General features: G+C 42.6%; 1 protein-coding gene and 1 long non-coding RNA gene across 2 annotated transcripts; both read left to right on the top strand.

Annotated features, from left to right (window-relative positions):
• Positions 1-1,719: 1,719 nt before the first annotated feature.
• Positions 1,720-4,086, top strand: LOC131667691 (uncharacterized). Its single transcript, XR_009302210.1, has 3 exons — positions 1,720-2,107; positions 2,191-2,307; positions 3,897-4,086. It is a non-coding gene; the product is annotated as an uncharacterized LOC131667691 (long non-coding RNA).
• A 36,704-nt stretch (positions 4,087-40,790) lies between these two features.
• Positions 40,791-106,401, top strand: LOC131667690 (uncharacterized). Its single transcript, XM_058941286.1, has 13 exons — positions 40,791-42,622; positions 43,546-43,686; positions 70,626-70,998; positions 92,133-92,326; positions 96,137-96,193; positions 102,529-102,688; positions 104,017-104,229; positions 104,301-104,423; positions 104,573-104,731; positions 104,890-105,090; positions 105,741-105,967; positions 106,047-106,194; positions 106,274-106,401. Exons 1-13 carry the CDS (start codon positions 41,519-41,521, stop codon positions 106,393-106,395), a joined length of 3,222 nt encoding a protein of 1,073 aa, XP_058797269.1. The 5' UTR covers positions 40,791-41,518; the 3' UTR covers positions 106,396-106,401.
• The last annotated feature ends 14,397 nt before the right edge of the window (positions 106,402-120,798 follow it).

Here is a 120,798-nt window from a genome sequence, read left to right on the forward strand (position 1 = left end):
AATATGATCTAATTATATTACCTTGTTTAATTAAATAAACTGTATTAAAAAATTCATTGTGATTACTATATATACACGCGAGTTCTTTATTCTTGACGAGTCATCTAGGCAACGGTTAGACCAACATTATTGAAGAAATGGAAACTTCAAGCCGAAAAAACCAATGATTTATTTCCGGCATTTGAATTGCGGTAGAAGAAGAAATGAAGAAGAAGCGCGCAGAGATATGCGCGTGGATTCGCCCGCGTCGATGAAAATAAATATTATACATCTGCCTTGTGTGTGTAGCTCTCCGTGAAACGCAATCTTCCGTGCTTGCGCGCGTGCATTTCTCTTCTCTTTCTCTCTCTCTCTCTCTCTCTCTCTGCGCGTCGCGTCCCACTACTCTCCGCCTCCGCACGGCGCGCAACTCTTTCTTCGTTGCTGTGCTTCTTTTTCTTACCATTTCTTCCCGCTTCTTTCTTCTCTTAGCGAGCTGCAGCATGAGCTCGTGCGCGCTCACTGATGTTTCGCGTGTATATATCTAGGCGCAACTAAAATAGATACGACGTGCGTCTTCTTTCTTTTTTCGAACTTGCAAGTTACGAGCTGAACTAAAGCTGCATGTACGAAAGAGAGGCTTTTACCGTGCAGATATTCAAATTAATTAATCTTTTGTTTGCTCTCTAACGGTGTCATTTATGACAAGTATAACTTCAAAAAAAGAATCACGGGGAGAATATTGTTTTTTAATGTGATAGATACTATACAGTTCGTCATAATTTTCTACGGATAAATACTAAAATATTGCACTGTTTTTTAAAAATTTATTTTATAAATGTGATCCCGTGAATTAAAAAGAAAAATAAATGAAAAACTGCAGCCAATATCATGTATAGAAATTCTTAGATTCTTTTTTTAAATTACCTTTTGAAAAGAATTGTAAAAACATTCGTAACCACGGTTAGATACAAAAAGCGAAGAGAAAAAAAATCAGTGATACAGCCCAATTTTTGAGCATCCCCGTAAGCGCGCAGGCAGAAAGGCACTCACGCCTCGGTGTTAATAGAAAACAAATGGAGTCTGAAAAATGAATCAAGTTCGCTTGCGGCGCATTCCTAATAGAAACATTCCCTCTGAGCTCTCTCGGTCCCATGCTGCAGTTGGCCTCCTGCATCCTCTCTATCTCTTTCTCTTCTTCTCTCGTTCCCTCTCTCTCTCTCTCTGTCCTCTCTCTCTCTCCTCTCTCTCTCTCTCTCCTCTCTCTCTCTCTCTCTCTCTCTCTCTCTTTCCTTCCTCGCTTTTCCCTCTTCTTTCACCCGCACAACTGAGAGTAGAGAGAAAGAGATAGTTCGTGCAAGAGAGTTGAGAATAAGCTCTCCACGCCAATGACGTGACGTAGGGAGGTATTACACGTTGGTTTCGCGGCGCATGCGCTTGTGCCTTTTGCTCTCTCTCTCTCTTTCTCTCTCTCTCGTCTCTTCGACTCTTGTGCACACACATGCTTTTGCTCTCCTAGATCTTCTTGGTGCGCGCGCGGCGCGCACGCTGATTTTTCTTACTAAGCTCGCACGATAAATCGCGTGCTGCTGCAGCCGCAGCACCGCCGAAAAACGCCGCCTGCCAATTATACTACCGCTAGTGGGCTTCGAGAGCGACTAGTTCAGCGCCAGACGCGAGCGCGCGCCACCCGATTACTCGCTATCAACCACCACTCTCCATCGATCGATTGATCGATCGACCTTTCCATCCCTTCCCGATTATTTTACGTAAGCAAACAAACATTTAGGAGGCTCGAAAAAGCTTGCTTTCACAGTGTTACAGTAGAAGAACATTACTGATTTCAATATTGTAATTTTTTGGGAGATCCCCGTGCATATTTATGCAGCTGTGCGACGGTTCTATTTTTTCGAAAGTGAAGTGAAAGATATTGTTGTATCTCAAAGTGTCTTCGTGAATAACAGTGACAAGTTTTAAAAAGGTGTAATTTTTACATCCCGCGGTCACTTGGACACGTCGTTTTAAACTGTCTCAATTTGACTTCGCTGCGTGATATTTTCAGGATATACAAGTGAATGAAAAAAGAAACACGTTATCGCATAAAAGTGCAATTAATCATATTAACATTGTAAGTAAGGAAGAGCCACGCGTAGAAATTCAAAGATCGCAATACAAATTAATATGATCGCAATGAAATTATGAAAAAAGCAGCATCTCGTTGAAAGGTCAATTAAGCCGTGGAAAGATCGCCCGAAGCCGGAAGCAGCATATCGATGAGGATCGACCGGGCGCTGGCTCTTTTCGGCCGGCGGCGCCACCTTTAACAAGGTAAGACGACTGCTGCTACTCTGACCGATAGCCAATTAACCGTTAACGGATTGCAAGCGCGGGTGTCTTGCGAGACTACTATGTACACGCGTATGCATCTGTGTGAGAATGTGCATGTACGGAAGAGAGAGAGAGAGAGAGAGAGAAAGACGGAGAGAGAAAGAGCTGAACTCATGGTTACATACTCTGACCGTGAGCTGAACAGATGCTGCACAAGAGAATACGCGTGTGTGTATATGTACATATAATCACGTATAACCATATCTTAAATTGTAATTTCTTTATTTTTCAGTTGCTATATCTTAAACTGTTTTGTAGCATGAAAATTCAAGGGAATAATATACACTAATAATACTAAAGCATGATCCAAAATTAGCCATTCTTGGATTGGCTTAGATCGGCAGGCAAAATAGCCATTATGTAGGGAATTCATTAATATGAATTTCTATGCACTTCAATGCAAACTTCATTCCTTATTCACTATGTAGAGTATGATAATCACATTAATACTCAATCAAATGTTATACTAACATGCAGTTTCTTATACCTCTAATGCTCTATGTTTGAGACGATATCCTATGCTATAGCTTCATGATTTCTTATTGAACCGGCGCGCACTGCTCGCAGATTCGATGAGAGCCGTTTCATAATAATTTAAAATAAGATTCATATACGGTCGTTTGATTAATAACATTTCAATTGCAGCAAAAATATACATTGAAATCAAAATATTTATCAAGGGGGAAGAAACGTTGCAATTAACGGATCAAGTATTTTCTCTCTCCTCTAATTAGACGTCAAGAGATACTTTTTTTCTGAATTTTCCTAGTGCATTTCACTTGCCTATATATATACACGTATGGGTTACGCGATAAACGCTGTATATACGCGATATTGCTTTCAGCGCTCCCGCGAGCTGCGCCTTCTTCCTCCCCCGACACACTTCCGCGTTAGAGAGAGACTCTCTCAGCAAACATATATACATGCACAACCATGCACAAATCGCAAACTCCTCTCTTTTTTGCAGGATTTCTCGCGGACATGAGTGGCTTATCGTTATTTATGGAAATCAACAATGCACGTGCGAGAGAGCACACTAACATAATTTGCCAGCGGATGTGTGAGAAACTGCTTTGCATGCCGCGATACTATATACTAATATTTATCCTTTCTTCGAGTGAAATTTACCCATTCATTGATTAATGTTTTCTATAATTAATAATTTTATGCAGTTTATTTCACGAGATTATCCTTTCGAGACAAATTGTTGCGTTTAATATTTGCAATTTCCCTGAAAAATAATGTAACCTTTACGAATGAAGAAAATGAACGTAGAAAAGTAAAATTTCTAGATTAGCGTGTACACTAAGTGAAAATTGACAAAAGTAAACAAAGGCGACCAAACGCCTGTTACACTTTCGAGCTATATAATGTTGGATACTCCGGGATATATAAAGCTATCAGAGAATTAGCCAATCGCCGGAGGCAATTTTCACTCGGAGAGTGAGAGAGTGCGTGAGAGAGAGAGAGAGAGAGAGAGAAATTTCTCGACGCTTTTAAACGCCACTAATATCTCGTTGCTTTTGCAGACAGCTTGCAGGCCCCACGAAAGCTGAGCAGAAAAAAACGTAGAGGTCAACGACAACTGCCTTCGACACACCTACGCTATTGCTTATTAATGCTGCTAAGAAGATTTTGCGCTTTTTCTCGGCAAATCGAAGGATGGACCGTTTGCTTTTGTGCTTTTATCCATATCTGAGCTCACCGATTTTATCGCTTCGTGTAGCAGTCGACTGATTATTAGATAAATTGCATTTAATGAGTCAAATAACTAAGGCTTTTGTGATGTACATAATTGCTATCATGTATATTGTGAATAAATTTTCTATTAAATTCTGACAATAAATGGTGTGAAAACAAGTTTGATTATTATAACTAATCATTTCATGGATGTAATGAACTTTTCTGTGTAGGATAGATAAAAATTAAAAATAATTCCTAAATTGGCACTGCTGTGAAATAAAATTTATGGAGTGATCTCAATCTTATCGTAATCACATGCATTATCCATATCACATACTCGTTAATGATCATCAATATTCTTCCTGATCGAGAAAGCGCCGTAAAGTAACAAATGATAAACTTGAAAAACTCGTAAGTCTAAGTGTGATACAGGGACAGTTACCAGACAGTGATATCAAATAACGAACCATTATAATGGTACTTCTGCCATAATAATCTTGTAGCATATATATTAGACGGATTACAGTGATGTGGAGAGAAATACCAAGCCTTCAAGAGATTACAACCGCCAATATAGTGACAAACACAGTCAGTCCTGCTGCAACAATCCCATTGGAGCAATCGGATTTTTAGCAAAGCGCGAGCGCAGTTACAACGACGCGCTACGTTGATATCAGCCTGGCGCACAATGCAAACGAGATGCAAAATTATTGTTCGTTGTATTTCACGATGCGAGAGAGTCACGTCTATGTATATGTATCGGTAGCAACGAGGCGAGGGTCCGATATTTACCGTTGCCGCGCGGCGCGTCGCACCATCACTTATCCGGGGTGCGCGACGACAACGACGACGAAAAGCCGGCCAGTTGCATCGATCGGCCGTACAATGTATCCCCTACTACAACTACGAACGCCCGAGCGAGAGAGAGAGAGAGAGAGAGAGAGAGAGACAGAGACTCTATCTCTTTTGCACTGCAGCCGCCGTTAATAAATCCATTCGCCGCTTGTGCGCCGCTCGACTTCCGGCGTGCGAAAACAACGCATGAATAATGAACGTCCCCAAAAACTCTTCTGCTCCGATTTCTTTAATTCTTTTTTGCCGTCGATACGACCATCTATTGGCCCTGAATGATCGACGACTAGATTGCTTTAACAGGTGATCATAAAATTGAGAATTGTGTCTGCGTTGCAGAGAAATTTCAGGCTGCACTGCGAGAGCCAACATTGCATATTTGGGCGAAATCGGTTGCGATATATGACGTCTTTTTAAGGATAAGTTATATGCCATGTCCAATAAAATTACCATCTCGAAATTACGAGCTGCAGCCGCACCGCAGCGCGCGTTATCGGCTTCTAATCCATACTTTTCGTCTGCTTACTAATAATGATACATATGCGTGCATGTACGTGCAGATAAATTGATATCAAAGCCAATATACGTACGTATACGAGAGTTTTTTTTATTTTTAAACGGTTTCTTCACCTCGTCGTTTATTTTACACGCCTGTTGCAGTTATCAATTATATAATTTAAATTAAATTCGTAGCAGCATTGCTGGCTATTCAATAACAAATGCTTGACCATGAAACACGTCAAAAAATTATTGAAATTCACGTGTATGCGAAAATATACATATATTATGTGAATAAAGGCGACGAATTGATTTATTGGCGAGTTCAACTGCTTAATCAGGATCCTGAATAAGGCTCACACGTGAGAGGGAGCTTTTTATTTGATAAACGCCATATTTATTCAAAATTTATATGGAATTCAGAATTAATGTTGCATATTTCCCATTAAAATTTCACGAAAAAAATATCGGATCAACTCGTTGCTATGAACACGTAATAATGAAAGGTTGTAATACATCAGTTCTTGTACGGTCAAGTTACACGATTATAAGACAGACGATACAATGAAAAAATGCGCGTGCGAGTTTTGGTAGACAATACACTTGGACAGACAAATCACGCATCCCTCTCGGCTTTGGCCATCTGCACGTATATATATCACCGGGCTCCATCGCAATGAATACATCCGACGACGTACTTTCGTCCATCCGTCCGCGATGTGAAAACAACCCCCTTTAGCACATCGACGCGCGCGACGTTCTCGTGAATTTCCAGTGAGGATGTACAGTCCCCATGGAAAAACATTTTAGATTATCAATCTTCTTTCGGTTACTTACTTGACGTGCTCTGTGCTTTTTTACGTTTACCATTTTCAGCCTTGTTTTGAAGTTCCAAGTTGAGAATAAAGGACTTTTCATATGAAACAGTTGTTTTTTTTCAATTAGATCTGTTCTCATCCATAACTGCACTGTATTCAGTTAGAAAAATGCTCTATAAGTCTAAATAAAATAAAATTTATGATGTTCGTTGAAATGTGTATTGGTAGGTCGTTGATGAGCACTTAATATTGCCATGAATTTGTTTATTATGCTGTTAGTACACGTCCTTTTATCGTTTATGCTATGGAGCTTGCAAAATAATTAGATCGGCAGAATCTGTTGGCGAAGTGATAATTTATAAATTGCAAATGATTACGATTCTTGCATACTCAAGGTGGAAAAGTAAATACTTCAAAAGTCAATAACCATTATCACGAAAAAATGCACGTAAAATTCTCAAAACATCGCATCATTGTGATCACTACGACATTGTCGTTGCACATCGTAACTTTTCAGCCTGATTGTACATCAACAAGAAACAATGCATTATTCCCCTCTCTATCTGAACGTATGTCTCACCTTGCGAAGAGTTTTGCGACCCCCCCCTGCCCCCAAGTAGTTACCTGGTCGCGCATTTGGCAGTCGCGTATGTACTGGCCAGGGGTCGCGACGTAAAAAATTGCATCCACTTTGGAAAAAAGATCGGCCCCTTCGTCAACTGGCCCCCTTTCTCTCTCTTTCTCTCTCTCTCTCACTTACTTGCTCTGCTCCCTTTTCCAGCGGCCAGCTGCACACGCGCGGGTCAGTTTTCGACGGGCACGCGGCGTATTAAGATGCTACGCGCTAAATTCGCACGCGATCCGTGCGCTACTTGTTGATTTATATTTTGTTGTTTTGTTATTTGTTACGATCTTTCGGCGTCGTTAGAAAATTTGTTTTTATTTTGTTTGTTTGTTGTGCTTCCATCTACGTTGGAGAGAGGGATGATTTGTGAAGAGCATGGCGGGAAAATCATCGATCAACGAGTAGACGCCGAGAGACGCGTGGATCGTGGGATGTAGATTCTCCATTTTGAATGCCTCGAGATTTATCATTCGTTATTATTTTTGTCTTCAAAATTTGGCATTTTTTGGCGTTTTTTTTTAGCATTATACGCAGCGGCCCGAGGTGATGGATTTTTCTTCCACCGGTAAACAATATTCTATCTATATGTGAATACATTGTAATAAGGCTACAAGTTAGCGCAAAATGTTCGCCATAATTCCAAAGGCAATTGTGTGTTTGTATCCATGTGAAGCGGAGATAAAGGAAAAGCACGTAAAATCGTCCAGAAACCATGGCGTAAATGAAAGTTGGACGCGCTGCGCGCGCGAGCGATAATAGTAGGCAAATCGAATGAGCCGGAGCTTATAACACCTCTCGACAAGTATAATTTTATTCCGTAACCGGTCAGTCATACCGATGGGGGCATTTGTAATGCCGGCGGACGTTTCGTTGCGCGCTTGCGTCTAGTCACTTAATTTTCAATTATCGAGGAGCTCTCGCTCGCGCGCTCGACCATTCACTAGCGACGCTCGCGTGGAATTTCGGTTTAGCATTTGACGGCTCGATCGATCGCAAAGTACGGCCAGTAGCAGGAGAGGCCTGCCTAAGCGAGATTCCACGAGGGAGAAATTATTTTGGACACGCTTTATACGTCAACAATATTTTTTTTTACCTCGCAAATGCTAAATTGACAGTTGCGTGTCACATGCCCAGGGTTATCAATTTTCCGACCAATTAACTGCTCCCGTGACATGGAGCTTCAGATGCGTCGGTTGGAAACATCGATTTTGTTTTACAATTTGAATAACAGTGCAAATACGTAAATAACAAGCGAGTACAATTTGGCAGTACAAGGTAGTCGTGTAAACGGTGTAAAATTACATAGACGAATCGTGGATTTACCTTAGTAATTATGCGTTAATTTAGTATACGGTAAAATTCATTACGTATATAATTTTGTTGCTTAGCCATATTTTTTTGGATTCTCTTCGGTTGAATATAATCGATCTAACGGTAATTACCCAATAAAAAATAGCACGATTATTCAGTTTCTACCAATACAATAATGAATCAACTGAATAAATAATCTAATTATAACGCAACAATGCAGCACGCAAAAACACACATTGATGCGTGATCCCGCAACTACGCATTCCGCGTTTCACCGCTAATCAATCGTGCGACTGGTGTACCTTTTTCCGCTCCTCCTCTTCCTCCTGAGCGCAGGCGGCAATTATATGTATCGAAGCCTAATGGGGCGCGCGGGTGGGTTCGATGGGCTTTGGTGTTTGGAAAGCCACTCGATCTTTGTCGGCGCAGGCTCATCCGAGAGGGGAGTCGCCCTTTTTCTCCGAAGATGGCTGAGTGTTTTCAAACGCTATCTTTTCTTTTCTTCTCTTTACATTTGATGAATCTTTTAGTTTTATCCATTTGGTAATTATACGTCATCACTGTCTTCTTTGCGCGTGTCGGCAAGTATCGAAACTCATAAATTACTTTCAATACTAAAAAAAGGTGCCATTGACGGTATGTATACGAAGTCATTTCTTGTGCCAATTCTCAACTAGAGGTCTCGCTGAACGAATTAATAAAGATATATTTCGAGAAGAGCTGCTCTTCTGCTCGTGAATTTGAGTTATCAAGGAAAACTAGAATCAAACTGTTTGTATGAGAAAGTTGTAGAGTGGTATATGTATATTTCATGAGTCAAGAATTTTTAGATCTTCAAAATAACGACGCCTGAATGCATAGTCTTGATGTTGATTGCTTTATCATTAGGTGAAATTTCTCGTTTAAACGATCCTTCAAATTAGCACGTTTTAAATGTAGCTTATCTCGCGGTGTGATTAATTAATTTTAATCAGGAAAAATTCAAGCCTAATCAATCCACTAACAACTCATCAAAATCGAATCTCATGCTCGCAGCGTGTAAAGAAAAAGGGTTGGCTCGTCTTCCTTCTCAGACGTTAAAAATCGCGCGCTCCGATAGAAGCACAGGGAAAAAAGGGGATGAACGCTCTTCGCCCTAAGAAAAATAATTGCTCGTGGGACAGAAGAGAGAGAGAGAGAGAGAGAGAGACAGCTAGAAAGAAAGAGAAAGCACTGGCCCCTTTCATATCTGATGAGGCGAGAAATTACGAGTCTGCCCGAGATCTTCGCTCCTTTTGTTTCCGATACTTAGTTTGATAAGTTGGCTCTCTTCTCTTTTCCTCCGTTTACTTTTTCACGCGTGCGACCTTCTTCTATTTCCCAATGAACCTTTCGTTTGTTCAGTACCAGTTTCTTTTCCTACGATATGTTTTTTGTGTATATTTCTAGCTATATGTTGAGGAAATTACATTCAAGGACGCGTTTATCAGAATAATTAACAGTCTGCAATTTCCGTTAGTTATTGGCTTCATTCTGTAAGCTTGAACTATCCATCAAGGTGATGTGAAACAAAGTATGAAAATATTATAAAATTAAAACGCAACTTATATTTTGCATTTAATTCTAATTTCACGACACGAAAAATGGACTTATTGCAAAAACAAAAATGGATTTTGAATCAAAGTTATTCTATCACCCGAAACATATAATTGTATCTGTAATAAAAACCACTTTTCAGTCATATTGACCAATCATTATTCAACGCTGAATATGTCAGTTTAATTCCGCAATTGGAGAAAAAACTGTAAAACAAGCAATGTCGATAGCAATTAACGCACACCGATAAAGCCAGAGGGAAAAAAGCTATAATTACCGCGACGCGCTGGACCGAAGCTGCGTACATACGGTCGATTAATATTTCAACGAGAGGCTGTGCAGCTAGAACAACGATAATAATTCAATTGTCGAGAGAGCGAGAGAGAGGGAGAGAGAGAGAGCATAATAAACACATTACGACCGATCCGTTATTTACAACTCTCTCGCTCTCTCGAAAACTCTTGGTGGTGGGTGCTAGATTCGATAAATTCAACCTACAGTCAGGAAGCTGTAGCCGGAAACTGGCCGCGCCAAACCTTTTTTAAAGTGCGCGAAAAACTCCGCGGATATCCTCCCGCGTTCCTCTTTTTTCCGGTCGTCCAATGCGATGGGGTTCGTTCCCTAGGATATTTTTTCCTCTCTCGTTTATGTACGCGTGATTCTCCGTGATGCACGGATGAACGACGTCGACGATTGGGTTTGGTTTGATATTAAGCTTCATTTTTTTCGAAAATTTATTTTATAAAGATTTTATTATCGATGCACCGCCAATTTAAAAAGTTGCAATTGTAGTTATAAAAACGTGGACACTTTCGACATACTGAATATTTTCGAAGTCATATTACGTATAAAAACTTTTAAAATATCGCTTATTTCAACAAAACCACAGGCTACTTCGCAAAAAATTTTAAACCACAACCCTTCGAGCCGCTTGTTCATAGGGGGCGGCGCTCACAGACGACAGATTTTTCTAAAAACGCTAGAGACTTTTACTTTGAGGGTGGAGGAAAAAAAACACGTGATTCCCCCTTATCCAATCGGTTGCATGTGTATTGATCAACAACACATGGGTGCAACAATACGTGTCTGCTTTCGCTTAAGGGGGAGCCGTGTCAAAAGGGGAGAAAAGATGGCGTAAAAAATGGACGACCTGCAGGGTTTCGTACTTCTTTTCTTCGTCTCTTCTTTGGGCGTATTCTGCGGTTTCATTATAACCCAAGTGTTATGATAATGGGGCAACTAATTTCATAATTTTTTTCGTCGTTCATTTTTTTTCTATTAATATCGCGCAGTATATTTGGATGACACTGCTAGGTCATGTGTGAAAAATTATCTTCTTACCATTCAAATTTCATGGATGTCACGATACAGTACGAATTTGTAAAAAATGTTATAGAAACCGAAAGATCAATTTTGTCTTATTTGTGTATGAATTTTTTTTAATTTGACTAAGTATTATTCAAATCAAAATCATTACGTATCTTATGAATATTTTTGAAGAAGCAACAATGCAACACGTCAAAAATTATATCTAATATCAATTAAAGTGACACTCGCTCATAAATAAAAATTACATTCGATGTTGCTTTGCTGAGATAGAAATAATTTAAAAATATTAATTATCAAATGAAAACCACTATAATAATTTGCAACACCAATTCGGAAAAATCCCATCGAGCATTTCGTTTACTTGGAGAGTCTTTTAAAAAAGATATATTTTTACGTTTCTATTATACTTCAAAAGTGTAGCATTCGAAAACAGAAAATTCTTGAAAAAAAAATCAAATGCCTGGGGAATTTCTATCTGTTTGCTATTTTGAATTCCACGCAATCAATTCATCAGCGCGACTGAGTAGAAACGCGGACGTTAATTAACAAAAACGGTATAATTGAACTCGAATGAAAAATGCGTATAAAAATTGCATTTCTACGTATGCAAGTATACTCGCCGAATGTAAATTGGAGTATGTAACACACAGGCGGGTCACACAGCAATCATCCGCGAGCGTTCGGCCATATTGCGTTAACCGTATTTCAGGTAGAGAAGTCACAAACTAAATTACGCGATACCTGCGGAAAACGATTGACTTCGTTAACGTGATTTTTTAATTATTCCACTCGTGCAGCCCACGCATCTTCTCGTCATTAATTCATGTTTGTTTTATCAACGACCACTGCGAATATTTTTGCGGCAAATGATTCTCTTTCTTTTTTTAATTCGATCGTGCACACAACCGACGGAGGTAAAAATATTTTAAACGATTTAATATCAGTTGTTCATACGATAAATTTATTTTATACTAAAAAAATAAATATTTTTTTTACGCACGCCACAGCGCATCACTCATCTCACAGCTGAATTTCTATCGGCTCTGCCTGTCTGTCTGTCTCTGTCTCTCTCTCTCGCATTGATTTTGCAGGAGCCGCGCGTTGTCCATTATTCACAATGACGAAAGCTCATAGGAGAGTGCAAATGCGCCACACGTCCAATTGAATATAAATCATCTAAACTAAAAAAAAATGTTTACGCGCAAATGAGATACCTATAAAAAAAAAGATAAGTAGACGATAATAATAACAGTGTAAAAATAAATGAATACAACCCCTATATTCCGCGTCATTTTTCCATTGACGGGGATTTTCGAATTGCCGCGGCGATTGCTTTTGACAGCTGCCATGAAATTTCCGACTAGCAGATACATTGTTTTACCTCTCTTGCGCGTATTTTTCTTTTGTCGCGCAACTGGAATTTCAAACTTTTATCCGCGAGCGCAGTAATTCTGTTATTAAGCGTATAATCGTCCGGTCGAGAGTTTGTTGCATTAAACTCGCACGGGAGGCATGATTTATATGCTAATTTGAGAAGCCGTATTGATCGCGCGCGCACACGCGTAAATTGTAATTTCGCATTTCAATCAACCTGGGTATTTTTGTTCGCCGCTATTTACCAACGAATTTGTCGAAATAAAAGTCGATAAACACAAATCGCGCTGTTTATTTGCCCCGGACACGTGTGTATCATCGTAACATTAAAATAAAAAAGAAAAACGAAAGAAGAACGACATGCTGTAAACATATCGCCGAATAAATCATCAAAGCTTCAAACAAGCTTGCGTAAACATTACGATTCCCGTTTTAACGGGCTTGAATAATAAATCAAAAATCAATTGCATTAGCCCGACTCTCTTTTGGTCCGCACAGGGTCCCATTAAAAAGCGAGAAAAGTTGGCCAAACAAAGGGCTCGAGGCGCATCTAAATACCAAATATTACAATACGATCAGTCGCACAACCCTTGTGCCTCCATTACTCCTTATTTGCCGCGGCTGCATTTCCCACATTTCCATTCTGTGTATATCTCTAGGGACGACGACGACGACTCAGCCAAGAAAACGTCGAAATTTTATATCGCGCACCCCCTACCTTCTAAACGCCCCAAGTTTTTAAAGCTTCCATTAGTGCTGATATCGCCACGGGGTTTCTTCTCTCGACTCATTTGCAAATGGAAGCGTCTTTTTTTGTATCACCGGTTGTTAATATTGTAATAAGATTCGAAAGAGAGAAAGAGAGAGAGCTAAGATTTCCATCCGGTCGTGGAAATTTGATTTAACGTCTATATAAAGTTTATAGGTATCGAGAGTAACAGCATATTCTCTCATGTAGAAAAGTTAATGAACGGAAGAAGAATAGTATTTTCTAAGATAATTGTGTGATTTCATTGTAAATCCTTTATATATCGAATGGAATTTTGAAGTACTTTCTGTTGATATAATAAGAGAGAGAGAGAGAGAGAGAGAGAGAGAGAGAGATGCGGCGTTACATGTCGTTATTTTTGAATGCGATTGAATTTATCATCGACGGATTCGAGCTCTACGGAGCGTGAATTCATTGTAGGTATATAGGGATGTGAAGGATTAATGAACAAGAAATGTAATAGTTAAAAATGTAAAATCGAATGTTAAAAGATATAGCTTCAAATGCAATTTTGCTAGAACAATTGCGAAATTCATGCGCGGCAAAGTTGGCTTTTTGCTAGATTATTTTAGAGATCGAAAATAGAAGCTTTTGGTTTCTTTTGCTGACAAAAAAATGGCGGGTCGCTCGCTTCAACCGGGGAGAGCTGTTCTGGCAATTTGCCCTGTACGCCAGCTCTCTTTTCGTCGCCGGTCACGCTTTTCTCTCTTTCATTTTCTTTGCCGCGGAGTCTAGCACCAAGGCGGCTTTCCACTTATCGAGTAAAAATGGACCAGAAAATAGCCGCGCATACTAAATACCGCACAGCCTGACTCTCTCTCTCTCTCTCTCGGACTTCTAAAATATTGCCCACGTTTCTCATTGCATCTCATCCCAAATTTAGTATGGAAAATTTCAAAGTTTTAAAGACTGCAACTGGAATACCAAATATTGTCAATTCTTACTTCGAGAAATGAGTTGTTTTTTTCAATTATAATCGAATTTCGAGCAAGTGTTTTCTTTTTATCGTTGCGCGAATAACAACTAAATCACTGGAATATTCAATTATATTTCTTCGTAATTTGACTTTTGAAATAAAATAACTGAATTTTCGTAGAAAACTGTTTTCACGTTATTTCGTTATATCGAAATAAATATTTCCAAGAATCTCTCTGATTTTAATAAATGAATCATTTAGAAAATCCAAGGACTTTTCAATAAATCGAATAACTCGTGAAATATAAAAACAATACGAGTGACAATCAATTATTGTATTTTTCACGAAACAAAAATCATTAAAACACCACGCCTCAAAAATCCATCAACAAACTCACACTGGCGGGTGCGACATATCGAGCGTCGTGTCATATCTGACACGTATCACCAGTCAACGCGGCTTGTTAATTAGATGCCGTGCACTTGCCGGAAATTTAGCACGTGCCCACATATATTGCACACTTTTCCTGTGATCGGAAAGTTCTAATTTTACGAGACTCTCGAACTTTTCAAGGCTGTCGACGGCACGTTCAAATAAACAGAGATTTTTTTTTACGCGGCGCCAAAAGTGCATCTCTGTAACGCCCTTGCATAAGACTCGGAAAATAGACAATTCTTTGCGAATCATCGCTTGAGAATGCGTGCAATTGCCTACGCTTAATGTTATTTTTGATTTAACATTCGAATTTTGTACCAAGCTTTTGTGTGAATAAGTAAGCATTGGTGAGTGTTAAATAAATCCAAAACTTACTTTACAGGTAGTACGCGTTTGCGAACGGAAACATTTTAAAAATTAATTTCTTTATTTTTACGTTATTGCGATGCACGAGATTTACCGAATTAATGTAATTCAATTTTTGAATAGCAACCAATTGTAATTACTTATTAAACAGAATATTTCCATGACAAGCAACGATATGAATTAGTTATATACATTCAAAGCAGCTTCAGGGTTTACTATGATAACATAAACATATTATTGTTAATATGCTAAGGACATCATAAGCTTATAAATGGTTTAGTAATAGAGTCCGATTAATCAATTTTCTACTGTAATTACCGTTAACCAGTGATTAGTAAGTACCGAATTAAAAATCATATTCCGTTTCAACCTTCTTCCCTCTAATTTTCAGCGACCATACTTCACACGAAATAAACGAAAAATTCAATGCACTCTCTGCGTTTATTTTCACGGTTCTCAGCAGGACAACAATGAGCGTGACAATTGTTAAACAATCGTTTGGACGCGGGTAGTAACAATAAAAGCGGCAACAATATATAGGCTTGCGCAGGGCAGCGTTTGGACGAAAATGAAAATCAAACACGAGGACTCGCGCGAGAGAGCGGGCGGTTGGTAAATACGTAACAATGATGGTGAATACACTGCGGCAGTTGCATCTGAAAAATCCACCGAATTTAATGCGATCGAATGCATTATGTATTTGCCCAGGGCAGACTCGGGAAAAGAGAGAGAAGCGGCAGGCGCGATAAATATTTTTACGCCAATTGCGCAAAATCTCGAGAATAGCCGGTATACGATTTTTGCTCCGAATTTAAAGCAAACTTTTGCCAACTGTGTGCACGATGATGATGATCATGATGCCTTATAGGCCGTAGAAATACGTTCAAGGCTATATGCGCTTAGTGTCGAGATTTATTTCGAGTGTGGCCATCGATTGTTGAGCGCCCTCTCTTTCAAAACTTGGACGCTTGAGTCATAGCCGTTAAAAATTTTCCTCTTTTTATTTGATTTACTGCAATAAACGAAGTTACAGTTTGAATTATTTTTAATCGAATAACTTTTTTTGAATTATTGTCAATTTCTATGCAAATATCGTGCGTTAACAACTAGTAAAGTGTTATTTACCAAATTTCTTGTCCGAACAAAAGATTTTGATTTATTTCGATCCTAGAGCTTGCATGAGCTTTTAAACGCTGCCAAATAAATGTCTCATTGTCGTTCGGCTTTTAAATTTAATTATAGCCCTACTTGTAGCACGCGGCCATAAAGATTTCAGTATAAATGCAAAAAATATATGCACTCGCGTAGTCGCGATGAAACGGCTTGGCACTGCCCAAGAACTTCACTAAAATTCTTTCTATCAAACGTGAAAATAGCATTTCTGGCTGAATCTCAATGTAAATCTCGGAAAGGATATCATTATTTTTTCTCATTTTAATTGATTTTTCGACGATAAAATTATTTAAAGATCACGTGGCATTGGGTCAAACACGGGTAGAGTCCGAGAGAGCCACAAGTCTTGGTTCTATATATATATATATATATATTGTCTTGGGGTAAGTTCGGCACATAAAGATATAGAAACAGTTCGAAGGCGCTCGTTCGCGCTGGGAATCTAATTTTTCATGGATCCTTCTCTCTCGCGAAGTCTTGCTCGCTCGCTTGCTCGTTCCCTTAATTAAAACATCAAATTGATTGCGGCGAGTGGCCTGGGCGCGCTAAAATAAATGAAAATGAAATCAATTATAAAACTGTTTGAGGAGCCTTCAAGGCACTCGATAGGTGAGCGAAGCTTCGCACCCGATCTTGAGTTTTCTTAATTAAAAATCCACGCGCTCGCTGCCTCTCGCTGGGCTTCGCTTTCAATTAAAAACCGACTAACCGTTCGCAAGCCCTTTTCTCTCTCTCTCTCTCTCTCTCTCTTCCCCCCGTCGCGATTTCATTATCTCGAATCGCCGTGAGAGAGAGCCTCCATTTTTCTTTCGCATCTTGCATGCTATATACCACCCTCCATGAACGAAAAATGGTGGATGGGGTATGCTCCTTCCTTTTTTCCCAACGTTCAACGAGGGGAGCTGCGTTGCTCGATACTTTATCAAAATTTTATTTCTTGTTTTTTTAATTGCACATTCTACGATCAATGATCCCACTAGCTATATTATTTAATTAATAAACTAGTTATGTCGTTACCAGCGCACTGCCATTTGCTCGATTGCGTGTCGCTCAGACAATTTTGGTGACAACTAAGCAATCGTAAAACACGTCACTAACATCAATTAAACCATAAGTACATTGATTCATATCTTTTTAAATTATTCAAGGTCACTGAAGAGATGTGCAATCCAAATTGACATGTATCGCTTCATTTGGTCTGTTATTCATATCGGATATTTTATATAGATATTATACACATAGATATACTACATTCTACTGTAACTGTGGCCAAATCCCCCCTCCCCCCTATATACACACAATCATGTGGAAGGTAACTACTCTACATTACTTATTACAAGCGATGTATAAAAAATAGTATTCTATAAGTATTTGGAAAAAAGTATTGTTTAAATAAAATTCTTATACATGAAAAATCCAGTAGAGATGAAAATGTCATTGTGTGCTCGCTGGAGCGCGATTCTCTAACTGGTTGCCAAGCTCCGATTTATTATGCCCTTAAATCTCAGGGCCTCTTCTTCTTCTTCTTTCGCCGCGGCGCACTTTTACAAAACTTTCCATCGCCGCGTCGCCTTTGCGCGGAAATTTCATTATGACCGCGACGTCGCCGGGCGATAAGAGAGAGCGAGCGACTTTCTCTCCACGTGAAATATTGCGAGCTCCAGCGCGGCGTGAGCTTTTTCCCTGCTAATTGGCCCCGGAGACAAGGATTAGCCCAAGGAAACCTCGCGTATCTTCTTCTTTTTTCTCCGCTGTCGTCGAACTTTTTGCAAGGCTTGATTCTTGAATGCAGATTCATTGTACTTTAATATATTTTTAGAGTTTCTTCGTTAACTAAAACGTTTCTCTTGAAATTGACATTTTCTATAATTTTGAGCAGAATCTTGGGACAATTTAATTTTGAAATGAGAATAGTTTAAACATAGGTCCTTTTTTACGTTTCGAACAAGCAACCTTACTGATATTTCATTTAAAATTTCAAAAGCTACTCTTTAAACTAAAACGTTTACCTTTAAATAAACTTTTAATTTTTTTTGTAATCTTAAATCGAAATTTCTAAAATTTCATTTTAGATTGAACGTCATATGAAAATTATTGCGTTTGTTACGTCTAAAGCAAATAAATTTATCAGTAGCTCATCTAGGATAATTTACATAAACACGTGTAAAAACCATCAGTGGTTTGTCGTTAACGTCAGTCTTACTTTGTCCTTACGGACGAATTCGACCATTGCCATCGACATCCCAAAATTACATTGGCGCACTGTTGTAACACGTTGGGAAACTTGTAGCCGCAATCCTTCGATCCGTGTAACGATTATTGGCAGTTTAAATGAACGCATTACAACTTTGCTGCATTGCAGTAAACTATCAATGTACCTTACTTTTGGCAGAACTTTGATTGCCGTGTTGGTGAAACGTGTGACCGATGTGGAGTTCGATACGCGAAAATAAAATATGAAGCTTCGGTTCACGAGTTTTTGAAATTTTTCTTTTCGTTATTGTCTCGAATACAAAGATTCCGATCCATACCCGAACCCCATATTTTTAAAACTTTGTAAACGATCAATACATTGAAGTTCTGCTCACGGTATTATATCCAAGTATTATTATATTCATTTGCCAAGAATAGGCCATGACGATCTCCGTCCCCAAGACGAAGTATTAAATTTGACCTCAAGAAGCATGACAAAGCATCCAATGCCCATTGACTTTCAATACAAAAAATCGTCTTTCAAGACAGTATCCAGTTAGTTGTGTCACACGACTCCGCGGTACGGAACGGAAACCTCGCCTTTGAATGCTCGCACATCGCAAGGTTGTTTCATTCAAAAGTCGTCCAATAAAAGAATCAATAACATCACAAAAGTTAATTGTACATATTCGATAGTTCTTCGTTTTTTTTCGTTGCATGTTGGTTGGCTGCGATGGTGGTTTTAAGAAGCAAATATATGTATATAATATATAGAAACCTATATGTGTGTATTACGCTTGTGTGCACGCGATGAACAGAAGAGTCCGGAACTGGCGATTAGCTCATTGTAAAAAGGAACATACCGCTGGTGTAGTGCTTTCGGCCTCTTTATTTTAAGACATCCTGCAAATACAACTTAGTATATCAGATTTTTAAATGAAATCAAATTTTTTTTTCTTCCTATTGTTTCCTCTTTATTGTGATACGCCACAATAAACGGCCAATGTATAATAACTCTTGCTGCAAGGTATGGGTTTTCATTGGTAATATATTAAAAATATCTTTTATTCGTATCATCGTAACATTGATTTTGTAAATACGAATTCAACAAGTACAGCACAGAGCGGGTTTGTTTCTCTAGATCACATCAATTGGATTTGAAAGCTCTTCATCAAATCGAAATTTGTTAGTCTAAGATAGTCTTATCCCGTGTCTGCTATGCGAATTGCTTGCAGTACAGATCAGACACTTGATAGCATCGCTCTTCTTGACAAATATTGTCAAGCTCCAGACGATGTACTACAACGTCTTCAGTTGATATTATTCATCTGGTTTTTGTGCAAGATTTTGCATGTGGGTTGTAGATCAAATAAATCTTTGGCGTTCTTTATTTAAACTTTGATCTTCCTCGTTTATCATAATTAATTTTTCATAAGCGTATAGCTTGAATGATGTTAGTTTCAAATAAAAACATGTATAAAAAGAAATGAAAGCCAAAAAGCCAGAAAAGGAGAGAGAGCTAGAGGTATAAATAGAGTGAGAACGTCGCAAAAATTATAGCCACGACGTTATCTAAAACAAACGATCGTCCGCGACAGTGTGGCGGCGGCGGCGGCGATCTCCCTCCGTCGTCGTAGGTCATGGCACCTAAATTCGCGCTCGCGCTGTGAGCGTGGGTGGCATGCGTGCGCTCGCACGAACACGCATGCATAATACCGTTGCACACGAGAGTTGAAGCGGGGGCAGTGCGCTTACTCTCTCTCTCTCTCTCTTCCAACCGAGAGTATCGATCGCAAACTATCGCGCGCGCAAAGCGAGCGCACCAAGGAAATACAATCTCGCGCAGCGCTTACGATACAGCATTTTTGGTGTTTTTTTTCTTGGTTAGCAATGAAAGGGTTAAGAGCTTTCTTTTGCTCATTTGAAGGTTTGTTGCGGGTAATAATAATTTTCGCGTGCACATACCAGGGGAATAACGAGAGAGAGAGAGAGAGAGAGAGAGAGAGAGAGAGAGAGAGAGAGGCCGAAGGGAGGAAATTGAGCGAGGCCGAAGGGAGAGAGACGAATGCAGTTTCGAGAGGGTACAGCCTGATTGGAAAGATGCAGGGGTAGTTTGTTGACCCCTCTCGGTCATCCTGCATGCAGGACTTTGTGCTTGCGCAATGTCTCTCTCTCTCTCTCTCTCTTTGAGCTTTAACTCAAACAAGATTTTCCTAATTTGTTTTGATTCTTTCAATTTTATTATAAATTTCATTTTTTTAGTTTTTTAATATCAATTATTTCACCATCATTAGTGCTGGCTTGTCGTGCGGACATGGCAAGCAATAAAATATGTACTCTAGAAAGCTTTCTCGTATAATCGTTGAATGAAGCATACACGATGCAATAAATATTAATCAAACCTTACACGTATATATATAAATACATGTAAGTGTATATGTATGTATATATATTTATAAGCGAAGTTTGCATGTGCGTAATGAATGATTGTGTGCATCAAGATACAGTGATCTCCATAATAACAAGCGTTCCTCTTCGATTTTATTTTCCTCCCTTTATATCTCATGGCAAACAAATTTCAAGATTGAAATCGCGTGGAACACACACATACACACACCATGTATCACTGGCAACTTATCTCGAACGCGAGCGCGACTAAGTCTCAAGGCATAACCAGACGATCTTTCTTCTAATACTGCACATCCATAAACCACACGGGCAAACAAAAACAGGCCATACTTTAAGTGTACTCTCACTTGCGCTAAAAAAGCCCCCCTGGAACGACTACTTTCCACTCCTACGCGCCTGCTGGCTCAAGATATAGATCTGCACCTACGTAAAACTAACGGCTCGTCGCGTCCTCCTTCTCAAAGGCTGGCTTGCTATATAGCAATGTCCGAGAGAAACCCAGAGATTATTTTCTCATTCGGATTTTATCATCCGAGTCTTTCTTTTGAAATTCCTTCATTCCGGCCTGGAAGAGCTTGCAAGCTCTGCCTCTGCTTTGTTAGCTACATAGAATATGGCTCCTTTGTTTTTACTAATTACCTCCTTGACTTGCCGGCCCTTTTCGCACCATCATTAGGCGGCTGGCCAAGAGGCTATATTGCCCTTTAATGACATTTTTTTATTTGTCCTTGCTCGTTATGGCTTCGCCATTTCTATTATATTAAATGAGAGACTCCACCAAATGTGCAATTACACGATATATATCCCAACAAAAAGGAGTCACTGCTTCTACATGCGAAGCCGCGGTCGCTACAATCTCGGAAAGAATAACGAGGCAAACAGAAAAAATGCATATGATTGGCAAGTGGTTGTCAGCAGTATGTTCGAAATGCCAACTGAGTGAGAGAGCTCAACTAAAATTTCGCGATGACCTCGGTACATTGTCCGTTATGCGCGACTAGTCTGTACCTGCGTGGTGCAATTTGCATGAATAGACAGAGAGGCAGAAGCAGCAGCTGTATGGCTAGGCAAAAAATCAGGGACGATTGGTCAACCGTGCCCGGCTCATTGTTGCTATTATAGAGCGAGTGCGCACACGCGGCTGCGAACTCTCTGTCCCCTTTCGACGCCTTCGAGGCAACTCCGAGGGCCGCCCGTTATACTGGGCGTGCGTGATGTTATATATCCGATGCTTTAAACTATTTGCCAGATTCAATTTTTATTCGCATCGACGCTATTTTTAAGCGACACCTCGATTGTGCCTAGATCGGCAACATTTCCGATAAGATTTTCTAATTTACGTTAACTCGGATTCTTCGTCAATCTAATGGATAATGTTATTTCATATGATTAATTTATATCCATTAATATTTAATATTTTAAAGATAATAATGCGCTTGAAAGATATCTTTTCATCATTAAAACTCTATAGTTCTATGCTCAACTATTTTTTCTCAAATAAGTGAAAAGAAGCGAGTCTATTGACTAACCTCCGAAAAAAAAACTAGTATAACAGGCACATCTCGACATTCTAAGACTAGTTTACTGGGGCAGAAACTTTTAACCATATGCAGATCATATTCTTTCGGGATCTAATGAGAGCTTTTCGCCTCGACAAAAGCCCCGCGGCGCGTCCCTTTCTTTCTCGCTCTTGTCTAGGAACACCAAACTCTATTCTCTTCCCGTCTTTTTGGTCCCCGCCAGCCTCCGCTTTTCTAGCCTTCAACTATTGTATTTCTTCGTTGTCTCTTTTCATACGCGAGGTGTCAGAGGGGGTGAGAAAAAAAGAGAGAGGGTTCTAAATTAAATGTCGGTTTTTAATGTATCCATCTGCTTGTTTCGTTGGTGACATTCAAGAATAAGATGGAAATATTCTTATTAGCTTGATTTTTTTTTTCGAAAGATAACATTGAATTTAAACCATATCAGTCGCCATTGGATTCCTGAATAAATTGTTGCAAAGTTTAGCAAAGTAAAATATTAATATGTGTTGAGCAATTCTATGCACAGAGATTGAAGTGTTCGTTAAACCATTTTCCAACACAAACTATGAACAGATTCTGGCTGAAGTTTGTCACAACGAATCCAAGTCACGCAGTCAGCAAGAGAGCACTGTCACTCTCAAAGCTCATCGTCACTGCTATGCGCACGATGTGTGTGTCAGCATAGATATAGCACAGGATGATCGCAGAGCAGAGCTAGGTCGCGCACTGCCACGAGGAAACCGTACACCGCTTACGCACGTATGCATATATGCATACACAGACGCACGCACACATACACCCGCGCGCACGCACACACATATATATATATATGTATGTATGTGTGTATACGTACGCTGTGGCAGTGGATAGTAGCACGCTAGCGTAAATTGTATCGATTGTCTTAAAGGGCGTCACTAGCCGACCGTTATAGCTCCGCGAACGTGAATGGCTTGATATACATACACACATCGTGAACCCTGCATGATGTACGCGGGGCCCTTTTGACCTGGATTTTCTTTCCGCTTTTTTGTCGTCAACCTCCGGAATACACAATGACAATTTGCATATATACCCCAGACGCGTCCGCAAAAATCAGAGTCTTCCTTGCCATCCTTCTCTCCTTTTCTTTTTTCTTTCATTTTTCATTTTTTTCTTTTTTTTGAAGCTCGGTTGAATGAAGGGTAACTAGGGGAGATTATTTCATCCCCGCTTTGGACACTGGGCGAGAGCTATACGCGTGATTCGGGCATTGTTCGCTAGCAGGATGGCGCGCACGATATCTTCAGAAATTTTGCGAAAGTTATCTCGCGCCCAACGAGAAATAGAGAGAGAGAGAGAGATTATTTCAGTTTTGCTATTTTTTTATTTGCTATTATTCGGGACCATTATTCAATTGCATTTGCAAAAAAGTTATTATATATTTAATGTAGGAGCAACAGCTCCGTATTAGCGTGCGATTGCGTTTACGGTGGATTGCGAGTTCACACGTTACAAGTTCATATGTTTATTTAAAAGTCAATAACAATGAATTTACAGATTCGCAAAGCCATTTCTATTACTGTCAATCCACTTGATAATTTGAGACTGATGCCGATCAAGCGTGCCTTGATATATTTAGACAAAAAAATTTACTTTTTTGATTTTTTCTTTTTACCTCCCTTTCCTCAAACAAACAAACTGATGAAATCTCATCTCCCTTTACACATGTTTCATTTCTCCAAGTGCAATCATTGGTCAGTCGCACGCGCACACACATATATACACGTTCTCTCCCTTTACGTGTGGACGGGTGAAAATTTCGCCTCGGGTGCATAACGGCAGTGCGCATAGACATGTTGCGCTCTCTCACGTATTATACGTTATACTTATGGGGCTTCACGCGCACAAGAGAGAAAGAGCGAGCCTAATGGATATGTTTTTGCTCGTTAATGGAGCGCGAGGCTGCCTGCATTAAGATTTAGTAGTCTGCCACGGGCGAGCATTTTTAAGGCGGTTCGCGTACTTTTTCCAAATGCTTTGGAAGCTTATGTCACTTATGAGTTTATTATGCTTAGCACACTTTGGATGCGATTCGAATTGCTTTTACTAAGCGAAACGCTATATTGATCCTTAATCGAATGATTTTTATTTAAGATGATTTGGTTTTAGACAAAGTTGATTTAAGTTTACGTAAAACAGTTCTTCGTGTAATAACTTGAAATTAAGAACGAAAGAGTCAAATTAAAAAATAACGAAAAGCCATAAATATTCTTGTAAAGGAAGCTGAGCTACAACACACTCCAACGAAAATAATGATTATAGCCGAGGTATCGTTCGCTTCGACAAACAGGTAATCAAGTAGTCTCTCGAACGCAAAAAAAATCACATCCTCTGAAAAACTCTTCACCAACCGTACACACTCGGCAGCTGTTCTGCCCGTCGCGTGACCCTCTCTCTCTCTCTCTCTCTCTCTCTCTCCCTCTCTCTTACATAACGCGCAATACATCCCTAACATTACAGCGTTGCAGGCCTCGCCCGCGCGCGAAGGAATGCCGCCGCCGGCGAGAATCCAAGCACTGCCTGCGGTTAGCCAACCCCTTCCCTCCTTCCTCGTACGTCGCTTGTGCGCGTTTTGGAAATCACTTTGTCTCTGATGGGGTGATATCCGTATTATGGGTTTGACGCTTCGCATACGTTATATCACGTGCTCATCCGTGTCTTTTTTCCTCGCTTGCGTTCGGTCGGTTTAATATGATTGACAAAACTGTCAAACTTCTACACTGAGTACCTAATTTTTTAGTTATATAATCCTGAGGAGGATTTACGATAGTGATATTTTTTCCAATTAAACATCATCTTCCTAGACAAGAATATAAAAATTCTGTACTTTATCAGCGAACAAAGGCATCATGAAAAGCACAAAATCATCATCATCGGAATTCCCGAATTTTTGATTGGAATTTCATTTTGATTGGAATTCTCTGCTGCTTCGTACATATATGCATGCTTGTCGATTTTCATTAATGAAAATTCATTTGAAAAATTGAAAAATCCCTTCGGAATTTTAATGATTATTGTAGTGCTCGTTTTCGGAATTCCCGATACTGTTTCAAGTATGCGCAACCATACCGTCCCGCATTTCGTGCAATGCCGAAGAGCAGAGCTGTAACGTTCCCGACCAAATTCTCTTTTTCCTAAAAATGTACAATTGCGCGTAAAAAATATGAATTGATGCTCTATTTATATCTTTTTTTGTATAATTCTTTCTACTTTTATGACTTCTAAAAAGCTATAAATATTTATCTTTAGGAAAGTCCGGAGAATAACTTATAATAATTCTGTAATGGGTAAATTGATCAAAGGACGTGGGTTGCACGTCAATGACCAAACTCATTACAGTAATAACAAAAACATCAATTACCGTAGCCAACACGACCTAACATTGTCACACCTACCTATGTATAATTATACAAGGCGTCAAGCCAAAATTTGCCTTTTGTCAAAGACGTGTCGATGCTCTCACACCCAAAGGCAATTTAGCCTCGTAGAAATCTTTCTGACTGGTTATGTTATCGAAAGCTGAGGCTTCAGCTCACGTTTAATTTCGATATTGATCTCTCTCTCTATCTGCCTCGCGCGCTGTCATCATCGTGGACTTTTTAATTCCAGGAGTCAGCGACGGCGGCGTCACCGAGAAAAGGTGTGCCTAGCAACCAGCTCGAAAAATGATTATTTTTTTGCGTGTGCTGTTGTTGTCCGAGGCTCAGGCAGGCGGGCAGGCAGGCAGGCAGGCAGGCAAGCAGGCAGGCAGGCAGACAGGCATGCAGCGGTAGCAGCATCAGTGGTGGTGGCGCGCTCGGCGAATCATTTTTCCGCGAAAAGCTCCCCGCCTTTCGGCGCGCAGGCGTCGATGACTGCACGCGCACACCGACGCAGCTCACACACGAGTTTCGGAACTCCCGAACTCCCTCTCTTGCACTCTCTTCGATGACGATGATGCAGACCGTGCATATGCAGGGCGGGGCGGACGTTGTACACGTATACGTGAGAGAGGGTTGCCGGCGCGGTGGTTGCGGAGGGAGCGAGCCACGTCGAGTGAGGTGAAGTGAGGTGGGGGTGCCCGGCACGGGGCCACGGCGCAGTTGCTACTCAGACACGGGGATGCTCGCAATGCCTCTATCAAAGGTTACGATAAATCCTCCATTTTTCGTAGTTTTTTGCAACTTAAAATTCAGTGTTTCGCCGCGAAACTTTGTCAAATCGTGTTATCTGAAGATGGTTACTAGGCCGATTTTACGCGGAGTGCGGGACACTTTATTCGATTGAAATAAATTAGCCGCGATAGAGAGATAGGTCGTGGAAAGCTCGGGCAGTTGGATGGTTTGAAGTGCAAGGCTGTAGGTGCGCGACACGACACAAGCCAAGTCAAGCAAAAGGAGAGAGAGAGCAGGCAAGCACGTGGAGAGAAAAGTCGCGGGAAAGCCGCGCGCACGCGGCAAAAGAAGAGGAGGAAGAGGAGGAGGAGAGCCACTGTTGTAGCGCGCGTCTTAGGCGAAGGAGGGGGCGCGTATAGGCAGGCTACGCCAGCGACACCAAGACGGCCGCCTTCCTTCCCCCCACCTACGTCACGTGATATCGCACCAAGCTACGCTTAAGTGCCTTTACTTTTTCCTATACTGACTAGCTCACACTCGAATGACTATCATGCTTCAAGAAGGACCACCGCCCATCGCGCCCGAAGCCCCCCGTTCGCGTCGATGCATGATGGCTGACTTCGATGATCTCGCGAACGCGCACACTATAGTCGCGCAGACGCGCAGCCTCCATTTTGTCGACGCTTCTTGAAGCTCCATTTGCAATTTTTTTATTCGACGATTTTCTTTTATTCGTTTCTCCTTTATTCTTGCCGGTCGTCATTTCTTTTTCAGTTTGTTTATTTGCACTTCAAGATTTTATTTTTTATAGACAATTTTCTATAGTATAATTTTTAAGAGGTATCTATCGACTTATATAACAAACTATGTAATGAATGGCAGATTCTCGAGAACAACTCTATTTACAGATATTTCAGTAAGCATTTTGAAATAAATTCGAGCTTTCTGGTTTTTATAAATGATACTTTTTTTTATTGATCGATTGATTTGTTTCTTTTTTTGTTTTCGTGCTCGACTTTCATTTATTATTATAACACTCTAATCTTTTTACAAATTAGCGAGATCATCGATACTCAAACTCAACCCAACCCCCACGTATCAGTAATGATATAATGTACAGCCTTATAGCATATGTAACACTTCAAACCTAAACATTGTTCCGAGCTTTCTACGATATCATTAAACTCGATAAATTCACATAATTTGAAAACAATTCAAGGATTATATTACTCAAAATCTGTATCTCGGTATTAGAATACTAAACACCGCTAATTTGTTCATTTTTAAACAATAATCAGAATAATTAACCGATATAAGCATTGCGATCAGTCATATCTTGCACAAGACAATGTAGTGTGCAAGTAACTGAAATCCCCTTTTTCTGTTTCTCTTTTACAGACGCGTCGCACTGTGTTGTTATGTGTTGTCATAGTTATTTCATTGAAAAATTAATTTTACCGTTTATAAAACACGCACCGATATTTCTGTAAAAACAAGTCTGAACAACTCAACTTATTATTGATTTTGCCGGAAGAATATCAACCACCACTACAATAATAACTGATTCTTACATACAAGCGACTCACTCAAACTTTTTGGAAACAATAAACGTGTCTCATTTCAAAATTTTCAAACGACGAGCTCAAGAACCAAGATAAACATCAAGAAGTAACTCAAGAACGTAACGAATAAAATAAGAAAAAAACACAAAAAGCAAGAAACGAAAATAAAAAAATTATAAAAAAGCACAAAAAAAGAGTAACAAAAATTAAGAAAATAAGCATTGCCTTACAAAAAAATATACCCTCGTTGTCAAGGAACAAAGAAAGAAACGAAAGGAGGAAACTTTAGATGTTTACCAAGTAAATTGTAAAGAAATGACTAAAGTATATTTTTAACAAGTTTTGAAAACTTTAGATTTTAAACGTAAATTTAAAAAGAAAAAAGCGAGAAAATGAAAAAAGCGCTAAAATTCTTAATAACTAAACATGTGATCTAAAAGTCGTTGCTACCAAGAAAGCCTTATGTCCTTGTTTCAGTTAACTCGGTTCCAAATGTAAGTACAATTACTAGCAAAAATGCATGATTAATGTTGTTTTATGTTCATTTATAGAGAAGACTTTAATTAACCCATATGGGTTTTTTGTGTTATTTCAAATTATCAGTAGTCAATCGCTCAAAATTCATTATAAACAGTTTTATTGCTTCAAATTTATTCCTGCGTTGAAAAATGTGAATTAGATGTTGATTTTAATTTACTTTACCCAATGATCGACCCTCAACTTCAATTATTTTACAATAGTTTATAACATTTATTACATACATGTTCAATTGATTTACCTACGTAATATACAAATCATCATACAATTGAAACGTAATGTCATATATGAAGAACATCATGGATGATTTAGCTTATGTTCTGGTTAGTACTTCTCTACATAATGTTCAATTCAATTTTTAATTATATAGCATTAAAAGCAATTTAGTTTTTTAAATTTATTACAAATAACTTGACTATGCTGTGATGATTTGTGTAAAGTAATTCCTATTAGTCAGATTTTTGCGTTAAAATATGTTTGTAAAGCTTATTACTATCATGTTAACATTTACTCGGTTGTAGTTGCGTATTACGTAGTTATATTGTACTATCGTCAGCTCCGCACTTACAGACATATACTTAAATTTTACATAGATTTACCGATTCTCAATCAAAATTAAAGAAGCATATTGGCAATTGCTGTGTGAATTAGAATCAAAACTCTTTCTACTGTCTATAATTTAGTGGTGTAGAAATTATCGGTATTATGTCACATTCACGAATTTCCACTTTTAATATGCACGCGTAGTCAGTAGCAAATAACTCACTCGAAAATTCAATTTGCAAAACACAAAAACTCTCTCAGTCGCGTTCACCCTTCGCTTCTGGGGTATCGTTCCGACCCCGGACATCCTCGGAAAGTGCATCGGGCGTCGACCATCATTCAACCAGCTCGCATATTAGAAAATGACGCCGCTCTCCCTCGCGCGTATGCAGAGCAGCATGGATTGTGCATTCGAAAATTCCAATTCTGCCGTTGTGAGCATCATCAATCCCGAGAACCCTCCTCGCGAACCCGCTTGAACTTCACGATTTTTCTCTCTTTTCCTTTTTTTCGACGGCGTGAGACGGGAGAGGCGAGGGACGAGGGAGCATTTTTTCGCTTGGCTTTGCGCTCGTATTGATCCCTGGGAATCATTGCAAAATGGCGGCGCCGCAGCCAATGACTGGGCGAATCGATGACTGCAGCGAGCCACCCCCTGACCAATGGGGAGCTCCGCCGGCGACTGCGCTTACCCCCTACACTCGGCGCCGGCGTCGATGACCTGGGTTACCCGAATACGGGAGAGGAGTGAGAGAGAGAGAGAGAGAGAGAGAGAGAGAGAGAGAGAGAGAGAACGAGCTGCTGCTGCATACACTCGATGATTTCGCCGAAAATTCCAGCGAAAAATATTCCCGGGCGAGAGGGAGCCCTCTCACCCACACGCGCACGCACACACTGCTGCATATATATTTCCCGGCTAACTCCACACCCGTGCATATGCAAATAGCTTATCGCTGCCACTGCATGACGCTGTACTGGACCAACAACGGCGGGGTGGGTCGAGCTGGATGCAATGATTTTCCGGTACGCACGGGGAACCGAGAGGTGTTTGTTTTATCGGCGCACTGCTGTTACTGCGACGAGGAAAAAAGAATTAATTATTTAGCCCGTCGAGCTCCGAATAAATTTGAGCGCGGCAAACAACGCCTTGTGCGTGCGTTCGATAATTATACGGCGCTAGAGGATATCAGGGGAAGAAGGTTGATTTTTTACGAGCTTTGAACTCTTTTTCCTTTCATGATTTTGTTTTTCTTTCCGCGGCACATGTGGTGATATGAATCACTTTCAATCATGAGAGAGACTATAGTTCGCTTCGGATATTTAACGAAGTTAGGGTGTGGTGGTGACTCTCTCCATAAAAAGGTTTTTAAAGTCACCGATGTACAAAGATAATAATGTTACTGAAAAAAATAAAGCAAAATAGATAGTTTCTCAAAATCAACGGTCACCGTGCTTGTCTCGTAACGTGGAGTACCGACCTAATTTAAAAACAAATAACAATTTTGCATAAAAAGAATCTTCGATCAGTCAATAATTATGAAAAATAAAGTTAAACACTTTACAACGCAGAAAAATATATTTTCATGAAACATTATTACAAGATACGAGACAAAAAGAACTATCGCAAGACAGTTATATATTTCAAGTGGTTCGCGATATTGCAAAAAGCGTAAACACTCTCATGCTCGCGCGGATGATAAGGCGTCCGTCGAAGGCCACAAGTTTAAGGCGGTGCGTTATCTCAGGCAATCACCTTGATCCGGGATACGTCGAAACGCATTCTTATCTTATCTAGCAAAAGAGAGAGAAAAAGAGCGAGGGAGAGAGAGAAAGAGAGAGAGAGAGAGAAGAGATCAGAAAATAAAAAAATATGGCGTATTCCTAAATGAATTTCCACTTGCTGTCAAGCCGATAAAAAAATTCTGTTTTTCTCGCAGTTCCTGGAAAAATATGTACAAATAAGTTATCATAAATTTTCCGACACTCATCTGCCATAGTCATTAAAAAAAAAAACCGTACTTGTAATATTTTAAGCTGGGTGGTGTAGATACTTTTTTAGTACAGAAGATTTTTCAATGATCACTGCTTTCGGTGCATATATCATAACAGTTACTGACCATGCTAAATATATAAAAATTTTGAGTACATTAATAAAAAATTAATAAAAAAAAATGTTTGTATATCGTAATATGAAACGCAAATATAGTATAGCTGATGATTTTAAACATTGGTTCTATTATTTGTTAAAATGATTTCTCTCAAGCTATCATGGTTCGCCAATGAACATGATTCATAAAATTCGTTCAATACTCAAATGTTTTATTTGATTTTTTCATATGTACAAGTTTATGGTTTTGACTAAGCCAACAGAAATTTTCATATCATTAAAACAATAAAAACTGTAAAGTCATTCTAATCATTAAAAAAAATATTATTAAAAATATTGAAGAAAAGCCTTGATACTTATAAAAATATCGAAATGAAAAAAGAACAAACGGTCGATTAAACAAAGAAAATAAAGCATTACGAAGAGTATTCGAATCTCGACAATCGTTCGGCAGGTACATAAACGAAAGGGATAGACAGATGCTTTCGATCTCTGTCTGTCTGCTCTTCTCGCTCTCTCTCTCTCTCTCTCTCTCTCTCTCTCTCTCTCTCTCTCTCTCGCTCTCCCTCTCTTGTAAAGAAAGAGAGAGAGAGAGAGAGAGAGAGAGAGAGAGAGAGAGGAGAGAGGATATCGAAACTGGCAGCAGCGTACTCACACGATTGCATCACGTCACTGTCTGCTCGCTCAACTGCATTACATCTGCACGCGCGTACACTTAGATTAGCTCGGTCAGGAAAAATCAAAGCGACGCGACGTAGCAGCAGTATGCAAACTCAAGGTCGGCATTCGGATGACGCGTATTCTTCTATTTACTAATCGTTTTGGTAAGCGCCGATCGATTGTCATCTCCGCCTAATTGCTTCTTGAGCTGGATTTCGGAGTGTCAAGGTTGCTAAATAAAGTTGCTACCGAAATAAGCCGCGAACGCCGCCATTACTCGTCACACCTTTTCCCTTATATAGTTTCGATCAACTCCAAGTATGAAATTTACATTGAACGGTAATGAACACCTTGGCGACTAAGGAGAAAAAAAGACTTGGATGAATCAACCCGTACCGCGCGAGTGCTAGTCCCGCCATGTATAACGCGCACACATGAACTTCAAAGTGACAATTACAAAGCCGCCGATGGAGCGGAGCTGGCTACAACTTAATAATTAAAGGACTTGTACTGACGATTAATGGCTCGTTCGAACGAGCGATGCGCGCAACTCTCACTTTCTTTTTCTCTCTTTGTCTCTAACACACTTTTGTTAGTAAGGATTTTGCTTGTTTCGAGACCTCTGCCACGCTACTATACCTTTACATTGAAATTACGCTGATGTGTAATGTTTTGTCGTACCCAACTCAATTAGTTAATTACAACTGATGACTCGTGGAACTAGTAGGAATAACTTTGCAATGACGGTGATTGGGCATGACACTATGTATTACTTGCGTTGAGTCATTCAAAAAAGACATACTACGAAAATTCAATTAACGAATTTGAACGATTGGTCTGAAAAGTAAAAATTAATTGCGTCCTGTATGCGTTTATTTATTGAGCATAGCTAGTCAATTTGAAAAGTAATTTGAGTGGGCATCCGAATGACCGGATGAAAAAAAAAAGTTGTAAAAGCTATGCTTTATAAAGTATTTTCGTTTCTGATTGAAAACAGATAACGGATTAGCAGTCCCGGACAAAGCGATTCCTTAGACTCTCGGCTCGGAAAATGTAGGCAGTTCAAAATACACAGAGAGCTACATTGTTTGAAAATACCAGCCGTAAATTTTCGTTGTAGCCGCGGGAGCGTATTTTTGCACAACGGCAGCGGCGGCGGTCTTAGTACATATTTTTGGCCTCGATATAGGCTCTTATCCTCTTTTCTTGTGCTCGCACGAAAGAGAAAGAGAGAGAGAGAGAGAGAGAGAGAGAGAGGGAGAGAGAGAGAGTGCACCGCCTAGTTGAAAATTTCAAGCGTAATTTATTGGCTTGAGATTGTCGTGTAATTCTAGGAAGCTCGTACATACAATTAAAATTAGCTTAACCGCTCTCAGAATTAAAAATGATGTTTCTGTTTCCGACAGCTTGTAGCCGCATTCGTTACGTGGCTGAAAATCATTTTTGAAATTTACGGACAATTAATAAAGCGAACAACGTTGGTTGTTGATGACGATAAATTCAGCAGCGAAATTGAAAAGGGGGTATCCTCGCCAAAAGCGATAAATCAGGCAAGGGAATAGCGATCGAGCCGGCGGATAATAATCTCGGGCGATCGCTCCAGAAAAGCAAAGCCTCGTTCGCCCGTCGCGTCTTGTTGGCACTACTCGGTCGGTTTTTCTAGCGCGAGAGAGCGTGTAAGGCAGTTTTTCTATTAAGCTTCATTTGTTTCTTTCATTGCGTAATGCGCACCGGACGCGCCGCTCATCTCCCGTTAAAATTCTTAATCCGGACGCGCGAACGTTACATGCACAATGCATGTGCTCGAAAGAGTGGGCAAGCGAGCGAGTACAGCGAGCCCAAGGCCTATGGCTACGCTCAATCAAGGTCGCAGCGATTTCTTTTTGCACTGGCACAAGAGAACGAAAGGGAACGACGACGACGCAGCTCTCTAGGCTTCTGGCTTAGCTCGGACAAACACCAGACCAAGTCGTTTGTTCATCTGCCGCTAGGCGTCACCTCGACTCGGGGTTGCTTCTTTCTCTCTCTCTCTCTCCTGTACGACCCCTCGGCTTTTACTACACCAGTGTGCCTCGTCTATCGATTGGCACCTATAGGGGAATTTCGAATGGACCTTCAATTGAACGTCAGAAAAGCGGCAGTACGCATATGCAAAGCTGCCGTGCTCATTAGAGCCTTGAACCTTTTCCCATATTAACAATCCAAATTTATTCGCATGCTTGAAAAACATCATCGGCGTGTAACGCAGCCAGCTCGTGCTCGGTATGATAACAAATTACAGGTTGCATTGCACACGGCTGTGCATAAATTAACTCGGAGTGGAAAAATGTAGGCACGCGGGTGCAAGGTGCCTCTCTCTCTCTCTCTCTCTCTCTCTCTCGTGCGTCCACCCGCACCGACCGCGCCGCGCCTCAAGACAAATGCCTTCCTACGCGTGTATCTGGCCGCCGAATCTCGCGCTCGTGCGCGCCCCCGAACTCCAGCTGCCGATCGCGCCCGAGTAAGGGAGACAGGAATTGCGATCGGGATGTGCGTTATTCACGTGGCTGGTTGCACACGCGTGCACGGGTACTTGATGCATTTTCGGTTGGGACTCGAGTCGAGAGTGAAGCCGGACTGAAGGGGGAGTAGGAGTAATTATATGTGCTTTTTACAGGCTCCACGTATTTATTACGTATATAAAAAGAGATTCTCGTATCAAGAAGGCAACCGAGTGCCCATAACCTTGTGTTTACATTGAAAAGTTGACGGATCAACTGCTCGTACACTCATTCCGATGACGAAAAGTTTCATTCCAACGATGTGAGTTGGTCGAAAGTCGTTCAATCCAGGCATAGCGCTTCCAGTGAACGGTCAGCCGTACTCGCGTAACGAGAGAACACATGCGCTTTTCACCTGTTCCTTAGGGTAGCGTTCATTTGTAATTTAAAGCAGAGAGATAGCGAGCGAGCGAGGGAAAAAGGCTTCAGCCGATTACGAGCCAATATACGCGCTGCGCTTAACCGCCCCCGCAGCGGAAGTGCAGCCCAAGCGCGTACTCGCGCTCATCTCCACGGCCCGCGCACATGCTCCGCTCGTTCGCGCGCATCTATATATATGCGCGCACGGCCGGCGCTTTGACTGACGGCTCAGCGGGCACTCGTCGACGGCTGATCGAGTGATAATGCCCGCGTAATTCGACAAAAACGCAAAGCGGACTCGAACTCTGCCAGGCGCGAAGTGCGACCCGTCTGTTCAGCGGGAGCTACGAGTTGCCCGAGCGCCAATTAACGAGGCCACGAGCAGCCCCTTAGATAGAAAGAGAGCGCGCGCGCAAGGAACACACGTCAACGGTATAAAGGAGCTGGCGCGACGCCCATTGGCCGAGTTTGTCTCACCCCCGCCCATCGAAGAAAAAAATAGGGTGGAGCGCGAGAATGGAAAAAAGTAGGCGCGCCCCCACACGTGGCGCGCACGTGGGAAAAAAAGGCGCAGGGGTGGTGGCGGACGATCGGCGACGTGGTGGGGAAAGACGTCGTCGTCGTAGAGCCAGAGCCGCCGCCGCGCTGTCGAGGGTGGAGAAAGAAGTGGGGAGGCCGAATGTTCTAAGGGCGAGAACCGCGTGGAGGGGGGGCAACGTTAGAAGAGCGGGGACTGACGGAAAGAGTGCGCGTCTGGCGAGAGAGCAAAAGAGACAGAGCGAGAGAGAGAGAGAGAGCGTGAGAGGGCGGGAGGGAGCGCGCGTAAGATGACCGCTCTCTCGAGGAACTGATCGGCGTTCCTTGGATTGTCCGAGAGCGAGCGAGATTCGACCGATGCCGGAATGGACGGAGAGGGCGATGGGGCATAGCTCCCTCGGGCTAATTGTCATTGTGCGCACCAATTGCTTTTGCGTCACCGACTCGCTTGTGGCATTTGTCCTGCACCTTCCTTCGTTTTTTGATCTCTCACAAAAACAAGTTGTCGGGCGAATATTTAAAATAACAGAAGTGATAAGTGATTATGGGTACAAGTAGCGAGACTACAATGAAATTCTGCGTTATAGACTGCGGCCGATCGTTCAGCCCCCAATACCACGAATTATTTTTCACAGAGCTGTATTAGTCGTTTGAATAATAAACGAAGAACTAGAAAACGAGCGTAAAGTTATAATGATAGTTCGGAGCGCAGCCGACACTTAAAAACAAAAGCGATGGCGTATACACTTCCCAACGACGAATCGAACGGTACGCACGCCTGTAATTTCTTTTTTCGAAAGGGGGAACTGAATTGCACGCGTGCATGGGGGCGACCGAAAAAAGAGAGCACTATTGAATTTTATTCTGACCGTCGTCGTCTCTTGCAATCGCGCTCCCTTCGAGTTAGTCACGCATGTGTTACTAGCCCGCGGAGGCCATTTTTAAAAGAAGGGCCCCCACCTTCTTTTTTAATAAAACTTTGGTGTACACCCCCTTGCACGCTATGCGCGTACGTAGCACCGACGCCGCGTCTTTTTTAAAAGCGTTAGTTGCACTTAGCGATTTGTGCCGAACGCACGCACTGCACTCGCGGCATAGCAAGTCCTCAAGGAGTTGCATTTCTATTCCTTGTTCCTTGTACTCTTTTCCTGCTGGACAGCGGCCACGCGGCAAAGCCTCCGTCGACAGGGTGTAAGTGTAACCTTATTGACGCAGGTCGGCAATCCGCGCCAAACAATGGGCTCGTCGAGAGAGTCTCGAGTACAATGGCAATTGACAAAAGAGAACCAAGTGAGCGTCATCAGTCATCGCAGGGCAAGTGTATCGTCAAACAGGTTACAAGGCGTGCCTTGGGCCTTTGCTAGTCATTGGTACAGCGCGAGGCTCACCGCCGAGCACACGCGTCCAAGGAGCTGGAAGTCGAGCAGGCAGGCAGGCAGGCAGGCAGGCAGACCGCACATACAGACGTCGGCCCTTGACCGTTCGCATCCCTCGGACCTCGGCTAAAAAGCGAGCGAGCGAGGCGCACGTCGCTAGAGGGGAAAAGCTTTCTCTCCGCTCGCGGGGTAAAAAGCTCCGTTCTTAGGTTGCGCGGCTCCTTCCGCGCCGACGCGCTCGCGCGCTCTCCCCTCCTCGGTTGCTCGCATCTTACCCCCGCGAGTGCGAGCTTTCCTAAGCTACGGCAGAAAGCGTGGAGCGCCAACCCCCCCACTCGTCGCGCCCGTCCTCGGCCGCGAGAGAGAGAAAAGCAGCGGCGGCAGCAGGTAGAGGAGGAAAGTAGGGGTGGCCCGTAGCTGGCGAGCGGCGAAAACTCAGTGCTCTGGGCACCTTCAGTTTTTAGCCGAGGAGCCGTGCGCTCGGCTGCCGTTGCCTCTCCCTCCCCCCTGCGCCGCCACGCGCGCGTGCGAGCGAGCGACGTTAGGGGAGAGGCGTCGTCGTCGTCTTCGGGGGAGAGAGTAAGACACCGACGGTGGTGGCGAGCGCGGCACCGAACATTTCGTCGTCGCGGCCGCGCATCACCTAAGACAACGCCCCTCTACCGCGCTCTCAGAGCGAGAACGAGAGAGAGAGAGAGAGAGAGAGAGAGAGGCAGGCAGGCAGCGAGCTTGCGAGCGAGGAAGAGAGAGAGAGAGAGACGGCGCGGGTTCTTTAAGGGGGTGGCTTTTAGTCAGACGCACGCGGTCTGAGACGCGCCGCCGCCACCACCACTCGCTCTCTCGCTCTCTCTCTTTCTCGCGCAACCCTTAGCACATACACGGAGCCAGAGCGCGGCAGCGGTGGTCTACAGAGAGCAGCGACTTAGAAGCGCGCGCCACCCGACCGACTCAGTTCGCTTCCTTCGCCCGCTAAGGATCCGCGCGGAGGGAAGAAAAGGAGGCGCTCGCGTTCTCTCTCTCTCTCTCTCTCTCTCCTCTCTTTTCACTCTCCTCCGCCGTCGTCGTCGACGACGTCGTCGGCCCGACGAGAGAGAGAGACTCTCTACCTAGTCGTCTTGGACCGCCAGACTAGAGGAACAGTCGTGTCTTGGCGTTCGTACCCTTGAACACGCAGCAGCCCTTAGCACTTCGAATGCCGATTATCACTTCCAAGGAGCTTACACTTGTACTCAGATTCGCAACTCAACGGACCTTCACGCTGTGTCGCGAAAACTGATTCTCTACAACTGACTCGTCGTGGATCTCGAGCACGGCATCTAGTAAGACGAACTTTCGCCTGCTGTCAGTGAACGATATTTTTTATCTTTTGGGCTTTTGTGCTTGGATGGAGATGGAGGCACTTTGAAAAATTTCACACCTGCAACTTCCAAGTTTACTTCTGTGATACGAGTCGTGTTAACGAAGACTTTTTTCAAATTCAACAAGTTTTCGTACTTTTCGTTCGAGTGATAAATCAGTGGGACTTGTGGTGCTCGAAGTGACATTTTTTTTCTAAAATAGTGCCATCAAGTGACTTTGTGAAATTTTTCAAAAATTCACCTCCATTCGGCTATCCGATTCGGAAACGAAACATTTTAGTGAATTTCTCGCGTTTCAGCCCGAAAGTGGAATAAAGCGAGTCACAGCATTCAGGATACACCTGCAGCAACAGCCAACCAAGTGAACAAGTGTCATCAATTTATTATTTCTTTGTTGCGTTCGCGACTTGCTCCAACATAGTGCCGCGAGTTCACTGGTGCCGTTGCTTCCGGTTTATCTGGTGATCACGTCTTCCCCTCACTTTTGGTTAAGCACCCCGACTCTTGCCCCCTCCACACAACACTGCAGTCTGACACATGCCCGCGAGCTCGGCCCCGTCAAAGTTAGTGGCAGTGTATAGCAGCAAAGTCGAGCGATAGCAAGATCTCGTTTTGGCGGGCGTCACTTGGAGATGGAAAAAAATCCGTGGCTTTCGTTACGTTGTGAAAGTCGCAGATCATGCTTTTCGCGAGCTTCCGAAATAAATAAAAAAAGTATTCAAAAGCTATGTCGACTTTTAACCATACTTTTTTCAATTCATCAAGCCACGTTCAATGTCAGACGCAAGACAGAATATCCGATACAATATTTTTTCCAGGTCGCTCTTTTCTAATTCAGTGTGAAATGTGACAGCCGTTGATTCTTGACCCCCTCCCCCCGGTTACCGCCGTCGCCGTCACCGCATCTCATTTCCTATGTGCAAAGCTGATTTTTCTTCTCTCGCGAGCAGACCTCATTCAGCGTTTTTCTTCGACAGCCGCGGAATGACGTGTGCGACGGCGGCGGCTGGCTGTGTCGGAAATTACCGCGAAATAAAGGACGTCGGCGACAAAGCGTGCTCTCGACTCATCCTCGGGCGCGAGAAAAAATAATGAATCGGAACTTTGGTGTGCATCGAGTGCGGAGAAAAGCCGTGTGTTTGACGTTTCGCTCAGGGTTCAATGTCGAAGTTCAGTGAGCCCATTTTCATCCCAATTCGAAAACACTATACATACACTCACGCAATAAAAATAGTTTAGTGAAATATAAATTGCACCATATGTTAATTATAATTTGTCGTTTTACCGTATCGTTAAAAGTAAAAAGAAATGTTTTTATTTTGTTGTGATTGCAGCTTCGAGCGGGAGACGCGTTACAGCGAGTTATTCCCGCGCAGGAGAGGAAGACTGGACGAAGCGGAAAAAGCAGAATAAGACAAGAAGAGAGCAGCAGTCGAGCACAAGAGTGGAAGAAAATCGGAAGAATTACGGTTAGAAGAGGAAGTAACGGGGTAGCAAATCGAGCATCAGTAGCACTACCAGTGAGAGCGAAGAAGCGATCGAGGTTGATCAAGATCATCATTTGAAGAACAAGAGAGAGGACCTCGAGCAGAATCAGCAGGAAAAGGAAGAGGAAGAGTGATAATAAGGAATCGAGTGAAGAATAAATCGAGACCCCGCGCCGCATACATATATATTTCAGTGTGTTCAACAAACGAGTGTACCTAAGTGCAATATTAATTAAACGATAGTAAAAAAGCTACCATCGACGATCGGTACGACGCGGTTAATCGATTTAATAAGAAAAAAGTAAACCTCTTCAAGATTAATAAACTAGAGTCGCATTTTTCTCGAGAGGGAGTTGTCGACGGGCTTTGACGACGTACAACCAATCGAGGAGTGTGAAACGCACAGACCAAGACGAAGAATCGCCGAAAGAGCACCGCCAATCAATCTGTGGTGACGCTTTCGTTCCGCTGAATAATAAATAACTCAACGTATAATAAAGACTTTGAATCGACTGATAAGGTGAAAGTCGCATCGTCACAGCACACAACATTACACACACCAAACCAATACACACATAAAAAGGGGCTTAAAATAAATAAAATACTCAGGGCAACACGGAACGACTAGTGCCGTCATACACACATCAACATTGCGATTCTTCGCTCCGAGCGCGAGAGACAAATCACCAAGAAGATATTACAGCAGAGCCACTCTCCTCAGAGCGAACGACCAAATACATAAGTACGTCAAAGTGTCCGTGAACTCTCCATCTCGTTCACACCGTCCGGGCTGGGCAATCCTGAATTTAACCTGAACTTAAGTGTACGTATAGGGTTTAAGTAAATAGAAGAAAAAAACGCGGCTGTCCTCCATCGAGTGAGAGGACATCCACGGAATTAAGAGATAAACGCGCGCGCATGATAATACTCATCAACACACACACACCATAGACAATCTTCCCCACACACATTCACACAGCTTTTATATACTAAGGACCTGACAACTATCAATCAGCATCAGAATCTGCAGAGGGAACAATCATCAGCATCGTCATCATCATCGCGAACGCTAAGTATCCAAGAGCTTTGATGAATAGAAGATAGTCAAGGTCACCAATATAGCCAAGACGAGCAGGTGAGATCGCCGACGTCGACTGAGGCCCATCGGTCGACGCTCAGACGATATCTACGCCGGCAACTACGACGACGACAACGACGACGACGACGACGACGACGACGACGACAACGACGACGACGACGACGACGAAGATCTTAGAAGTGGACACGACGAGGAGTAGTAGTTGTTTGGCTAGAGAGCCAACGCTGCTACTGCTGGTCAGTGAGGAGTGACGGCGGCGACCACCGAGCGGAGGCGCGCCCGTCGTCGAGCTGCTTCGCGAAAGGAGTGCCAAAAAGCGAGCAAGCTGCGCCGGAAGGGGGTAGCCCGGGCTTCTCGCGAAGGCCTCAAGATTTCGGACGCGACGGCGGCCCTGGACCTGCGCGCCCAGTCGCAAGCCCAATCGGAATTTGGCCTGGAGCAGCAGCCCCAGCAACCCCAGCAGCAACACCACCACCATCATCAGCCCCAGCAGCCGCAACAGCAGCACAGTCCCAACGAGCAGCAGCCGCAACCGCCGCAGCAGCAGCTTCACCACCATCATCAGCAGCAACCGCCGCCCCACCAGCAGCAGCAACAGCAGCAGCTGCACCTCCAGCAGCAGCAGCAGCAGCAGCAGCAGCAGCAGCAACAACAGCAGCAGCCACAAAATCCGGCGGAGGTGGTTCGGCCTCATCAGCCCTACCATCATCAGCCGCTCCAGCAGCAGCACCTGCAGTACCATCCCCAGCACCATCCCGGTAACCACCATCACAGTGGCGATTCGGGGGGTGGGATAGACGGAGGTGGAGGAGGTGGCGGCGGAGGAGGTGGTGGCGGCCCAGAGCACAATAGTGGTGCTGCTGCGGTTGCAGCCGACGGAGCGGGCATCAGGCCCGCCAAGCTCCACAACGAGGACGACGAGGACATCACCGAAAGGGACGAGGACGAGGACGACGAGGAGCCAAGCTCACCGGAACCCGATCTCGCACCCGAGCCAGAGCCCATGGAGGTTCAGGCATCGGCGGTATCCGCTGCGGCGGCCAATTTACACGCGCTCAGACAGCATGTTTTCAAAATGTCAGATTACTGGCAGCAACCTCAGCGAGGTCCACCTCAGCACTCGCCAGGCATGCAGCACAGTCCGTTGCAAAACTCGCAGCAACAGCAGAACCAACACAGCCAACAGAATTCCCTACACAGTCCTCTTGGTCAGCAGCAGCAGCAGCAGCAGCAGCAGCAGCAGCAACAGCAGCAGCAACAGCAACAGCAGCAGCAGCAGCAACAGCAGCAGCAGCAGACCAATACCCAACAGGTGCAGCAGCATACGGCCAACGGTGGACTCGCGCAGACTGCTTCGCAGCTGCAGCAGCAGCAGCAACAACAGCAGCAACAGCAGCATGCGATATCCATGGCACAGGGTTCTCAGGGAACACAGCATCAGTCTTCCCCAGCGCCTACCACGCCATCGCCGCAGGCTGACCATCAGAACGCTATTGCCTCGAGCATGGCCCAGAGTCTACACAGCCTCGCCCAGGCACAGGCTCAGCAGTCGATGTCACAGGCACCGAGCCCATCGCTGGCCGTGCAAGCGGTTCAAGCAGCTCAAGCGTTAAACACAAATCTCGGCCAGGCCTTAAGCCAGGCGTTGCAGCAGAATATGCAGCAGAACCTCGGCCAAACCCTTCAACACAACTTGGCCCAGAGCCTTACGCCAAGTCTGTCACCACAGCAGCAACAGCAGCTGCTGAATCAACCACAGAACTTGAGCCAGGCGAGCCAAAATTTGCAGCAAAATATGCAGAACCAAGCGCAGAACCTCAGTCAGTCGCTGCAGCAGCAGGCGCAAAACCTCAGCCAAAGTCTCAACCAACAGACGATGCAGCAGCAGGCACAAAACTTGGCACAGCAGGCCCAGAATCTCACGCAGAATCTTCAGCAGCAGGCGCTCAATATGGCCAATTCCATAAGCCAGAACGGTCTTGCTGGCATGAACGTAACGAGTAATCAACAGCCGCAAAACAACCAGAACTCGATGATGAGTCCTGGACCTGGCAGTCAAGATTCGCACGAAGCCGCGCTCACGGAGAAGCTCGTCAACGAGCTACAGGTACGTTTACAAACTTATGCATTTCTTAAGATTTGCTCCCTATTCTTTGACAGCAAAATAAATATCGCTCGTATTATACTTTAGTTTTCGCGATGTACAACTAGGGTATCCTGTCAGTCAAATTATAGAAACCCTTGACTTTAGAGCAGTATGTAAAAATTCGCAAAGAACATTGTACATTTGAAAAAAATTAAACAACGGCCAAAAAAAAGTAAATTCAGACTCAAAGCTTTCGTGGAACGATTTTAATTTCGCAAAGCTTATCAGTCATGTAGAATGCGTAAAAGAAAACTCGCTCGCGCGTTCGCGGCTGGGCATTGAAAAACCGGCCTGCAGCAGAGAGAGCGGCAGCATCGTCGCGTTGTACGTATCTGGCTCGTTCGCTCGTTCGCTCGCTCGCTCGCCCGCGCAGCGGGTCGCGAACACACCACCACCTTAGTCGCGTACGTGTGCATGCGCGAGACGCTCAAATGCAGATACGTCTCTTGCCGGGGTTCTTGACCCGCGCAACGCAGATAATACACGCGCAGCGAGAGAGAGAGAGAAAGAGAGCCATTGAGCGCGAACATACGTCATCGCGAAGAGCCGGCCGGCAAGACGTTTTTACCGAGAAAATATATGTGATGCACAATCCATCGGAGCTACGAGTAAGAACGTTAGTTTTTGTTCGATCGATAAATAGAAGTGTGCCGTTGAAATTTCGGAGATGCATTTTCGTGGTGATTAGGTTACGTCGAAGCTCGCGCGCGTGATCAGGGCAATATAGCCTCTCAATCCGGAATCCTCCGGGCAAATACAATTGACGGTCAAGATCAAAGACGAAGATCCCGACTAATGCGACTGTCCTATGTCTTTCCCTCTCCCCACTCTCTTGCTGCTGCGCTCTCTCTCTCTCTCTCTCGCTCTCTCACTGTGCATCGCAGTCTCGAGCAGCCAACCTCGTGGGGAGCGCCGCCGGCGGTGGCAACGCGGCCGCAGCTGCAGGAGGAGGAGGAGCAGGCGCCGGCGGCATGGGCAACATCAGCGATCGCACCCTCGAGGAATGCTGGTCCACTCTGCAGCGAGTGAGTTGAACACTCAGCCCGGCATCTCACCCCCCCCCCTTTTTTTGCTCATCAGCTTGTTTTCATTCTTTATTTGTTAATTTGTTCTCTTTTATCAGGACGTTTATTGCCGTTTTTTCCTTGTTTTTTGATTTTGGCTTTTGATACCATTGCCGTTTTTTTCTTTTTTGCACTCTTCAACGTTTGCAGTTTCGTATTGTGGATGTAACTGTTGTTATCACACTGTTATTATCGTTTCATAAACTTCCCCGATCATTGGCTTACAATTGCATGTCGCTCCATTGTGTTCTGTGTTGTCGATGTCATGTGGTAATGTTATTACATATGTTGTGTATATAATCAGTTATAATCGGAATTCGAAGAAAATCGTCATATTCCAATGGCAATGTTCGGCAAAAGTGGGACTTGCTCTATATACATCGAGGTCGTCGTCTCGATGTATATAGAAACGCAATCGTCGATCATAATTATACGAAGAGCGCATGCGGCAACGTTTCCTGTGATGCAACCAATGTTCGCAGCATTAGCTCTGACATTGAATCGTTTCGACCATTGCCGTTCTCAATCGTACTCAAGTCAGTCGGGCTCGTTATCCTTGCTGCGTATATACACGCAGGCAAAAATATACGCGCGTTTAACCAAGTGCAGCCTCCCGAGGAAAAAGTCTTAAACAGCAGCAGCACGAGCGCAAGGCGAGCCTGCGACTTGAACGCGAGAATAAGCGGGCGCAATTGCCGGCCCATTAAAAAAGAAGTTTATCAATTTGGCCGGGAAAAAGTTTTTCTCGCTCTTTCGCGAGCGAGCGGCAGGCGCGCGCGCGCGCGCGCGCGAAGAAAGCTGAGCTAACGAACATTGAATTTCGTTTTATGAGTCTCCGTTTTCTCTTGCCGAGGAAATAAAAGTACACGAGAAACTTTTAAATTCTTCTACTCTCACTCTCTCTCTCTCTCTCTCCCACAGTGGCGAAGCAACAATTTGTTTCGCTAAGTAGCCGCGCGGCGCGCTCCTTTGTTTTCGCGGTTCCTTTTATTTTATTTTTTTTCTCCCCTTCCTTTTCGCCGAGCTTAATACCGGAGCCACGAGCGGCGGCGAGCGAAGCTCGCCATATCGCGCCTTTCTCCGGCTTTCTTTTTCTTCTTTTTCTTCTTTTTCGTACTTTTGCGCGCGCAGCCGCGCTACTTTGCCCCGGCTACCCGGCTAACTTTTTCATTTTATCAGCAGTCGCATTTTCTCCTGAAAGCTTGATCTATCAAAACAATTAGCGTCTTACCAGAAACAGCAGAGGACGAGCAAGTTAAATAAGCAGCTCTTATATAACTTTATAAACATCAATCAACTATTCAAACTGTAGGTATTGAATTTTCGCGATGAAAATTATTAGATAGAACTTTTTTATCAATTTTATCGGCAAATCAATGAGTTGTTTCAGAAACCTGTTCTGTCGGACGAAGGGTGACGCGATGTATCCTATATTTCTGCCTTTTTACCGCCTAAATTAGTCCCTCGAGGGGTTGCGTTACAACACAATAGTGTACGAAATCGATGGAAGGCAAAAGAGAGCATAATATGAGAAACACACGAGAGGACGATAAAAATGTTTTGGGTGATGTGGCAAAAGAAAGAAGCTTTTAATTAAGCGGAGAATTTTATTAAAAGTGATCAACAATGGTTAATTATTTAACGATGATTACTCATTATATATAACTACGTAAAGAGAGTCAATTTATAAATAAAATAAATAAATTAGTAATTATAAGTTGGTTAATGTAGCTCGTTATTAATGTAATGTGGAAATGACATGAAGTTGCATACAGAGAAAAAAATTGAAACTCCGATTTAATTAAGTCAGAAAAGGGGAAAAACCAGAAGAGTACGCGCTTCGCATTGAATACAAGTAACGTTATAACTGGAACTTATCCGAGCGAAATTACACGCAACTTTCCGTAAGCAAACTTTGACACGTTAAAAAGGTGTGTGTAAGCCTGAAAAACGTTTCATTTTCTCTCAGTCTGAAAAACATAAAAGATAAAAATTTCTCCAAGCTCTCGAACTTTCCGTATCACTCTCATACATTTATTCAAAACTTTTGCTTTTTAATTTCGCGAAACAACGTCGATATACGCGCTTTAGTTTAATTAATCTCCGTCACGCTTTAAAGAAACGAACATGGAGAGTTGAAAAATCGAAATAGTAATTAATTGTAACAATGTGAGCGGAAGTGTCGCTTTCAGCATGGTTGATCCAGATTTTTTGCATCATTCATTTGTCACGAGAGAGAAAAAACAACAAGACAACGGGCTAGGCAGCTCAAGAGGACCGGAACGTGAGAATCGCGAAAAAAGGTGTTACCCAAACACTAATTTCCAAAACTAACTGAGGGGGAGTTTTTTGCGCATCAAATTGAAATCCAATTATTTCGGCGCCTCGCGACATTATATAGCTTGCGGGCCTTTTTCCTCGGCTACAACCCCCTTTCGTTCGCGGATTCAAATGAATTTTTTCGAGACCAGCGAGCTGATCGCCTCCCCTTTTTCCGTTCTCGCGCACGCTGCTCATCCTCGGATCTGTTGGAATTTCTCTCTTCCTCTTTCAATAGCGATGACTCGCTACAGCAGATTGACTGCGTGCGAGTTATTATTTTTTGTTGCTCTATTGCATGGGAATTTCATTCGCTAAATTGACTTTGTATCTAACAAACGGCAAAACGTTTCGGAATTGAAAAATGCCAATGCAGCCGCAGTAAAAACATCATTCGTTTCAAAAGATTCGTGAATATCCGATAACTTTTCATATGGTTTTCATCGTAAAAAATGTCATTAGGATTTTACAAGATCAGCTAAGTTTCCTTTCTACCATGTAGCGCTAGGAGCTGTAATGCCAATTAAAAGAGTTCAACATTATTATTAAAACACGAGCGAACCGTTTGTTCTCGCTCACCGAACCTCGCAGCTTGAAGAAACAATAGGCGCGAGCACTCGAGATCGCAACTAAATAAATTCTAACGCCTCTCCAACGGGCATCGCCCAATGAGCGCTCTATTTTCGATCCAAACAAAACGCGACTCGCGCTGCACCTACGAGGCAAAAAAACGTCCATTTTCATCAGACGAGTCACGCAGCAGCCACCAGCTGCTCTCTCACCAGAACCGGCTTTGACGCCGCGCCGCGCGGAAAAAAAAAGTTTTCGTGAAAAAGGCCCCGGAACTACACGCGCACGAATTACGTATGCGCCAGTCAGCATTGTCTCTCATGCGTATGTAACTCCTTGACGAAAATTTCGATCCCTCTTTCTCTTACAGCAAGCTGCTTTTACCCCCTTCTCGTTGTACGCGCAACTTTTTTTTTCCTTCATTTTTGTATTTATCGAGATGCGAGATGTCTAACGGTTTTCCAACCCTTGATTTGCGAGTGCATCATTGTCGGATTGATAGTGTTGGTTTCTATGCCACTACGAGCCAGATAGGTGTAGTATTTAGATTGAGATAATGAAATTTATTACGTTGCGTTCGCGAGCGCGGCCAAAGAAGATTGTAGAAATTGAATAGCCAACTATCGTTTTGATTATTGAGGCGGATCGAGAAAGAAATAGCTCCGAGTCACGAAACACCTTTCCATTAGCTTTTGCCGCGTGTATAGCAGGGTCCGATGTCTGCTCTAGAAAATATTCATTCGTATAAAACTCTCTCAATCTCATGCGCGTCCCCTCTTATATAGAAACTCTTTCTCTCTCTCTCTCTCTCTCTCTCTCTCTCTCTCTCTTTCTTTTTTTGCGCTTCATACATCTCACGTTCGCCTTTTGTCCTATTCCCTTGAGCTCTACACATGAGATCTCGTGCCGAACGACCGTTACATCGCTGAAATCGCATAACGTCTTGCTCGCTATTACGAAAAAAAGATTGTAAGAGACACACGCCTACGCAGACGAGAGATTGTCCGCGGTCGATAAAAAGACGCGACGAGCGGCTCGTCGCGAGCGTTTTATATAAAGCGATCATTCGTTATACGCGCATGTTGCTTGCTTGCTTGCAGTCGCCGGCTGCACTCGACTTTTCCCTTCTTTTTTATTCTCCTCTCGTTGCTCGCGCTCTTCTTCTCCTCCTCCTCATCCTCCTTCTTCTCTTCTTCTTTTCTTGCGCGCTCTTCTCGCAGATCTTTTTTTTTTCTTCTCTCCGTACAGCGCGGCTCTTCATCTTTGTTTAAGGCTTGTACTCACTCGCAATTTTTCACTATTAGACGTCTGTACTCTAGAAGAAAATAACAAAGCTATTCGATGGGCATCGCCTATTCTTAAGATTCATTAAAGTTTGAGCATTAAATTGCAAGCAATCGAATTGAAAACGTAAAAAAAGCAAATAAAACTGAACTGGAGCGTTTTTTTAAAAGTGAATCCAAAAAAAATTCAAGTGTGCTCTACCCTTGATAACGCCTCTTTCTTTCATTCCTCTATACCCCATCTCTACGTCCTTCACCTCCTCCTCCCGCTCCTTAGCCGTCCCCACCAAAGCAGCTCCTTCCACACGAGCGAGAGTAGTACATACTTCACGATACAAGCGCTTAGGTTGGTTTAGCTCTCCGTGACCTACCCCAAGCGCCGCACGGAGAGACGTGTTGCGCCCACACGGCAGAAGAATGACGATGCAGCAGCATAGCTCGGCCGCCTGTGTGTGTGTGTAAGAGAGAGAGAGAGAGGCTTATTCACTGTATGTAGAGAGACACGCGGTGTAAGCGAGCGCGCGACGTTTTTTTTATCGTACATTGACTCCGAGCCGCGCGCGGCCGACGGCCGCCACCGCCTCGCAAACTCATCCCGTAACTTCGATAAGATTGCGCCGAGTGCTGCTGCTGGCTGCTGTTGTTGCCGATGCAGTTTGTTGCAATTTCGCCGGCGGAAGAATTCAATACCGTAGTCGGCTTTCGTCGAAGAAGGCCTGAGGCAAATTTTTTCGTGAGCTTACCCGCAGAGACTAATTTTGTCTTATACAATGTTAAGTCGTACTTGGAATGCGCAATAATTGTTCTTTCAGAATATTTTTTAAATGTGTGACTGAAAAGTATCATCGAGGTAATTGCCGAAAAGTCCGTTTATTTAACAGCCTCGTTAATGAGACATTGTATCGCGCTTAACACGTCGGAAATTGATGGTAAAAAATCAATAAAATGAATCACGAGTCTGCAATGAGCGCTGCGCCAACAAAAAAAGAAATTATCTCAGCGGCGACGTCAAGGAACAACTGTGTCATTGGGGCCGGTCATCAAACTCGCCTTCCCCAAAATAGCCGCCCACTGCACTCTTTTTCTCCCACCCGTGCGAGCGCGAGCGCATAAAAAAGTGAGTCGGTTCAAGGTCCCGCGAAAAAAGTCGCGTCGCGGCATCCGGCGTCAGCGGCAGCGGCAGCGCTCCGTTGCCGCCAACTCTATACAAGCCGCTCTCGCCGGCAACAGATCGTTGCCCTTCTAAATATAAGCTCGCAAAATCGAAAAGCGCGAGCGAAAACGCGAATGAGCATGGACGAGAAAAAGCCAGTGCAAGAGTATAAACATATAAGCTGCATGCGGATTGAGAAAAATGGCTGGGATCGTGCGGTTGTAAAGCGTTCCCCGATAGGCTTTTCGCGGGATTTCATCAAAACACGTGTTCTCCTTTCATTTTAGACCGATTACGTAAAATTTCATTTTCTTCAGTGAAATAAACAATGGAAACGCATCAATGCTAGATTTTAAAAAACCACTTGAAAAAACAGTCAACACTTCGGTGTAGTCATAGGTCAGTTCTGCATGTCGTCGGCAGTACAAAAGGAAGGAGACGGCTGCAGATAAAAAAAGCATCGAGTTTACACTGTGATAGGAGAAAGAAAAAAGAAATGCGATATTAGGAATGTGGGTCAGGAGACGACGGAGTGCAACGGCCAATGTCGCGGCAGAGGTCAAAAAATAATCTAATTTATTTTTTTATATCTACGGCACGGCCAAGGAGGATGACCTCAATCGAAAAAAAATAACATTCAGTATATTTTTTCTCTTTCGTTTTATAATTAATGACTTAACTAACGCAATGATATCGTCCAAGGGTAGCCTTGGAAATCTCATCGAAATTTCAAATAATGCTGCATTATGTATTGAAATTGGTCAGTTACGGTAGGTATTGTATTTAAAAATGCCTTGTTGCAAAGTCAATAAAGAAAAAACGATATAGCAGCAACAACTAGCGTACCTCGGAAGAAAAAGCCACGGTTAATCTACGCGAAAGGAAACATTAAAACGCGATTAGAAGGCATCCTCGTAAAACACGTGAGCGCGCATTTCTTATTCCTGCCACTGCGAGAGTAAAAAAAAGGGACATAGAGCGCGCACGAAAGGAACATCTGCAACATTTCCCCCTTCGGTCTGTCTTAGTAGTGTACGCGAGATAAAACGCAGTTAAAGGATGATCGCTCGCGTAAGAAAATTCAAATGCTTCTAATTACCTCGCGTGTCGGGCGTAAAAAGCTCGAGGGCAATAACCAGTGACCGCTAATACGTACAGACTCTTTCTCTCCCTCTCTCTCTCTCTCTCTCTCTTCTCTGCATCATCATCATTTTCTCTCTTGCTCGCTCTCGACCGTGCGCGCGTGGGTGAATATCCTCGAGGAGGAACTCGAGCGCAGAGAAGAAAGATGGCCTCCTCTCTGGTTTCGCTCTTTCTCATTTTCTCCTTATCTCATCTTCCGCTCCTCTCCCTCTCTTTCTCTCTCTTTCTCTCTCTTTCTCTCAGCTGGCTCTTGGCTTGAGAGAAGGGGAGGGAAAAAGTGCGCGCTTAATCTCGCAAAATCTCGCCGCGGAAAAAACGACACGCGCTCAGCTGTAATTACTTTTATAATCTCGCTAATTCGGAACCGGTTTTTCTCGCGCGCTCGCGAGCGAAGCACTCACTCTCCACAGTACCCGCGGGGAGGTAAAAATATGTGTACCTTGTGTGTGTGTGTGTGTGTGTGTGTGTATGCGCGCGCGCGTGTGTGTGCTGGCTGCAGCTGTGAAGGATCCGCGATCTTAAATCAATGGGATTTAATTACGCTTTATGACCTTCGAAATGCGGGAGGTAAATTATCGCTGACTTTCACGCCGAAAGCCGCCGCCGCGACGTTTTGACGTGGAAATTGAAAACAAAGTTGAATGCTCCTTCGCCTTCTCGGCTCACGGCAGACTCAACGCTATAAAAGTATAATTGCATGTGTAAGTAACTAAAGTCTATGATCAAATCAAATTTTAATACAGAATGGCACGTTAAACCTTAATTTTCCATCCGACGACTCTGGGCAAGAGCAAGCGGATGATATCCAAACAATTATTTTATAATATATTTGAAAGTTTTATTGATCCGCCAATAACCACTATACCGCGAAACCTGATCGTTTTCCATTCGCACAATGTAACTACAATTGAAGACGATTGTTTTGCAGACAGCTGCGGTTAGTTATTATTCGTGTCGTGGATTAGGAAATTGTCTAAAAAAGCAAAAGACTATAAATTCGTAAGTTTGAGAAAATGTGTTACGTAAATCTAGAAAAGACTGGCACGCACAAGAGATCCGTGCCAATCTTAAACTCGCTTCTCTTTCGGGCGTGCGCGCGAAGAAGAGTGCACGGAGGAAAGAAAGAAGGAAGGAACCGGCACGGTTGCACGGCAGACAGTGGGTCATGGGGCCAAGTTTTTTCGGCACGTCGAGCCTCCTCCTACGTCACGGGCGGCTGCGTGACGCAACGGCAGTACGCGCCGAAATTCGAGTTCGTTCATCTCTCGCTCCTCCTTCTCTTATATTCGGGGCCCACAGCTGCTCGCTCTCCCACTTTCGCTCTTCACGGGCATTGGCCCGGGTTGTACTCTGCATCACGCATGCGAGAGTCCCACTGGCCGAAATCTCAGTCAGCACACCGAGTTCAGTCACATCGACGCAGCTTCCGCGTTCATCGCCGTGCTTTTTTTTACGCGCGCCGCTGCTACTAACTACACGTCGGCATAAACGCACCGCAGTCCGCGTGAGTAACGCACGTGCGCGATAAAAAGGATAAGATATGCGTAATATAAAGTACATACATTGAGACATTTGCGAGGGCGATGCGATACCAGCGAACGCATAATTCCCGCGTGGTGCGCGTAAATTACGACGGTCTTTTCTTTTTTTTCATTCCGAACTGCGATCGTAAAGTTTGATAACAGTTAAAGAAAAAAAAAAATAGATGCTTCTCGATAAGAAGTTTGATAGTGTGCACACGAAAACTAGAAACTGTGCGCTGGAATGTCACGCAGTACGAGACGTGCAGAACGAAAGAGAATGTCAGTGAATCACGACGGCGACGCGGTGCTTTTGGCGCATATATTCTTTCGGCTGTATGTTTGACGGTCGTCGCGTGACCTTGACGACTTTTATCACGATAATTGCCTGGACAAAACATTTTTCGTGAATGTACTTTATTTTATATCCTTAATTACATTTTATTTTTGGAATTTGATCAATTTAATAAATTGTTCGAATTTGCATAGCGATCGTTACGTTGAAAGTGCTTCCAACTTGTACGTTAAAATGGAATAATTAACTCGATTGAATATCTGCGTTCCACATTTCTTTTTCATTGTGCTTGTGAATATAATCAAATTTAATTGACGATCGCTGAACAATGCCGCGTAACAGAAATAAATTTAATAAAATTCGTAATCCATAAAAACTCGACCTTCTACGAATTGATAAAAGTACGGATGGATAAAAATACTAATGTCATTAGTTAAATTGTTCTTTTGAAAAAAGTGCACGATCGATCAGAAAATCCGAAAATAGAGCGGGGGATCGCTGGCAAAAGCTGAATGAGAGTAGGGAATATATGCGCGGTGGCGCGGAATCGAGTATAGGGTTATAAGAGTAGGGAATGGCGCGTCGTGGTGGTAGTGGGAAAAAGTATATACGCTGAGCAGAGTAGGTGTGTGCGAGAGAGCGCGACAGAGAGTAGCAAAGCCTAAAGAAAAGAGCCGGAAAAAAGGAGAGTCGCTGGTTGGATGTTGGGTGGGGGAGGAGGAGAGCACGTAGCCGTACAACAGCAGCAAAAGTAGGAGGAGGTGGAGGAGGAGGAGGGGGAGGCGGAGAGCAAGCCCTCCTCCCACCCGCGCAACTCGCGAGAGAGGAGAGCAAGTACGCGCGAGTAAAGGCTCTTCTTTGCTTGTGCCCTCGCGCGTCAAGCGGCAACGATATATTCGAAGAAGGGACGACGCGAAAAGAGCTGCTCTCTCTCTCTCGCGAAGCCCAAGTGAGCGAGAGAGAGAGAGAGAGAGAGAGAGAGGGGGGGGAAAATCGTGTGCGTGCGAGAGAAAGAGAGGCCGGGCTTTTACCCATACTGTACACACTGTGTGCCCACGAGAGAGAGCAGAGAGTTTTTTCTTCCGACGCCGACACCACGTCTCTCTCGCTCACTCGCTCCCTTTTTTCCATCGCGCGGCGACACACCGAGCCTTATTCTTTTGTGAGTGCGCGGAGCTTTCGGACGACGGTGCGGTGCTGCACACGTGTGCGTGCAGCATTGTCGGCGCACGGACAAGGTGGAGGCAAACGATCATGCACCAAAAGACCAACAGTGTGCCATATTCTGTGATGTTAGCCGAGAGTTTTCACTGCGACCGCGACATTCTGTGATTCCGACCCACTCACCGGTGCCACCTTAACCTTCAATTCTCACGTACACCTAGATGATCGTAGCGCACGTCAGGACTACGCAGACGAAGCCCGCACTGACACCGGTTCTGTGAGGTAAGCTCCAAAACACTTTTGTGCGCGCGTGCTGTGTCGAGAAGCTTGTGTGATCTTGGTGAGCATCTTCGGTTGAAACGCCGCTAATTATGTCAGCTGACCACCGCTGTAATCAGGCGGATTTATTCGAGCAACCGCGCGCTCCCTCCAGTGCAATTACTTTACGGTTGTGTGTATATACCCACGAAACATTTGCTACGACGACGTTCAATTTTCAATATCACCGTCATGTATTTGGGCTCATGTGTCGAAGACCGCGGATATTGTCTGTGATGTCGAGTTGACCGGGCGACCGGCCGGCACTCCAAACTCGTCTCTGTCTCTTGCGGTTCGATTGCCCCCTTGGCCATGGGGAGAGATACGCGCGAATTCCGGAACGAGGACGACGCGCTTCTCCGAGCACGAATGTAAGCCGGGGAGCGCCCATAATGTAATACTGACGACGACGACGACGACGACGACGACGACGGCGATACGCGAGACGTATACAATCGACTCGCGTGTGCTGCATATGCGCGCCGTCATGTCGCTTGGGGACACACACCGCATTGCTATGTTACAAAGCCGCAGAATTTCCGAGATTTCACGGGAGTCTTCGATTTCGACGAGCGTTTCATTGATATCAGGTGACCGCCCTCGTCAGTCGATTCCACATCGGGACATTTTTCGCCGCAACATTCGTGCGCCGCGCTCGCGCACACTCGGCGAAGCATCGCAATGCCATCTAAACTTACAAACTTCCTTCGAGGAGTCGTCGCGTCTCTCTCGCTCTCATCAACCCTGGACCTAGCAGCAAGAGTGCGAACCGGCTTCCTCAAAAACGCCTTATTAGATTCCACCTGTTGCGCGTCTCGTCGAGATTCGGAATCTCCACCCCGCTCGAGCTTTTTTTCCCAGCCGCGCGCGAGGGTGGGATGAAACGTTTGCTCCGTCTTTTTATCTCCTTTTTTCCGCAAGCGTGGATGGGAAGTCAACTCGGCGGGAAATTGAGTTTTAACGGCCAGTTACGTGCGGCGTGGCATGTGTTTATATCGGTATCGTAACGCTTTGATAAATCTTTTAAAATTGATATATAAATTCTCGGTAAGCGCATGCCTACTTATCAACGACAACAAGAGAGAACCGCCTGGCTATTATTCAATTAACCTATGCGCACTCGCTGTCGTAAGCAAACAATGAATCACACGCTTCGAGAGCGTAATAGTTGCGCAAAATTTTCCTTCTCTCTCTTTCACTCGTCAAAAATATACTTGAAGCGCAACAAAGAAAGTCTCTCTCTCTCTCTCTCTCTCTCTCTCTTTGCACCCGTGCGGAGAAAGAGCAGACGCGCCAAGATAAGAGGAGAGCGAGAGCGCCTGCCTGCAACCGCAACCTACTCCAACCGCGCCGCACTGGATTATGATGCACGCAGCGCAGTGTCGGCGTCGTCTCTCGCTTTTTTGGTACTGCGGTCAGCGTGTCATGGGCATTGCCCTTATGCCTGCTGTCAGTGAAAGTGCTTCGGTGCGTACGTGATGATTAATTACTTGACAAAAGGGGATTTCAGGAAGTTTACGTCTGACCAATAATGCCCTTTACTACTGGTTTTTTATTCGGAATAATTGTTTACACCTTCAAAAAATGTGGATTAATGATGATTTCTAATTACTTAAAAATATATCATGCACGATCATATTCAACAATGTACTCGTCAAATATTCAAGGATCAATGGACCGCGTGAGTCACACACATACACACGGCTTTCTTTCTGCTGTTATTTTTCCTTTTTTTCTCACTCTCTGTCTCTCATTCGTAGCAGCGTCCCTCATTCCAATTCGGTCCGCACGCAGCTGCAATCGCATGTATATGCGCGAGCTTCTCTCTCTCTCTCTCCTCTTTTTTCGCGTATGTACGTACATGCATGTGTACCTCTACATAAGTTCCCTTTTTCCGAGTTCAACGACACCTTATATTCGTGCGAGCTCGGCAGGGGTTTTGCTGAAGTGTCAAGAGTCGAGAGAGAGAGAGAGAGAGAGAGAGAGAGACTTTGCGCGGGAGGAGGATGAGCGAGAGGGAGAGAGAGAGGCGAGACGTTTATTTATGTTTGCGGGGAGACGGGCAAGCCAACAAGTCAGAACTAAGTTTTCTTTGTACAGGGTTGAAATCGATGAGCTTTTGTGAAAGTGTTTAAAATTGGAACGAATTCACCTGGCTATTGTTATTTTGTACTCTATTTATCAATTGAACATTATTATATATTTGTAAAAGTTGTTTATCAAAAAGATTGATTAAGAATTATTGTCTCGGTCATACAATACGAAGTAAGAAAACTTGATAAATAAATGAATGCCGTGTCAACTCTTATCTGCGATATTAAACGTCATCATTATTGAACTCGTACTGCCGCTGCCGAGACAGAAAGAGAAGCGAAAGAAGCGCGGAGCGCGAAATGAAGAAAAAGAGAGCTTACTGTAAGAAAGAGAAAGAAGAAAAAGCGCAGAAAGAAAGAACGAGGGAGTAGTACCAGACGTGGCAACTCCGCGTCGCCAGCTCGTATATACTTATGCCGTGCAGCATCCGATGTAGAGCGACCGTGACACTGCTGCGCCGACGACGTCGAGGAAAAATGAATCGACTTTGGGTGCGGTAATTAATGTTCCCCGTCTCGTCGCATGCGCTTCGTCTTCTTCTTTTTTTTCCTACGTTATCAGTCGCTTGCAATACCTCAAGGTCGTTCGCGAATGAGCCTTCGAATCGAACGAGGGGGTAAATAAAAAGAATGTATTTTGAGAAAAGAAGCGGCTTCGGTTCAAGGAGGTGCACGCAAAACTCAAACAAACCTTGGTATATGCTCGCATGCTGCGTGCAGAGTTTGCTGCGGCAAAACAGCATTCAAAGATTTCGCATGTGCAGGCTGCTGAACCTGACCTCCGACAACACGGCGGCAGCGGCGGCATTCTTCGTATGTGGGTGGGATGTCGTCGTCATCGTCGTCGTTGTCGCGGTTAATTCGTTTTAGACTACTCGCGAGATCCGATTAATCGTCGAGGAATAGCATTTAATCATGTGTATTGCATTTTACCAGACGTAAGCCAATTTAAATAAATTAAACATTAACAACGTGCGCACAGCCTTCATTTACTTCTTTTTCATCGACCTCGAACCCGACAGCAACGTTCTTGCGTCACTGCGTGTGTGTGGGCCTTTTCGCTTGTTCCTGGTTCGCGTGTAGATTTCTTTCTTTGCGAACGTTTTTTCATTCGGTAGAGGCCGCGTGGTTCCGGGTAAAAAAAATACACGCGACTCTCCACTCGACATCTCGCTACAAGGTCGCGTGACATTTGTTTCTGCTGAAAATTATTCGAAACTCTTTGCAAGAGCTTTGCGCACAGGATCGTGATTTATTATTGGGTTTGATCGGATCGCGAGATTTCTATCTGACTAGTGGTTCATTTAAAAATTTGAAATATTCTTAATAAATTGAATGTAAACTAAAGAAATGATCTGCACGGCCTTGAGAAATATTTAGTTTGAAGAAAGAGGGAAAGAATACATTGCGGAACTATCGAAAAGAAAAAGAAATAAATAAATAAATGCAAGGTTACTGCAGCGAGCATGAGCCTGCGGTCATTTCTTTTAATCAACCTGTTTGCAGTCGATAATGATGGCTTTCTCCGATCGATCCACGAGGCTCGCAGCATTTCTCTGATATATGCAATCTAAAGCGGAATAGCCAGTTTAAGGTCAAATTGTCGATGAACTAAGCCGTCGTCTGTCGCGCATTCATTTTTTATTCACATCGCGGACAATTCCCAGTCTCGATTCATTACGTCCCTTCAAGTCCGAAAATACACGGAACGTTCGAAGGAGAAGGAAAAGGAAAAGGTATTATAACGCGTGCATGCCTCTCTCTTGCTCGGATGAATGAAACATTAGCGGTGCAAGCGTAAGAGTCATTGTCGCCACACGATGTAATAATAGATTTTCATTCTGCAGCCGCGGCTATTCTCGTCTTGGAGCTTAAAACGTATAGGTGTATTAATAACGGGCAATCAGTCAAGCTGCATCGCTCGGGTAAAAACAATCGTCGTCGCCGCGCAAATTGAATAATTCAGTAGGTACTTGCACTGCGCTGCACTGACCCACATATCGGCGCACCCCCAAAAAACGCTCGACAACTGACATAACAGGACAGGAGAAACCAGTTCGCTCTCCGCGCCGGCAAGAAACTCGTCACTCGCTCGTTTGCCGTTTCCGCGGAAGTCGCGCGCACCGCCGCCGACGCGAGAGAAAGAGAGCGAGCGCCGCGCGGCTTGTAAATTTAGATTAGACGCCCGTGGAAAAAGCGCGACAAGGTGCTCTCCTCGCGTAAGCTTCTAATTGATCGCCGGAATGTTTATGGGCTGTGCGCAAGCTAACGACGCCGTCGAGCGCTTTATGGACTCTGCGCGCCAGCGAGCGAAGCACACTGATTTTTATGGGCTTACCAGCGGCGGATTCGTGATTTATTGGGCTTTGATTTTATTGTTTGACGCGTTGTTTCTTTCGACGTCAATTTTCGTACACCATCCTTTTCTTTTCTTTTCGGTGCTTCACGCCGACCCTTCTGTATCTTTTTCGCTAGACTTTACGTAATACTATTACAAATTGTGCTGATGCGTAATCTCGCTCGCATCAATTCATTGAATGCCTGTCTTCAGTCATGTCCTCCGTCATAAATCTATAAATAAAAATTACTTTTCATGTCTCTCAATTCTTGTTTTAAATCAAATAATTTCACTTTATGACATACTTTCAGGAAAGTGCATTTCAATTACTTTTTTATCGATAAAAGAATGTCCGCGGGGTATTCGCAATGATAAACTGATAAGCGAGGCAGCGATCAAAATAGATTTTTGATTAGCATTGATTATAGTAATATTCATGACCTAGCAGCTCATTAAATCAATGATAGTCTACACTTTTTCCGAAATTCAAGAATCATTATCAATCAAAATAAAATAAAATAGATTAATTTCGACTAATCGCTTAAAAAATCGTATCTTACTACTATCGACCGAGACTTTGAACTTTAAAAGTGCATCGACGTTTGGCATTAACCTCGCTTAAAAAAATGCGCAGCTCAACATACACAAAAATATGCGCATACATACTCGACCGTCGTCGTCGGCGCTTCTATTTATAATTCCCTCGGTGCAGTGTAAAGATGCGCTTTCTCGATTTATATTTTTGCGCAAGGGAAAGCTCTGCGCGGTGCATTGGTTTCGCTGCGGGATCAAATAAAAATGAAAAAAGATGCGCGCGCGGACAAGAAAACGAGAGCGAAGACGTCTCTTTACAGCAGTACTCGCGATGCATTATCGCGTGCGCGCATGCATCTCTGGACCAGAGAGAGAGAGAGAGAGAGAGAGAGAGACTGTCGGTGTGTATATAAATAACATTCGCGTAGACGTTACTCTTCTCTCTCGCACTTGCTCTCCGCCCTTTCGTTCTTTCTTCTTCATGCTCACTTGTCTTTCGCTTTCCAGATACATTTTTTTTCGCTTTTAATTATGATTTCCCAATGATTGTTTATTCTTGAAGAAATAAATAATATGTTTGCATTAGGTTTGATCGAAAGATTGTTCCATTATGCAAGTAGAAAAAACAACCACAGCGTTCAATCTATCGATATCTTTGTCCTCGTCCCTCTCAGTCTCACAAGCTTTTCAAGTGCCGCACGTACATATACACTGAACACACTTTGTTATCATCGTGAATTTTTTTTCTTTTCGCTTGCGCTCTCTTATCAAAAGCCGCACATTGGAAAATTTTTCACACTATCTAATTCGTACAACGTGGCGTTCGTGTTGATTCCCATCGCGACGTTCTAGTGAAAAATCTCGAGTATTATATATTCAAGAAAATGTCAGCACATCATTAACAATTGATTCGTTAATAATAACTCTACTCCTCATAGTTACCGATCTCTGAAATTATACAAGCAACACTTTACGAACTCTCACAAAGTGTAAAATGTCTAATAGAGTAGAGTCATAAAATGCAGGTAAATTCTGAGCGCCGAGAAAACGGTCCATAGAGATAGGGGAAGCGCTCGCTGCTCTTGGGATGCGAAGGCGAAAGAGAGAGAGAGAGAGAGAGAGAGAGAGAGAGAGAGAGAGAGAGAGAGAGAGAGAGAGAGAGAGAGAGAGAGAGAGAGAGAGTCGCGCGCGAGCGGCGCAAGAAGAAAGACATTCATTATACCTGCACGCGCGTGCGAGCGTAATGTAAGGCGCGTGTACGCAAATGCATTTGTGCACAATACTGCACACGTAAGATGACTCAGAAACGAGTTCGGCAAAGAGTCGAGGCACAAGAAAGAAGAAACCTTTACCGAGCACGCGGTTGCTTTCAATGGCGCATATAGATATGCTCGTCCTTTCCGTTTTTTTGTTTTGTTTCGAGCAATTTACACTTTCGTTAGCTTCGGATGAGTGAATCTTCTATTTGAGATTACATCAAGGACGAGGGAACCCCTTGAACGACATGCTTACATTAGTACACTTTTCAACTAAGTGAAAATCTTTATCGTGCGTGACCGACGAATCCTAATGCACCTATTGCGATTACGGCGTATACGTCAGCCATTTAAACTGACTATCTCAGCAGCACAACGCCTCTCATCTCGATTTCACCTCTGGGAAAACCGAAAACCTCAAAGTACCTCCTCTCATCATGTACTGTTTTTTTCTTCTCGCTACACGTATGTGTATGTAACACGATAAACAAATGAGACTTGGCAACGCGGCGGCGGGCAGCGGCCAAGGCCTACCGGCCCAAGAGAACTGCACTTTTTATTTTTTTATCTTTTTCGCAAAGAAAAAGCACGCTCTTGCTCTCGTTGCAACCTTCTCTTCTTCTTTTTTCCTATCTTTGAGGAATTCGACTTGGGGGTGGACGTGACAGCGGCGACGATGTAGTGTACACCGAGGCCGCTGGTGTATATAGTTGGAATTCCGGATGCGATATTACGTTACGAGAAACTCGTTTGCTCCGGCTACGACGATGTCTTTCTTGCTAGAAAGAACTTCTTTTTTATGGACACCTTCTCTTATGACTTCTTTTGTAAGAAAGCATTAAGCATATTCGCTCGCTAAAAGTAATTGAAAAAAAATCGTCCAAGAATGTCGCGTAGTAAAAAAATTTTTTTTTCTTATTTATTAATCATAAAAAAGACGCGATAAAGTTGGTAGGCAGGCAAATCTCATTAAAAAAAAAACATAAAACAAAAAAAAAAGACGATAAAGTGTCATAAAGCTTGCGCGCAAAATCAAGGAATAGAAAAAGAAGGCCGCGAGCTTGGGGGTTTTATTATCGGCACTTTGCACTTTGCACGTAGACCGTATATAAAACGTTCTGCTGCTGCACCGAGAATATCGGCGCAACAGCAGTGCTGAAAAGAGAGAATACGGACGAAAGAAAAAACGAAAAGAAGTAGTAAGAGACGAGAGCATAAGAATAAGAAACTCGTGAGGTTCTCGCTTGAACAAGTCTCCTCTCTCTCTTTCTCTCTCTCCGCCTCCGCAGCGAGTATAAGAAAGAAGAAAGAGCTGAGCGCTAACTCGGCGTTTATTTTTATTACTCGTCGAGAGGAGAGGAAAAAAGGAAGGAGGGAAAAAGAAGAGAGGCCTCGCTCGTTCATTGCCCATGGTCAGTAATTTCGAGTAGGGGGTATGCTCCGCGGCCTTCGCGCGCTCCTCCTTTTTTCTCCGCGGTCCTTAGCCCCAGTGCCTTCTTTTATTTGCGACTTTATTTATATCAAGGGCCCCGCGCGCGATCTCGCTCTCTACCCGCCTCCTTACACTGTGTACATACTTTTCTGCCTGAGATTTATTCTTGGAAAAGCCTGCTGCTGCTGCCTGACTTTCACTATGGCCTAAGCCCTTACCTCTTCCCTCGCTCTATCTCTTTCTCTTTCTCTTGAGCGTAGAGTAATGGAAGGCGCGATTCCTTCTTTTTGAGATGAGGTGAAGGAGAGGAAAAAGAGTAGCCAGAGAAAGAGAGAGGCTCACTTTTATTGTGGGGCTTTTGACCTCCTCACGGTCAAGTTCTCTTCTCTCTTACTATGTTCCGCTTTTAAATTGCGTGAAATCTTTCTTTTTTATTCTTACCTGTTATTTCTGATGAGTTGTATCTCTCTAGAAAATAATTTTTTGTCTCTCTAAAATTGTTATAATTGCGACGAAATGGATATTTACTATGGCTATTGAATTTTTTTTTCTTGCAAGCAATTGTGAGTCATTATTTAAGATAAGTTGCATTCATGGCCAATGATACATGGCAATCAGTTGAAATGTTTTTTTTTACATTTTGATTTTATTTTCTTGTAATAACGTTGTATACACCATTTTGTTTTTTAAATTATAGAATCTTAATGAGTAATCTTCGTCGTCGTTTGTGAAGGAATAAAACGCAAAATATCTGAATGCCACACATTGAAAACTCGCGATTATCGAAAAGCGCACAGTATTCTACAAATGAATGGCACGCAGACGTAGTTTTAAGTTTTCAGAGACATCGGGCGCGTCGGTCGCTTGGGTAAAAGATGCTTGCGCTAGCGCGGTGCCTGCTTATCGTGACGTCAGTGATAAAAAGCAGCCATGATGGATAGGGAAGTAAAGAGTTTCTTCTCTCTCTTTCTCTCTCTTTCTCTCTCTCTCTCTCTCTCTCTTTCTCTACCCACTTGAGACTCCGCCCCATTTTTCGAACGAGCAGCAGCGTCGTGTAAGATAGTTATAGCTCGATTCAATCGCGCCATTTTTCCTCTGTTTATATATATATATATATTTCACTTGCGAGCCGCAGCAACGCCTCAAGCGAGTGAATTATTATTAGAACTTCTTCGCGCGTCACGTTGGGCTTTCGGCAAAAATTTTGTTTCAATTATAGTTTTAGCTATATATATATATATATATATATATATATATATACAGCGTACAATTTTTCCAGTTGTTTATCTGTATAAAAAAGCTTTATCTTGCTGCTGATCTGACTAGAATGCATCAAAGATAAGGAATATGTAGTACCTGAAAACAATGAGCAAATTTTGATTTGATAAATGTTACTGTAAAGGAAAGATATGTCGTGAGTGAAAAAGACCAAAAAATACAAGACCATCGGACACAAACCTGTATACTGACATCGCATTCACTTCCTGAATCGTACGAGACGAGTTGAGACCTACATTACTCATTAATCTATTTAACTGTAAGATCAAGATATATGTACGAGTATCCTGATTAAATGTTTCAACTTGTCACAAAATTTCTTATAGTATGTACATATGTGAATCATAGTGGTTGCAATGTGCAGACTTTATCCTTCGAATTTATATATTGGGCATTCTTGGTATATCTATTTTCAGATGGATCGACTAATTCGAAGATATTATTCTAAATTTAATTCGAAATTCCATGAAGGTTTTCTCTTGTAATTCAATCGATCAAGTATATGATATCAGAGGAACGTCTAGACTATTTTCGCGTAGTGATCATATCGTAAGCAAAAGAAAAATGTGTTCCAAGCTGATCCAACTTGCCGTCGAATCATCAACGCGGCTATCTATTAGCTATATACTTACGCAGACATACGCAGTCCACTCTCCGACTGCGAAAGAGACGGGGTGGGAGCTAGAAACTAGCGAAGATAAGACGACTAGGCTGTCGCTTCCGGATTTCCCTGCGCGCTAACTGGCCGCGCGTCAAATGTTGTTCCAATCGATGCGCTCGCTCGCTCGCTCACACGCACACGCACACACACGCGCACCACACGCACACACGCGCGCGTCGTCGCTTCTAAAACGTGTATGCCAAGATATTCTTTTTTTTTCTTGTTGGGGCTTATCAGCGTGTGCTTTTTTGCCAAGAGACGAACGCTCCAAGCTGCTAGTTTGCTCGCTGGCGCTATACGCGCTGCGCCCGAGCACCCTTTTTTTTAAGATACTTTGGTGCGCAAAGTTAGTTTTTTGCCTAGATAGCTGTTATTTTTTTCTCGCTGTTCACTTGCGCGTTCGAACTGTGGAAAAACTTTCTGATTGCCTTTCATATCAAAAATATTGGAGTCTTTAACAACCATAAGTGTTCTTATATGTTCATTTGAAAATTTTCCTTATCGATAATTTCCGCGATGCTGAAATTTTGTGCAGTCAAGTGATCGAGTGACTATTTCTATCTCAATCTACTCACTGCGAAATATCAATGTGGAACGTCGACATACACGCAGGGAATGAGAAAAATTTTGGAAAATAAATAGACAGACGTATTTGCCATAACGTTTTGAAGAAATAAAGAAGGCCAAGCGGTACAAACATAGCCGTGCATTGCTTCAAAGCCAAAGAATATTTATAAGAAACATACGAATCCAGCAGCAGCGAGGCTCGTCGTCGTCAGCTGGAACATCCGGCACAATTCGATAGGAATCTTCGATGCGACCGCGCGAGTATCGAACTTATGCAACTTTACCGCGCAACGTTTCCCAACCCGAGTTATTCTTTCATTTCGCTAACTGTTACGTCAGCCGACCTAATTTTGCCGACAATGTGCCAAATGCAAAAACAGTAGCAAACGAATGAACGAGGAAAATAAGGTTTTAAAAAGAGTACAAACAAGATGTACGCGACAACTGAAAATCACGGTAATTGGACACCACCACCACCTTCGGTCTCTGCACCGCCACAGCCAGTTCAACCACCACCATCTAACTTGAGCATTCAACACCAACTACCTGGTGGGGCTCAACAACTTCAAGATCAGGGACATCCACGCAATCATCATGCGCCCTATGTACCGCCGACTTATCATCAACCACACCCGCACCATCATTTACCAAGTCATCAGGTAATCAACCGCTTGATGACAATTATCATAAAGAAGTGAATGAAGATGGGCAATGAAAGATATGTACTTTGATAAAAATAATTAACATTTTTATACTTTCGCCCATGTAGATGGAATCTTTTACTTCAAAATATTCATCCTCTCTGACGAAGCAACAACAATAACAAAAATATATAATCTCGTTAGAATATTAATCGTGAATCGGTGTAGGCAAAAAGGGCATCGATAACTTAGAATATAAGTAGTTATGAACAACAATAAGGTTAGAGACGCGCATATGCGGAGGAGCGAAATGCGCTGTATAACGACGCATTTTTCCAGCGCACCAAATTGAATTGCGCGCTCTCGCTCTTTCTCTCGATAGCATCGACGAAGAAGAACCTGCCTATTCATGCGGCTCATGCTAGCATAAAAGGGAACTCCGATAAAGCCCACGAGAGAGAGAGAGAGAGAGAGAGAGAGAGAGAGATAGGTCGAGAAGGAGGAGGGATGGGGGTAAAAAGGGGCAAAAATAACTAATCCATTGTGCAGAGAAACTTCATTCTTCCTCTCGGGAAAAATAAAAAATAAATGCGCGAAGCCAGATGGCCGCATCGCCATCGCCGCTATAATTAACGATAGATGCGAGCGACCAAAAAGGAAATAAAAATAGTGTTGTAGCGCACGCAAGACGCTCGTAGGACGAGTATGCGGCAATTAGCTGTCTTTTGAATAATGGAGAAAAGACACGTCAGGAAAAATGAGTAGCTTCAATTGTTAATACATCGATTCTCTCTTTCTTTATTTCTCTTCGATCAGTCGACTTATAACATCACGTATGGATTATTCAGGGTCGTCGTCTTATACTTGATGGCAATAAACTTCACTGACTACTTTGAGACATTATGCATAATACGAGAAAAAATACAGTCGGATAAATCATTTCCTAATAAACTATTATACGTAAGATAATCAATTAAACTTTTTCAATGTTTATCGGATTGTGACCATGAATTTTTTGTACTCTTGATCCAAGATATCAGAAACTCGTTGGCATAACTGAGTCTGTGTCGACAACTGTCTAAATGCTTACTTAGCTACATTACAATTTAATCAAATACAATATTAATAATGTAAAATTCGTTTGCATGGAACTTGCTCGATATGAAAATTCTTGAGACAAATGGGAAATTTGTTTGAGAAATATTGTACTAATTATTGAAATAAGAAATATAATATCAAATGAATTGCTCAACCAACTAAACTTATTCTTAGCTCTGAAAATGTCTTTCCCAACATAACAGTCACAAACCGTCTCACTTTTCGTCTTACTCATCAAAATAAAAAAAAAATCTAAACCGCCACCCAATCCTCACGCATGATCGAGCCAGCCTCGCAAAAAAACAAAAGTTCAACTTTGCGCGACATCCCCGAGAAATGGAGTGCGTTCTCGCATTCCGTTGCGCGAAGGCCGACCAGCTATAGCTAGCTCCGCGGTTTTACATAATCCGCGCGGAAAAATGACACCGGCCCAGAAAGCGATCCGCGCACAAGGTGCCTGTCAACGTTGCTGGACGTTTTTCCAGTAGTAGTAGCGCACTTGCTTGCCTGCGCGCTCGACTTTGCTCGCTTTTGCGATTGGATTTCGCGCGGTCCGTTACACGCATACACGCAGGACAGCATATACGTCTGCAACGAAACGGCGAACGGTATCGGCCCCGCGAAATGTCAAGGAGGTGAGGTTCGTTTCTTTTCCTCTTGGCGTGTGATCCGTGACTTTTCGTCCTGTGCGTGTAGTTTTGTGCGGTCTCAGTGTATGCGCCAAGAGTTGCAAAACTTGTCGCCACTTGAAACTCGAGAGCTACATGCACATGCAGATATCTATTCAGGCCGTTCGTCAATTTGTATACTTAATCACAACTACTCTTATACATCGCGTACTCAAGAATTTACGAGCGGTTCGTCCGGAAATACAGGCGCCTCGATCGTCCAAAGAATACGTCACACCAGGCAAATGTTTGTCTGTGAAAAAATAACCACAGCCAAAAATTCCAAGCGTTAATTAAAAGTCAATTACTCGCTTTGTTAGCGAATTCGATTTGCCCTGGCCTGTCAAAGGGAAAGACAGAACAAGCACAGAAGAAATTAGCGAACGCGCATAACGAGACGTATTAGTTATTGACGTGGCCTGGGCAAGCCAGCGGAGGGCATTTCTATAGAGCCACCTATTTACCGATTGAGTGTCCTCTGTACGTTATAACTCAAATACATCCGCCTAGGCTATAAACGCTCCTAAGTCTCCGAAAATGGCCGCTCTGAAATCCCAGCAGGAGCACCAGCAGCAACAGCCACCGCAGGAGCAACGTCGGCTGCAGCGCAGTAGTATCTCCTCGGCCATTTGTCTCACGCACGAGAGGTTTTCCCTTAATTCCAAGAGGGAGCCTCGGGCACACGCTCACGCGCGCAGCTCGCCCGGTGCATTAGCCTCTCGCTTGCTCTTGAGTAGCGTGCACACAGCCGGTGCAACCAACATGTGCGTGGGTGGCGAAGGGCTGCGCCTATGCTTCTGCTGCTGCCGCTACTCGAGGGGAGAGGCGGCATACGCGCGCGTGCGCGCGCACACGCACACACTGCAATATACGTGCGAGGCGCATGTACGCGCTGCGCTACAAGGGACTGGTGCATAACGTTTTTGGCAGTTATAAACAAGCGCCTGCGATCGTTGTTATCCTTCGATACCCGCGCCCTGATACGTATCAACTTGGCTCGCACGGGGCATGACGCTAATTGTGAGGAGAGTCGTTAAATGCACGTTCGTTAGCGAGATGAAATTAATTCAGTAATTAGGCGTTTAGCGCTGCGTTAGTACCTTGTAAAATTGATACTCGATTGCACGAATCTTTTTACACGCGTACATTACATCTCTATTACTTTTTACGTCTTAGCTATAAATCTAATTGTAATTGCGATTCATGTATTAACCGTGAACGATCATACGACTTTGATTTATTATGGCAGTTTAATGCGTTCGATGTTTAAAAATCACTTTGTCGAGTTGACGCGTTCTAATGAGCAAAATGTAATCCAGTTAGGTTGCCATTAATTAGATGTTAATGTTAACAAGGATGCCAATTGATTCAGTGCGCAACGAATTATATTGCAGTTGAATGGATTGATCGCCAGCCGTTGTTGTGAAAAACAAGTAATTGAAAAAAAGGGTTCGAATTCAAAAGTCAAAGAATGAAGGAAGAAAAGAAAGGAAAAAAGAAGAAGAAGAAGATAAACGCATGGGAGTATGGGAATGCGAAAAAAACTGGCGTACAGGCGCGCTGCGGAAAAGAAAGGCTGGCAGTATCAAAAGCAGATCGAAAAGGGCTATACAAAAAAAAGAGAAGGAAGGCTCGATTACTCTGACTTACGATCGGAGCGCGTGTAGGAGGGCATATGGTGGGCGCCGACATCGTATATACAGCGCAGGTGAGCGACAGAGAAAAAGATCTCTGGTTCGTCGTATAAAAAGGGCTCCGAAACGCTAACGATCCCTTTGATCGTGCTGTTCAGTTGCCGTATGCAGATGTGCCAAACGAAGCAGTTTTTCCGCGCGTCTCGCCGAAAGAAACGAGCTTTTCATTCTCATTGTTATTAGGGACATCAGCCTCGAGGCTATGTTATGACTTCCTGGCTCAATTTTTCTTTTTTTTTCTTCGTTTCAAGTACCGTCGCATAAATCAGACACAAAAAAAGAAGAAGCGTTCCGAAAACTCTTCTCTCTCTCGGGCGCTGATAAAAATTTTGATTAATGCGCCGAGACGCTATGCGGGCAGGCCTTCGTGAGTTAAGACGTCTCCAGCTCGATACTTTATACGCTTTTTTGTTTTTTCTCTTGATGATGGGGAGAACATCGCTGTTGAAGCACTTGGTTACATGTGTAATCCGTTATTAATTGTTATCGCATTCGACTTTTGCTCGCCTTGGTTAATTTATTTAAGTACGTTACGGCGATGACTTCTAATATTACTAGGACTTGTGTGACAGAACATTAGAAACATTTATTATTCTTGTATAAAAATAGTTGAATTTAATTTTATATAGAACGAAATATTTTCGGAATGACAATTTTGCTCCAAGATCGCACTTCGTTCAAATGAACTGTAATCAATTATTCAAGGATAAAATATTCACAAAGCACGTACCTGGAATATCTCGTAATTAAAATCAAATATGAGAAAGACCGACCATGAAAAACGTTTTGTCACGATTACGTGAAAGGGCGCGTGACAGAGACGAAATCATTTCAATGACGAAAGTTCACCAAAAAAATCGCTCGCAGAATTTCCGGTTAAGTCTCGAGGTCGTTCAGACTTGAGCCTTTGAAAGTATATACGGGAAACCATCGAAAATACCGAAGCGCGTTTGCCGAGGAGAGCCACTCGAGTCGGACGACGAGAGTCGTTAAAAATTCCTCCTTCTTCTTCAGGTTAATCGCTGGAAGGCCGGCGTCCACTCGCTTGCGTTCCCTCGTAGTCTTAATGATCAATCGACTGCTTGGGCTATCGCTCGTGGAACTTTGCACCCTGAACATTTTCTGGAATTATCTTTTCTCGATGAATTGTCACCAAGATTTCAGCTTCATTATTATAATTGTGTTTGCTATGAAAAATAGTAATAAATTATAAATGTTGTAATTCGAATTGATTCAAATTCAGATGAATACCAAAACACGTGGTATTTCAACCGAAGGATCATGAATGAATCGTTAATATAAAAATAAGCGAACGAGAGCGCAAATAAGAAAACACTCCATGAACAAATGTTGAATCAAAGCAAATTATTCAAAATCCGTTAGTAGCAAAAACAGCAGAGTATACCTTGACACACTGCGCGAAAAAAAGTGACCGAAGAATCTGTTTGCAGATCTAACAGCTCGTAACTGCAAAAGAGACTGAGAGCAAAAAAAAAATGGATCGGAGAAAATCGCACAGGAACAGGCTTTCTCTCTCACGGGAATTAAGAGAGTCAAGGGATACCCAGAGAGCATACGCAACCCTTTTCTGCATGCCCCCTTCCGCACTCACACAGAAAGAGAATCGTTTTCTCCCGTGGGATCGGCTGCTCGAGAGAGCAAGAAGAAAAAAAAAACGACGAAGAAGATGAAAGGGGTGACATTCGACTTTTCTTCGGCGAAACTCGAGAACCCTTTCCATGACAATTTCAATTCTTTTTTGTTCCGCTCTCGAGAGCGCGCGCGAGCTAAGATTCTTAAAACTTCGCCGAAGCTCAGATTTTTCGATTTTAATTACAGTTTTAACATATTTTAATAAAATCCGCGAGCTGCGGATCTGCTTGCTCTCTTTTCTTTTACCGACTTTAAGCGTCGAAATTTCACGGATGGATTTCGAGAGATTTTCTCGGACGATGATAATTCACTTTTGAATGTTTTCTTTACTTGAGAGACCTTCGCGACGAGGATTTCTCGTTAATATCCAAAGTAGTGCAGCGTTATAATTTTCATTTTTTACCTATCTTGGTCTGACATTCTGCAATTAATTAACTTAAATTAAAATATCCAATCCTGTCCTTAAACATCTTTGAGGGTTTTCACTATCTGTGGGTCAGCGCCACCACTAAAAAGAAAAGAGAAAAAGAGAAGAAAAAAACACAGTATTTACCTTCTCTCCAGACTCGGTTCGGGTAAACTTCCACTACGGAGTATACACACAGCAGTAGCTCCAGGCTAACCCTTTCCATACGCCCCCACACTCCATGGATTAATCCCGGGCGCGCGCCACAAACACCTGTTCGCGAAACGGCTCCTCTAGTCGTCTCCTTTTTCCTCTTTCATTTTATTTTTGCCCGCGCCTCCTTTTGCTTCCTTTCATCGCTTCTACCCGAGTAAAGCGTAAGGATCAGTCTCGCGGGATCTACGAGAGGCGCCGGTGGTAGTTCCCCACGCGATGTATCTTTTCTCTCGTGAATATTAGGCATGGGCGCATTTAATGTTATGGAGCAGTGCTTCATTTGGTACGACCAATAAAGAACAAGATTTGTATATATATATATTAATAGCGTATAATGAGTATTGTATGGAAAGCTTTTTTATAAGTGTGCTCGCATGACAGTGCCGAATCATAATTGTCCGCGAGGTGGAAGTAACATTGCTGCGTACAAAGTAATCTCAGCACTGTTAGCTCGACCTCCAAGAAATCATTCTGCGATGGCTGTTGAGTGTAAGCCCCATAAGCATTGCATTTCACTCCCTAAATGTGTGTAGTTAATAATAAAATCGCCATCGCAGTCGTGCTCGTGAAAGAGCACAGCATACCAACTAACCCCGGCAGTTCTTCTCGCAGATATTCATGCACAAGAACGCGATGCAGATGCACGCGCGGGAGCTGAGCGTGGCGCAGAACGCGCTGAACGCGGCGGCGGCGGCCGGTCGTGGACCGGGAACCGGAGGCGTCGGTGGCGTCGGGGGTGGTCTTGGCAGCTTAGGTGGTGGCCTCGGCGTTGGAGTTGGCCCTGGTGGCATGATCACCGGCAACGAGGTTAAGCCACATCAATGTCAGCAGTGCCTCAAGTCATTCTCGAGCAATCATCAGCTCGTGCAACACATCAGGGTCCACACGGGTGAAAAACCCTACAAGTGCAGCTACTGCGATCGCAGGTTCAAGCAGCTCAGCCACGTGCAGCAACACACGAGGTTACATACCGGTGAGTACATCTATAAACAGAACTCTCACGCTTATTTTTCATTGTTTAACGACGCGGAAAGTAATGACGTTTGCATTGCATCGAGTTCCCGTCGTCATTGTACAATTTAGCACCTATACCTTGATATCGTTAACTACGAGCACAGCCCCGACTGGCATCTTACAATTAAGCCATGTTGAAAAAACTTTACCCTCCGTCATAATGAAAAAATTAGCATAAAGGGAAATTTGTAACGACGTCAAAAACTTAACCACACTGCCTTTCGGGCCATAAACCACACACACATAAGAAAAGCGTCGTCGTCGACGCGATAAAGGGCGACACCCGCTTGCGTGCGCTGATAAGTTGATAACGCGTTTGTGTTGTTGTATATATACAGCGATGTATCTCGTTATTTAGCTTAAGCCGCCGGCGGGCGTCTACCCCGAGATAAAGCCTTTTTTTCCTTCCTCTTCGCTCTTTTTCGGAAGCGGATTTAAAGCAGAGAAAGAATTTCATTAAGGGATGAGCGCGAGCGTAGTCACTTGGAAGGTATTAGGGACTTCCTGTAATTCACAATTTCTTTTTCTTGGATGGAGGTGTGCGAGATAACGTGCGGAATTTCGAATACAAATTTTGACTTGTTGACGGCTACGTTTTAAGTTTACAGATGCTTAGTCATTGCGTGATCATATCAAGCACAACATTATCGCGCGGTTTTCTAAAATTATCGATCAAGTGAATCAGGGACCGCACATCTCAATGTAAATATATAAATATGCTCAGTGTCAATCAAATAATCAGCGCACAGCTCGACACCATAAAGCTCAAAATCTTCAAAAGGAAATATATGCGAGGATGTATACGTATACCCGGAAGGCAGTAAACGCACGCGCTCTCGAACCTTTATATAGAAAATCTCATTCTAACTGGCGCGAGCGCGAAAGAAATTCACTTTGGCCGAGAATAAATAAAAAGGGTAGCAGCAGCTCGCGGCGCGGGAATTTCGAGTATTTAATCTGGCGAGTTACCAAGATCTTTTCGGATCAAGCGAGCGCGGCCTTTTTTCCTTTTCCCACTCCCTCTCCCCCCAAGAGCGGACCGTAAAAACAACTTTACTTAGCGACGACCCTCTTTAATAGTTGGCTCGCGCGCTGTGTACTTCTTTAATCATTTGCATTAAACTTATATATTTGCTTCTTTGGTGACTTTTTGGCTCTATGCCTTGATTTTTTGGAAGAGAATTTGGAATTATTTCTTATCTGTTTTTTGCCCTACTTTCTTCCTCGATATTTTCACATACTCATAGTTTTTTACAATTGTCGATCTTATAACGAAGCCAAACTAACAACTCTTTCTCACGGCGTTCTCGGATACTCATTAACGCAAATCATTTCTTTTTAACCCTTCTATTTTCCTAATCCACACAGGCATTACCCCATGCTCCTCCACCCACCCTCGAACCAGAGACGAGAGAACTCAGCCAAGTATCATCAAACGCATCGAAGCAATTTTAATGCTTTTTTAATAATCCCTCTTTTTAAGTTTCACTTCGCATGTGCGCGCTGGCAACGTACAGCACAGGCGGCCAAACGAATGCAAAGAAAAGGGTTAACCCTCGCGCGCGCATTGATCTCAGCCGAATGACTACCCTTTGCATTAATAACCCGCCCCCGGACGAGAATTCCCCAATTTTTTTTGTTCTTGTCCTCGCTCTTGGTGATTAGGACTGAATTATTATAGGTTGTAAACGTGCGTGTACTGTTTGTATTTGTCGGATTGAAAAAAAAGTGATTCTCATACGGAGTGTATATTTTTTGTACGTAATGGTTAATCCTATATGGTGCTATATGCTGTCGGATGAATAGAATGTAGAATTAGTATTAAATATTGTGGAACATTGTCAAGCGACAATGGTGAATATTAATTGCATGTTGAAAGGCATTTCTTTCGATAAATCTTTCACAAAAAATCTTGTGTGCACCTTCGCGTAAACCTTCGTGCAAACGAAATTTTGAAATCAATTATAAAGTTTTGCATGAAAGTAATAAAAAAATTAACCACCGATCGTCGAAGCGCTGGTTAGTGTAGAATAAGGCAGGTCTAAATAGAATCGAGCGATCATCTTCAGGCCTATGCGGTCGAGGCCCACATAGGCCTTCGAAGCACACTAATAGAGGCTTGCATCCCAACCAAGAGACACACACATACACAGACGTAGTGGCTGCCACGCGGGAACCGCGAAATCAATTTCGCAGGGCATAGGCAGGCGATTCCGAGCGATTAGGACCGACAATTATAGAGCCGCCAGCCGCTTTACTTCGCGTACTAGCTAGCTCCCGTGTAGCAGCGAAGGCTGTGTCACCTCGATGAATATTATGTCGCACGCACCGCTGCTTCGCGCGTCCGCTCGATAGAAACGATGTTTCATTATGCCGTATTTATTGTATTCGCGAGATTGGCTTTGCAATTTTTGGGCACGTGTGCTGATTATCGTTTTACTCGAGTGCGTCAGGTTGTCGAAAAATGAATTATCACCGATACCTTGTGTGTCTTTACTCGTAGAATAGATGAAGCTGTGCATATACTTCTTTTCGCTTCTAACGACAATAGTAACAGTAGCCCGTCGATTCTTTCCTCGCAGCTAATGATCCCCGTAAAAAGGAACAATATTTGAATAGTTTTCACACGAACAAAATTGAAATTACACGTCATTTGCGTCAGCGGGCTCGCGGTGAAAAAGCAGCAGCCGTATTCGAAAATGCGCATCGCTCTTAACATTATTATTACGTAAATGCGTTGGGTATTAATAATTGTGCAGGGCTGCGCAGCGAGTGCAGACGTGCCTATGTATTCGTATTTATGCACTCGCGACGCGAGCGACAGATATTTAAATGATATATAGCCTCGCATCGCCTTATAATTTAATCAAAAGCTAATGGCACCGATTAATAATGCTTTATGGTGTGTTACTTCCCACCGAATATTTTTAATCTTTTGATCGCGACGGTCTTTCAAGCTGAATGGGAATCGAATGGTCGCAAGTGTAGCAACCGCGAAACAAGCAAGGCAAAAGAAAAAGGGTAACAGTCGGTAAACCGCAAAACGACTAATAATCATGATCGAGTCGTCGTTGTCGTAGCCGCAATGAAATCGCGATTTGGCGCCCTGGAATCGCGCAAAATTGCACTCGCGCGATTTACTGGCGTATCCCGCGTGAGCAAGTGCGTATTATATGCGCGCTGGATGCGCGCGACGTGCGGCATGTAGCTCGTTTATTACGAGATGAGAGAGGCGACGCCACGGCCGCCATGCGTGCTATATGGTAATTAAATGCGAAATACGATGATTTTTCTGCTTTACGGAGATTCTCAAGTTTTGCCTTATATATGGGATGTGCCGTGTGCATACATGGCAATGACAGGCGCGAGTATGTCATCGCCAACAAAACTACAGATTGATCCGACAATAGTAAGTAGCTTAATGTCGTTGCGCACAACTATAAGCTAACGTTAACGTGCTCTATTGCCTATTACCAAGTCTAAACGTCTAAATGCCGTGAACACGTCTATAGACGCTTGTACAGATTTTAAGTATCGTTCAAGCCTCTCCCTTCTTGCCGCCAATCGAATAACACTGCACTTCTGTCGTTAAATTACCTCTCAAATAATCTCTCGCATGCACTAAATAAAGAATACACGCGTAAACAAAGAAATATGATTTTCAACCATTAATAATTCTCGCGAACTGGACGCTCGCAAATTCGCGATCAAAGCCTTTTGAATATTAATGGTGGAAAGCAATTAAGAGCAAACAAATATATAATGCATGTGCGAATAATGCATAATTCCACGTAGGCCGGTATAACGTTTGGCGAATAATCCGGGAGCACCAATAAAGACAGAGCACACTCGGGAGACCGCACACGAACATTCTCACACACACACACACACACACACACACACACACATATAGCGAAAAGCTGTAGCAGTACCAATGCATTCCCCAGCATTGGCGGCAGTAGCCAGTTTCCGTCCATTATAATGTTTATACCCAGGCGCATATATATAATTCATTAACCGAAATTCGCTCGTCCGGGTTATCGGATGTTCTCTCGCTCACACCCAACTTATACGCAAGCACGCACACGGACGTGCGAGTGTGCGACATCGATAGCCGCTCGATATACACGGCTAGACAAATACAGCAGAGGCAACCCTTCCTCTCTTATTCCCAGCCAATCCCGGTGTCGCCCGTTCGCCCCACTATCTCGTGAAAACCGAGAGGGGAGTGAGAAAGAGAAAAAGCGCGGGAGTCTTTTGAAAGCACGGTGGTGGCGCTGTTGACGCTGCATAGCTGCCATTCATTCAATAACAAAACTCACGCCTAAACGTACACACACTTGGACGCGTTCTCACGTTATATGCAAGAGAGAAAATGAGACTGAGGAGAGAGAGAGAGAGAGAGAGAGAGAGAGAGAGAGATATTATCCCCGGGATATGGCCGACGAAATTGAATTTTCAGGGCGCAGCAAATATGTCCATATGAAATCGAATCAAAAATTCAAAATTCAAATTTCCCGCCAATATTGCGAGGGAGGAGGTGTCTCGGGCGCATATAGAGGGTGCGACGTATGTCGTTGATTGAGATACGTGTGTTTGTGACTGCAGTATTGCAGCACAGGGGGGAGAGAGAGTGTTGATTGTGTTCGGAGAAGGTGACGTGAAGAGGTTGTGGGTGAGGTTAGGCTTGTTGATGATGATGATGATGACGGACGCGAGGCAATCATCGCTTCGGCCAATGACGTTTAACGCGCTCGGATGCGCTCTGTAATTGCGTGTGTGACAGCCGCTCGAGAGCGAGAAGGAGAGGGGTTGGGGGAGAGGGAAATGGTGCAAAAATTTCATTAAGAGCCTTAATTGCTTTCGGAAATCATCATGATGATGACGATAATGACGATGGCCAAACGTGATTTTGCTTGCAGGTTCGCGGCGAATATTTATATCCAACGTCTTTTTCGTGTAACTTCGTTAAAATGCAGTTTCACGAAATTCAATCGGAAAAATTTTGCCGAGATTTTAACTCGCTATTTCTATGTTTTGAACACCCGGTGTAAGAAAGTAATTCAGTATCGCTCAAATTAATCTCGTGAGAAGACCAAAAAAAACTCGTAATGGCAGATAAGGTCAAGCAACCTATGGGAAGATCTAAAAAGAAACATCACTTCGTCATCGAAATAACACGATCGCGTCATAAAGAGATATTGATTCGTCGATTGCAATAAGAGAAGAAATGGAAGTTTGATTAGAACGAAAAATCGTTGACCCGCCAAATGTCGTATTTTTCTCCCCTTACTACGTTCACTATACCCCTTTTTCCCTGGGGTCGCCGGTTTGAAAAAAGCGTCACGTTCTCGCCGCAAAATTGACCGAACAATTTTAAAGCCTACTTAATGCCTGAGAAAAATTGCCGTTTTGCTGTCGCATGAATAAAAATTACAGGGCTGCGCGAGGAAACGTGGAATAGTTAACGTCGCCCGGAAAAAATGCATCACTTCGAGGCTGAACATTTATATTGTCCGATACGACAGGTCTTAAGTAAGATGCAACATCTCGATTAATTAAGCATGCAGCATCGCAATTTTAAAGTAAAATTCAAACATCAAAAGCATTGTGCAGCTTGAAATCTAGAAAAATGAAAAGAACGCGCAAATTGGTCGGTCGCGAGCCTCGTCCCGATTATAATTCGCTAATTTCCCGGTCTTAAGAATTCATGCCGCTCAGAAGGAGAGAGAGAGAGAGAGAGCGAGAGAGAGAGAGAGAGAGCGAAAGAGAGAGAGAGCGAGCGTGAGCGAGCGAGAAAGAGAGAAAAATCAAAGCAAAACGAGCTCGGCAGCAGTCGTCGTCGTAGCTGGCTTTTTATCGCTTGCTAATGGCGCGGAATTAAAGATTAAACAAAGTGGCAGCAGCAGCAGCAGAGCGCATTCGTGACATTTTCATCCACAGCTGCCGCCTGCTTGTTGGCGCGGAAAAAGAGCCACTGCTATTGCTTATCCCTTTCCAATGAATCAGAAAGAATATTACGCTATGGAATTTCTTTCCCTCCCTGGATTCTCCAGATAAATATTGCAATTATTGATTAGAGCTCGTTTACGCAAGCACGCATACGACATATTTCCCCACCATGGCGTAATTGAACTGTTATAACGTTTGTTTATTTGACGCTTGCACGCTTGCTATATTGCTATTTGATAACAAAATGTGCACATTTAAAAGAACGCCGTATATTAAAGGTAAACATCCACAATTTGAAGCGTAAAATACTCATTTTTAAACCCCTCATCATCATCACCACATCGTCGAAATTAATCAATCGCGCGCGCGCATCCTGTCACTCAAACAGAACGCATGAGCGACTAGCAAAAGGAATAAAAATAACAGAAGGATATGCCCGAGTAGCCGTGCGCATGACATGCTCTTCATTATGCGTCTCTGCGATCATATAGCCGAGAGAGCTAATAGAGACTTTCTCGCACAAGGCATTACGCAACGATCGTTTTGTGTGTTTAAGCTAGTCACGCCGTATGCGAGCCACGTCTTTTTTGGGCTATTCTTTCTACGGGGGTTCGTTTCAATCAAAGCACATACGTACGCCTACATATCTACGTATCTTTTTTTTTCGACGCAACTGGGGTCAAATCCTTTGTGCGGGCTTAATAGTTAAAGATGGTTTTTTCTTCGTTTCGATCGGAAGTACAGACGCGCACGAGGAAAAGTTTTGTCGTCGGTTAATTTATTCAGGTTCGTTGTTAAAAGCTCATGCTATCGCACGCCGACAACTTATTAATCCGTAATTACCCACGAGGAAAATTATTTTTAATTCTTAATGGTCGCAATTTAACGAGTCATTTTTCCCTTGCATAATGTATCTTCGCTATTAATTATTCCCATATCGAAAAATCCATACTTTTGAAGTAAAACTGCCATAGCTGTTTTTACTTTAATAAATTGAAAATCTTCGCATCGATCGCTCGACTATCGGACTGCTCGCCATCCAAACTGTAGAGATACCGTTGCTACGGAGGACGACCGTCTCGTTACAACTTCATTTTTTTTTATTTACTTCGCACGTCCGTCTCTCTTATCTTATCGCGACTTGTACCGATAGTCTGCGTGTAAATTTCTATATGAACTGTAAAGAAGATCATCGGGAATCTCGTGCAAAAGAGGAACGAGAAAAAAGTTAGTTTCTTTTTCCTTAACGCCATTCAGGTTTGTGGAATTCACAGACTGCAGCTCCTTTTTTACAAGGCGCGTTTTCTCAGCGATCCACTTTCCTGCGGCTAATTTGTTCTCTCGCGGTGCGCGATGGCTTATCTCGTCCTGGAAGTAAACTCGCCGTAGGTGCGCCTGCCTATACGTTAAATAAAGTACACGCCCGCGCTGCCGCAGAGAGAGAAGGAAGAATGATTCGCTGATTTCCCATATATGTATGCCGTATCAGGCGGAAAGAGCAGCTACACGGGAGATTTTCCTTTTATCCGTTTGGTCCCTATGATTGATGAATCATTGTTTTACGATTGGAGCATTCATTGATACGGATTTCTCGCTATTACGAGTTATTTATGTTGCCGCGCGAAAATTCGAAGAAAAATTGAAATCGAAAATGTTTTTCGATAAATATTGAAAAGCAGAAAAACAGCAATATTCTTCGCGCTCGTATAATTTATGACGTAATCGAAAACCGATAGACACAACCCTTAAAACAGTAAATCGTCAAGACAGTAAAACTCGCGCGCAAACGCCGAAGACAAGGAAAACAAAACAACAACTGTTCTCGCACGGTAAAGTGCTTGAGGTGTCAATCATCGATTAACGATCAATAAAATCTTTGGTGAGTGCAAAGAGCTCGCGGCGGCCGTTAAAGTGTGCCTCGCCGTGGACGAAAAGAAAAGGATATATACTGCCGTATACATCGACGTACATTGATAAGTCTTCTCTCTCTAGTTCGCGTATTTATGGCACTTGTTATTCGCGCGCGTGCATCTCAACCGTGTATAATGCATGCTCAGCGCGCGCGGGATTAAAATGTGGAGTGCCGCATCTCGAGCGACTTTCTAATCGACTTCTAGCCGTGTCTTTTATCGGCTTGCAGACGCTCGTAGCCGGTCAGTAGGTTAAACATCTCTTGCACGTGCCCGCGTGCATGTCTGAGATATGTTTGTGTACTTTCGAAACGTTGTAAATAATCGGCTACAGCAACTCTAGATGTCCACATTTATATTTTTATTATTTTACTATTGATGCATCGCATAGTCTCCGCGCTTTGTGTTTATTATAGACGAAAGCTCGCAAGCTCGCAAGCTTTCGCTAGTCGAGGAAAGAAAAACACTTATCGGACTCTCTCTCTCTCTCTCTCTAGTGTGTGTGTGAGTAGCGGGAGGCCGCGCGTCGAGATTTATAAGCGCGGTGCTTTTATCACCGGTTTCCCGCGTGGAATATTGAGCTCGCTGACTTGGAGGCACACTGTTCAGCCAAGGCAGTAAAATAAGATATAGATTTCCATCTCTTAGGTGGACTTTCTAGCCAATGTACGCGAATGTGTGTGGGAGTAGTCACCGACGAGAGAGTCTTTCTCCTCTCGCAGGCAGCCTTTTCTATCACGTGTGTATATTTATACGCAATGTTTCAGAGCCAGAGAATCCGGTCTTCCTTTATAAGCCTTTTTCTTTTATGTGAACGAGGCGATTAGTTTAGCGGAGGTGGGCTTCGATGCTGACGATTAACTATTTGCACGTTTTATTGACCCGAGAGGGAAATGTTTTTCAGTGACTTTTACGCGATGGCGATTTTCTGATTGTGATTGAACATGACTTTCTTCCTTTTTAAAACATAAAATACCCAGAGATTCAATTACGGTCCCGTGTGTTTTCGACAAGAAGAAAATGTTACAAGTTACGAGTTACGATTATCTATCGAATTAAAACGGATAATATTGTACAGACGTTATTTATATAATAAGAAACGAAAAAGTAAATTATAATAAGAAGCAGGTATAACAGATTTATAGCATACATGCTCATTATTCGCGACATAGCAGCATATTTGCAACAGTCAACGCACACACACAATATATCACCTGCAAGTGTCGGCAGAGCTTTAACAAACGATAAAGTTAAATAACAGGCGGCGCTAGTTCGCGCCGAAGAAAGTTATTATTAATTAAACGCGAGTGCGAATGAGAAAACTCGAAGGCGGCCATCGGCTGCGCGCGTCTGCGTCACGCTCTAGCTACCCTCCTCGTTCTTCAGAGCAAAAAGGCTCGAAGAAATGTGGGTTGCCAAGATAAATTTTAGTAAGAATTTATTATGCGAGCTTTTTCTTTTCCTCGCTCCCCCCTGATGGTCCAGTTTTCTTCGACGCGTTTGATGTAATTCATTTAATTTAATCTTGATCCAAAACTCTGGACACGCAACGCGCGGAATAATTTTAATTAGAGCTCCGTGAGAATATGACTCAGGGCGAGCGAGCGCCGAGCACGCGTGCACACAAAGTCTCATGCAAATTCGCAGCGAGATGTGGAATTTTATCGGCGTGACTTTTAGCCTCGAATATGTGCATAGAAGTCGCGACTATAATGCCAGTCTCGTGTTATCTGCGAGCCGAGAGAAAATGAGTGGGAAATCGTAGTGTCTCTTTTCGTAACTGTAATTTATCGCAGTCTCGCAAAAATTGATAACCTTTTTAAACTTCACACTTTGGAAGTATAGACTACTTGCTTATTTCCACGCGAAAACTTTGCAACAGAGTTATGCCGCAACAGCCTTATGCAAATGCTAATTGAACCAAGTCAAGACTGCGCCTTATCGATCAGAAGCCACTAAGGTACTCACACAGGAAAAAACGAACGCCAAAAGGATCAAATAAGACACAAAAAACAGTTGGGGTTACGGGCTGGTATAGAAGAACCGTGTGACGGGCGCAAGGTCGCAGTATTTTCCGTTCTATAGCTCACAAGAGGAAAGAAAGGGATGATCAATCTTGAAGAAACACGTATATACAAAGCGTCACCCCGGCGGGTGATGGATCCTCTCGAGCTGTTATTACCTGTGTGTGCGTGTGTGTGGCAAGCTCTCTCTTTCTCAATTAACCCCGTCGCTTGAGCCAAATTTATTTCGAGTCAACGTTTATAGAGCTCGAGATACTTTTCTGCCGAGAGGATAATTAAGCGATCTTAGCGTAGCGAATGTTTTTCTGATAAGACGGCTGATAAGCGCGCGAGGCCTGAACGCCAAAAAATTACGTAAATTGATAACTATAGCGCACTTTGATCGCAAAAGAAATCTTCCGGAGGTCGATTTACTGGTAAAAGAACGAGCATCGTGGAAAATCAACCGATAAATAACGTGTAATTTGATTATAGTTCATCTGCAGATGCATTGAATGTACACTTAATAACAGTGCTAATATGATTTTTCTGTCTTGCGGGACGGACACGGATATTAATCAGCAATAGCGTTCCGCGGACAAACGGCTCGCGATGAAAAATCGTAAAAGGACGTATTCATTTCTGAGACATTAATTTTTAAGCGCGAGGCGCTCTTTTTTCGGCCGTTACTCATCCGCGGCACTGCTGCCCGCTACTACCGCCTAATGACCCGAGTCGCGAATACGACTTTCCTCCTGCTCCTTTCTCTCTAGCGGGGCACTTCCTCATCCCTTTGAGCGATGTCTGTTTTCGGCGGGCGACGTCGTTACGAAGCCCCGATATTTGAAATTCACGAAGGGGAAAAAAAGGGTTGACGATGAAGGGAAAAATAAAATCTGTGACTATACTTTGCAAGCTAATCGATTGAGTACTACCTTATTCGGTGGCCCAGTTAATGGACGTGTATTTTAAAAATTCATGTAGAGTGCGACCTTTTTTGTGATATCTTCTTTTTGAAATTCAACGTAAATATTCAAACTGAGTTCTGCTTAAAATAGCGTGACATTATAGAATTTCAGTTTCTTATGTCATATGTAAAATCAGTAAGTTTGTAATTTAATAAAATATGATCCATTGTGTTAGAAAACTTCTTCTTGAAATTTTAAAATATGACATAGAAATCATTTTTTATTTTATGCTACAGAATATTAAGTTTATCACGAACACAGCTTGGTGAATGGACTAAAATTATCAATGAGTTTTATAAGAAACTCACATAAATAATAATGTAGTGTCATTAAAACATCATAAGCGTAGACAAAGTTCTTGATAGTTGGGTAGAGATTGAAATTAACAATTCATTCCTTGTCTAAATGTCTTTACTAGCCACCCGGAAAAAGAAACAACTCTCTCTCGCACTCTACAAAGATGCCATTCGTGTTAAGTGTCGGAGAATCAACGACTCGACTTGTAACGACTTAGAAGTGCTGAGGGTGCGAGAGAGATGAGACCTCGTTATTACGTAAGCCGTGTCTGATACTCTCCGAAGACCGTAAAATGATATCGTTCGACTTGAATACATATTTATAATTTTTTTCTTTTCCCTTTTCAAAAAATAAAATTAGAAAAAAAAAACTCGTTACATATTCCTTCCCATGGTTTTGAGAGCAACCCTTTTCAACACCTCATCGTCATTGTAAGACGTTACGCGGCGCTCCACCCTCTCGGCTCTCTCTCTCTCTCTCTCTCATTCTGGCGACAGTACACCTAAGGAGACAAAGCCGCGCCACCTCACAATGGGACTCATCAGGCATTGGGAATAAATTACTCCCTGAGAGAAAAATGATCGAGTTCGTACCATCTGCTCTCTTCTTTTTATTTTATTTTATTTTATTTTTTTGCACTCTGCCGATAGAAAAACTAGATGGTAATATTCTTTCAAAGCGACATCGACGAATTTTCGAATTAAAAGGGTTCATCAACCTCACGTTCGCACCGTTGCAATACTCCCACACACTTGGCTGAGAGAAGAGGGAAGGGTTACCATAGCCCCGGGGTCAGCGACCGGCAGCGCAAGCGCATGTGTGTGCACTACGAGAGAAATTCTTCTTTCCATTTCGATATAAACTTCTTTTTTCTTTAAAGCGAATTTGATTTTGGGGCGGAGTAGGTTAGATTAGCCTCGCGGCGATTTTAGGGGCGATGCGATCGTTCAGTGGGTTATTAGATTTTGGAGAGAGTTCTAGCTGGTTGACCTGCGATTCTTAATTAAATTTAGGTTGACTTTGTATATTTTGATTAGATAATATTTAATGTAATAAATGCATGTTTCATTCGATAAAATTTTATTGCTTTAATAAACATTTCATATAGACGTTTAAAAATATTCGTTAAATAAAGTTGCAACTATTTTATATTCGTATATTTTTTTCATTTTCTTTTTTATAATTCGACGACATTTCTTCAAAGACTTTGATATAGAAGTCTTTACCGTTAAAATAAAAGTCAAGGCCAGCAGTTTCTGTTATTCGAAATCAATATTATCAACTTCCATGCGATTACCCGCCGAACGAGTTGGCAATAGAACAAAGAGAACAAAAGCGGAAAAAAAGAAGAAGATAAAGTCTGAGTCGAAAAGAAAGGAAGGAGGATGAGTGAGAAAAAAAGGGTTACATATATCGCAAGGCGTATGTGCGCAGGTGGAGTTGCCACAGAACCATATGCTTAAGCGCGCGCGAGTTGTGAAGTCAAACGATAGCCACCCGCTACCTGCGCGCGATCTCGAAGGGCCGGAAGTCCGGGTGCACACGATAATCTTCCTTCCCTCAATTTGTAGCCCGTGCCTCTTTTCTCTCTCTCTCTCTCTCTCTCTCTTTCCATCTGATATCGCCGTCGTCACTTTTGCTCCCTAATTTATACTGCCAAGGTGCCGACTGATTCTTCTTTTTTTTCTTTTTTTTTTATTCAAATTCAATCGATATAAATTTTTTGTAAAAAATGTCTAGAGATTTCATGACACTGCGATGAGGGGGTGTGTATTGTAGGGGCGTGTCGGACAGTTTGGCTTGACAGGCGGCTTTTTTAAAGTCTGTGCGCGACGTGCCGAAAGTGGCGCATAACAAGCTCACCACTGAAGCGCATGGAATGAGAATTTCAAAATACGCCACTTGTCACTTCGGAAACTTAAGTGATGTTCATAGCATACAAACAATTCGATTGAAAGAGTTTTATGGCGCATTATGCACCTGTGATATGTCAATTTGGTAAACTTCATCGGCATTATACACATACGCCCGCACACGCAAACTCGTTTCACTGTAATTTACACGCACGTCCACTCAAGCAATTATTTCGGGCGTTTTCGTCTGTGAAATCTCCGCGCTGTGCGTTGCCCATTTACTTCGATACGATGCTTCTCTCACTCTCTCTCTCTCTCTCTCTCTCTCACACACACACACACACACAGGCGCGTTCAGTTATTGCATACTGTAAAGTAACCTCATCTAAATGAAATATTGCGGTTCATTTATTTGTGCTCGATGTGCTTTAACTTTTATACAGATCGACAAAGTTTACTTAAAAACTCGAAGATAATGAAAGGTAAAATTTTGTTGTAATATTTCCAATGTATTAATAAAAGTATAGGAAGAAATAGTTAGCCAATATACCGCGAGACAAAGTATTATTTTGGATTGTTAGTCTCGTTTATAAAATGCCATTCGCAAGTAAAGCCCCCGAAACACGAAATCACGCTGGCGTGCAGCTTGGGACGTCATTACAATAAATTGCCGGAGCGAGCTGCGCGCGCGAAAAAGGCTATTCCACCAACACAGACAATCTAGGGGTATAAAAATCGTGGAAAAGGCGTCATCATCAATCGTATGCTGCAGCACGCATTTGAAAATGGTCTCTGGCTGTGGAGCTCGGCACCCTCCCACTAATTTCGGTCGAAAATTCGGCCCATAAATTCAGCAGCTAAAATTCCCTGGACGCTGCTGCTGCTGCTGCTGCTGCTGATGACTGTACCTCTTTGGAGTAGGTATGTGTGCGTGCGTAGCAGGGGGTAGAAATCATTAAAGGGGCGTGGCGTGGGGGGGCCGTTGCCCGGATGACGGTCACGTGGGCCAACATGGCCGGCCAGTTTCCTAGCAGGGCTCGCATACACACTACCTTCCCCTTCCTTCTCTTTCTCTCGACCGCTGCAACAGTCATTCGTTATCGGCCATTTTATTTTAATGATTTCCATTCCCCTACCGCCGCCGCCACTCCGCCGCGCAGCCGTGAGTGTCATCTACGCGCCAAATTACGTTAGCGCATTCTGCGCGTTAGCGCGCGCACATTGCTGCCTTTTTCGGGGAGCGAACGAGGGATGGGAGAGAATGTTGGTTGAATATGTAGGCGCCATGATTTTGCTCTCTGTCTACCTACGCGCCTTGTTGATTTTGGACGCGGCGGTGGCCGCTTGCCGCCACGAGATAACGATGTTTTCCGAGAGAGCGAGTGGAGGCTTTTTTCGCTGCAGCGTCATCGACGATGACGGGAAAAAGGGAGGGACAAAGGCCTTGTTGGTCATCGATGAATCGCACGGGACTTTTATTCCCGGCTGTAAATCTATCTCGCTTTATGGAGGGGACCCAGCGCCAGAGCTACGTGAGCGCAGGATGGCATTTTTCGCGTACACCTATGTCCGGGATTTCGCGGACGTTGCTCGGGCTTTGTTGTCCACATTTGCCAGAGTTAATATAGCGAATTCCGATAATCTTATAGCACCTCGTGAAACTTCAAAGTACACATACATACTTCGATGTAGTGAAAAAGTCAACTTGATGTACAATTATTCTTGAATATTACCTTCGTTTGGGAAAAGACACGCTTTTCAGAGAACAATGTCCGTAAGGAATTCGAATTACAATATAAATTCGCCTGCGCGAAGGAAACTATGGCAAGCATGCGTCCAAAGTATAGCGACAAACTATGAAATATTTATGCTAATACCGCCCCATTTGAAATCCACCATTATGAAGTTCGCGTCCTAATATCCATTTTAAATGTTATAAAGAACTTACAGTACAGCTTTTAGTCTACATGCAGCGTAGAACGACAGAGCATCTCGCAGACTTCTAAAACAAGCCGCGGCACTGCATCCCGTTATAAAATTGTAATTACATTTTTTTGCACGTCCGCTCAGTCGGCTCGGTTGAATTATGGCCTCGGCGTTTCTCTAATGAACGGCCTCGTTATTTTAATGCCAATATACGAAAAATTTGCGCCGATATAGACCGGCAGCTCCAGCAAAATCCACCCACACGCGTACACATAAACAACGATAACAGAGAGAGCGAACCTTTCGGCCTCGCTTCTAATTAAAACGAACTCGCTTGAAGTAAGCTTCCTCGATGTGTAGAAGTAATCCGTACCAGTGATCTTTTCCTTCTTGTTGCTGACTGCTGCAACATTGGAACTGGTCTCGGAAAAGAAGCGCGCATAGGCCGACGACTTCCTTAAAACCCGTCTCCCGCGCTCACAGCATTTCTGAGTTCACGGGTCGTCTGTGTATACATATATATACGCAGGACTGCTGTGTGTGAGATGTCTCAGTGATAAGCAGCATCTAGCGCGCGAAGATGAAGATGATGATGACGAGGAGGTTTTCATGATTGCGTTTCCACATCGTGCCGCCGCCTAAGTGCTGCAAACTTTGTTGAGCTGACTTCATCGGGATTGTTTTACGATTCTGTGCTCCGGCTGTGCTATGCGACTTGTTTCTCTCTCTCTCTCTCTCTCTCTCTCTCTCGGGAAAACATTGTTCTCTGGCTCTTCGCATCTTCGTCATTGATCTGGCATTTTTTCGAATTACTTTTTAACGAGAACTCGGGGTTATCCGATTGTATTTGACACTGCACTGTTTTGCGTTTTTCACCCAACGAATTTTACTCTCAAGATCGTACAAGCGCCAAACGGTTTTCATTAAAAACACTGAACGAAAACGAATGACGCTCGTGAATAATACCGGAATCAAGATACGAGCCGTAATCAGCGAGCATCGTCATCATCTGGTGAACAACACACAAAAGATGTGCTTTCCAGCCGATAAATTTTAATTATCGGCGTCAAACGCACGGCGTCGGGCTGGTAGTGCGTACAAAAGAGCCTCGTCGCGCCGCGCACGCGGCCAAATCAACGCCAAGCGAAGCGGATCGACGCAATTTTTAGCGCTGATAATGATTGCGCGTCGTGCATGCATGAAGCAGCGACGTTGGCTAGTGGGTGGCAGCGCGTCGCCCATTCTCTCGCTCGACTATTTGAACAAGATTCATTGCGAATTCATGGGCGGCGCTTTATGCCTCTTCAAACATTAACGGGGTCCGAGCGAGCGAGCGAGCGAGCAAAGAGCACACCTGATTAACGTTGCCCGCCCTGAGAATACAAAGTCGCGGAATCAATCGCCAGTACGTACTCGCGCCAATCAAAAATACACGCTTGCCAAATACACTATCCCACCGCCGATCTCCATGCATGCTTCCGCGCGGCTGCACACTCGACGAATCGTCATCATCGTCGAGTCGGAATCGAATGAAACAGAGAAATAAGGCACGCTATCACCTTTTCGCAATTGCACGTAATTTCGATATACATGGCGAGGCGACGCGGCACCATAATGCGCCTCCAGTTCAAAGAGTCGTTATCCAAAAGTAAAAACCAGAAAAACAGAGCTTTATTGGTAGAACGAGTGAGCACACCCTTTGTCGAAAAAGGCAATATTTCTGGCCATGTGTTTCCAGCAAAACAAGGAACACGGAGAGGTGGACGCTGCCCTGCTTGTGCATGTGTGCATGTATGCGTGCTAGCGAGAGAGATGAAAAGGGCTGGTCGTGTGCTGTGTGTTCGGGTCGATAGCGCAGCCGCAAGCACAAGGGAGAGAACGTGTGCGCGTGCAGTTTAATGATTTTCAGGCTCGGAATTTCGATGACGCCGCCGCCTCTCGCCGAGGTTAAGCTTGCTGCTGCCGCTGCCCGATGACGACGCCCCTCCATTTAAATGCAGTCGAGTTTCGCGTAAATTTTACAGTCCAGAGTGAGAGAGAGGCCGAAATGCAAATGCATTATACATGGATTGCAGGGGACATTAATTTTCTGCCGTGGACGTGGGAGTGAGAGAGAGAGAGAGAGAGAGAGAGAGAGAGAGAGCGCGAGAGAGCGAGATAGAGAGAGAAGCAAACATACGCGCGTACGTGCGAATTCTTTATATATTTTTATCCTACTATTTTAGACTAGCTTTTCAATTTGATATGAGTAAATGAAAGCGAGAAAGAAGCGAGTTCTTGAGGATGACGACAACGATGATGATGATGATGATGATGATGATGATGATGATGATGACGATGAGGTAGAGTAGGGAAACGATTATCGATCGGTTCAAGCCGAGCACGCTAGATTGCCGTCGAGAGTGGAAAATTGCGAGAGAGAGACAGCGAGAGAGCTTCGATGCCGCCTATAACGGACAATTGATTAATTAGGTGAAACGCTCTGCGTCGCTGATTAATAGAAGTTCGCTCGAGGTCGTTTTTCCTTGCATTAGTAATGGGGAAAACATAATGAATGCAGTTTAATAATTCAGTAAAATAAGCAAAAAAAATGGTACAATGTTTTAGGTGCATACCGACAAAATATTCAAAACAGCGCAAGACAGCGTCGAGAGCGCTAAAGTTATGGCCACGTAAAAGCATAATTCTCAAGTTCAAATGAATCAGTGTAAGAGTCAAATTTATTTCTCATGCAATCACAATTCATGTCCGCAACGCGAGTAAGACAACCACCCCAGTAAAAAAGAAGAAAAAAAGAAGAGTTGGCGTAATAACCGTGACGCCAGTAGCGATCGAAAAGAATTCCGGCAACGAAGGGTTGGGAAAAAGAAGAAGGATTATACGGGGGTGGCACGAGTGCAGCGATTCATTAGAAAACTTCTATCTCGGAGACGGCAAAAGAAAAAAAGAAGAAGTGACGGGGGAGAGGGGAAAGAGTCGTTCTCGTTTTAATATCTTTTCTCATCCACGATTTTTAATTTAATATAATTCTTCTCGTGCCCGCCGGCCAATTATTGCTGTTATGTTCTCTCGCAAGCGAATTCATTTGATTCCTCGGGATGCGAAGAATTCTTCAAACTTGGATGCAGCAAGCGAACGATGAACAACGACAAGTAGCACAAATATTTTCGCTTATGACTCGGTTGCAAAATCAAGCTCGCTTTTTATATTTCGGCACGAACTAGGTCGCTCGGGAGCTTCATCGATTGCGTTTGCAATCTTTATTTTTTCTTTCTGTCACGACCTATTTCTATAAAAAAAAATCGCTTGAATTAATGAACAACTAAGATAGACATCCAAAGAACTTTCGCAAAACGACTCGAAAAATTTCGATAGCAAGAGGAAGATTTGTGGGCAAGTTCAGCGCGTCTGAAACTATACAAAATAGTTCAGCAAACAATAGGTATTATCTAGCGAAATAAGCACGAAGCGAAGAATCGCGCACACTCGAAACGTAAAAGCCGCACACGCCACAAAACACTCGCGTGCCAGTAATGCCTTTGCAATCATCGCCTTGACTCACTAGCTAGCGCGTTAAAGAACTCGCTCCTGGTCGTGTCTTTCGCACACACACGCGTGCGCACACGCACGCACCCACACACACACACACACACACACAAACACACACACGAAAGGATAGGGGAGAGCGTTGCATTAGCCGAACTTTAAGTGGAGTCGATCAGAAAAGGGGAATGACGGCCCAGAAGCGCGCGCGTGTGTTTCTTTCCCAAAGCACATAGTTTGCTTGCTTTTACGTCTATAAAATTGCTGATGCTAAGTGTTAACGGTTTTACCGTTGGGTTGCCGATTTGACCGCGAAAACTTTCCTATATTGAATGTACTACTATTACGGGGATAATAAACGTTTCAACTTTGACACCTTGCAACTATGCTCAGATCGATTTCACGAGATTCGTTCTTTAGATGCCCACGGCAATGTCTTCTAACTTTCAGCCTGTCTATTCCTTTCGTAAAACTAATATTATTCACACACGTAGGGTAGATAATGTACAGATGTAGTAGGTCTTCGTGTTTTTCCCATTGGCTTTTGTAGACCACAAGCCCGCGAGAGCGCAATTACTATTCGTAATACCGCATAGCTCGCCGCAATAATAAGAAAAGAAGAGAGAGAAAGACAGAGAGCCGCCCACAACTGTATACTTTTCCATTTGCGTTTTCCATATTAATAATGCGCTTTTAATTGGTATCGGCGAGCCACCGCCGGCCCTCCTCCCTCGCTATATAGGCTCATTGTTGCGAGCACACGTACGGGGTCTTCGACACGCATTGACCTTTTCTCTCTCACTCGCGGGTGGCTTCTTCTTATTCTTCTTATATTCCCTTGCCTTTTTCGCCTGTACGCCCGTTTCCGCGGGACGCGCGAAAGGGTTATTATTGGAATCAATACGCTGTGTTTCTCTTCGATGCGTTTTATATTGTCGAGGTAGACGTTTTCTTTTCTCTCGTGAGAGCCTATTGTTTAAATACCTTATGCATTATTTAGGCAGATGCCATGCTATTGATATCTTTTTTTTTTTGAAAAATTGGTATTAGTGGATGCAAAATAAAAATCAATTGCAAATGACCTCTTTCATCTGACAAACATATAATTTTTTTATGCTAAAATTGTATGATACCTTAACATGTATTATTCTTCGAAAATACACTTTCAAACATGTATAATGTGACGTCATATCTATCTGTCATACTTTTTATTTCAAATTAACTAGCATTCAACGAGCTTCATCGGCGGGAAGTTCGTCGCACAATAAAAGAAAACTAACAAATTTTGAGATTCAATTTTCTCTCAAAAGAACAGAGTCAATAGTAAAAAATATACATCGGTGTTCTCTCTCTTTCTCTTTGTCTCTTTTCATGTACTCGGAAATAAATGAAATTAGGTCGCTGCCCAGTGAGCTGCGAGATATTTTTATTAAAGCACGCGCGCGGATATCTCATCTGATGAATCGTCCGCGGGGCGATTGAATAAAAGATGAAATCTCGCGCGCGCTTCTTCATCTTCTCTCTTACTCTTTTTTCCCGTGTTCTTTTCCTCTAGCACTTGCTCTCTCCACGGCTAAAAAAGCACCGAAGAATGTCGATATTAATAAAAGTTAAATTGAGCCAATCGCCCGTGGAAATTGCAATGGACTCGCTTGCGTTCGAAGGAATGAACGAGAGAGGCAGCGGAGGGAAAAAAGACGAAGAACTGCTCTGTGTGTTTAAAGTTCGAAGCTTGCCACGTTAAACTTGCGACTCGTGATAGACGGCTACAGTACTTTTCTTTGACTTTCGACAGATTTTTGCTGCAAAGTCGATTCTTACCGAGGCTTCTTTTTATTCGACGTTGTGTTGCACGACAGTTATTGACACTACTTAGAACCGCAAATGACCTATCAATAAGTGATATCGCGCGCCTCTCCATTACCAGATCACTAATTGCAGAAATAACCGTTGGCCGTGCGCCGATATTGCGGTGAACATAAAAAATTTATCTCTAATCAATCGACGGCCGCGTGAGCGCCAACGACTCGTGCAACAGTTCAATTATCGCGTTATATCAGCATCCGCGCGCGCAGTTAATCTCGTGCTCCGTTCCATTGCTACTAGCGTCGATGAATATTAGAAGCATATAGTGAAAACTAATTCGAAAGTACATCCTGTCGTAATTTATAGCGTAGTCGTTCGCGATTAATACATACATGACTCATCGTAAACAAATCATTTTGGCTAAGGCAGAAATTAAAATTGAATTTTACGCAAGGAACCATATCACGATTAGATTCTCTCGATGTCAACGAAAGTAAAGGACATCATAAGTCTCATGAAGGATCATTTGCGCTTACAAGGCACCCAACGGAGATGAACTCATCGATTTTCGGCCCAAGCCTCAACTCTCTCTTACTCTCTCTCTCGTCTACGATAACTTATTCGACACGTTCGGAATTTGATGACAAACTGCAGATTGTCTGAAAGCAAAACCATATTCATTGACCTGTTTGTCCTTTGATGATACAATACTGATGACTTGTTCGTTGAATAATGTACAATGATCACAACAATAGCAAAATCATTACTTTCTTCCATTGATTCCGAAATATGGCTTTCAATTAAAACCAAAGATAATCACGCTTTTATTTCACAGGCGAGCGGCCGTACAAGTGCCACCTACCCGACTGCGGCCGTGCCTTTATCCAGCTATCAAATCTGCAGCAGCACCTGAGGAATCACGATGCGCAGGTGGAACGCGCGAAGAACCGGCCGTTCCATTGTAACATTTGCGGCAAAGGCTTTGCTACGGAATCCAGTCTCAGGACCCATACGTCGAAGGTCAGTCATGTATGTACCAAATCCGACGTCCATTTTACTTTTTTTTTAAATTTATATTATTTTATTAACGCATTTAATTTGTTGTTTTTTATTACCTTTTGAGACGGCTTTGGAACAAAAAAATTATCAATTATGTTTATTATTACGTTTTGATGATTCCTTTTTTATCTTGTTTTATCTTTCCATAAATCTTTCTGTGAATATTCAAAGCCGTCTGTACAATAACGTTAACTATTTTGCCGGCCACATTACATTATCAACATGAAAAAATATAACATTCCTCTGGCTATTAAAAAAAATTTTCTTTCTAACGATATATAATCACGAGGTAAACGGTAACACCCACATTACTTATATACACACCTAATACACATATCTTCGTCTTCGACTTCTCTTTTTTTCTCAATTTTACCTCCGAATAACAAAAATGGATTGGTTATTAATTAATTCGGTATGGTGATGGTTTTATCGCTTTAATCATAAACACACGAGAGTTGTACGGGTATATATCAGCAACAAATTGCTTTCTTGTCCGTCCTTTCTGTATGTTCACATAGTTTGTTTATTCTGTACATTCCACGCAAAAAGCTTCAATCGCTGTTTCATTCTCAAATAGATAGATAAAAACTACATTAAATTCTAGCACCTACGAGAAGATCATTCACATATTGAAGAATCGCGCGATGCCCTACTTGAGCGGATTAGCACCGAGCTAAAATACCGGTACACGTATGAAACTATTATTAGCATCGAACGCGCTCGAGGAAAAGATGACTAAAAACAGTGTAGAAAATAAGGACCTTTTAATCAAATTCACCCCCTTTGGATAACAAAAGCGCTTAGCTCGCATGTCGCCAGAGCATTTCTTTTTTTTTTTACATCGACTAGCCAACAACAGAAAGTCGCGCATGCGTTTTCAACCCTTGCTTCTCTCTCTTTCGTATGTATATACGCGATCCCTTGGCCAGCACATGTCTCGAAGAGGAAGCTAAAAGGGGGCCAGATGCCTTGCGAGAGAGAAAGAGAGAGAGAGAGAGAGAGAGAGAGAGAGAGAGATTCTTGTCCCTTGTATACACTTTGAAACGTACGATTCGTGTGCGTTCATCTTCGCTGCTGCTAACCCGTAATCAACGCTGTTACATGAAGACACGTACGTACGGCGGGAATTACTTTCGCACGCACTTGCAGGAAATAACTTATTTTTGAAAGATTCGTGTTGCAGACTTTTTTTTTTTATTTTTTTTTTATATTTGGAAGCAACGATATTGGGCGAATAGAACTAGCATTAAACAGTAATCATTCGGCGATAAATATCAGACGCGCGACAGCCACGCGGCTTCCTAATTGAAAGCTAATCCCCGGGCCAACGTTCAGTTTTCGCTTGGGCATCGATAAATCTAGCAAGAGCGCTAATCTGACTTCCTAACGAGCCGGTTCTCATAGATCAATCTCCGGTAATTTTTTTTTTCCTTTCGTAAGCTTGGCCTGTCGTATATTTTGGCGAGAACGCGCTAACCCGACGTGAAAAAAAAAAGAGATTTGCTTTGGCGCATCCCTTATTTAGCCTCTCCTCCCTTCATAATGCTCGAGAAAGAGAGACTCGTTAGCTGGTCCATTTTCGCGAGGATACAGCTTTTAAAATTAGTTTCTTTAACCATTTCTCTCTCTCTCTCTCTCTCTCTCTCTCTCTCTCTCTCTCTCATTCTCACTTTCTCTTCTCTCTCTTTCTCTCTTTTACCCTTAAGGGAGCCATAGCGTCGTCACCGGATTACCGCAGGAATAAAGTATCGCGTTGCAGTTGCTCTCTCTTCGCGGAATTAAAACAACGCGCTAGGCAGCTCGTTCTAAATGGGAAAAGGGAAAAACAGATGGAAAATAAGAGAATAGCATCCCATCTCTGTTGGCTCTAATCGAATTGCCACCGTCCTGGCAGCAGATTTCTGGAAATTGTTTTCCTCGTTTCGCCTAATAGATCGTGAACTGCTAGTCTTTTTTCCTCTCCGATGGTCAGGTATTGCCTTGGCGGAACACGGAAAATTAGAGAGAAATTCATGTTACTCTGGCTAGGGAGTTTTAAGTAGCGCTACATTACGTGTTTGGTAATGCTGATTTTCAATTTACACGAGATTTAGAATATATATCGTAGTTGAAAGAAACAACGAAATAAATATATTTGTCTGATTAAACGTCAATTCGTACCACTTATGACAATTAAAAAGGATATCGATTTGGCTGTCCTACTGCTCCCACAGGTACAATATTCGTAGTTTTTTTCTGTTCCAATGGCTCGCGTCTATACAAAAAAAAGAGCAATTCGTGCGGCAGAGTTGGCGTGTCGACGAGGCATTACGCGCTGCGGCGAAATCGAATATTATAATAGAATGGCGTTGGCGGCGTGTTGTGCGCGCTGTGTGTATCGCCGCCTCTCTTATTTCTTTGCTTTTCCTTCTACTCTCTCCCTCGATTTTCCGCTCGACTTTGTACACTATATATGCGGCGGCGGTGGGCCGAATTGCATCCTTCCGGCTTCTTCTCTCTCACTCTCTTTCTCTCTCTTTCTCTCTCTCTCTCTCTCTCTCTCTCTCTCTCTATCTCTCTCTCCTTCTAGATCGAACGATAAAAGGGAATAACCTAATTTAGGCTGCGAGCAGACGAGCGTGCAAACTCTTCTTATTCCGTGCGCGGAAAAATATGTTTACGCTGTAATCAAGAACTCCGCGGATAGCAATCTAGCTCTAGGGTATTTTCTTTCAATGTTGTTATTTGTTACTTTCTTCAGTTTTGTTTAATTACGCTTGATTCGCGATAGTGTCTTACCAACTCGCGATAATAATACGTGTCTGCGAGTGCTGTATTAAAAAGAAGAAGAGTATGTTACAGCAGCTAAGATAAATTTACGTGAGTACAAACAACTAATCACGATCAAAATAAAAAAAGAGAGCCCTCATTGTTTTCGCAAAGTTGTCACAACTTCTATCGCACAATAAAGGCTTTTCCAACAAGAAGTCTTCTTTGCTGACAATGAAGGAACGCGCGCGTTCTAAGTTTACGTAAGAATCTACGAGAAAACTTCAACAATGACAATTTCAAAAAGTTGGAAAAAAAACTAAACCACAAAGATCTGTCTGCTCACCTACATTCTCGGCGCGGCAAAACTTTTCTCTCTCGCTTGTCCGGGGAGCGCGTTAATAGTCTAGAGGCGCGCCGTGCAACGCGATACGACCAACCGACCTCCTCCTTCCCGTTGTCAACCTTTTCCTCTCCACTTTCCCTTAATTGCCCTCTCGCGTAAAAACTCGTTAGCCGCTCGCGCTGGCTGGGATTTATTTTTCCCGGAGTGTGGCGACAAAAATGACGAGCTTAATCGTCTTGATTGCCCATCGAGTACGATGACCTATCTCGTTTGAATTTATTATTATTCATGTGCAACGTAAAAGTTTATCAAATTATCAAATGCGGGCGTGGATTAAACTTATTGCTGTTCCCAGTTCACTTCTCCCCCGCCCTCTCTCTCTCTCTCTCTCTCCCTCTCTCTCTCTCACAATCTCTCTTTCTTTGAAAAATTACACATCGGTGCTGCTCGATATACGGTGAATTTCAATAAAACACGAAACTGCAATTAAACAAACAGACACAACTGTTTTTGCTTTGATTTTCGATTGAAATAAAAACGAAGTTTGAAAATGAAAAGGAAATTTAAAAAATTGGACGATATCGGATAATACATACATTTTTTTTCAAAAATTAATTGCCACACGCATTTGTGTGTGGCGATGAACTAACGAAACTTTAGATTCGTATGTTTTTCATTTTGTTTAGAATCATTGCCAAATGCTACTAGCCTCACAATTACTGCCGAATCAAGTTGACATTAGGGTGAGTTGAATCTTTATCATAACTTCCACTTTCGCATAACTTTGTTTTTTTCTCTTTTGTTTTGTTTTTTTTTTCAAACTTTGCATCAATCTTTGACCAACTCACCTGTCTTTTCTTCTTTATCTAAATCTTTCACTATCATTCATCGTGAGTCTGTCAAAGTCATACTCCTTTACATTCACACATGTTTGTATACATATCAACATCAACTCAAGCAGTTAATTAACAAATCTTTTCCTAAACTAAACAATCTCAGCGGTTGGCTTGATCCTGTTGTTTTTTTTCATGAAACTTACATCAGAGTGTCTTTTTTACCATCCAACAATCACAAATCTAAAGTTGCACGCGAATGATGCCGACCAAAAAATCTCGTCGTAATTTTGCAGTGTCGCACGCAAGAGCATAAAACCGACGGCAAAAAAATAATGCTTTTCCGTGTTCATTACACTATACACATACAATTTCTCTCTCCCGCGCGCACCAGGAAGATAGTTCCTCTCTTTGCGCGGGCGCATCACGCTACGCGCGCGCTAATGGCATTCGCCCGCGGCGGTATTTATAATGAGAACTACGCCGTATATATACACGCGCTCTCTACGTCTCTCTGACTTATTTATTTTTTTTTTCTCTTTCTCTTGCTCCTCCTCCTACTACTACTACTACTACTACTATCTCCTAGGAAAGCGTACATATAACTTCATTAAAGATTCATACCTTCTTTCGTGGGCTTTATTTTTCTCGTGACGAGCTGCTCGTAAATTATTCGCCACAAGATGGAAATTCTAATGGGAATTGGATGAAGCTTCGCTTGAAAAATAGAACTGCATATGTGCATCTGCGAGATATATATATTTTTGTATACTGAGATCCGTCGTGCAGGATTGATGAATGGATTCGAGCAAGTTGCCATCTGCGAGGAGTCGCCAGAGAGAATGGAAATCTTGTTTTTGAAGATTGTCGTACACTTTTTATAGCCAACATCTGAATAACGATAAATAACAGTTAGCGCGCCAGACATATATGCTTAAAAAGAAATGAGCTTTCTAAAATTTATTTCCACGACATGAAAAGACGTTCGGAAAAATCTTTATACGATGGCGCATCGTCATTCGCCGTGTGATCGCGCTAAACTATGCGCATAAAATATCATAACTAACTACACATCGTAGAGTGACAAAGCTCTTTTTCGATTCAATATCATATTTTTTGCTCGCGCCGTCATTCCAAAAGCAATTACGAGTACACAAAGCTACCCCCATGTAAGAATCATTCCAACCCCTTCTCATCGGAAGAAAAAGGAAAAAAGTGCAACACTTTAGAGCACAATGTCGAACGCGCACGGAGTTCAATGGAATCGTAATCCTCGAAAATTGCAAAACAAAGAGGGCAGATCGCCGCGGCGCAGCCGCCCGTAGCTCGCTGCGTTTTTTTCTCTCTTCTCTATGCGCGCGACGGTGCTCCGCCCCAGCACCCCACTACAGTTTTTTTCCCTCGTGCGCTCGCCTCGCGTGTCCCCATCCCCACCCAGTTTTTTTCACTCGCTCTTTTTCCCGAGCGGTGTCATGGTACACGCGCTCAGCGGTAGGAAGACAGGCGTGACGTGTTATTGTGTTACGCGCGTTAAACTCACTCCTTTTTTTTGCCGAACGCGTGTGTATAGGCGCGAGTTCATTAATTGGGATTAGTCGAGTCACAGGTCGCTCTCACGTTAATAATACGATGAAAGGCTTGCGAAGAAAGACAGAGAGAAAGAGAGACCGAGTGAGTATATTCGTCTACTTTTTGTTGGGAATTACACACTTGGGCAAGTATGACCGTTAACGATGTAACTAGCTAATTCGTTCGATTGGTGACTAGCGTAAAAAACAAACCAATCGAGAGAGCCAGGCATGCTTAGAAAAAAGCTCGAGGCGTCTGGCGATAAGGACAAGCGCGAAATAGAAACGAGCGCGCGGCAAAAGGATCGTAAAACATGAGGCGTCGGTAACGCCCCGCGCGAAGGCTGTCCGGCTGTCGGTGCAGCAGCCTCGAGATGAAAAAAGGCCTCCGCTGAAAAGAAAGCCAGTCTCTTCTTTCTTATATTTTTCATTCGCTGTACTCTGCTCTCAGACGAGTTTTCAGGCAAATTGACTTTTAAGGACGCGAGAGAGGCTGAAAGAAGGCAGGCCGCTTTTATCGCTCGAAAGGGACTCTTACTTTGTTCATTTTGCGGCGATACTCGGAGAATTGCTTAATTTACCGCGAGACGAATTATCCACGCGCGGCGCGTAGCCTTGTCAAATGATTAGAGTGAAAAGCACAATCCGACAATGCATGCTGCTCTCCAATTCAAATTGGTGGTATAGGAAGCTCAGAGCTGAAAAAGGTCCTTGCTAATTGCAACTAGTACGCCGTGGCCGTTGGAAAACCGCTATAACGTTTCACGCACACACAACATCGCGCAGACAAAAAAAATCCAGAGAGAAAAGGCCAGACACGGCCAGTTAATTATAATCGGGAAAAAATCGCTTATCGAACCATTAACTTCTCTCTCTCTCTCTCTCTCTCTCTCTCCGCGTGTCTCCTCCTCCTCCTCCTCCTCCTCCTCCTCCTCTGCCTCCTCCTTTCATCTCGCTTCGGCTTCGTTCCCGCGCAACGAAAGGCTTCTCGACGAGCAGCCAGCTTAGAGGACCCGTTATACCCTCCGCGCGCGAACGATAGATGCATGCATACACACACGTGCTGCTGCTGCTGCCGCTGCCGCTGCCGCTGCTATGTACGAATCCTCGAAACGGGATCGCCGGCCCCTTACATATACCGGCTCTTGTCAATGCGTATGCTGCACACGGTTTTATGTATATATGCTGCACTTCCGCGTCTTTTTCGCATTACCTTTCCGTGAGCGCTTATAATGAGGCTGGTTTTTTCGCGATGTTATGCGAGATTCATCGATTGGCAATATTCAGCCGAATTTATTTTCGCGGACGATCGCGCGAACGAGCGTGCAATCGAATGCTCTGCAAGCGGGAATGTGGTCATTCGTGCGACCGCGCTGCAGCCCGAGCCCTTGTCTTTGACACCCACGCGCCCAAGCCTGCGAACTCGTACGTATCAATGATGCGCGTCGCTTTTCCCAACTCTAGGTTAGCAAAGCAAAATGGCCACACATCGCGGACGGAATATGTGCGCGCGGCGTCACGCACCGCTACACGGCTGCTCACACCCACTTCCTTTTTACGCCACTCCCTAAGCAGCGGCGAGCAGAAGCAGCTTTTGTGCGTGCGCAAGCACGGGGTTTTTCTCGCGACGGAGAAAGAGAGAGGCCCTCGTTTTTTGCTTGTTACATACTGCCGGTCACGCGATCGTCCGCGATCGCAAGGCGATTAACTTTTCGGGCCATCTGCGACTTGTGTCTCCGGTATTATTTATCGCGAACGTGGGTTCGGCAATTGATCTTCGTGATTGTTAGGTGATTCGCCGAAGCGGGAAGCTGCGTATATTTGGAAGCACGTTCGTTCTCGGTCTCTCGCCCAAAGATCACAATTCGACTTCAACCGGGAGCTATTATTATTTCATCAAATCGAAATCAAATTAATGCCCCTAAGCTTCGATCGCTGCTCGCGCAGAATATTTTGCCCTCACGGCGATTCTAAATCAGTCGTCGCGGCAAGATGTAGAAAGTAAGAAAGGCGTAAATATAGGCTAGTGTATTCAGGGATGTTTAGTCTCTCTCTCTCTCTCTCTCTCTCTCTCTCTCTCGAGCATACATGCAACAAACAACGAAGACGCTCGTTATTCGCGCGATAACGAGTTGGAGAATCCTGCCCCTTGAGCGCGCCAGTCGCAATTGGGCATATAAGGAATCGCGCGTCCGCGATGAATTCGCCCATGCGTCTCATGCCCAGAGAACTCTCTCTCTCTCTCTCTCTAGCGAGAGCATCCTTAAAGGAGCAAGGAGAGGAGAAAGAGCGGTTGGCAAAAAAGGATATAAGAAAAGAGCGCGCCCGCGCGCTCGCCTGCTCGCGCAAGGAAGAAACCGGTTTTTTCCACTTGGGCCAGGTCGGGGCGTCGAACCTTTCCGCCGGACACACCAAGCTTCTCCGAGAATAACTTACATGCGCCGCCAGCAGCGGAGAATGAGAGCACATGCAGTCGCGGCAGCTTTACCCTAGGTCCGGCATCGAAAGAAAGCAAAGCGGAGAAAGGAAAAAAGAAGCGACGAAACTTTCGGGTCATTGCCGCGGAGAGGGATTCTTATTTTTAGACAGCGGCGACGCCCTTTTGCGCGCACAGTGGAAGCCCGAGTGTCGTGCACTTCTTAATCCGCTTTTCTCGCGCGCGACACCTTTCGCAGTGCGCCTTCGCCTACACGACTTCTGCTACTCCTGTAACTTCAATTTTTGCGATTGGAGAAACAAGTTCCTCTTTGAAGGATTAATCGAGACTTCGGGATTTCTTCCGCTTTGAGAAAATACTCTTCGACTTTTCCAATGGAAAAAAAAAATCCGACGCGAGTGACTGACATGTGGGATTGTCAAGGAAGGTTGCGAAATTGCGAAATTGCGAAATTGCGAAAAAACTAAAACTCGACTCGCAAGCAAAAGAATGAAGAGGAAAGAAGCGAGCCCATTAAAATTAATTCCCAACGAAAACTCACGGACGAGTGCTACACCCCGCGAACGCGCGCATTATAAAAAGCAACCAGACGGAACTTCGCCTCAAAGAATTCCTTTCTACTTTTAAACCCGAGCGTATCGCTCGGGTCTTGCGAGGTGGAGGAGAAGAGAGAAAAAAAAAGTAAACCGTACTTTCGGCCAGTACTGCGCAGCGCGCGCTCTCGGCAAGGTCGTTTTTCCGCGCTCGCGCGGCCTTGAATGCATCGACAATGTGAAGAAGGAAAAAAAGAAAAAGAGCCAGAGGAGGCTGAGAGAGGAGCGCACACGCGAATGTTAAAAAGTTACACGGACACGTACGCGAGGGCCCCTACATCTTTTCTCAATGCCAACCTGTGCGCCACTCGGCGAATTCGTCTCGTGTTTCTTCTTTATGCACTCACAGATATGCACTCTTTTTGCGATTTCTTTCTTTACCTTTTAGGTTATCTCTTCTCCTTCTTCTTTTTTTTTTCTTTCTTTTGGTTTGACTTTCAACACGAACATGCCGAATACACGATACACACAAAAAATGAAAACGGCAAAATATACGTTCCTCTTTGTTTTTTTGTTGAATTATTTATTGACAATTCTTTTCTGTTTAAATTTATAATGGACGTCTGATGTAGGCTACGATACTTTCAATTGTGAATTTATTGATAATGAAATATAGGTAAAAAGCCAATCATTGATACTATGCTTTGCGCATATTTGCTCAACTATCCCACGTCCCATTCTTGTATACTTTGTATAGTACATAACTACAGGGTTTTATGCGAGGTCGATCAAAAATGTATATTCGCGTCGCAACTATGCACGCAGTCATTATCGAAAATGTCTCTCAGATATTGCGTGAGAGGCGCTTTGTGAATGGAGCGCTCAGTGTACACGCTCTTACACATTGCCGGTATTTGAAGAGAAAGTTGCAGTCGATCGACATCCTGACCCTGAGCTTTCATTCGTCTTAATTTTTGGCTTTTCTGCTTCTACCTGTTATTCATATCCTGGAGTATCCTGTCACGTCTTTGCTGATAAAAAGTCATTAAATCAATGAAGGATATTTTTCGGCGAAAAATCTTTTGTAAAAGAACTTTTTTATACTGCGCAATCACACCAAAGAAAAGTCTTGATCTTGCCGATTATGAAAACTGTTTCAATCACAATCTAATCTGATAAAAAAGAAAAAAATTATATATCATTGATTAAATAGTGCACGTACAGCCAAACAATTTCTGCTAATTGATAGATATTTTAACAATCCTTTTCAACTATTATAAATAATTCGCGAACGATATTTTTTGTCAGAAAATCATCTTACAATCCCCACACACCTAGTCCCAGCATCCCCCCGTATGTGCAAGGCGTAGGATGCCAACAATGGTGGCGGCAGCTTAATATTGGTCTAACTTTGGTATCGTGTTCTTGTTCTGTTGTTTGAAAATCTTCGCGCCTGCCTGGGGTATAAAAAAACAAACAAAAAAATCGCTTGCGTCGACACACATCAATCCATCATCGCGCACATGCAAAAAAAATCTTCTGCTACTACACTACTACTGCTACTGGTGTCTGCTACTACTACTACTACTACTACTACTACTACTACTACTACCTCTATCTCTTCGGGGGTGTGTTGGTGTGTTTGGTGGATGCGATGATTATCACAAACACACCTTTCGTGGTTGAACACGCGACCCAACCAAAAAGGAGCTGCAACAGCGTGTCGTGTTCCAGCAACACAACTCACTAATCGGTGGCCCCAGCGCCACAAGCTGTCCTGTCTGCCATAAGCTATGTCTCGGTGGTGAAGCCCTCATGGAACACATGAAGATCACCCATAAGGATCCTAATGCCTCCGGTGTTGCCAGTAAGTATAGCCAAACAGAGTGCAACGGTCGTCCAAGTTTTCCCAAAATTAAAAGAGAATCGTTGCGCTCTAGTTTTCGATATAGACCATACTTCACTTTGAGAGTCATACTTTGTGATTGGACGCCTAATTGACACGTTTACAGTAATATACATTATGATGACTTTCAAATTTAGTAATATAACTTGAATGAAAATGCTATTTTCTTCGTAGTAAAATTTTTTAAATTTTTATCGTACACGATGATAGCAATAAATTAACAATGGTGATGGTAGCGTTTATAAAAAGAGATGAAAATGACGTATCTGGTGATGGGATAAAATTTCAAGTTTAATTTATGTATTAAGTCCCCAAAATTGCTTTGGGAAGCAGGCAAATTTTGGTACATATTTCTTAAATTCTATCCACATAATGCATTAAAATATTTTCTGACTTTAAAAATATTAAAATTGTAAAAGGGAATCTGTACTAACCCTATCATGACACAAGCTTGAAATTCAACGAAAAAAGATATCATGTAGATTTCAGATAAGAGATGTGCCCATCATATATCGATCGTAATCAATAATGCATGCTACCATCGCATTATCCGAGAGTGAATGACGTCTAATTGCTTTATCAACTCAACGCGCACGCGGGATGGAATCAAATCATTAGTATAATCTTTTGCATTTTCTCACCGTAAAATAATAATGGATCCTTGAACAATTAAGCAACTCGGGTAGTTGGCACTTTCAATCGGCACGTTTTCATAAAATCGAGTCAAGCAGAGAGAACTTCTCGCGGGTAAGAATGATTCGTTGATATTTCATTCCGGCGTGCCGAATATAGAAAACGCTTGAATTATGATGCAAATCTAATTATCGACAGCTTATGCCGCGAGCTAGCTGCCGTCATCACTGATTGAAATTAATAATTTGATAAACACGCTAGAGTCGGGATGGTCCTTTGTATTTCTCGAAATACGCATTGGTTCGCTAAAAAGGAAGCTTCTGTCATTCGCAAACTGCAAAACAGATATCTGCGGGTCGATTGCCGAAGTCGGAACGAAAATAATAGTCTCCGTGCTAATTCATACTTAGACCGCTGCGGGCTAGCGCTCGTTCAATATTAGCATAAGATCTCATTTGGGTGAAGGGTGTTACGAACGTCACATTTCAAACAAAGCTTGGGAGCGCACGCGAACGACACGGGTCCGTCGCCTATCAATCGGCAAAGAGGATCGCGCTCGCTCTGCAAGCTTTGACGGTGTAGCACTGGTGGAGTTGTCGTTTGGGATGCGCTTTTCCTGCTTTGGCATTGACCTTGACAATTGTGTCGCCCCACTGTTCCCACCGCTGACTGCACGACCTCCGTTGCCGGGGTTTACTTAGCCAAAAGACGCACCGCCAACCATCCGTGTCCGGTATGCGGCAAGCACTACGTGAACGAGGGCAGCCTCAGGAAGCATCTTGCCTGCCATCCGGAGACCAGTCAACTCAGCACCAGCCTAAGGATGTGGCCATGTTCCGTATGCCAATCTGTTTTCACGAACGAGACTGGTGAGTGTTCTTCAGCGATCGGCGTCGTACGATGAACGCTCCGAATTCCGATTAACGCGAGATCGCTCCAGGTTTGCTAACGCACATGGAGCACATGAGGATGGATCCGAAGCATCAGTTCGCAGCGCAATACGTGCTGAGTCGAGCGGCAGCGGAGAAGCGGGAACGCGAGCTCCTCGCTGGCTCGAGTCTGGGTAAGTTATCATGAGACTACACAAAAAAGAGCGAAAAGTACAGAAAAAAAAAAGAAAGAAAAGCAAAGGAGTCGAGTTTAGAGTTGTATGGGCATGGTACTTGAGCGAGAAAATTTATTTGGAATTGTGTTGTGGTGGTCGATGGGAAGAACGTTATCTCTCGTGTTCAGGAGCCGGCTTGGGTGTCTTCGGCAGTCAAATGGGTGGACCCCAGAATCTTCAGCAACCACCGATGTGTCCTTCGCCATCAGCTCACTCGGATAGTAGCAGCGGCAATGGCAGACTGTCGTCGGCCGGCAGCGAAACTGGTACGCACCACTTTCAGAATTACATATTGTAGTCTGCTTTCTTCCACTTGAAACTCATTCGAAGTTTCTTTTCCGAGATTATAGTTTGATAGCTTGTAAGATGAACATTTGGTCATGTACTATTTGAAACTGATACTTGCTTGTACTGACGAGAACAGATTTTTACGCAGGCGCCGGTCTATTGAATAACAACAATAACAATAACAACAACAACAATATGGCGTCGCCGGGTCCGAGTGGCAATAAGCTCAGTGAAATGCTGAGAGCTGGTAATCAACAGACGACGGCACAACAGTACCACGACGAGATGCAGTCGCAGCAGCAACGGATGGCCGTTATGGCAGCCGCCGTATCAGCAGGTACAAAAAACATGATAAATAGTCTTGACTATTCGCGAAAAATCAAAGCACGACGAAAATAGCGTTGCACAGCGATGATTGAATGAAAAATATGTCAATTGTTATCTTTCTCTTCGGCGCGCGCGCAAGCCAGAGAAAATAATAATAATAATAATGAAAGTATAGCAGTAGTCATTCGTGCCATTACTAGAGAGTGATAAGTATTTATAAGAGGCCGCGCGTAACGGCTTTTATCGAGACAGCAACAAAGAGAAAGAAAGCTGCAGAGTGCCGGGGTAAGAAAGATCGCGCGCCGTTCCAATTACCAGCGCGATGATACCGAAATGTCGATCGTTCGATGATTTATTATTGAATTTCTCTCTCTCTCGCTTACTTATCAATACTTATCGTGATCGCTCAATTACGCTTCGTTTTCTCTTCAACAAGCCAAAGCATCTTTCTGCATCGAAGTTTAATATTTTCAATTCTCTCTCTCTCTCTCTCTCTCTCTCTCTCTCTCTCTCTCTCGATAGGCTGTTTATAAACTATTTTTATTTATATTCACGTCATTCATATTTATTTATTATTGTTTATTTAGGATTTGATTTGGCGAGGTGAATGTTTAATATTGTAGTTATCGAACAAAAATAGTAAAGCAAAATGATTGGCAGGTCTGCAAAACTCGGTATCGCCAAATCTGTCGCCCGTTGAAGTGGCGTCGCTCGCGGCGGCCATGCGAATGGGTAACAATGGTGACATGAGTGGGGCAGGTCAAGGATCGACAGGCGGACCAGGACAGCAGCAGGGCGTTCAGTCATCGGGCACTGAACAGGCAATTAGGCTACAGCAGGCCGAGGCGCTGCTACGCTCGCAGGCCGAGCACGCACTTAGGCTCGCTGTATGTTACCATATACTACCAAGTCTTTGTTGCTAGTTGTGAGAAAAGTGACTATTGGCAAAATAAATGATTTGTTCAGGTGTCGCAAGCGGCTGCAGCAGCGGCGAGTTCTGCGAATGACATGAGACATCATTTGGGACAGCATAATGGCGGGGGTAGTACTGGCATCCCAGGACACCACACTAACCAACAGCTTTCTCAACAAGACACGCTATCTCCAGACTTGGGTAAGAATTTGATCGAAGCGATCAGAATCCGGCATTAGTTTCTTGTAGATGGATTGAAAGATGTCTGGATGTTTATCAGGAGAGGCATTGAGACTTCAAGAGCAGCGGTTAGAACATGCGCTAAGGTTGCACACGGACCCGCGGGCCCTGAGCTTTACCCTCCAGCACGTGGTTAACCAACAGAACAATCAGCAACCATGAAAATTCAGTTACTACTGAGACGAGTGGACCCCTTGGACGCAGGACAATACAGCGTCCGGGTCACTCAACTCGATGGACAGTCTTCACGCACAGCAGCAGCAGCAGCAGCAGCAGCAGCAGCAACAACAGTTACAGCAGCAACAGCAACAAATGTCGTTGAGTAACGACCAATCGCAGCAGCAGCAGCAGCAGCAGCAGCAAACACAACAGCTGCCACAAGGTGGCGTGAAGTTAAACATACCTCAGATCCACGACGAGCAACGTGGTATCAAGAGGAAGTCCGATGAGATGAGCGGCAACGTCGTCGAGAACGGTTAAATTCGTTGCTCGAAAATGCGCGGCGTCCAAGTGAGCGGTCAATCACACAATCACTCATTGTTCTCAGCTAGTAACGGAAACTAATACACAAAACAAACAGACAAATGAATGAAACACACAAAGCGACATAAGCGTGCAGAACTTCGAGTTCAACGCGACAAAAAGGACAATATATCGGCCGGATCTTGAAGAGTCAGTCGGCGAAACGGTCACAAGGCACGCGCACTTTTTTCGTCGGATGCGTGAACAATGTATACGTATATTAAATGTACAATGACGCTAAAAGTAAGTCTGAATATGTGATGTATAGATCGCGCGCGTCCATAATAAGCAGCGTGTGTTTTGCGCATTATAAGTCGCGAGTATTTCAGCGATCGAATGATGAGGATATGAAGAATCGTATACGAGTCGAACGCTGGAATCGCTCGCGATTCTAATGTTTAGAGCTGTAAGTTTCGACTGACCTTTCCGGTGAGAGGAAAATTAGACATTTAAGAATCGTTTGTTGGGGTGCCGTTTTGCGAATCAACGCGATGCCAGCAGTTCCCAGCTGCTCTCAGTGTTGTCGCGTTGATTCTTGGGCTGCCCTTAAACGTGCCATAATTAACTAAAAGTAATGAAAACGAGAATGTGAAGCCATTGTAGCACTGTTATAGAGGTCGACCAACAAAGCTCCCTTGCGTTAAAAACTCGATGATTTTCACCTCAATGGTTGTCGAGAGCAACGGGGCTGTCGCTATTGGTTCGAACGCAGTGTTACAACAAAGGAAAAAATAAACGCGGAGCAATGGGTCTCGGGCCACCCAGTGTGCTCCGCGGGAGAGGCTTCAACATAGAAACTCGAAAGCTACAAGACATTGTATAGGACTTTACCAGACTTTAAGGTTCCCTCCCTTAAACGCACATACACACAAACACACATCTTTCCCTAATCGTAATTTTTAGAAGTAGAGTTGTTGAATAAGTCTGTGCGATACAAATTGTAGATGATGCAGGACTTCTCACGACTGGAGGCACGACGTCGCGTCTTTTTATCGGCTGATAAATAAAATAAATACCACGAAAATACTTATATATAAAGCGCCGCTGAAATTCAATAAATGAAATGGTAAAGCGCGCGAGCGGCGTGCAATTAAATAAGTATACATAGTAATGAAGTAAAGCCGAGCGGGACAGACAATTTGATGTCGTGCAAACGAGCGGATGTTTTTTCGTTATTTTCGAATTGACACAAAGACGTTTGACTGACTGACGATCTTTCAATGAAACACCATCCCCCCTCGCACACTCTCTCATACGGTGTGCGTGTAACGTGCACGATCTTTTTCGTATAGAGCGCACGTGCACGCGTACACATGTACATAAATACGATCAGGATGGAAAGCAAAAAAGCTACGACACATTTTTAAAAACATTTATGAACGCGTCGTTACACTTGCGTGCAGAATTGATGACACGCGACTGATGATAACGGCACGAATCGTTAGTTATACATACGTATTACACACGCACACACACGTACACATCACAAAAATAATTCAAAAAAAAACATGAATACATGCGCGCAAGTGTGCTCGTTAAAGCACAAAAACTATTAGACTGTAAGCGAACAAACAAAATATAATTATTACAAACAAGTTATATTATATATATTATATATACATTGCAGAATATGACGAGAGTGAAGGCGAATAAAAACAAAGCTGTAAGAATGCGTAAAAATAATATCATCGCGATCCGATAAGACGATGAGAGAGAGAGAGATAAAAAAATCTAAATGCTAAATATTATATATATTATATATATAAATATTATAAATAATTGAATATAGGGTCTATGAGACTAGTGTAGTTAGGCGAAAAAAGATAAAAAAGTGAGTGAGAATTATTAATGAGTGTGAGCATGTAAATGTGAATAAGTAGAAAAAAACGCGTGCGTGAATGGATTTAAACAGAAAAATAAAATAATAAAACAATGTGAATACGTGAATTTTAAGAGAGAAATGGTGCGCATGAAGATAAAACAAATTTTTCTGCTAAATACGGGCGTGATTGAGAAATAATCTGAGGTCCTGTGATCGTTACTAAGCGAAATATTTTTTTATTTCCGAATATGTAAACGCGTAATGAAATTTTGCGTCGTTTCGAACTTTTTACTTGCAATATATACCGTTACGTTCTCGCAATACTATTAGGGGAAAAAAGCGAAGAGATTTAAAAAATACGTGGGTGGGTCTTTCGAAAAAAGGGTATTATAAAAAAAGACGAAGTTCTAAAAAATCGAAGATATGGATTGTTGAAGAAAAAAAAAGCACTAAACGGCTGATAGGCGTCTTAACGATGGCAAAAAAGGCACAAAGGCAAGTCCATTATAGGTTCTAACGAAGATTAAACCGAAAGAGCCACGGGCGATCTATCGAACGAGAGCGAACTTTTGATCGATGGCTCGAACGCGCTCTTTCGACGTCGTAGTCGTTCGCGCTTTCGATGGGGATACCTTTCGACGAGTCCAGACGATAGACGAAACAAAACCGTAACATCGATTTTGAAAAGTGAAACTAGCTAACAAAAAATGAACAGCAGCCGATACGCGGGAAAGGGGAGTTGTAACTGTTGAGCGGAAAACGATTTAAAAAATCCATTTCAGGCAACTAATGTTCGACAATGATCACACGAAAGTACAAGAGAATTTTTTCTACTCTGAATCTGAAATCCGAGACAAAGAAAAGTAACTTTCGAACAATTTACACGTGAAATCGTTTCTTAGCCAGCACGGTTGAGCTTCTCTTTTCAATGTCGAGCGCGGAAAACGCGTAGCTCAAAAACCAAAGCCGCGTCGCCCAAGGCCTTTCTACTATCGGGAAAGAGATGTTTAAAAAGAAGAACGAAATTTTAATCAAACGATCGCTAATGGATTCATCGTCAAAGCTACATTTTATCGATCGCCGAGTGCTGTTCATCACGGGACTCGCTTGATTTTCAAAGTCCAAATCATTCTTACAGATGAGGGATAAATGTCGCGAAAAATTGGTTTTCTAGAACAAACAATTGACGCTTCAAGCGAATCCCGAGATGAATGCACGAGCGCGATCATTGGTCGGTTTTTATTGAAAAATATTTTTTTATTTAACAGGAGCATCAATAAATGTGTGGCATCAATAATTTTTGTGCTCGTTAACCCCGGATAAACGAAAAAATGGTATTTAAGTTACAGAGAGTTTTTCCCTCGGATTAAGTAGTATGTAAATACACCTCTTGATATTCACGCAAAGCATATGAGAAGTTTGACAGATAAACAAGTACATAATGCAATAGGGTTAGTTTTTCTATGTAAATACCTAAAGCGCGGCGGTGAGTGCGTACCCTCGCCCGCGTAACCAAACGATAATATACTTTTATCGACCAGAGCTTCTGTTTTGTGCGTCGACTCGCGCGGGCAAGTTTATCAAAATAATACAGACTCGATCTGACAAAATGCAGTTTTTACAAACAAATCTCGTTCGCGTTGTCGAGATTCCGTCGCTCGCCTTCAAATGTAAACTATTTCACTTTTCTCAATTTCACTTTTGACATTATCAATGAACGACCAAAAACAAATGATCATTCCAAAATTAAGAATGATTTATGAAGGCTCGCGAATGAATTGCAAGATGGCGGGTGCAGATTTGTAGAAAAGAGGGCCAGCGGCTTCGATCGGGAAAATTCTCGTTTAAAAAATTACTATAAGTGTATGGTTTTTTTCGGAAAATGAGCTATAAAACGCGACACGCGAATTGATAAAGTACATCATTCACACTGACACACAGCCACTCACGAGTAAAAAAATACAAGCATCGAGCGATTGTATAGAGCCTTCGAATTATACGGGATATAAATACACTTTTCAAATGACACACACGAATGAACACACACCTCTTGCACTCACCGGCACCACGACTGGCCGCCTCCTTGGTAGGGACCAATGTTGTTTATATCCAGCTCCTTTTTTTCAATTTATTTTGATGAACTGCTAAAAAATCACCTATCACGCTTCCTTTTTATCACCTCGAGTCCTTTGTCCCTATTATAATCCAAGTTTTATGTAATCGACGCTTTTTCACTCTTACTTCCTGGTGAAAAATTGAATTCGTGCAGGAAATCGTGGATTTTTATTTTTTTCTCGATGCATGCAAAGAAAAATAAATCAAGGCTTTCAAGCTTTTTATACAATATAAAAAAATTAGATTTTTCAGAAACTTTAATGTTGTTTTTGATACTGATGCAATTTCCAATCTGACGTGTTGTTTTTCGGTCCCTAAATACGATAATTGCTGTCACATCAGTAATAATATATGTGTATACCATATTGACGAAAAGATTGTTGCAATCGTATGTGTCAATGAAGGTCCTTAATAATTCTACCGATATTCATTCCAAGAACTAATATTAACATCGATTGTCAATTGAAAAAATCGGGAACCAGGAAAAGCGGAATTGAGTGCATCCTTATGCGGGCCAACGTTTCCTCTTTGGCTGCCGAACTTTAAAAACATGAACAAACTCTACAAACTACACAAAAAGTTAAAACACACTAAAATAAAAACGAATTCGCCCGTCAAATGCGAGCCGTGCCCCGCGAAACGAGTACAATGAAAAAACTCTCTTTTTTCAAACTTCGATGGAAAGGTTTAGGTGAATAATAAAAAAGCCGAAACGAAGGAAAGAAAATAAAAGAAGCCACAAAATAATACCAATAGCTCGTAGTGTATGTTCTGTAATCGATTGAAAGTTAAGCCGCGAACAATTCAATTAATGAAACCGTGTAACGTAACCAGTAAAGTAACGAAGTAAATAAAACTTAAAAAAAATATAAAAAATCGCGTTGAAAGCGTTGAGGGATATTGTCGCGGCCGTACCGGCGCGCGGCGGTCGCGCCTCTGCGACGCGTGTAGACGCACCAAAAAAATACAACAAACATAATTTACAAATATATTGATTTACATATGACCGTAACTTGTAAGAGGGCCAGCGGAGCAGATGAGCGAACAAATGAAACTAAAACTCGACACGTCGTGGCGAAAGCCAAGATTTAAAAAGAAAATAAAAGACGGTCGAGTAAATGATAAATGAGCGCGTGATTCGCAATCTGCAAAGCCGGCCTTACCCAATAATCTTAATCTACTTCATGTAAATTTGCCTAAATGTTTATTAATCTAAAAAATGCCATAGCCCGGATGCACTGGTGCATACTCCCAGTGCATACACATTCACAAATACGACTCGAATTAATAAAAAAAAGGATCAGCGGGATGAGTTGCGAACTCATCCCCTAATTTTAGGTGAGGCGGCGAAATTGGTGATCGCCTGTCAAGCCACTATTAACAATGCAAAGGCATTTTAATAATCGAAGCAACAACGATACATGACATTTAATGACTAGCCACCCCAATGTACACACAGTTGAACGGCCCGGACACGACGGTGCCCACGTCGTTGTCTAGCGGCCGACCGGATTTTAAAAAGCAGAAAAAAATAAGCCCTGGATTTCTGGATATTAAGGCGTGTGCGACCCCGCACGCCTCTTCATTCACATTGCATACACGGGAGCTTGCAAGCTCTCACAACACGCTACACTCTACAAATAATTACACTTAGCACACACTATCGTCGAAATTTTTTATACACATACGCTACGGATATGTAAAGCCAATTGATTTTGTAAATTGTCCAAAAAAAATCTTCGTAAGTTAGAGAAATAATTGAATTTTGATTTTTGGCCATGAAAGGAGACAAAAATAAACGCATCGTTATCCTCGCGTTCGGTACGGAAAAACGAACAAAACACACACGCACCTGTTGAATCGTGTGTGTAGTGACGCTGTAATACTGGGCGCCAATTGGTGGGGAAAGCTTTTACAGGCATTTCCCTACCAATCAGACACAAGAAGTGAACAGCGTCAAATGTTTCTCGGTACCGAACGCGCGAACGAATCCAATTCGAACCAAATGAAGAAGCAAAATTCTTTTTGTAAGAAAAAAAATACTAATGAAAAATAAAATAAAACTTCGTACGTTGCAAAGTTGTGGAACGGCGAATTCGCGGCCTTTGTTTGGATGCACGAACGGAAAGTCGAGGAAACAAGGAAAAAACGTGGAACGATATACAACATAACATCACCCGGACACGACCAGTTATACAACTCGGTACTTTTACCGACATACACATTTGATAAGCACCACCACCCCGATTGTGACGCACCCGGATTTGACGAATATTGACGGGAATTGGGATCCATCTCGAATCCTCATAATAACTCTCGAAGTTTTAAAGAGACAGATGTAGTAAGCCGACGATCGAGAGAAAGAGACAACGCGGCGCGACGTTTTTTCTATGAAAAGGTAGCCATTTCTTAATGATGATGGTGAGAAAATCGTCGCGTTTCGCTCATTAAAAAGTCCGGCTTTTTAATAAAAAAAAAGTAAGTAATGAAAAAAATATATGAGTATGATAAAAGAAGCAGTAAATAAAAAAATTTTTTTTATTGATCGGGTTTTAATTTTTTAATGAAATAATCTTGCACGTCAAGCAAATATCGTCTGCAAGAAACGCACAGCGGCGTTAAGAACGTCGATGCGCGGATGTTTGCATTGTTTATTCGCTTGGCGTAATACCGTAATAATGCGCAGCAAATGAAAACCGACAGTCTTGCAGTGCGAGCGCCTCGGCGTCTACGTGCGTTTTCACGCGCGCGGATCACTGTCCGAGCCTCCGTGATTAAAAACCGGAATAAGTTGTTTTAAATGTCCACTAGAGAACAAACAATAGAGCAAAAAGTTGCTAAAGCGGTTTCTTTATGGTTCTCGCGTTTTGCCTTTCGAATTCTCGCTGATAATTGCAGACAATCTGAAAAGCACGTTCAAAATTTTCAAATTCAAAATTCATCGGAGTTGATTCAGAAATAAACCAAAAACAGAAAAATTATACGTGCGTTTTAACGAACAGCAATTTGCCGAATTTTGGTATTAATTAATCAGAAATATTTTCTAAAAAAGGACCAATCCGCATTAACGTTTGTTACTGAGAGGCCACCTCTGGAGATTTTCCGATTTCCGGATGGTGAATCGCTTCCTGTAATGAACGTAGCTCTTTTCAATATTCTCCAACATTTCTTTTAATGGGAATATTTTAATTTAGCCCCCATTGTCCCGAACAAAAAATCCACCCTCCACATTCGAGTTCGAGCCGATGACTAAGTCACAATCAAATTCTCTTCGCAATTGAATAATAATATTCCTAAGAGTTATAAGCATTGACCAAAAGTGATGCAGAAAATCAATAATAATTGATAATTACAAAGATATTTAAGATATAACAAACCGTCAAGTGGGTGCCTCTGTAAGGGTTTTTCCGTTACAGTAACAAAGATTTTTCTCAGATATAAACCACAAACAGTTAGTAGTGCTAGTAGAAAACAGTTATTACAAATGTACCGCAGTTAGACAGTTGATAAGTATAACATTAATACAGGAAGCACGTCGTCGTCTTTCTCAGTGTCAGCTCTTTGTGTATGCAACCGCAGTCTCGCCATCCTGCGAGTGTGCCATTCCTTTGCCCAAAACAAAAAATTCTTCCTTACAGAATATATCCCTGAATCAAGAGATCGTTTTGTCCATGTCCAAAGGTTATAAAACCAACTCAAAATTTTATCAACTTTCCTGAAATAAATAACCTTCCATCGTTTTGAAATTTAATTTCACATCCCACACACACTCGTTATCCAAGCGGGATAATGCGCATAAAGAGTAATTTATTGATAAATAAATGTATCTAAATGTTCGTAGTTCTAGAGAAGAAAATACGTTGTAATGTATTTTCCGAGGAATAATAGATGGGAAAAAAAGAGAAAGCGCGATGGAGCCGTTTATTCATATTATAACATTTACTGGATATACTTAAGAGTAAAACAGAAAAAAAAAACAGAAAAAAATGAAAAAACTTCCACGCAAAACAAGCAGCAAACAGATTAATTATTAACCGTAACCGCTCTTATTGGCCTGATTAAGGGCTGTCAATTGTTGATTAACCACAAGTTACAATAATCCATATTCGCCATAAACTCACACAATGCATAACTATCTTAATTATTAATTATTCGTATCTTGAAGAAACAAGTATCTCAACAGTGTTTACAATGAATAATACGAACGCGCGATCGCTATACCTACATAACGTGTCGCGCAATACAAGCGCGGAGGCACTCACTACGGTAAGAATAAAGGGGTTCCTCATAAAAGGGATCACTTTAACAAGACTTGGTACTCGAACACGAACTGGAGAGTATCCGTACACGAGAGCCACCTGCCTTTCTTTCAATACCAACTGTCATTATTGAACAAATCTATATGAATAGGATTTTCTTTCAAGAAAGGGGTGGAATCCGTGTGCGGATGTCCTGATTTTTGTTTTTTAAACGAGTGCAGCCTTGAGTTATTTCACTTATGGCGTTGCTTTAAAAATACACACAAATACAAACTCCCTACAACTTGCCCTACCGATACCCCCCTCAAAAAATCCTTACAACAAAGCAAACCCCCAAATCCGACCCCTACAACAAATCCCCTCAGTCTCATAGGTAAAAAACGCGTTGTTTCAACTTTGATTATGAATTTCTGAGTTAATTATCAGTTGATTTACGTTCTAGTTATGGTTTCCTAGTTGATGTTGATGAAATTAGATGAACATTGAAAATTTTTGATGGATGAGTAATGAAAAATTGCAAATATTTCTAGGCCCGAAATAAAGGAACATAACTCGAATAGAATCGCTGATATGAAAGTAAAGTGTTACGTTTCAAACTTCAAACGTTTACGTACAGTTAGTTACCATATAATACAAGTACAGATTATCGTTGATTTGATAAAAGTCGAATATTCTCATGTCATTTTATTGAAAAAAATATTTAACAACTGTTTGATACGAGGATGAAAAGATCTGTGATGAAAAATGTGTTTAATTAGATGACATGGGAACAACATTCGACTGACCTTAATGGTATTGATTGAGTTTCGTCGAAGTCCCCTTTTGGGCAAACATACCGACGCACTTTGACATCTCTCCCTGTGAATGCTATTCGAATACAATTCCTTCAAATCTCACGTTAAATTCTTAAAAATAATTATTAGAAGATTGATGATATAATTGTATATCATTTGAATGAGCTTCCGAATGAGAAATTCTATTCTAGTCAAAAGCGGTACAAAGCGAAAGAAACAAATCGGTACTTATTAATTAATCTTTGCGAGAGGTAAGAATAAAATAACAATCAAAGTTATGAAAGTTCTTTAAGGAATTTATATTTAAGGAATAAAAAGAAAAATTGTGAGAATCAACGGAATTGACGATAGACATTGCGGGACGAGGTGTACGAAAAAACATCAGCGTTGACAAAATATAGCCTCTTTTCTTTGCATCAAACGTCGATCGATCGAATTCAATTAACTATCAAATCACGATCGATCGATCGGTCGATCCCTGTATAAGCAAAAGCGACACTCTTTCAAAAATGGATGTACAGTGCGAATGAATTTTTCAAAGCTTATGTTTGAACGAAACCATTTTTCCACTTTTTTTCTATAACCCATGCGTTACAATTTTTGTTTTTTGAAAAGGAACAAAATTACGGGCTTGAATAATACTCATACCCACGTTTTGTTTATGTAACTCCGCGAATTATGGCTTCATATTGGTTTGTTCATTTTTTGAGATAAAAAAGAAATAATTGAGCGGGAAACTGAAGCGATAATTCGTGAGAACGCCCCTTATTAGATGTTTGATGTCGCCGTGACTATTTATAATATCTTTTTATTTATAATTTGTATACAAACTGGAGGCAATTGAAGGCGTATTTTACAGAAAAAACCAATTGGGGATTGAGTGAAACGCAGTTCAATGAAACTGCTCGAACCGTCGGAGCTCGAAAGGTATAATTGAAATTTGAACTTTTTGTATGGAGCCAGAGTTGAAAGACAAGAGCGCATGTATTTTTAAATATTCTCTTTTTTATATTAATTATATGTATGTTACAAATATGTACGACAAACTGAACATTTACATTATAGATGACACTGATAACTTCGTTAGGGTTAAGTTTCTTTTTTATATGCTCGTGGTAGTGTTAATTAAATATTGTTGACGTTGAAGGTGTTTTTTGTGACGCGTAGCAGCGGATGCGCCGTACACGACTGAATGTTCCGTTTATTATTATTATTATTATTATTATTATTATTATTATTATTATTATTATTATTATTATTATTTGTCCGTTATTTCTAAGTGTAAAATAGCAGATCAAACTCATTGTCGAAACTTGTCACTAATTAAGCTTTGAAAAAACTTTTCTTCTACATACTTTAAAACTTTTGGCGATACGCTGTCAGGCTTTTTCTTTTTCTTCTTTTTTTTCATTTTTCAGTACTTTAGCTTGACAATTATGCTCTCGAAATTCGTTCGACAGTTTTGGTTTAAAAATTTGATATTAAATTTTTATTATTTAAAAAATCTAGCATTAAAGATAATTGTAGAATAAGAATTAATCGGAAATTTTCGAAAGTTGACGAACGAATTCCAACGCTTTGCTTGCTAGTCAGAATTGGTCTTCGAGTCAAAAAATACAAGTTAGACAAATGCGAATAAAATTACTAACTTCTTGTGTAAAATATAAAAAAAACGAACTAACTCACCGATCTGCGTTGAGCCTGAGCGTAAATACTACGGTTCTTTAGTTACTATTTTTGTAGAGAGTATCGCGCGCGTCATGATGGACGTAGGTGTTTTTACGTTATCTTATTATTTACGATTATTTACTATAACGCGTTATCAACTTAAATAAATTTACGTTTCTTTTCTTTTGTACAAGTCACTGCTATACACAATTTTTTTAGTGATTAAATTTACGTTTTAAAAGGTTTATATGAAGCTACCGCTACTTGCTGCTCGCTAATTAGGAGTTTATTTTTTCTATTGCCCCTTATTTTTATTATTATTATTTAGATAGGTGAACGTGTTGATTTATTAGCTTTCATTTTTGGGTGTGTTTTTTACTTGATGTGATATTTCTAGTTTCATGTGTGTAATGCTGTTTCCATAAAATTATGATATAGAAATATGTCTTAAAAAAAATTTCATTCTACTTTCAATGAGTTACATAAACTGGTTCCAGTAGAACATTAACAAAAAAGAATTTTTGAAAATTAACAAATACTTGTCTATAAAATACGCTAACGATTGTCGTTCGAAATTTTAGGACACGTGCATTTATTAAATATTGTATCGTTATTATTATGAGCTGCATCGAGAGGCTAAGATGATTTGAGAATGAAACATGTGTATAAATTCATTGTTCTTCTGGTACAATGTATTTTTTAGGAAATATGCTTATTTTGATTGTTGAACAGTTCAAAATTTTACACAAACGGTAGGTTAAATAAAAAAGTCTTTTTTGAAACTTCTTAAACTCTCGTTGCGCTAGTTATTATTAATTATTGCTATTAGCTACGATTAGTTATATTATTGCTATTTCTATGATTATAACGATTATTATCACTATTACTATTATTATTGTCAATTATTAGTTATCGCTTTTGATAGGTTGATTGACATATGAAACTAATTGATTCCAACCGTTTCGTAATCTATTATCACAATCGTGTTTCGGCGAAAAGCTGGATGATCGTTTTTGCAATTTGGTATCTCGACTCAAAGAATAACTAGTAATTCGAAAAGAATGTGTTAAGATAAGACTTTGAGGAGCACGATGCGAAATTTTGAAAACAATTTTCATCTAATTTATGTGAAAAATAATTTCATGAAAAAGGAAAGAGGATTTTGAAAATTGAAATAATAAATTTTGCTATAGTCCATATGTGCCGTAGACAATGATTTTCTTATGCAGCAATTTTCTAACTGCGGTGTTTTCGATAATTTGTAAACTTACAAAAATACGTAGAGAATTTTCAAAATTCGTTGCGAGATAAATCTTCTCCGCGGCACATAGTAGAGATAAAAGCGAGGGAGAATACGAGAGCGAAGTACGGCACGGAGAAATAGTAGTTACGGCGTGCGTATAATGTTCCAGTCTCTTTCGGTTACGAGCCACAGTTCCGCAAGTGTAGAATTTTTGAGCAGCATGTGCATAATGGAGCATGAAACAGAAAAATAATAAAAAAAGTAACCACAACCACATTACCCGGATAAATCCACGAATATAGGCGTAAGAATTACGAGTGCATATAGACGTGAGAGATTTAACGAATCCAATATCTTCTTCATGGACACTGATATGAGATATGAGAGTACGATGGAAGTATAAGAGCAAGCGACCTTTTCCTGGTGCAGGAGAGCGAGAGAATTTGACAAATTTTTTTCGCAAATTCTTCGCGCGTGTCGTCACGCGCGCAACGCGGTTATTGTAAACGAAAAAAAACCCATCATGACAAAATCCTCTGGCGCTGAGGTTAAACAAACGCTAATGAAAAAATAAGTAAAAAGAAAGACTTTTTTAGGAACCCTTGTTCGATGTAAATATGAAATTGAAACCCCTAGGCACACAATGTTTTTTAGGCTTGTACGAAAAAAAAACAACACTAATAGCCATTACGCGCGAGAAGATTCACGCGGAGTTGAGATGAAAAAAAGAAAACGATAAGTGGGAGAGAAAAATGAAGGGAAACATAAACGACAAATTTTAATCTAGTGATATAAGGGAAAACGAGAAAAATTTTTGGAAGCTTCCGTGGATTAAAGGGCCTTCGAATGTTCCGTCGTGTCGTTAAAGCGGACACTTTGTACAGAAACTCGCGACCGCATTTTTTCGATTTACCAAATTGTTAATTGAAATCAAGATGAAATTTACTCACATTGTAAATATCCGCATAATCTTCGCGCCGCTCTGCGCGAATGACAAAACCAGTATTCGGTACGCCCTGGCAATAATTGTTGACACGATGTATAACGGAATATAATTGCCAAAAGAAATCGAAATCAAACACGACGGAATATCCGTAAGTCATCTGGGGGCTTCGGCTTTAAAATTAAGGATTTATAGGAATTATCAAGAGAAAGAGCGAGATGGAAAAGGCGAGTGTGAGCAATGATGCGTGCGATTGTGTCGATACAAAAGAATAAAATGCGAGAGGATCAATAAATTATTGTGTGTGAAAGAGAGATTGTGTGTGATTGTAACAAAATTTTACTACCAAGTGGACTAGAATCGCAACCGATGGGCATTATTAAATGAACAAAAGAAAATGAAGAAAAAATGATAATGTTTTTCTCGGAGCGTTTTTTCCGAATATTGCGAAATGGAGAGAAAAAAATGCGTCCAAAATTGTACCTATTTTCATTTTATAAATTATATAAATAAATAAATATATATATATATATATATATAGATATACGATGAGCTCCTAGAACGATTAAACTATTATGTGAAGTATATAATGTAAAAGGGTCAAAAAAGAAGATTATTGTATCTATATTCAGGACTGACGCAGATGACGATAATAAATATTGCACCCGAGTGATGATGACGATTATTATTGTATAGTTAAGTCAACGAGAGAGAGAGAGAGAGAGAGAGAGAGAGAGAGAGAGAGAGAGAGAGAGAGAGAGAGAGAGAGAGTAAGAAAGAGTGAGTGAACTAAAAGTCACGTTTAGACGCCAAAAAAATAAAACGTTGTATATCTCGAGGTAAAAAAAACTGTTGTGTCATGCGAAATTTTGTCTTGTACATTTGTGTATGTGTCGGTACAAAAAAAGGCGACTGTCCCCCTTCTTTCGTAATGTAACTCTTTTTGACCGACAAATGAAAAAAGGCGACGAATGTTTGTAAAGGTATGGGCAAAATTTCGATAACGTAATCATTGGTGTACCTTGTTTCTTCTTTTCGTATATAAATATATATATATATATATACATTATAAATAGATATTCATAATTTATATGACGCGAAGCGTTTTCGCCTTGAGATCCGAAAGGAGCCGTGCAATTATGAATCCTTTAGAAGAAAAGACATTTGCTACTCGGTCACTCTCTGAATGCAAGCAAAAT

This window comes from Phymastichus coffea, unplaced genomic scaffold (genome assembly GCF_024137745.1).
Source record: "Phymastichus coffea isolate CEN01 unplaced genomic scaffold, Cenicafe_Pcof_1.1 PCOF00069, whole genome shotgun sequence".
Classification (NCBI taxonomy): Eukaryota; Metazoa; Arthropoda; class Insecta; order Hymenoptera; family Eulophidae; genus Phymastichus; species Phymastichus coffea.

What these genes read in the sequence shown, in the direction of transcription:
- LOC131667690 (XM_058941286.1), top strand. Translation starts at nt 41,519, where the DNA reads ATGGAGGTTCAGGCATCGGCGGTATCCGCTGCGGCGGCCAATTTACAC. An exon ending in TGTTTTCACGAACGAGACTG is followed by an intron (nt 104,230 to 104,300) that starts GTGAGTGTTCTT and finishes AGATCGCTCCAG; the next exon opens with GTTTGCTAACGCACATGGAG. An exon ending in GGCAGCCGCCGTATCAGCAG is followed by an intron (nt 105,091 to 105,740) that starts GTACAAAAAACA and finishes AATGATTGGCAG; the next exon opens with GTCTGCAAAACTCGGTATCG.